We start from the raw sequence: 144,179 nt of genomic DNA on the forward strand, positions 1-144,179 counted from the left end.
GATGATCTACTGACTCCTTCAAGAAACATCTGGGTTTGATGATCTACTGACTCCTACAAGAAACATCAGTGTTTGATGATCTACTGACTCCTTCAAGAAACATCTGTGTTTGATGATCTACTGACTCCTTCAAGAAACATCTGTGTGTTTGATGATCTACTGACTCCTTCAAGAAACATCTGTGTTTGATGATCTACTGACTCCTTCAAGAAACATCTGTGTGTTTGATGATCTACTGACTCCTTCAAGAAACATCTGTGTTTGATGATCTACTGACTCCTTCAAGAAACATCTGTGTTTGATGATCTACTGACTCCTTCAAGAAACATCTGTGTTTGATGATCTACTGACTCCTTCAAGAAACATCTGTGTTTGATGATCTACTGACTCCTTCAAGAAACATCTGTGTTTGATGATCTACTGACTCCTTCAAGAAACATCTCAAGAAACTTTTATTTGAGCTTTTCCTTTTATTTTCTGAGACCCTTGTGTTTGTCTCTGTTTTATCTTGACCTTTTAAGTATATATTTTATTGAGTATTGGTTTGATTGTTTAAGCGCTTTGTGACCCTGGTCTGGAAAAGTGTTCTATAAATATAAATGACTTACTTATGAGTGGATTATCGTCTGATCAACTTGGCAGAGAAGGTTTTATTTCTCCTCAACATCAATCAAAATATTTTCTATTTGACATTGAGGTTCAAAGTTAGACTTTGTTGAAACTGATTTACAAACATTTGTCACAGAAGAAAATCTGGAAACTTAACTTAGAGAACCTTTATAAGAATTCAAATCTGCCACTGTGGAGTTAATCAGAGGTTTCTGATCAGAACCTTTGATTTGGATCTGTTCTGGTGCAGCAGGAAAACTGGGTCCATTAGTATGATTTGGGCTCAAACGCTGGTTCTGGAAAGATCGGGGTCAGGAACCTTTTGGCCCTCTAACTCGTTGTGACCAGTGCGGACCCTCAGCTGTCTCCTCGCCTCAGCCTCAGCCGGAAGCTCGGCTGCTTCGGCGTCCTCGTGCTCGTCGCGGCGAGTCGGCTCCGGAACATTCCGTGATTACGGGGAATCACGACCAGACGGCGAGAGGACGCTACGCCATGTCAGACGTGGTTACGTCGTCGCCCGCCGAGCATTATCTCGCCGCCGTTAGAATCTGCTCTTTGGTTAACCCTGATGACCCCAAAAACTTGCTGAATCATCAACAGCATTGAGTAATGGTTGGACTACGGAATTAGGAAGAAGAAGAAGAGTCAAGAAGAGGAGGAAGAGGTAGTAGACCGAGAGGGATGAGGACAAATTACTAGGAGTGTAGGAAGAGGAGTTAAGAAAAGGATAAAAAAAAGAAAAGGAAGTAACTAGGAGAGAAGGAAGAGGAGGAGGAGGAGGAGTCAAGAAGAGGAAGTAGAGGGTGAGGAAGAAGAGAATGAAAAACTAGGAGAAGGAAGAGGAGTTAAGAAAGGGATACAAATTAAAAGGAAGTAACTAGGAGAGAAGGAAGAGGAGTTAAGAAAAGGATATAAAAAAGAAAAGTAACAAGGAGAGAAGGAAGAGGAGGAGGAAGAGGAGTCAAGAAGAGGATGTAGAGGGTGAGGAAGAAGAGATTGAAAAACTAGGAGAGAAGATAGAGGAGTTAAGAAAGGGATACAAATGAAAAGGAAGTAACTAGGAGAGAAGGAAGAGGAGTTAAGAAAAGGATATAAAAAAGAAAAGGAAGTAACAAGGAGAGAAGGAAGAGGAGGAGGAAGAGGAGTCAAGAAGAGGATGTAGAGGGTGAGGAAGAAGAGATTGAAAAACTAGGAGAGAAGGAAGAGGAGTTAAGAAAGGGATACAAACGAAAAGGAAGTAACTAGGAGAGAAGGAAGAGGAGTTAAGAAAAGGATATAAAAAAGAAAAGGAAGTAACAAGGAGAGAAGGAAGAGGAGGAGGAAGAGGAGTCAAGAAGAGGATGTAGAGGGTGAGGAAGAAGAGATTGAAAAACTAGGAGAGAAGGAAGAGGAGTTAAGAAAGGGATACAAATGAAAAGGAAGTAACTAGGAGAGAAGGAAGAGGAGTTAAGAAAAGGATATAAAAAAGAAAAGGAAGTAACAAGGAGAGAAGGAAGAGGAGGAGGAAGAGGAGTCAAGAAGAGGATTTAGAGGGTGAGGAAGAAGAGATTGAAAAACTAGGAGAGAAGGAAGAGGAGTTAAGAAAGGGATACAAACGAAAAGGAAGTAACTAGGAGAGAAGGAAGAGGAGTTAAGGATAAAAAAGAAAAGGAAGTAGAGGGAGAGGAAGAAGAGGATTCAGAACTAGTAAAAAGGAAGAGGTGGAAAGGGGGAAGAGGAGTCAAGAGAAGGATGAATAAAAGGAAGTAGAGGATGAAAAACTAGGAGAGGAGGAAGAGGAGGAGTCAAGAAGAGGAAGTAGAGGATGAAGAACTAGTGGAAAAGGAGAGAAGGTAAAATAAAGATGTTGGGAAGAAAGAGGAGTCAAGAAGAGGATGAATAAAAGGAAGAAGAGTAGGAAGAATGTTCTTCAATGCAGTCGATAGAATATTTTATTAAAAATGTATTTTTCCAAAGTCAAACCCACAAGTAGCAACATCTCGACTCCATCAGACGAAGAACAGACTCAGGTTCTGGAGCATCTGAAGGTTCTGACCCACATGGTCCCGTCACCAAGTAACAGTTTTGGTTCCAACACTGGAGGAGCTTCGGACCTTCATCCTGGACCTCGGCAAACACACGGTGTTCTGGTCCATCACGGGTGGTTGGGTCTATACTGTGAACCCAAAGGGTTGCTGGTTCCGAACGGGAGCGGGACCGTCGGGTTCCCAAACGCAGTTCTGTAGTTCTGAGCCCCGGCGGAGCCCAGACCGAGTCCGTAACCACCGGGCGTCTGACCCTGCAGACCGAGCCCGAGCCCGCCTGGCCTCGTGAGCCCCGGGTTCAGCATCTTGGTGTACGGCGACGCCCCGTAGTTGAGGCCCAGGCTGCCGTAGGGCCGGTGCTGGTGCTGCTGACCCGAGGGCAGAACCACGCGCTGCACGTTCCTCCCGGGCGTGTCGAAGGAGAACTCGGGCGGCGGGCTGGTGTGTTTGGAGGGCGTGGAGGTCAGCGGGTCGGAGAGCAGCAGCTGAGGCGGGGGCAGGGAGGACGCCGGACCCCCGTAACCGTCGGCGTGCAGCGGCGTCATGGACGGCGAGGACGAGGCCGAGGACAGCGTCCCAGTCAGCAGGGGTCGCGTCCAGTCGTCCTTGAAGATCTGCACCGTCAGCGTGGACACCAGGGGCAGCAGGCGGTTCGTCACGTGGGCCAGAACCAGCTGCTCGTTGGCGTCGCGGCGGATCCTGACGTGAGCGGAACCGGCCTGGAGAGGAGGAGGAGGAGCAGGAGGAGAGCGAGACGGGAAGAGGAGGAGCAGGAGGAGAGCGAGACGGGAAGAGAAGGAGCAGGAGGAGAGCGAGACAGGAAGAGGAGGAGGAGAGCAAGACAGGAAGAGGAGGAGCAAGAGGAGAGCGAGATGGGAAGAGGAGGAGCAGGAGGAGAGCGAGACGGGAAGAGGAGGAGCAGGAGGAGAGCGAGACGGGAAGAGGAGGAGCAGGAGGAGAGCGAGACGGGAAGAGGAGGAGCAGGAGGAGAGCGAGACAGGAAGAGGAGGAGCAGGAGGAGAGCGAGACGGGAAGAGGAGGAGCAGGAGGAGAGCGAGACGGGAAGAGGAGGAGCAGGAGGAGAGCGAGACAGGAAGAGGAGGAGCAGGAGGAGGGCGAGACGGGAAGAGGAGGAGCAGGAGGAGAGCGAGACAGGAAGAGGAGGAGCAGGAGGAGAGCGAGACAGGAAGAGGAGGAGCAGGAGGAGAGCGAGACGGGAAGAGGAGGAGCAGGAGGAGAGCGAGACAGGAAGAGGAGGAGCAGGAGGAGAGTGAGACGGGAAGAGGAGGAGCAGGAGGAGAGCGAGACAGGAAGAGGAGGAGGAGAGCAAGACAGGAAGAGGAGGAGCAAGAGGAGAGCGAGATGGGAAGAGGAGGAGCAGGAGGAGAGCGAGACGGGAAGAGGAGGAGCAGGAGGAGAGCGAGACGGGAAGAGGAGGAGCAGGAGGAGAGCGAGACGGGAAGAGGAGGAGCAGGAGGAGAGCGAGACGGGAAGAGGAGGAGCAGGAGGAGAGCGAGACAGGAAGAGGAGGAGCAGGAGGAGAGCGAGACGGGAAGAGGAGGAGCAGGAGGAGAGCGAGACGGGAAGAGGAGGAGCAGGAGGAGAGCGAGACGGGAAGAGGAGGAGCAGGAGGAGAGCGAGACAGGAAGAGGAGGAGGAGAGCAAGACAGGAAGAGGAGGAGCAGGAGGAGAGCGAGACGGGAAGAGGAGGAGCAGGAGGAGAGCAAGACAGGAAGAGGAGGAGCAGGAGGAGAGCGAGACGGGAAGAGGAGGAGCAGGATGAGAGCGAGATGGGAAGAGGAGGAGCAGGAGGAGAGCGAGACGGGAAGAGGAGGAGCAGGAGGAGAGCGAGACAGGAAGAGGAGGAGCAGGAGGAGAGCGAGACGGGAAGAGGAGGAGCAGGAGGAGAGCGAGACGGGAAGAGGAGGAGCAGGAGGAGAGCGAGACGGGAAGAGGAGGAGCAGGAGGAGAGCGAGACAGGAAGAGGAGGAGCAGGAGGAGAGCGAGACGGGAAGAGGAGGAGCAGGAGGAGAGCGAGACGGGAAGAGGAGGAGCAGGAGGAGAGCAAGACAGGAAGAGGAGGAGCAGGAGGAGAGCGAGACAGGAAGAGGAGGAGGAGAGCAAGACAGGAAGAGGAGGAGCAGGAGGAGAGCGAGACGGGAAGAGGAGGAGCAGGAGGAGAGCAAGACAGGAAGAGGAGGAGCAGGAGGAGAGCGAGACGGGAAGAGGAGGAGCAGGAGGAGAGCGAGATGGGAAGAGGAGGAGCAGGAGGAGAGCGAGACGGGAAGAGGAGGAGCAGGAGGAGAGCGAGACAGGAAGAGGAGGAGCAGGAGGAGAGCGAGACGGGAAGAGGAGGAGCAGGAGGAGAGCGAGACGGGAAGAGGAGGAGCAGGAGGAGAGCGAGACGGGAAGAGGAGGAGCAGGAGGAGAGCGAGACGGGAAGAGGAGGAGCAGGAGGAGAGCGAGACGGGAAGAGGAGGAGCAGGAGGAGAGCGAGACGGGAAGAGGAGGAGCAGGAGGAGAGCGAGACGGGAAGAGGAGGAGCAGGAGGAGAGCGAGACGGGAAGAGGAGGAGCAGGAGGAGAGCGAGACGGGAAGAGGAGGAGCAGGAGGAGAGCGAGACGGGAAGAGGAGGAGCAGGAGGAGAGCGAGACAGGAAGAGGAGGAGCAGGAGGAGAGCGAGACAGGAAGAGGAGGAGCAGGAGGAGCAGGAGGAGAGCAAGACAGGAGGAGGAGGAGCAGGAGAGATGGAAAGAGGAGAGAATAAAATTATTAGGGGTGCAAGAAAATATTGACACTTAAATAACGTTTTCTTTCCACGATACAGTCCTGTATCGATAGAACTAATCATTCATTCAAACAATATATTGTTATCATAGTTATTTTATGGTTTATGTTTTGACAAAGTGTGTTTATATAGAATAAATTGATTTATTAGGAAGCATCAGTCAATACGTCTTCTGCAGCTGAAGGAACAATTAAATCCTGCCAGATCCCGGCAATGACTGAGGACGAGAGGATACAGTGATGACTGAGGATGAGAGGATACAGTGATGACTGAGGATGAGAGGATACAGTGATGACTGAGGATGAGAGGATACAGTGATGACTGAGGATGAGAGGATACAGTGATGACGGAGGACGATAGGATACAGTGATGACTGAGGACAAGAGGATACAATGATGACTGAGGACGAGAGGATACAATGACTCCAGCAGCTTTTAAAGCTGATATTTTGACATATTTTGGTTTGAAAACAAATGAAAGAAGTTATTACTTCGTCAAGAGTCATGTGGTCTGTAAATACTACAACACCAGAGTCAAGTACTGTACTACAATACTACACATATATACTTGTTACTACACTATCACAACACTAGAGTCAAGTACTCGACAACACGACAAATATATACTTGTTACTACACTATCACAACACCAGAGTCAAGTACTGGACAATAATACACATATATCCTTGTTACTACAGTATCACAACACCAGAGTCAAGTACTGGACAATACTACACATATATACTTGTTACTACAGTATCACAAAACCAGAGTCAAGTACTGGACAATACTACCTAATATCCTCGTTACTACAGTATTGTATTGACCCTGTATCGTGATACGTATTGTGTCACCAGATTCCTGACAATACACACCTCTAGTCACGATGAAATGAAAGAACTACCCTCACTTGAGAACAGGAGCTCAGTCAGCTGGAGGTTCAAGTCAAAACGTTCAAGTATGAAAAGTTTGAGTAAATAAAACTGCAGTTTAACTGAAGCCTCTATTTTTGAAACACAGTATCGGGGCCGAGCCTCGGGTGCAGTCAGGGCTCAACTCTCTGGACAGATGCTGTGTTTTCAGTCGACCAACAACAACACACAGTCGACCAACAACAACACACAGTCGGAGAACAACAACACACAAGAGTCAAAAGAACACAGCGCCACCTGCAGGCCGTGTGTCACGCACATACAAGGAAAGAGAGAAAGAGAGAAAGAGAGAGAGAGAGAAGCGAAGGAAGAGTTATTAAAAGGACTAATCAAAAATGAGAAAGTTGAAGAAAAGAACAGTGAAGAGACGAGAAAACAGAAGAGAGTAAGATAAGATAAAAAGAGTAAGATAAAGAAGGAGGGAAGTACAGGAAGTGTTGGAGGAAGAGAAAGAAAAGAGAGAAGCAGGGACAGTAGAGAGAAGAGGATGAAGGAGCAAATGGAAATGAAGAGCAGAATTAAGGAATGATAACGAGAGAAGTTAATAAGACGACAAGAAGAGAAAAGCAGATGCAGGAAAAAAAGGAGAGATAATAGCTGAAGTAAATGAAAGAAAAGAGGAGGAGAGAACATCTCCGCATGAATGACTTGTTCCTTCTTTTCGTTTGGATGAACAATTTCCCAAAGCTCTGCGCCGAAAACCAGAGGAAGAAGAGGAGGAAGAGAGAGAGAGAGAGAGAGAGCGACTCTGACACTTGTTTATTAAAAGCGTCTCTGCTGGAAAAGAGGTGTGGAGAGATGGTTCCCTCGTTTCCATGAAGGTTCACGGACCTGTGACATGATCCTCGGATCTGACGAGAACGTATGAGAAGGTGGCGAAGAAAACGACTGAATAACAACAAAACCAAGAGAAAAAGACTAAAAGAAAAACGAGCAGAAACAAACGAGTAGAAGAGACTTGATGACGAGAAATAAACTGCAAATATATTCTGGTTCTGATCCGACTGAAGGGAAGAACTCACCAGGGATCCGAAGCCGACCGTCCAGAAGTGCTCGTTACGAACCTCCAGAACCCCGTCCAGAGTGGAGACCTGAGGAGGAAGAATCGTCTTGACTGAGAGGAACAAGAATAATCCGGAGAAACAAGGCGAGGTTCGCGGATCATCTGGAGTCCAGTCAGAAAATCCAGATCAATTACGAGGGAAAAGTTAGAATAAACCAGACTTTTTGTAAATCTGACGAATAAAAACAGGAAGATAGAAAAATAACTAATCATTAAACAAGAATACATAAAGAATGAGATTAAACTAAACCTATGAAAGATAGCTTTTTTAAATGTAAACGAGGAAATATGTATAAGTAAAGTGATTTAAGTGTAAATATTAGAAAACGTGTTTCATTCCCAGAATCCATCATGATGATCACACACCTGCTGGTTCATATGAAGGACGATAAATGACACAAGTATAAATAAATAAATACATGTATAAATACAATATAATAATGTACAATATAAATGTATTAGTAAATAAAAAAATGTTTGAATACATGTCAAAATAAATAAATTACTTCAGATTTTATTTTTGTTGAAGATCCATGGTTTTCTGTTTATATATATATATATATATATATATATATATATATATATACATGTTTAATTTGTATACATTTTGTCTTTTATTTATTCGCAATTTTTTCATTTTGACTTTTATTTATTCAAGTATTTATACATTTTGACTTTCAGTTATTCCCTTTTTTATAATTTTTTCTTTTATATATTCACATATTTATACATGTTGACTTTTAGTTATTTCGACATTGTTTTGTTGGCAGTATGCAAATGAAGTAGGCGGGTCGAACATCGGTCTAAAGCGGTGATTGGTTACGGCGATGTCATCAACTACCATATATAAATACATAAATAAATATATGTATATATATATATATATATATATACAAAAAGAGCACTATTTTTCAAAAATAAAATAAGAAGTAATTTATGTATTTAGACATTTTGACGTTTATTCAAACATTTATTTATTTATACTTGTGTCATTTATTATCCTTCATAGGTTCAATGAACAGAGTATGGAAAAATAAAATGCAATATGAAATAAAAGGCAAGACAAATAATAAAGAAATGTATCTATTGTTACTAAAGTAATAACAATAAACAGTTTTCATGACGGACACACACATGACTCCAGCACACACTGAGGGCATTGAGGAGCTCCATCAGTGATAGGATGCTCCATCCCAGGTGTGTGAGGGAGAGGTACCGCAGGTCCTTCCTCCCTGCTGCCATCAGACTCCACAACAAGAACACACCAAGATAAATATTTAACTGCACTAACTTCTTGTTATTTTTGTAAATATGATTGTGTATATATAATATAGTGCAGATTTATTTTCTATTCTATTTAGATTTTTCTTTTCTTTTTATTATTTTATTTCTGGGTGTTTTATTTTTAAAGACAAATAAAGGATTTCTGATTCTGATCAACAAAAAGGGTAAAAACACGCCCCAGGTACTGACCTCTCTCAAGAGCTTGTCCAGCTGACCGATGACGTGGGAGGGAGTCGTCTGTGGTCGACAGGAAGAACATATCGTCAGCATCTTCACAAGAACTGACCCAGTGTTAGAAGTTTACCTGCAGGAGGACTTTCCCGCTGTACACGCTCATGGGGTACATGGTGCCAAAGGTCATGAGGGCGATGGCGATGGCGGACGCGGTGTCCACGGCGTTGTAGTTACTGAAACAGCAACAGCGTTCATAGAAATGGACGACAAATGTAGGCTATTTTTCAATCACAAAACCATTAATTAGCAAAATGTTGCTTATACTGTGGAAGTATTAATACTCCTTGATCGACAACCAGGTGAAAATAAAACTATACTCATGTTTGAAAATACTTGATGCATGTTATGATACATTTGGGATAATATCCCAGATCTTCTAGAAAGATAATTATTGATTCTTAACTTTGTAAAATCCCTCTTCAACAATGACGTGGATGATTCACGGATCATTTCTCAAAAATTCTACAGTAAGATGTTTTGAAATTGTTTTATTTCAAATCTTATACCTGACATTTTATTTTTTTGTTAAAATCTAAAACCAAATTTGTTTTAAACAATCAATAGATATGGCAAATTATCTAATAAATGATTTAAAATGTAATAAAAGGATATCAAAGACAGAAAGTTATGCTGATGCTTTTAATTTGAAAGCTGGAAGTTCATTTAATTTAATTTCCTCCTTCTGAACGACGTTTTTGGGGAATTTACCATTAAATTTAGTGAAATTAAAGTGCAAATCATGAGTAGAAAAACACAAACAACTGACAGATTAAAAGCATTACGATATCGTTGTTAAGTTACTTTGACTCGACCACATGTTGTCGTCTCTGTGCGAGTCGTGTTGCTGTATTAAAAGATAGACCCGCCTTATGTTGCTTCTGATTGGTTAATATTGCGTGGAGGCTTCAGTGATTGGCTAGATTTACGCAAAAAGGACCAAAGTTTATTATCATTAGAAAAAATAATATATATTGTATTAAATGGGTAAATGTAAATGTGAGAAATGTCAGGTGTGGTTTGGGAATGACTTACAAACCAAATGTTTAACGGTTTTATATGGGAATAATAATAAAAAAAATCATAAATACTGTTTTAGCTTGAAAAATAGCGGAATTCTACAAAATGGCGGATATCTGAGATCCCTAAACGTTGTAAATAGATACATTTAGAATTTAAGAGAAACAAACGGTCTTAATAACTTTATGTGCAAATGTTTGCAAGACACATGGATACTAAAGCCAATGATGGAAATTAATTGAACCTCCGTCTCCAACCAACCATTTTTAACTAGTTTGGTGGTCTAGAGAGCACTAGAACACGAGTCATGACTGTTGAGAAATGAAAGCAACCGTCACAGAAAACCAGAGAAAACTTGCAACAGTCTGCAGAGTGTCACAGTATCAGTGTCACCAGAAGAGAATCACATCATCAGCAAACATGGACAGTAAGAGACTCTCAACCGACGCTTACTTGATTTCAATGAGCATGTAGGTGATGCACAGGGAGAACGCTCCGGCCATGTTGATCAGGACGAAGGGGTTCATACGAGGGAGAAGGATGCTGCTGAGGCCCGGAATGATCCCACACAAACTATGGAGAGACCAGCAGAGGATGAGAAAACATGCTGAACATCTCCTCGTACAATGATTACCAGTCAAACATGTACATGGTATAACCTGCATGTAAAAGTACGAATCTTACGGACTCAAACCCAAAGAAAAAACTATGATGAATATCTCTAAAACCGACCAAAGTGAATGACGAGTCAAGTACTTGACTCTGGTGTTGTGATAGTAAGTATATATGTATAGTATTGTTGAGTACTTGACTCTGATGTTGTAGTATTTACAGACCACATGACTCTTGACAAAGTTGTTTTCAACCAAAATATGTCCAAACATCAGCTTTAATTTTTTTTGCAGTCACTGTATCCTCTCGTCCTCAGTCATCGCCAGGATCGCATCTTTCCTTTAGCGGCGGAAAGCGTAATGACTGCTGTCATCTAGTGGCCGAAAGTTTAATTGCAGCACAAAAATAAACAAATCGCCATGGATATTTTTTACTTTTACTGTGAATAAGAAATTTGAATCATTTCATAGTATACATAATTAATGATATAATAGGAAATATAACCATAAACGTTCCATAATAACAAATCAAATATATTTTGAAAGCCAAAAAAGAAAGTACATGCTCTGAGGTACATCCCCTCGGCAAAAACATATCAAGGTGGCGCGTTAGAGGTTGAGATACGATACGTGTCCCGATACAGGGTCAACGATAGGATATATCATGATACTTTAGTACCAATATATATCTGTAGTATTGTCCAGTACTTGACTCTGGTGTTGCAGTATTTACAGACCATATGACTCTTGACGAAGTCGTAACTGCTTTAATTTGTTTTTAAACCAAAATGTCCAAACATTACAAATCTGAGGGAGTCGACTGTATCCTCTCATTCTCAGTCATCGCTAGGATCTTGCGGGACTTCATTGTTCCTTTAGCTAGGGAGGATGCAAGTTTAATTGCAACACAAAAATGAACAAACACTGTGAATATTTGCATGTTAATTGTGATTAAAACCAAAATGTAATTTAAGTTTATTGTATACACACTTTATTGAAATATAAACTAGAAAAGGAACTTATAAAATAAAATAAAAAAATAATAATTAAAAATAAATTGTGATAGTTGACATCAGTGTATTGATATTTTCTCGCACGTCTACTGTTCAATAAACTCTTCCTCCAAACATCAGGGTTGTGTTGTTGTCATTGTAAAACCTTGAAGGCTACATTTTGTTTTAAATATCAAACTCCTGACATGGGAAGTTTTGGAAACAAGTCTTCCAGAGAAGCTCCTTCTTGTCCCTAAATGTGGAATTAATCATTCATCCTCGCTCTGCCACCGCCGATCAATTATTCACGTGCATAAGATGAAGCTTCCAACACTCATCGCATTCCCCCCCAAAAAAAAAAATCCCAAACGGAGGCAGGACTCCTGGCGACACAGCGGACTGGATGGTACAGGAACCAATTAACGGGTCAATGAACACATCTCTGGGCACATCGGAGTGTCAGATTGAATTTCCAATATGTCAGGGGCCGGCGCTCCGGAGACACCGCGGCCTCCTGGGTTGTCACACGCATCAGGGCGAGCGGCGGCGACTCGGCGCCGCGGGGCGTGTTGCTGCGAGATAATGTTTAGAAACAAAATGACAACATGCATGTCAACACTTCATAAATGTCACATGTCATTCAGAACACGGGGCCGGACACGACCGGGTGGTCGCGGACCATACAGAAGGTCTTCACCAGACAATGGTACTACTGTTACTAGCTGTTAATGATAAATGCATGAGATAATAAATATACTTTAATGAACGAGTTACAATAATAACATCTTAAATATTCATAAGGTGTGAAAGAATGCTAGTGGCTAACTGTTAGCTGATGCTAGTGTCCATGTGTCACATGACACTGTTTTATTCATCTTTCTTCAGCATAAAAGGTTATTTTTCCAGAGGTTTTATGCTGTGCACTTAATTTTTATGCAAAACCATTTTATTTTAAATCATACTTTACAAGTTGTATTTTTTACAAAACATGCTTTGGTGAAAGATTTGAAAGAAAACTCAGGGTCTTTAAATGAGAGATCACCTCTGTGGCTCAAATCCAGACTTCTCCAAGTGCACTGCTTTACAGTACGCTGTGAGACAGTGCACTTACTTGCGCAGTGCAGTTTCAACAGTGTAGTTCTGTCTCAAATCAAACTCTGCTGCTACACACTTACAGGAAATGACTCGACAGTTTCTTCTTCTACTACTTTTTAACACTGATTGTAACCAGTCGTTGAAACACTATCACTGATACTTGACATCACTTTTATTAAATTGAAACAAGTTATTAGGTTGAGTTTCATTGTGTTAATACTGTTGTTGTGTTGTTTTGTGGTAAAATTAGTGTTTTCTCGAGACATTTACGTCAGTATCTGCTCCGAAGACGCGTCGTCAGTGACGTAGCTTCAGTTTAGCTTCAGTTTAGCTTCAGTTTAGCTTCAGTTTAGCTTCAGTTTAGCTTCAGTTTAGCTTCAGTTTAGCATCAGTTTAGCATCAGTTTAGCTTCAGTTTAGCTCCAGTTTAGCTTCAGTTTAGCATCAGTTTAGCTTCAGTTTAGCTTCAGTTTAGCTTCAGTTTAGCTCCAGTTTAGCTTCAGTTTAGCATCTGTTTAGCTTCAGTTTAGCTTCAGTTTAGCTTCAGTTTAGCTTCATCTACATAACTAAGATGGAGGACGTTGAGGGTGGAAAGTCTTCATCGATCCACACTCAATTTTCTGGCAATTTGAGTGCACCAATTGAGTGCACATTGCGCACTTCATTTTCGCACACTGCTCAACGGGACGCACTTGTGCACTTAAAATATTAAGTGTAAGTGCAGAAGTGCGTGATTTGGGACACCTCCCACCCATTAGTGCTGCCATGGATCCCATCAACTGAGACGAACTTCAAACTGTCAACAACAATCCAAAAACTTTCTACCGACTTCAGTCACACTTGGTTCTCTCGGTGTCAGCAGATGCTTCAGGCGAGTTACTGCCATCAAGCAAGCGACCAACATTTTAAACTCAGAACAAAGCAGGTGACAATAGTTTAAAAACAAGAGTCTCTATTTTAATGGATCATTTTATTACACAGCTTTTTTTGAAAGATTGTTATAAAAAAAAGTTTAATCTTTTAACATTGACTCAAAAAAGCTTGTGGCTCAACAGAGCATCATGGGTCATGAAATTAACCCACGTGTTAGAAGGTGGGTCAGTTAAAAGTCAAAGCTCTTGCAGGACATAGAATGAATTAAAGGACCAGAGTTTGACATCTTAGGTCTCAACTGTCCATCTGATGATAAACCTGAGAAATCTTCTGATTTCAAGAGATCTTGAAATGAATGACACTTGTTAACAAACTCAGGGGAAGTAAAGAGTGGATCAAATCCCACTCTAGACAACAAGACATTCCGAGGCGAAGGACGACGTCAGAGAAACGATGCTTGGAAAGTATAAACGTGTAACGACCACAAGACGACGTTCATGCTCTCGTGACTCTCGTTTGTGCCGTTCATTCTATAAACCTGCGACACATCCGAGGCCTTAATCCATCCTGCTGCATTGATTCAATTTATCATGTGACCTTGGCTGTGTGTGTGTGTGTGTGTGTGTGTGTGTGTGTGTGTGTGTGTGTGTGTGTGTGTGTGTGTGTGTGTGTGTGTGTGTGTGTGTGTGTGTGTGTGTGTGTGTGTGTGTGTGTGTGTGTGTGTGTGTGTGTGTGTGTGTGTGTGTGTGTGTGTGTGTGTGTGTGTGTGTGTGTGTGTGTGTGTGTGTTAATCCTGACACGGTGCAGACAGAGAGCGAGGGATTAAAATGGGAAGACAAATAAACACAGGATCCAGTGTCTGTTGGCGCCACATTGGGCTCGAAATAATGCAAGAGACAGGAAACGAAGAGACGCGACAAACGCAGTCGTACATGGAAGTGTATCAGCGCTGTAGGAATATTATATTAACTTTTATTAAATGTTGAAACTTTGTTTAGTTTGAAAGTATTTCATTCTTTCTCTTTTAAATAATTGTATTAAATCATTAGTATCAGGTTGAATTTGTTTTGTTGAATAATTTAATTTAATTAAAAAAACCGTAGAGTTTGATATTCTAATCATGAATTCTGAATTATTATTATTCTGAACATTTATTTTCTGAATCATTTAATATTAAGCTCTAGGTTTCATTAAAAAAAACATAATTAATTTAGAAAACAAATGTATTAATACATTTAAAAATTCACTTATTACAAAAAAATGTGATTCAGGTCATCTAATTGAAAGACTGCCTCATACTGTTCGTGTATTTTCGACGGGTTTAATGATTTATTAGTATGTTGTCGAGCGAAGAAGGCTTTTTTTTCCCATCTCGACGCAGACGCTGCATCCGAGCGGAATTAAAGGGTCAGAAAACTAACATCGCATTTGTGTTTGACTTAAAACATGAGCACTTACATATCCAAATGTCAACCTAATCTTGCATCATCTGTCACTGGGATTTATTTTGAAATATCTGTGTCTGCTCTCCCCACCGGCGACTCTCGGCGACAGACGTGGAGCGCGGGCTGCTGGCTGGTGAGTCTGACGGAGCGGCAGACTTTATATAACCTTGTTGGCCTCGTTGGCCTCCGAGCCTGCCGGGGTTAAACAGGGACAGACCTCTGCAACACAGACGCTTACGCACGCATACACACACAAGCTAATGCTTGCAAACAAACAGTGGGACTCGACACACACACACACACACACACACACACACACACGAGTATGCAAATGTAGCGCTACGAGTCAAAGAGCAGAAACTAGGCTGGGACGTCCTGTTCGCTTCTGCCCCCTCAGCCAATCAAAGCCCGTTTTTTTTTCGCTGCACAAACTCTCAGAGCTGTCGCCCCGAGTAACGTGCACGGAGTCAGCGGCCATGTGTTTGCGAGGGGTTGTGTGTGTCATACTTGTGCCGTGCTTTTTAAGACACGAGATTAGACAAGGGATAGAATATTCATCACAACATTCTTTTTTCCCGGCATCCTCCGGGTTGCGGCCGGCAAGTCATGGGTCGCCGTGACGATGCCGAGGCCGTGAAAAAGCCTCCTGTGGTCAAGGATTCAACAGGAGTATTTATTTGATCCAAGTCGTGCTGGTCAAACGTGGATTTACTCTTAGGTAAGTACTGTAATGTGGGAACGGTACTGGTCCACGAGGCATGTGTTACCGAGTCACAGAGAAATGAAAAACTATTTATAAATTGTCTTTTATTTTGAAATAAGACCAGATTTTAAAACGAGTCGAACACTTGTTGACTCAAAACATAAACCTGTAAACTAGCGAAAATGAGTAAAACACAAAATCTATGAGATTTATTTTTTACAGTTTTTACCTGAAGGGTGGTACGTGAATATAGTACTTGCGTAAAACATAGTATTCAAAAAAATGTTGTTGACTTCTGCGTTAGAGCAACAATTAAAACCTAATAATACATTGAGATACATTGTGATACTATAGTAACAAGTATATATGTGCAGTATTGTCCAGTACTTGACTCTGGTGTTGTAGTATTTACAGACCACATGACTCTTGACGAAGTCGTAACTGCTTTCATTTGTTTTCAAACCAAAATATGTCCAAACATCAGCTTTAAAAGCAGCTGGAGTCACTGTATCCTCTTGTCCTCAGTCATCGCCGAATTGTTGCGGGATTTCAATTTTTATTTATTTATTTATTCATCTGCGGAGGACATAATGACTGCTGCCATCTAGCGGAAATAAGTTTAATTGCAACAGAAAAATATATAAACTGTTTGAATATTTATGTCTTAATTGTAAAAATAGAATTATTTTATTTTATTGAACTATAAACGATATAGAAAACTGGCAACACATCAAATATTATTTGACCCAGAGACAACTCAAAGGATACCTCAAACACATTTGTTTGGGCCTACAGGTCAACTTGACCCTGAGAGAACACAAGGGTTAAAAATGGGTTCAAAACCACTGCTTTACAGTGTTAGCATCCACACTGTGAATCCAATAGCATCGGTCTAGGGTCTAGGGTTCTTGTGTATTTTTGATTTTAGAGTAAAAGTAGAAGACACTACAAAATCACAATTTATTTTGGGTAATTTAAAATAAAAAATGTGCAAAGCTTGAATAAGTGTTTGTCACTTGAAAATTCTCTCAAAATCACTTATGATTATAATTTCAAATATGCCAAACCTACGACTTCTGACTCGTCCTGTCTCACTATGGTGAGCCTGTTACACACACATACACACACATGACGACACCCGCTTGTTGCTGGATACAGAAAACACACGTTTGCCGACCAAACACCATGGAGAACAAAGCTTCATCAGCTGCTGACGGACGCGAGTCTCTGATTACGCAGATTTTGAAACGGAGTCAGACATTTTGCAGGAAACTTAAGAGAGCAGATGGCAGCGATTTCACTCCAACAACAGAATTTGAGCTTCTGTGATGTTGTAAACACTTTCTATCCACTGATACTGACATTAGGGTTCGGTCAAAGCAAGTAAGTAAGTAATATTTATTTATAGAGCGCTTTTCCAGACCAGGGTCACAAAGCGCTTAAACAATCAAAACAATACTCAATAACAATAAAACAATAAAAGTATAAGTGTATTATTTTGACTCGTTTTAATCCCATATTGTCTTTTACATCAGTTCCAGTCAAGTTTTTAAACACTGGTCTACCCTCTATATACTTTATATTTGTGTGTGAACACGGGACTGACTTTGGTGACGAATGTGCATATTGTTGGTCAACATGTGTGCGTCCTTTAAAGAGCTGAATAGTTGTTGTTGTGTCCAGCAGAATAAAAACAGTGAACACCAGCACAAACCATCAGGAATGCACAGTTGTTTGTCGAGTCAGTGTAAAAAGATCCTTCCTGTTTCTAGCTTATATCAGCTGATGGAGGTCAGACCAACCCAGATAGAGGACGAGAGTGTGTGTGTGTGTGTCTTTTGTCATTCCTACCTTCTGCTTAGGTCGGCCACATGTTCCTGAAGCCAACTGCTGCTGGCCGCTGCAGAGAAGAACACGATTAAGTTTCATGTTTAAGTTTAAAAGAACATTTATAAACAGTTTTCGTGAGTTCCTTGATAGAAAACAATGGTAATAAAGATCTGATGATGGAACTTTTCTTTGAGGAACCAAAACAGACAAGATCTTCAGTCAAACCCTTATGTCTTCAGAGAAACATACAAGGATGCATTTCAATAAAAAAACAAACATGTTTAGCCAAAACTTTTTATGGTTTCAAAACTCCTTCATTATCAAAATACAAGAACCGATATTATTCATACTGTAGGCTTGTCCAATATCTAGCCTTAAACAAATGTTATTGTCACTTGTTTGCAATTCATGATTAGATATTATACAAAACAAAACTCTGCAGCCAGAATTCTGAGCTGCTCTAGTAGAAGAACTCACATTTATCCTTCAAACTCTTCACTGGCTGCCAGTTTCTTTCAGGATCTTACTTAATTAGCATCATAGCATTCATAAATAAATGTGTGCGTTTATATATATATATATATATATATATATATATATATATATATATGTAACAGTACAGATTGGAATCCAGTAGGATCTGGAATCCTACTAGTTGGAATTCCAATCTGTACTAGAACAAATCCTGCTAATGAACTGGGATCTTAATATTAATATGTAAATCTGACTCGGTATAAAAGAGCTAATTTCCTCCTCCAAAGCCAGTTCCAAAGTTGATGTCAAAGTGACAGCATAAAGTAGCTTGATCAAGTGATGGTGACGGATGTTCCAAGTTCAGAACTAGAAGTGACACTAGAAGTGATACCATGCATGACGCTTTTAGACCTTTTGGATAATGAGTAAAAGTTTCGGGTTTTAAAACTGCTTTTTATAGGTATTGTGTTTGGACAGATTGGAATTCCAATATTCAGATCCCAATACAGTAGTAGGATCAAGTAGGATCTAGTAGATTGGATTCCCATCTGTACTGTGACGTATATATAGAGATTTAGATACAGTTCAATCTTTTCTATAATGATACAAGAGAGATTATAAAAAAAACAGAACAAAGACGTATCAATAGGTTTTATGTTTAACTAGAGAAAGTTTCTCAGGAAGAAACTGCATCTAAATCCTGTGCGGCTGAAATATTTTCCTTTTTTTTCCCCGGAGATCCACAGGTTTCCCCGTTCGATCGTGCCAAAAATGTGACTGGGAGAGAACCCTCTGTGCAGTCACCCTTCCTCATCCGAGCGCGACCCAAAAATACATTTGGCGAGGAGTGCTGGATCGCCCACTCATCTTTAAAAAAAGATAAGCACTCTTCCGCCCCGGTGCCTCGTCCCACCTTTAATGTTTGACGACGCCCAGAGTCCTGGAGGCATGGCGTCGGGTCAAAGGCCCTTCACATTTTATTCTGCTCACAGCCGGTGTGTGTGTGTGTGTGTGTGTGTGTGTGTGTGTGTGTGTGTGTGTAGAGGTTTTGTTTGTTTTGCTGGCAGTATGATTCAGTCTAAACAAACATTTGAATTCAGTGACTTATTTATGATCAGTGTGCGATGAGGGCACGCATGTGTGTGTTCAAGACGCCAGTGTGTGTGTGTGTGTGTGTGTGTGTGTATACACGTGCTGGTTCGTGCATGTGTGTGTGTTCATGCGTCTCTTGCTCAGCTGCCCCGTTGGCACAATACATTTCCACTGTCTGGAACACTGTTGCGTAACACACTTTTAGTCGCGCTCCATCAAAGACATGGCTTCAGCGTGTGTGTGTGTGCGTGTGTGTGTGCGGGCACATGTGTGTGTTCATGTGCACGTGTCCATGTGCAGCCGGCACAGATAGTGTGTGTGTATTCGTTCAAAGTCGAGTGTGTCCGAGTGTGTGGTTTCTTCCCCGCCCCTCCCTGCACAAAAAATGTCAGATGTTAAGTGATGTTGAGACTGCAGCGAACGAAGGAGCAGACGCACTGACACACTCATGCGCACACAAACGCACACAAACACACAAACACACACGCACTCTGACCTCATTCATCGGGAGACTGTTGGTGCAGACATTGAGTCAGCTGGAGTGGAGGAACAGAACATGGGGCAGGGAAGTAAGGGATGGAAGAACTTTGCAAAAAGGAAAGAGGAGGAACAGTTTAAAAGACAAGGATAGAATCAAATTAAAAATGAAAGGAATTGGAAATATTAACTGTAAAATAATGATTAAAAATGTTGTGGAGGATAAAAAAAAAAGGCAGTGGCCACGATGAGAAGAGATTTAAGGAATTGTACATCAATGGGAGAGAAAAAGGTAGTGAAAAGGGAGACAGACACGAGGAAAATAAAGGAATAATCAAACAGTAAAAAGGTAAAAATAAAAAAGTTAAAGTAGACAAAAAGAAAGAAGAGCGAGAGAGAGAGAGAGAGAGAGAGAGTTCTGGTTCAGTTCTATTTAAGACTTCATACATGTGTAATGAGTGTATGTTACTGTCTTCACATCACCCTCAGAGAGCGAACACGCACAACCGATGCTGTTGTCCGAGTGTGTGTGTGTGTACATGTGTGTATACATGTGTGTGTGTGTGTGTATACATGTGTGTGTGTGTGAGAGCAGCACTCTGCAGTCTGTCTCTATTAGCCGCAGACTGAGTCTCGCTGAGGTTAATATGTCCTGCGGTTGAGACTGGCTCGGTCCGCCCTCCCTCTGTGTTCGAGTCTGTTTCATAAGAGTGTGTATCAATGATACGTGTGTGTTACCGTGGGTGTGTATTTTGCTTCCTTAATCATCCCTCAACCACTAATGATGTAAAACGGCCTCTGCTCGCTCCTAACTTCAGGTGAATCACTGAATATTGATGTGATACCAGCTTTTATTAACGTGCCCGTCGTCCAAACACATCACGAGAGAAGTCACACATTTTCAACACAAAGCCTCTTTTAGTATCTTCTGGGCACACTTTCATATTAATCATCAGATTTGAATTTGTTCCTTGAGCACTTTTCTTCTCAAAAACTTAAACCAGCTTTCATAAACAAGTTGGTAACACGTAAAATAACAAATAAATTTGCTTTTTAAAAGCTGATAATGTTACTGCGTTGCTAGAAAATTGAGATACTGGAGCAGGTTTATGTTGTTTAGACTAAACTAAAATTCACAACATTTATTTAACAACATTTCTCTGAACTTCTGAGGTGCCATCATCCCTCTCTCAACAACCCTATTAAGTAATGCAGACCTGAACAGTTCCCGTAAGGCTTTGCCGCCCAGCCGGCCAATCACAGCTTTCGATCACTATTGACACAGAATCAGACACAAGTAAGTAAGTAATAGTTATTTGTGAACATCTTTCTCAGACCAGGATCACAAGGCGCTGAAACAATCGAAACAATACACAGTTAAAATACTTTAAAAGATCAAGACACATAGAGAAACACAGCAGCAACAAGAAAGTTAAGGAACAGCTCAAATAAAAGTGTCTTGAGATGTTTCTTGAAGGAGTCAGTAGATCATCAAACACAGATGTTTCTTGAAGGAGTCAGTAGATCATCAAACACAGATGTTTCTTGAAGGAGTCAGTAGATCATCAAACACAGATGTTTCTTGAAGGAGTCAGTAGATCATCAAACACACATGTTTCTTGAAGGAGTCAGTAGATCATCAAACACACATGTTTCTTGAAGGAGTCAGTAGATCATCAAACACAGATGTTTCTTGAAGGAGTCAGTAGATCATCAAACACAGATGTTTCTTGAAGGAGTCAGTAGATCATCAAACACAGATGTTTCTTGAAGGAGTCAGTAGATCATCAAACACAGAGATGGTTCCAAAGCTTAGGAGCAACAGTCTGGAAGGATTTCTCTCCTCTGGTCCGGAAGTTCAGGAACCATCAGTAGATTCTGAGTTTTAAGGATCAGGGAAATGTGAGTTCTTCTACTAGAGCGGCTCAAAATTCTTGCTATAGTTTTGAGTTTTGTATGAACTGCAAGCGAGACAGATCGTTCTTGTTTAGACAAGATAAAAATAAACTGTTACAATAGTCTAAACGAGAAGAAACAAACACATGGATTATAAGCTCCATATCATGTTGTGACACCATTTACAAGGTACAATTTAACTTCAGTATTGCAGCGACCATCAGCCATCAATAAATAGAGCAGCGTTTAGTAAGGAATCATGGGAGTTTACAGTTTTGGTGACACCATAAGTGAGATGGGAGGAGCCAGATGCAAACATATCCATACATATACCATCCATGGTGCCGCTTCATGCATGAGACTCTTTCCATGTGAAAACTGCCGACTGATCCCAGATACTTTAACTCCTTTCCAGCTCATCCCTCCATCTAGTCCTGCACAGGCAGCAAACCTTCTAGTCCACAGAGACCCCTGGTTTCTCCAATTAGAATAAAAAGATTAACCTCTGACCCCTGAAATGCCATCTGTGATTCATCCAATAAAATTCTTGAGCCAGCACTTCATTTCTTAGCCATAATCCAAAAAGTTAATACAAAAGCCAAATTGTCGGCGTCTCCGAGGGAGCAGGGATTAGCATTTGTCCACTGCCCAAAAGGAGAAGCACTAAAACACAAATAGAATCGCAGCCACTTGTGTTAGCGTGTGTGTTTGTACATGTGTGTACAAATAAGTGTGGTGGAACCCATTATTAGGCACCACTGATCACAAAAGATTCTGTTGGGTTCTTTTTACAAAAAACCTTGTTGTCTACCTCATAAACATGCTGGTCCACCTAATGTTCCTGTAACCGTGGACCGTCAAAGGGAAAAGGTTTCTCTTACCTTCGGACACGTAGGTGAAGGGCTTGTTCCTGACGGACAGCAGAGTGAGCAGGTTGAAGAACAGAGCCACGAACGTCCCGACCAGGAGGCGACCACTGCAGACAGAAGGGGCACAGAAATCGGTTTTGAACTGATTTTTTCAAAATAAAACCATGATTCTTATTATTTCATTTAAAAGGGACAGAACGGCTCAAATGTGTGATTGTGATCATCAGCGTGTAGGTTACACTTCAATGTGTGCAGAAATATGCAGGAGAATTCATGTTAGTTCATTTGATATCAGGTCCCACAGAAAAGGAAATTAATAATTGACTTTCAGTCGTATTGATTCCTTTTCTTTACCGCTTAATCCCTTATGGGGGTCACGAGGGGCTGGAGCCGATCCCATATTCTACGGGAAAAGGCGGGGGACACCCTGGACTGGAGGCCAGTCTGTCTCAGGACACACAAAGACACACAACCCTTCACACACACACTCATACCTACGGACAATTTCCCCAAGTTCCCAATCAACCTCTGTATGTTTTTGTGGGAGGAAACCAGAGTTCCCAGAGAAAACCAACGCAACAGAGAACATACTAACTCCACACAGAAAGATCTACAAGTGGACTACCTCCAGACCTGGAAATGAACCAACAACTATTTACTGTGAGGCGATCGCACCCCCGTGTGCCCTGTATTGATTATACCTGTATTGACTATTAATACAGTCATTTTGGTCAAGTTTACTGAAAAATTAAACCTGTAAACGAGGCCCAGGGCTTCTGCCGATTCAGCGCTACAGTGAAATCTATTTTTATTCAGTTTGCTTTCAGATTTTTCAGGTTGTGCCAGTTTTTCTTTTTTCTGTTTTTATGTGATGTAAGGAAATAATGCAGACATTAAACGGGTCCATGGTGCTAAAAAGGTCTCTGGTCATTCATGAGATGCAAGTCTGGGGTTCAATTCTAAGTTGTATAAATGGTAGTTTACCCCATTCAAGTCAACAGCCAGTGTAGCTAATGGCTACAGCTACAGTACTTTACCTCAAGACTTTGCTAATAGTCATTTTTTGGATGCCGGTTTTAAAATCTTATTGTGCTGTAGAGAATTAAGTATATAGTTATTGGTCTCAATAAGAGACATTGTTTTGAGGGATAAATATAAATTATAAAATAGGCTCTCATTTTCTGCTTTTTGTTTAGACATCATTTATTTTCTCACATTATTGTCACCAGAGAGTTTACTCTGTATAATGTACTACCATAATATTATGACCATTTGTTGGACTAGAAGAGAGATATGACATGGTTAATGTAAGAAATCTTTATAATATTTATAAAGAACGAACTTTGAAACAGGGAAGACTTTGGTTGTGAGTTCCAGTGAAGGTGCGCTTGGTTTGTTTATCTTGGTGAACAAACCCAGATAAATCATTCGTAGCCACAAATTATTTTTTGTTTTTTACTATGTCACATCCGGGGCTCTGTAAAAAGAGAACAAACACTGAGATAATTAAGCTAAAAAACACTTTTCTGCTAAAAGTTTTTGGCCCCTTGTGTCATCTAGTCTAAAACTCCTGATTTAAAACACTTAAAATGCAACTAATGTGTTGATTTAATTGTTTCTTGAATTGATCTACTTGCTTCAAAAAATCAGATCATAAAACCTGGCATGGAGGTGAAAATGGATATTTTTAAACACAAACTTTTGGGACAAACATCAAATCCCCATCACACTTTACACCTGCACTCATAAAAACCCCACAGGTCACCCGGGACGGTCCATTTAAGAGACTCATAATTGGTCCAAACAATCGGCGGGAGTCGAGGGGCCGCATGTCAGCAGGTCTTAATAGATCCCAACTTAATGCCTCTCAACTCCACGGCGCTCGCAACAGAGAGATAACGGGGACGGAGTGAGGGAGAGTGTGTTTGTGTCGGCCTCTTTACCCAGCAGACACCTGTCACTCCGAGTAGCAGTCGCCTCCTTCAGGCCGTCCAATCACGTTAAAGGAGAGACCAAAAGCGAGGTGAGGGGGGGGGGCGGCGTCGGTGGGTAATCTTGTCACTGGAGACGTGGTTAAGTCGCGCTGTGTTTTAGGTTCTAAAAAGCTGTCACTAATCTGTTTGATAATGGGGAGTCGATGAGAGAAACATTCTCCTTCTCTTAAATGAAATTTAAAAACTAATTTAGAAAGGAAAAGACTCTCCAGCGGCATTTAAATATTCAAAATACTACTCAGAGTTTTTCCCTCGGATTTTCAGTCTTTATCGAGATAAAAGCGATTTGGGTGCACAGAAAACAGGATTAATAAAGCAGCTCTGACCCGATCACGCTCTCCTGGGTACGAAGATTTGTGCCCACAATGAAGTGGAATTACTGGACAGGAAAACCAGGAAACAGATGCAATAAAGTATATTTACTCGCCGTCTGTGATGTCAAATCACAATTGATTTAATTTGCTTTTAGACAGTAGATGAGGGTTTGATAGAAGGCGCTGAGAAAATCAGTTGTTCCATCATTGTTCTTTGATGGTTTATATATATTGTATATGTACATTGTATTATAGAATAGAATAGAATAGAATACGTTTATTCATCCCCAGAAGGGAAACACACTTTTACAACAGCACAATGAGAATAAAGTGCAAGGAAAAGAGAAATAATAAAAGAGATAATAAAATATGTACATTGTATTTTGTACATACGTGTTAATAATATGTTTAAAACAATAATATTGAACTAGTAATATCTACTTAAACTTTATTTACAATTTTCATACAAATATTCACAGCGCTTCTTTCATATGTGTTGTGCAATTAAACAACTGCTAGATGGCAGCAGTCATTACAGGCTACGTAGTTATAAAGAACAATTAAAAATCCTGTGAGATACTGGTGATGACTGAGGACGAGAGGATACAGTGACTCCAGTAGCTTTTAAAGCTGATGTTTGGACATATTTTGGTTTTAAAAAACAATTGAAAGCAGTTACGACTTCGTCAAGAGTCACGTGGTCTGTAAATACTACAACACCAGAGTCAAGTACTGGACAATACTACACATATATCTTTGTTACTACACTATCACAACACCAGAGTCAAGTATCGTATCGCGAGATTATTGCCAATACACACTCCTTTTAGGTAGAGGTATGAAAGGTGTTCAGAGACAAAAGCAAAAGGCGATATTTTAATTATTTAATTTTCTGTAATTTATTATAGAAAACATATTCTTCTACTTTGATCTGGAGCATTTAGGGGAAAAAAACATTTAGAATGGTTTACTTTTACTATTAAGATAAAAAATATCCACTAAATTATTCACAAAACAGTATCGACTTGTAGATCAATTTGAAGATGCAACTGTTGCATGGATACGACGCACTGGAGTCAAAATCAGACGCGGTTAAGTGAGTGTTTTTGTTTGTTTGTATTCAAATTTGGAGCCAGTGGAGCAAGTTCAAATCAGATATCAATTCAAAGCCATGTGCACATGTGTAAAGGGGACCTTTCTGACAGCCTGCCTGTGGAGCTGTCAATCAACGAGCAGTGACCCGAATATTCAGGGATGTTCTGTTCTGACAACAGCTGGCAGTAGAATGTGTGTTTTCACTGAGGGAGACGACGATGACAAATCATGATTTTATAATGTGGAGGGGGAATTAGTGTGCGGTGTGTGGAGTGTGTAGTGTGTGTGTGTGTGTGTGTGTGTGTGTGTGTGTGTGTTACGTACGTGTGGACCTCTGGCTGCTCCATGAATCGCTCCACACTGGCAAAAATAAAAAACACTTACAGTCAGCGACGGTGCTCAGGTGAGACGTGAGGAAATGAACATGTTTTTAGGACAAGAATTAAAAACATTTTTTCTTTCAAACACAACGGAGAGGAATTTAGGAACAAAACTAAATTCTTTCTCAACAGCTGTGAGACGCAGCGTCACTCACACCGACGGTAGCTGTTCTAGAGAAGGAAGTCGAGGCCCATTAATGAGCAGAAAAACATTAGTTTCTTGTGACTAACATCTATTTTTCAAACTGCATTGAACATGTTATTGATCCTTGGAATCATCTCGACATTCCTTCCTTTGTGCTTTAATTCTGACAAACTAGAGGAACCTCTTCTCTGATCTTTAACATAAAAGAAAAATAAGTTTTCATTAAAATTAAAGTTTGGTTATTGCAGGACAGAGCCACAGATGTAACTGTGGATCTATTGTGTTTCCATACAGTTGATTATGTTCTGTGTGCGACGACACTGAAGGATTTGAGCGAGAAATTTGGACTCACCTCTCCTTCAGAATGAACAGCGCCCCCAGTTGGACGAGTACGGTAGATGCGAAAACTGCCAAAACCTCCAACCGCTCGAACCTTGACAGACAAATATGACAAAGTGGTTTGAGAAATGTTTACAAAATATCACCTTAAAAGTACATATTTTTAACTTTTCATTGAATGTTTTCATTTTGAAAAATGTAACTTTCTTTCAAAACAAATTAATGTTTTTGACTCGATACAAATAAACAAAATGATGTCAAATAAAATATTGTTTTTTATTAATACCAAATAATTATAGAAAACTTATTTATTACACTTAAAGTTAAACAAATCTTGGATAGGATGAGAATTCAGAATTCCGTCAGAAATGACACGAGAGCGGTTGAAACTGTTGCTGACCTCTGACCTCTTCATTAGAGGGCCAGTCCCGTCAGATCCTATGGAACGAGCAGATTTGTCTAAACCTCTGACTTTCATCAGATTGAGTTACTGTCAAGACACTGATATGATGCTTTCTTGCCACAGAAGAAAACATTTTGGGCAAACTTTTCCTAAGCGTCATCAAGTAACTAATGACGCTATTCGAACAAAAAACACATTTTATTAATGTGTGTGAGATAAAAGACATTTTAAACTGGCATTAATCACTTATTTTCATGTGTATTTGAAAATATAAACCATATAATGTAATACAAATTAAAAATAAGGTTGTACAAGTTTTCAAACATCACGTGTTAAGTATTTTTTGCAGCATTTTTGAAAATAATTTATTAAAATGTAACTAATGTGTTGATTTGTTTGTCAGTTCAAGTGATGTTGTACCTATAATGTACTCATCAGTGTGTGTCTGTTCGTACAAAACTCTATTTTCATCGAAATATATAATATTATAAGAGATTAAATCTTGTTGATGTGATTGGTCACACATTGAGGTTTGTCACCGCGCGTCATCAATCCTGGGAGTCTCCCACTCCAACGGACTTGTTGTATAAACAAAGCGAGGCGTGATTACAGATGGCTGGAGGAGGAGTGAAGCCATTATTTACGTCATAATGAACTCCGCTCTCGTAACCTCTCGTTCGCCCAGAATTCAGAGCAACTTAATAAAGTAATAAGTTCAAAACATCATGATGAGGGACTTACTGCATTTTTGAATTTATCAATTTATATTAAGTCCAAAAAATAGCCACATTGCTCAATTTGCCAGGGATATCTGTGATGTATTTTTTTACATTATTAACATGTATAAAACTATATAATTCTTGATGTGCTCCATGTTTAATCTTATGTACTATGATTTCTCTTTGATGGTGAAAGAGATCAAAGCAAATGTGTACGACTATCTGTTGCGTTTCTTTTGAAGCTGAGGAAATTCCATAGTAAGTAAGTAAGTAATATTTATTTATATAGCGCTTTTCTAGACCAGGGTCACAAAGCGCTTAAACAATCAAAACAATACTCAAAAAAGTATATACTTTAAAGATCAAGATAATACTGAGAATAACACAGGAGTTCCAGAAAATCAAGGAAAAGCCTGAACAAATAGAAATGTCTTAAGAGGTTTCTTAAAGGAGGTAAGTAAGTAAGTAAGTAATTTTTATTTGTATAGTGCTTTTCCAGACCAGGGTCACAAAGCGCTTAAATAATCAAAACAATATTCAATAAAGTATATACTTTAAAGATCAAGATAAAACTGATAACACAACAGGAGTTCCAGAAAATCAAGGAAAAGCCTGAACGAATAAAAACGTCTTAAGATGTTTCTTAAAGGAGTCAAGAAGAGACAAAAGTTTCACTGATTCTGTGGAGAAAAATAAAATCTAAATGATCCATGAAAAGTGTCGTCCTCCTTCGCCGTGTCTGCTGTGTGCGCTTTTCCACTCGCCTATAATCATTGCTGACCCATTAACCTGCAGGTGATAATCTGCTCATCGTTTCCGTTTAATTTCGCTCCTTCACAAACAACACGTGCACATGCAGGCCTCTGTGTGTCCTCTCCTTGAACCCTGCTTACCCTCGCTCTGACCTGACGGTTCCCAGGCAGCTGGGTCAGGGGTCAGAGGTCAGACAGGTGATAGCCTGATGCTAATCGGGGGGGGGGGAGCGCTTTCTAGTCTGCGAACAGGTTGATAACAAATCATCTTTTCGTACCTCGCTGGGATAGAAGTGATGGTAAAGGACAGAAACAAGAGTCTGCAATGTTACTCTTTGGATTAAGCAACTGGATTACAGCATGAGACCAATAATCTAGTGGTGAATGACTGCAGTGCAGAAACAGTGTTCAAATAAAAAAGGCAGAAATACTGGACAACCTGCATTAATCATTGAATCTGAACTTCTTGGGACTGTACTGGACACACCTTCCTCACAGCATGTTTACCAACAAAAAAAACAATCATGTTTAAAAGAGATTCTAATAAGTTAAAAGGTGTCATTCTGAGGATTATAAAAAGCCTGATCTCAAGTGTGAAATCCATCACAAACACTGACTGGTTCAGTGACACAATCTGCAGCTGAGCTGCTCTTCTGTGCCTAAAAGCGCATCAACAATAAAAAAAACATATGCTTTGAAAAGAAACACAAACTCCACCTCCTATTTCCCACTGTTTAGCCTCACGTGCACGCTCACACGCACGCTCACGCAATAACAAACCCACACACACACGCACGACACAAACGCATTCGGGCAAAATCCGAGCAAAACTGAGCTTAGAGGCAGATTTCCACTTGAGCATCATCTCTCTCACACCTCAGAGTCAGAGGTCGACCATGAGCAGCAGAGGCACCGTGGCTCACTAGCACACTGGCCCACTGACACACACAGGCTAACAAACGCACACGCACGCACACACTCCACTGCGTGTGTTTATGAGCCACTCAGCCGATCTGTACAGTAGTGAATGTGTGTGTGTGTGTGTGTGTGTGTGTGTGTGTGTGAGCGAACCTAAAGAAAGACAGATGGCGCGTAGAGAGAGAGAGAGATCTACAGTAAACGTATACATTCTGTCATTATATACTTATAGATGTAATCTGTCCTGTAATCTGCAGGGTCAGTGTTGCTCTGTCAGGAATATAATGATTTATAACTGAACCATTAACCTTGTTTATTTTAATATAATGAAACAGTAGTAATATATAAAAAAGGAATACAGATGGAGATGATGTGATTAATCGAACGCAAATTAAACATTTTATTGTTCATAATTTGCATTTATTATTGTTTTGATGCAGAATTATTACTTATCTTGAAGGGATCTAAATGTGACAAAGTAAACATTTCTTGAATTATGATTTATTTGTTTTTTAATGTTCACAATGTTGTGTAATTTAAAGGGTTTTTTACATGATACTTTTCTCTTGTTTAAATGAGGCTGAACTCGTGTCACACTGACTTACCCAAACGAGTAGAGGTGACTCGCTTTCTTCATCGACACCCACGAGCTGATGAGGCATGTGATCAAACTGCAGGACGGAAATCAAACTTTAACTGGCTTTGGAAGATTAGTTAGAACACTTTGATGCGCAGTCAAATTAGAGACAGTCTTGATAAAACACAATTTAAGTTAGAGTATCGAAGACTCACCTGAAGAGGTCAAAAATGGTGAGGTACGTGTACGCTGTTAAGGCTGAAACGAGACAAAACAAATGATACTGTTAAATAATGACAATCTATTACATTTGTGCAGTTAAATGTCACACACGGTATCTAAAGTAATTCAACAATATTCAAGAAAAGCAAACTTTTCACCAGAGACATTGAAACCCCGACAAGGATCAAAGAAAAGCAGATTATCATCTCTATGTAAACATAGTTAGAGAAGCCATAAGCTGATACTGCACTGATTTGAGAGGTGGTTTCATTATGATAATAACCAACGACACTTCACTCATCAGCAAACAAGATATTTCAGAATCTGAATATCAACTGCAGCATCTTTAATAATCGTCTTTTAGCCTTTTTTGTGCAAAATGTCCAAAGAAAATCATATGTTGTGCAAAATATAATCATACAATTCATATTCAAAACTTTAAAGGCACTAGTGAGGTGTTGGTTTATGTTGCTTAAAACTCTGAATCAGCCCAACATCGTCTTTTGACTCAAGTTCAACCTTGAGAGTCGATTTATTCGTGCGTCCCCATGAATCCTTCACCATGTATATGTAATATATTACAGTACAAAGTATTTACAACAAGCTAGGCCTGTCGTCTCAGCCAATCGGCGAGTTCGAGAGATGAGCTGAGGAAGTTCTGAGAAGTTCAGGAGGTTAACTGGTTGATCAACAAGCCAACATCAAACCCCTCGTCTAAAAGACCACTGTCCATCTGCCTAACCGTCTTACTTCCTGTCTGCCTCCAAGCATGTCCCGTTTCTCCCCAGCTGTCTGTCTTCCAGCCTGTCTGTCTGCCTTAATGCTGGCAGCTTTCTGTAATCAGGCTCTGCTGCAGGGGATGAGGAGAGCGGATCAGAGCAGCTTTGTACTGGGAAGAACATTTTGTTTCCCCACCGCCGGTGTCCATGTTGGCCAACCTGACAGCGGTTAATCCTGACAGCGAGGCCCGCGGCCAGACGACGGGAGGGAGGGAGACCTTTAGGACTGAGTCACAGTGACAGATCAACGACCGGTGGAGAGAGAGAGGGAGAAAGAGGTGAAGAGCATGATTGAAAGACAGACAGACGGATCAAGAGATGGAGGCAGACAGACGGTTTGCCAGAATGAAGTGGAGAGAAAGTGCAATTGAGTCAGAGATGCAGCAAAAAGAATTACTGCTATATGACCGCAGGCAGATAAAAAAAAACTTGGCAATTATTTATCTCTCGTTTTATTTTATCGATCTACACATCTTCGTATCTACTCTGACTGACGTCAACCACGTTTTTTCATATGAAATGGTGGTTACAGACGTAGGCATCATGCAGCAGCTGGAAAAGCTCCAAAGTCCAAAAGGTTGCTTTCCATAATAATGCAAAATCAGTTTATAAGTAAAACTAGAGAGTTAAGCAAAGACCTTGGAAAAATTGTGAAGTTGTGACCATCTTTAACATGAGAAGAGGTTGAGAAGCTAGCTGCAACAATTCTTCTGAAAAGAACATTAATAGGAAATGTTTCCATTTTCACTTCTGACCATCAAGTTATTTTCAGATATATATATATATATATATATATATATATATAGCATATATATATATATATATATATATATATATATAGCATTATTGCTTGTCTCTCAGCACTGAGATCTTCAAAAACTCATCATCAAGGTACTGGAATAGGACTACCCTTGAGTAAATGGAAGAACATCACCTGGTAACAGTCACTTTATTAACGTTACTCAGTACTCATGAGGGTTTCTAAACACTGGAATAGATAGAAGTTCACCCAAGGAAAAAACAAATCACAATGAGTGCTATCCTCGTCCACTTATGTATTTTGATACATCCACGACCACCCACTAATCTATCGACATATTTACCAATACAGCCCTCCTGCCGTTTCTAGCGCGCATGTGTCCACAAGCCCGATAATGCTCCGACTTACTCATCGAATCGAGCTGTAAATCACAATTTTAGCCTAAACCCTGGTTTCTAAAACAACTAGTCAACGTTTAATGAATGTTTGTTCGCATGAGCGATGACTCTGAACCTCATAGAAATACATCAATTATCATTTATACATGAAAGCCACGGAGGATGAAAACATCCCGTTACTGATAAAAAGGTATTGATTGGTGAGAAATGGCTCAACAATTGTACGGCAACGATGACGGACATTTATCTACGTGATGCATATTATCAGTGAAACATAATCTAGACGACCAGATCAGCAAACGTCTTCAAAAGACCAAAAGTTCATATCAACACAGAAACCTGGGAAAATATCAGGGTTCGGGAATCTCACGAATGTCTGCCGTTCTCCATTAACTGTTTAACATCGGTAACTCTAAACCCTGGTGGACAAAAACATCGATATGAGAGCTGGACACGAGATCGTTGATGAATCACCCAGCTGGACAACACGTCTCCTCGGCATCATGTGACATCCACCTCATTAAACTTTCATGTTTATCTGGAAGACATGAAAAATATCCTAGTGATTGTGTTTCTACGCTCAAGAATGATATTTAAATCTTATCCCAGCCTGTCTGGAGCAAGTGTTGTCTACTTTCTGATTTAGTTTGAATAAATGATAAGTTATCCAAAGTTCCATCCATCTTGCACGGACGAGGAACGTCTGGTCGCGGTCCTCTTGAGAAACCTTCACACAGCTCTTTTGAGAAAATAAAGAGGTGGCTATTCTAGATGTGGCGTAGCACTGGTTGGTTTCAAGTCTCTCACAAACGACTGAGACATGGGAGTCCACTTAAGTCCTTATTGGGTGGATTTGTTACCGAAAATGAAGCTAAATCCGAGTCAAAAGGCTCAGTCAGAAAGTTAGGAACGAGTGAGGGAATATAAGTGCGACATCGACACAGGTCCTCCATCAGGTCTTATATATCGTGATATTGGCACGTGCGATATGCATATCAATATATGTGCGTTGATTTATATATATTTTTATTGTATAAATCAAGCATTTCTTAAATCCGCACTTTGACCAATCAGTGTCACATTCTCCGCTAGGCTCGGTTGCTATGGTGACGCGTCTTGCCGGCGCGCTGACTTAGTGCAGCTCAGTATATACCAGGAAGTAAGACTAACTTCTGATCTAGTCAAACACTAGTGATCCAGTCACTCGTCTCTTTCAACCTCCTTTGTTAAAGCAACATATGGTAAGAACTTTTCATCTCGTCTCAGTTGTTTTCTTATAAGATCGTGAACTTCCAAACAAACCTGTCCGTCTTCACCGTATGCTAAGTTGTTAGCATCAGGTCATTTATACATTTGGTGACGCGCCGGCGGCTCCTCTCTGATGTCACTCAGTTTCGTGGGAAACTGATGCAAGTCCCGTGAAACTGAGCGTTATAAGTGATATTTTTCTCTGATCATGTCGACACCGAAGCACGAAAAATAAACGAAAGAGAAATAGTATCGTGCAGACGGCTACATTTTTAGGTAAAAGAAAAATACCGCATTAATATCGATATCGCAATTCACGATACTTCTATCGAATACCGCACATATTTCCAATATCCTGCAGCCCTAATTCCTACAGACACAAAACTTTGGTTGTGATTTAAAGATTGTGGACGACGTTCAATGCACGGCGTCTGGACTCTCCATGAGAGATAAGGTGATGAGCTCAGTCATTCAGGACAGAATCAAACTAGTACAGCTGCTCTGGCATCTTTCAACCTTCTGGAAGCATTCTTCCATGTCTTTCACTTGGTCTGGAAACGACTCCCAGTGTCCTCCTAGAAAACTCAAACTCCCATGAACCTTCATAGATCCTGCCAAGGATAAAAAAAAAAAACGTCCACAGTTCCTCCACCAGGAAGTAAACCACACTGACACTCTTGAAATAGAGGTTCGACTTTGGGACGGATCATTCTCCACAGTATCCCTAAGCAGCCCTTACCGGAGAGGATGAGCTTTAGTTAGAATTCTACACAGACTTCTGTCTAAGTTTCATATTTTAAATAAACATTAACTTTGAATAAAGGCAAAAAACACTACAAGAAGCTCTATTGAATACTGTTGGACGACCACATAATGTCTTTTTTTTGCTTTTCACGTGGTTTTGGGTTTATAGATTTGCCAGCGTTACAAGATCTTCTCGCCCGATCGATGGGTTTTGATGTTGCACTGTTGTGTTGAATTCAAAGCAGCAGACAATAAAAGCAATAATAATACAACTGCTGACATCACAGTGACCCCGACACGGACCGGAGCCGCTCAATACGCCGACTGAAGTTTCACATCCCTCAGCTGGGATGGGTTTACAGCGAGCACACAAACAAGACGCACACGGTTACACACAGGTTTCAATTTTCTTATAAATCTCCTGCTTACAAACACTGACACCCAGAGGACACGTGTGTGTGTGTGTGTGGGTGTGTGTGTGAGATACCAGAGAAACAAACACACCGGACGGGATATTACTTATGTCTGGAACTGTGTTTTGAAAGTCAAAACAAATGTATGAAAGCAACATTATCGCGGCAGTCACCTTCCATAGTGTCGGACTTTCAATCTTGCTGCATCATAAATATCCGACAGCCCGGGTACAGAACCGGGCGAGACGATAATCAACAGCGGGCCATTTTCTAGAGTAGCTTAGACCATGTATCTTAACATAAGGTCGAACAAGGTTATGATAAAATTGCTGATCAGTGCATTTAAAGTGATCATCGATGGAGCTGCAAACCACATCCAACCGTCTCTGGTAAAACAGTAACGCGAGACGTGCAAAACATACACACACAGGTGTTTGATGGCAGCTCGTCTTGTGTGTCTGTTGCTGACTGAAAACTAAAAGCTTCTATCGAACGCGTCAACTGCTGCGGTGAGTGAGATCCCAGAGGTGGAGGAACAAAGGAAGGATTGAATGATCAGGAGGAGGAGGAGGAGGTGGAGGAGGAGGTCGGCATGATACACTCACTCCGGTGACCACCGGGCGAGAGACATGACGCGACACTTCTTGACGCAAGCATCAAACGGACCATATGATAAGACCATTAAATACAGTTTACATGATCAAAATGCTCCACAGTGAATCTTTAACCAACCCTGACGAGTAACACCCCCTCGCATTATAACAAATAAGTTAATTGATCCAGAAGATTAATCCCCGTTGACCCATCCCTTCTCCTCTGGCACGCTGGCCTCTTGGACAGTTGATCAGCGCTTTATCCCAGGGATAGGGTTACATTGATTTATTAACCGTGGGGGGTCCGGCGAGGGCCGGGGCTCGGCACAGAGGTGGGGTCGGGGCAGGAGGCTCCTCGGTTTAACGTGTCTCTGGCAGCTGCCGCTGAATTCCCAGACAAGTTTACCTCATCCACGCTCCGGTTTCATCCGGACAGACTGTGCCATGACGGTTCGATACCATCGGATATTTTGTCGTCTTGTTTTTTTTTTTCTCAACAAATATAAACTTTTACAATGACTTGCAACATATTGTTGTTTGTGGCAGTCACGAGACAGTTATACACACACAACCACAGATGGACATTTTAACAAATGTTTTTCAAATTGTAAATAAAATGCAACAAAAGCATAATATAATAATATAATTGTGAAAGATGATTACATCGTTTAGCAGTATACTGTATATTGACTCAGAAAAAAAGAGGAAATGGTGTGATAAAAACAAGTATACTTCTACTTAATTGAATGAATATATAAAATAAAACTGTGAAAACATATAGTACAACAGAGATGCCCATTGTACTAATACACTACTGCACTTACCGTAACTACAGTAGATATGTAAACTAAATAGTTAACCAAAGGTATAAAAAAAAAAACTCAATTTATTTTACAGGCTCGTAAACTGTTTGTTTTGCTGCCTAGTCCAGCTTTTCATAAACACATTTAACTAATTTGTTTCCATTTGGTGTTTTTATCAGAACAAAGAAAGAACAAATACCATCTAAAATATTGACGTATTGTACACACACTGTATTTTTTTGGCCTTTCCCATTTACAGCTGGACATGTAGAAATTAAAGGATTGAGAATTACTCCCTCACACACAGGAATAATACAATGTATTATATTAAAAACATCTTAAACAAACGCTCACAAGCACAACCAACACACATATGTACCATGAATATCTGTTGTTTGTTCCAACAGTGGAGTGAGACTTGTTGTTGACGACAAACGAGGGGGAAAACAAACAAAAATCCAGACAAACTACACGCACACCACACACACACACACACACACACACACACACACACGGATTGAGAGTGACAAATTTAATAAATTACAAAGAAAGAAAGTTAGAAGTGTGTACTGGCAACAATCAGGCGATACGATACCTTTAACCATGCAGGGGCAACTATACGATATATTGCAATACTGTAGGAACGAAGATATATTTTTATTTTTGCTTTAGGTTCAGAGAACGTAATCTAGCAGCCGGAAGTTTAGTTGCAACACGAATAATTTAAAAAAGCTGTAAATATTTGCATGTTGATTGTAAAAAAAAAAAAAAAAGGAATTTGTTTACATTAAATACACTTTATTGAACTACAATCCATAAAAAAACAATGGTAAAAAAATGATTTGAAATCCCCCCAAAAAAATCCTAAATAAAATTGTAATTTTACATATAAATAAAAAGTAATAGTAATAGTAAATACTAAAAAAGCAGCTGTTAAGAGGCAGGATGACGAAGATGGTATAGTAACTTTGGAAGCCTAAAACTTAAACTTAAAAGTAGTAGCCTGCATGTTATACAGAAGAGATAATTATACATGCAGTATATACTGTATATACAGGAGAGATGTTGACGTAAATAAAACTGCTCAAGTGAGGCTGAGTCGAGTCATCACAGAACAGCTGAGTGAATATTCCCAGCGTGATGCAAAGACGAACTGTGTACAGTCAACTGTGCAGAAACACTTGACCTGGTTTCTCCTCATTGCTTTTGGCCAAAAACAGCTGGAATCTGCTCTTACTCTCAAAACACCATCACATAGACACACACAAATACACACACTCGGGTCGTCATTCACAGACGGATACTGATGCAGGCGACCGTCAGCTAGCGTCGTATAAAATTCAACTTCTTATTTATTTCATCATGATTAAAGAACAAAAGAATTGGAATTTGGTCCATCTAGCTGGATACTTTAATTTACAAGCTATTGAAAAAAAATAGTTTAAAAAATTCAATTTTAATGTTGATTATTTTCCTACAACTAAACAATCCCCGGACACAACATGACTTAAATACATCAACCATTCATCAATCACAGAAGACAGCTTATGCAGTAAAAAAAATACAAATAGTTAAATATTTGTATTTTACTTAAAATCAAAAATAAAGATCATGGGGGGAAAAAAGCAGTTAGTTGTATAAAATAAGAATTATTCCATTTTGCCAAGCAGCGTTTTTACCCCTTCATTCTAAAAGTCAAACATTACACCTTGTTAAATAAATCCAACACCACAGTGTGCATCAGCATGTAGGAGTGTGTGTGTGTATGTGTGTGTGTGTACAGAGCTGGGACATGGAAGACACAGAGGTGAGTTGAAGTGTGTGTGTGTGTCACTAAAAGAGAAGCGCTAAAGTGACACAAAGAGCCGGGCTGTCTTTGTTGGTTTTTGTCCAGAAGCGAGTAACTGAGCGAGAAGAATGGAAACAAGTGTTCCTGGAAAGCAAGCGTGTCCGTGTGTGTCTGGAGTTCAGGACCAGGAAACACAAAGCGGACTCGAGCGCGTCAGGACTGGAAGCCGATACACTGGTAAACACTGCACAATTTGATACACACTTTTATCGTGACATCAGATTATATTTCATCAACATTGCAACAACTTTGCTTGAGCAGCAATCGGATACAAACATACATGTATCCGTGTCTGAGACGTTTAACAGTAGAAAAGTTAATACAAACTCATTTTAATTCATGTGTGTGTATCCACCGACTATGTGATCCATGCATTCAATCTCAGTTCTAATAGATGCATTTTCAATGCTGCTGGGAGATGATGTCAAATACAATTAAAGCATTACTTTTTACAATAAAAGTGGGTGTTTACGTTAACCATGTATATGTCGCAGTACAGATTGGAATCCAGTAGGATCTGGAATCCTACTAGTACAGATTGGAATTCCAATGTAGAAAAATGATCATTCTTAATTGTATTGCTAGAGATTTAGAAGCTTAGGTTAGCTTAGGTAGAACTTAATTGATCCTTCAGGAGGTTTCCTGACCTGTTTTTTTTCCAATTAGTCACAGCAATACAGCAATTATTCATAAAAAATAAATACAAATAAAATAAGAACAAAGAGAAATAAAGAGAAAGAACAAGATGATACAATCTCAGTCTAAAGATAAAGAACATAGATCAAGGAAAAATAACAAAGACAAAGGACACAAAGACAAACAAAGAACAGAACATCATGATACTTTCGCTCCACTCCTGCCCCCGAACTCAGAATTGTACAATTTAATAGCACTAGAAATAAAGGAGCTTAGATATATAATTTCAGATTCAAATCTGTACGTGTAGATTCTGAATAAAATCATGATTTGTAAGAATATTGTCGTTTCCTTTACATTAACACCATGGAAATAGATTGGATTGACGGTATTTTAATTACGTATTGTCCTATGACAAATTTTGATTCCAATCTATCATGGGACAACCCGCAATGGTCCGAATGAATCAGGTCTATGACCTGGACCAGATGGCTGTCCCCATGGTTACAATGTGTATTGACAGAAGGGTTATCAGATATTAAAATATCAAGTCATTCACCTAGAAAAGTAATGGCGAATGTAGGCTTACCTACTAATGTAGGTGAATGTATGCTGAAACTTTAGGTGCGTCCATTTTCTAAAACATTTTGATGTAATCCGAATTTCTCCTATTAGAATTTGAGATTGTCATGGTAGAATTCCCATTTGTCCTTGGACAGATTGGAATTCCAATATTCAGATCCCAATACAGTAGTAGGATTCCAATCTCTTCTAGTACAGATTGGAATTCCACTGTGACGCATACACAGATAGTTGGATAGGATTATTCCCCCCCCCCCCAACAAATTGTAAATATTTTCATCTACAGATCCTATCATCACCTGAACACATCGACTCTACACTACTGTTACATGTCATGAACGTTTCGCCCACTCCTATGTGAAACATCACGCACCGATGGTCATCTGCTTGTGGGAAATGGGTCATGCCATTCATTAATCTTGTCCATGTGTCTCACTCAGCAGGCGTATTAATGGAGTGCAGATCTGATCAAGTAATATTATGGATTACGTGGACCTTTAACTGGATTCACTCGTTGGCTTTTAGCCTCTTTCCGTCATTTAATTTGCATTTTATTTTAATTAACTCGCAGAATCTCTTTCTATCATGTTTGCTTTTAATTCTGACATTATTTTGACACTTTTGCAAGTCTATAAGATGCTTTAATAACAAACATTATCATTCTTATCATTACTATTATTATCAAAACACTCTTATAGTATCGACACATTTATATGACTTGGCGATCTACCTTTAATGGTTTTCAGCTACACAATTATACTATGTAGCTCAAAAGAAAACCAAATTAAATTAAATTGTTCTTGTTGTTTGATTAACCTCAAGTGTGTTCTAATAATTAAACGGAAATGTCTTTTTCATTTTTTTAAATTGGTATTTTCTATACGATGTCATCTAAGACGCATGAAAATATGAACAAAAACACCTTTTAGCAGAAACTTCACAGTGAAGACAGACGAACAAATCAAGCCTCAATTATCCATCTGGAAAAATGTATGGACAATCTATAGAAACACACCAGGAACAATATGTTTACACACACACACGTACAGAAATGAGATCAGGAACGATCTTCCACAACTCTGATTATCTTTTTGACGATTCACGGGTCAAGAAAGGGTTAACCGCCTAAGCAAATCCAGGGAGGCATCATATGTGTGTGTGTGTGTGTGTGGGGGGGGGGGGGGGGGGTTGTGTGTGTGTGCACATGTATGTTTGCAAACCAACTGACAGCCAAGTGAAGGAGATGAGGCCAGATTGCTGCATGTATGCGTGTGTGTGTGTGTGGTATAGTATGTGTACGTACTAGTCACTTAAGCTGTTGGTCATGAGATAATGGGGCCAGGGAGGCGTGTCCGTCTGTGTGCACAGTATGTACATATGTGGCGTCCTCCCCTAGAACATAGTATAGACATGTGGAGGGAGACGGGCGGGGGCTGCAGGCGTATGTGGACAACGGTTCACGTCAACTTAAAGCTGAAGCCCCCGAGAGGCGTTTGTTGTACACATTTCTACAGAATCCAATCCATGAATCAAGATTAGGCAAAGATCTGCAGTTTTATGTCTGTCATCAGATATTCTTATTTTATCTTATCCAAGATAAGAATATAGATGATGATGGACGCCAACAATAAGAGTAAAACTGGAGTTTGGTGAAGGAAAACTGAGATAATTATGTTAAAGCGTGCCTTAAAGAATGAAAAGAAATGATCAAAATGTGAATAAAACCCTTAGTCTAGCCAATGACCGTCTCTTTTTACCGAAAGTCTTGTTCTTTCTTTGATGAAGGAGAAGACGAACACAACAAACTACACCAGGGGTGTCAAACTGGTCCAGAAAAGGGCCGAGACAGGTTTTTGTTCCAACCAGTCAAGCACACATGAGTTATCGAATCAGGCTTAAACAAGCAACACCTGACTGACAATTAATTGATTACCGTCTCCAGACGCCTGATTGGTTCAACTATATGTACTTGAGTGGTTGGATGATCCAAAACCTGCACCATGTCTGCCCTTTTCTGGACCAGTTTGACACCTGTGAACTACACCGTATCGTGTCAAAAGGCGATGTAAAAAAACATTCCTCTTGAGAAAAAGAGGCCAATAGTTAAACCTGACCCCAAAGATCTTCCTCCTCTGTGGCATTTACACAAATGTATCTTTTGCCATCAAGAGTTTGTGACGGATGACATCTCATCGGACCAGTCAGAGTTCACCAACATTGATTTCAAGAAGAAATCTTTGCAGTTTCACTCACAACCAACTTTGTTGATATCTAGCTATTCTATAAAAACAGTCTTTTTCCCAAGGGTTGCATCAGGTTCAACTTGACTTAAGTTGCTGCAATCTGGTCTACGTTGTGCTACAAACGCACACAATATTTGACGTGCGAGAGCCTGGTATTGAGGCACATTTCTAGTAACAAATCTCAGCATCGGGGGGGTAACACGAGTGGCACCATTTAGGCTGCGTCGCCGTCTCCGTTGTTCTCACTGAGGCCCAGTATTGACAACGGTGTCACCTTCCCCTGTTGGTTCAATAATTCAGTCATAAACTTCCTGTCTGAACGACACCCAACGCTACAGCTTTTTTTTAAGAGTGTTGCCTCAGTGAGGAGTGCAGGGGTTCAGATAAAGTTGCAAGACGTTCCTTTTTGTGGAACTAAATACTGCAAAAATGAAGAAAGTACGGAACAAGACACAACAACAAAGGTAACTGTTGAAGGATTAAAGTATCATCATTCCTTTCACCAAGAATGGAGTGAAATGTGTTTCCTGTTGAGGTGATTAAAACAGAAAAATCATACTGGATTACAGTGTGTACCTGTGTATGAATGTGAGTAATTTATATTTATAGAGCGCTTTTCCAGACCAGGGTCACAAAGAGCTTAAACAATCAAAACAAAACTCAATAAAATATATACTTAAGAAGTCAAGATAACACAGAGAACAACACAGGAGTCTCAGAAAATCAAGGAAAAATCTTCACGAATAAAAATGTCTTGAGACGTTTCTTCAGGAGTCAGTAGATCATCAAACACAGAGATGGTTCCAAAGTTAAGGAGCAACAATGTAGCCGTTTTGGTGCAGGTTAATGTGACTGGATCCGTTTTTAACGCACTCTAGAAAGTCGCCTTCCGTGTCTAAAAGTGTGCGAGTGCGGTAGCGTGTACACACTCACCCATGCTGTTGGTGGAGCTGCACCACATGAGCAGACAGCCGGTACAGATCACATTCAGGGTCCCGAAGAGCAGAATTCTCCATGACTGAAAAGAGGGAAAACAAAAAGGCAAACATCAGGAATCGCGTCTTAAATAAGACTGTGACGAGTAGAATGTTTTAACTTTATTTATGTCAACTGGTAAAATGCAAATAAAGGTAGAAAGAGCTACTAGCATGTTCTCAGTGTCAAGAATTGTAATGTTCATTTGTGGTCACGCCACCATCTCATGTACGAACATTGTAAAATTGAAATGTTGATCAAAATCATTTCGAGCACGTCTGTTGCAGATGTCAGCCATGGTTTGCATCAGTATATACGACACGATGCCATATATATTTTTGGATATAAATACTCTTGATAGTGACAGAGAAAATCTTGGCGTCAACTAGATACAGATACATTTTTCATGTTGATATAGTAAAGATGGTGAATATAAAATAAGGAACTTCTAGAGAAAAAAAATGGTCATAAACTTCCAGTTCTATTAGAACTTTAATTGACGTACTATTTGAGACTGTGTAGTGTCATAAATGTAATAATTGGCTTTTTAATTAAAAAATGTGTTTATTTTAAAAGAGTTGCTTGGACAGAATAAGTCATTTCCGAGCGTTTGTGCAGTTGATTTGGTAACAAATGCTCCCAGCAGTGCTCGCTGTCACAGCGTGGCAGCCGGCCAGAAGCCCTTGTATCCCGATCCAAACCCACAACTTGACTGGGAGCTGTTGGGTTCAAGTCCCAGAACGAGGGCGAGCTCCCGGCCCGGACAGTCCACGGGCTCCGACAGCGATTTGAGAGAATTCTCTGACTATACCGAGCTTGTTGCCGAACAAATTTGCCGCCGTCGGAATCAGTTTGTCACAGACATCTGAGCTCAAGGGAAGGTCGCGTTCACTGCAAGTGTAAAAGCGTGGAGACTCTTATCGGGATAGAGAGAGACAATATTTTTCCAGATATACCAAACTAGTCGTGCAGAGAAATGTTCAGAAAACATCCTCTTTAATCAGAGAGATTCAGTTGCGCTTCTTTAAACCAAGGGGCGGATGCGTTCTCGCCACCGGGGAGAATGTATCGCCCTGACATTTCAGCAAGCTGCTCCGAGTGATTTCAACTTTAAATAACCGAGTTGTTCCTCAAACGCACTGATGTCGTTGCTGCTTCCTAGAAAACAATTAGGCTTCGGTGAAAGCAAAAAAGTGGACGGAAGACTCTTGTATGTTTACAACCTTTAGGCATGTTTTCCATCAAATCCTCTTTGACAATAAGTAAAAAACATTATTGAGAAGAACGTCATGTTGCTGTTTATCCACAAAATGATAACGGACCATTTTAAGCCATTTATATCTTCTCGATGATGGGTTGTTCTGTATTTATTGAATCTGGATCAGCACCACAACACAAGACTAGAAGTTCAAGCGAATAAATTCCGTCAGATATTAAGTGTCCGACGCCAAGTTAAGCTCACTGATCCCAACTGTCTCGCCGAGAGCAGAATGTCTTTTAAACCAGAGAAAGACGAACATTGAAGAAAAAAGATTAGACTAGAAAATAGACGCCATTTATTATAATTCTGTGAATAAAATATGAAATATGTATGAAATTATAATGCTTTTCTCCGTTAGCTCTAAAGTTATGTGACAAAATAACACCATTAGTATTGACTGGTGGTGTAAATATAATATATTAACAAAGTTAAATTATTTACAGGCCGTCAAAATTCATCAGGATCTGCTCAGTCAAACATTTTGACGTGCAATGACCCGCCAATCATGATGTTTTTTTAATGTATATGCAATTCATAAAAATGCAAATGAATGACAATGTAATGTGAATTAATAAATGGTACTTGTGTTTATCTTTATACATAATGTAATGTGCTATTGGTTGTTCTTATTTTATTTATTTATCCATTCATTTTTTTTTTTTAGTTAATATTATTTATTTATTTGAATCCTACATTTTTGTTTCATACATATGTATATTATATTGTTGTGCAAAACTGACTTTATTGTACAGACCGTCCCAAACATGTTGTACTTTGACAATAACGATATTCTATTCTATTCACAATTTTATTAATTTATTTGTATGTCCTCAATAGATACTAGGATTCAATAATTACTTCAAATGTTCAGCATATAAAAGCAAAGTCAATTAAAAAAACATTTTATATTACATAGTGATGCAAAAATATTACTAATAATAATTAGGATTTTCCTTTAATAAAAAGGTATTCTTGACCATCTGTACTTGTATAGATTGTCTTGATTCAGGGGTTTGATCACTGATCAAAGCTGAGAGAGACGCTTGCTGGACCGGTGAGTAAGGGTCATATTTTTTGGGGCGCACACGAGTCTAGAAATGTACGCAGAAACACTCGGAATGGGAAAGAAAAAAAACAAAAAACAACCTGTGCGCTCGAAGAGGGAGATCGAGTGTTTTCACGTGTCGAAGGCCAACAACAACACGGGAAAAGGAACAAGGAACAAGGCGAGCGAGTGCGTGTGTGTGCGGACGCGAGCGCCGGCGTGAGTCTTGGCCTGTCACATCCTGTTGGAGTCATACGGCGTACTGGGGAGCGCTGAGTGCTGTGAAATCTACAATTACTGTGGTGTGCTGTGTTATGACAGCGATGCAGCGTCTGGTGACAACACTAGCCAGCGACAGGCATGGGAGACCTTTCCTGTGTGTGTGTTTGCATGGATGCTTTCATCTGTGTGTGCAAACACACATAGTAGGGCACAAAACACCCCCGGACCCCCTCCCTCCGCTGCGTGCGGACGGCAAAACCTGATGCTCTGCTGCCCCCGTCTGTCGGTGTCCAGCCGAGAGACCGATCGTCCGGCCCGGTGAGGTTGGACGAGCGATTGCAGCGCCATCACTTCAGCAGGCTCTCGGTGACCAGGAGCCGGAGCCGGCGAAGGAGGCCCTCGACACCGTGCCGGATTCCATTAACGTCAAACAGCCACATTATTGGTCGGACGTGGTGTGTGTGCGCTGCTGTGCTAACAAAGATGTCATAAGACCGTCAGAGAGGAGCATCTCTTTACACCGAGTAGGCCTTCTCGGAATCTCGAAACACGGAAACACAGCTTGTAGCTCGAGTAGCCTTGACGCTCCTGGTACAAACAAATGTAAAAATAAAAAAAAACTCTTGTTGAGGCTTCAACACGAGATGGAAATTATTTACGAGCAGTACTGAAGTATTTGGATGTTTGGTTGTGTCTTTTTGGACAATGACAAGTGAGTTCGCTACATCTGCCTATCATGCCCAAAAGTAATAGATTACTCTGAAACTAATTTCAACCATTAGTCGCCATGAAGGCGAGTAGAAAATGAGTGAAATTTGAATTTTGGGTGAGCAAATAATTTTAACTTATGTGTATAATTTACACTCTGTTGAAATTCAATAGCATTTATTTTTCAGGCATTAAATTCATATTTTATTTCTTACCATAGTAATTTTATTTTTCAAATAAGTGTGTGTAAAATAGAATAATAAGATTGTTTAATTCAAATTTTCCTATTCACAGCGTTTGTTCCTTTTTCTGTCGCAATTAAACTCCCGTCTGATTGACGGCAACCGTCATTACAAGCTGCAATGCAACAGGATCAGGAGAAGATGATCAAGATGACTGAGGATGAGAGGATACAGTCTACTCCAGCAGCTTTTAAAGTTGATATTTGGACATACTTTGGTTTCAAAACAAATGAAAGCAGCTTCAGAGTCATGTGTTGCAGTGCAACTTTTTGCAACCTTTTCTTCTATAGCAAACCAATTTCGCATTTACTATATTATATCATTTAAGATCCCATATATTGCGCAACAGATTTTCTATTATTTGAGGTTTTGTTTCCTAAACACAAATATAAAAAGTTCAGTGTTTGTTTGTTTGATTTTAATGACCATTTATTCGATCGTTGGGAGGTTTTATTTTTATTTTTTATCTTTACTGGTGAAGTTAAATTTATCCAGAGATATTTTAACCAAGAACATTCTTTTTTTTTGATGACACCAACAGAAAAGTGTTTTGTTTATAATGACATTAATACATTTTGTTTAAAGTGCCTTTCTTGACTACCAAGGATGGGTTAAATTTATATTTTTTTAAAACACACACATAAAATCTCATAAAAGAATGAAACAAATAGTCAAAAAGCATAAAATTAGCATGAATTAAAGGAGAATAGCAGTAAAAGTGAATAGTCTGAACTAATGTAATTTCAATATCACTGCTGGGTTCAAATTAAATAAAATCTGCATTTTTAATTCTGCCATTAAATACATGAATATATATAACTATTTAATATCCATAATACTGTGGGTATTCCACAAATATATCCCGAGTAGCACAAGATAAGTGAAAATAAGTATTCCTATGGTGCGGACACCATTAAGAGTAGTTTTCTCTTAGGAGAGAATCCGACTCTCCTGCCGAGTCTTTCACTGTGACCCACTCAGAAAAAGAGATTTCCATTTTCTAGTTTGAAAAAGCACCAAACCACAGATAGGTGGAAGTATCAAATCAAGTAAAGGCAAGAAAGGAGAAGAAAATGATTCCATCACTCACTCGTCTATCCGAAGACACCAGTCGGAATTCTTGGAGGAGCTTCCCAAAAATGGATTTGTGCGTCTTCCTGAAAGGATGGATGGTACCCTGCAATGGACAAAAACAACGACATATATGAACACAGTAAATAGTGAACGATTGAAACAGAGCAAGAGCAGCATATGAGCAAAACATTGAGCAATAGCGCCACCGATTGGCCGATAAGTGTATTGCAGAGAGTTAAAACTATATCGTCTGCCAAGTTCTCAATTACTTTTTGTCTGAAAAAATACACCTTCCACATAATCATGTCATTTGCCTGGTGATCAACTAAACAAACTTAGTGATTGTTTTCACAGATCCTGATTTCTTCTAGGACCTTTTGTCTCACAAAATGTACCAGTTCTTTAGGCTTGTTTATCTCCTGATTGTAAAAACATGTATAAATTTGAAAAATGACAACAAGATCTCATCAGTCAACGAGTCCAATTGCAGACCTTCATAAGATTACAATTTAAGATAATTATAATAATTCCACATCTATTTGAGATAGAAAGTCAGGTCAGAAATCGAAACAAACTTACCAAGACATAAGTGTCCTGCTCATGCTTCTTCCTGTGTACATTGATGTCTGCAGGGAAGACAATAAAACAGCTCATCGTGTGCTCCGTCAACATTACATCAAGAGTTTACAGTTGGTACTCGAAGGAACTGTCATTGAAAATCGATTCCAAATAAAGAATGTTCCAATTTAAAACATAGTGATGTACATTTTTATCATTCAAAATCTTAACCCTGAATCTCTGAAACTATTGTGAGTAATATTTGATGTTAGTTGTGTGATATTATTATTGTCTCAATCAAGAGGGGAACATGGAAGTTTTGTGTCCAGCTGTTTCATTAATGACATGTTTATGATATAAGTAAGTAATAGTAAGTAATAATTATTTATATAGCGCTTTTCCAGACAAGGGTCTCAAAGCGCTTTAACAATCAAAACAATACTCAAAAAAGTATATACTTTAAAGATCAAGATAATACTGAGAACAACACAGGAGTTCCAGAAAATCAAGGAAAAGCCTGAACAAATAGAAACGTCTTAAGATGTTTCTTAAAGGAGTCAGTAGATCCATCAAGCGCAAAGAGAGAGAAGATTGTTCCAAAGCTTAGGAGCAACAGCCTGAAAAGATTTCTCTCCTCTGGTCCTGGACCGTGTGCGTGTGCGTGGAACCATAAGTAGATTCTGATCCACAGACCTCAGAGCCCGAGCTGGGGTGTAAGGCTGGATCAGATCAGTGATGTAAGGAGGAGCCTGACAATGAATATCTCTGAAAGTAAGAACCAGAATTTTAAAGTTGTTCCTGAAAGAAACTGGAAGCCAGTGAAGAGTTTTAAGGATCGGAGAAATGTGAGTTCTTCTACTAGAGCGGGTTAGAATTCTGGCTGCAGAGTTATGAATCAACTGCAGGCGAGACAGCTCCTTCTTGTTAAGACATGAAAACAAACTGTTACAATAGTCCAGACGAGAAGAAACAAACGCATGGATTATAAGATCCAGATCATGTTCATTCATCAGAACATTTTCCTAAGTTTGGAGATTTTTCTCAGTTGAAGGAAAAAGTTTCTGATCAGTTTTCTGCAGTGTCGAACGAGAGACATGTCTTTATCAAATACAATATACATGCTAGTCTAAACAAACATCTACTTTTTTTAATCATCCCCATCACCAAGTTCTCAATGGTAGCAGCTTGAACTCTAAACAAATGATGTACACTGATGTTTAAACAAGGATGCTAAAACAAAGCCTTCACTGCTGGTCTACACACCATCAGAGACACTGAATCAGATTAGCCAACTTAACTCTAGTATTTGTTGCATTATTGTATGAATTTATTCCAAATAGTCTGGAGACTTTCCCCCATTAAGTTGCAAAGTAAAATTCAATATCATTCATTCATTCATTCATTCATTGTTTACCACTTTATCCCAGGGTCGGGGTCGCAGGGAGACTGGAGCCTATCCCTGTATCACAGGGCGAGAGGCAGGGGACACCCTGGACAGGACGCCAGCCCATCGCAGGGCACACAAAGACAGACAACCATTCACACACACACTCATACCTATGGACAGTTTCCAAAAGTTCTCAATCAACCTCTGTATGTGTTTGGACTGTGGGAGGAAACCGGAGTGCCCGGAGTAAACACACGCAGCATGGGAGGGAACATACAAACTCCACACAGAAAGGTTGGCTCGGCCTGGAATCGAACCAGCAACCTTCTAGCTGTAAGGCGCCTCAGTGTTGACGTGTCAAACGACGTTTCTGATGTAAAGTGGAGGAATAATTATTTTTTTACTTTTATTTTTAACAAGACGGGTAATTACTACATTAATACTATTTACTATTACTAGATTAATAATAGAAAAAATGCAATGGCATTTAATATACAGGGCTAAACCAAAGATGAAGATTCATTTTTCACTTATTGTGTCTGTAGCTGGTTTAATTTATAGATTTTATTTATACAAGAAAACACGAATAAAGTGTTTCTCATCGAGATCATGTCATTGACATCAAGATTCTATCAAGTGTTTGCAGTTATTGTTACTGTGGAGTTCATGTTTTATTACACCTGTCCCCATAATAAGACACATTTTCCATCTCTGTCATCGTCTGGAACGTAAACATGAACATTAGCCGTTAGCTGTTAGCAAAACAAACCTGAGTCGTTGCCGTAAATGACGTCCACTGACACCATGTCAGGTTTGTCCAGCGGCCCGACTTTCCTCTCCGTCACTCCCGAAGGCACGACGTCGGGCTTGGAACCAAACTTTCTGGGGTAAAAATCCCCGGCATTTTGGTAAACTAGAGCCGCAGACGTGGACATCATCCCGTCCATCGCCATTTTCGACTTCCGGCTCAACTTCTTCGTGTGTTTTTTTCTTTCGTTTCTTCCGTTCCAAGTAAATAAACGACAGCGCCACCTGCTGGACCGAGAGGAAAGTTTTGATTTTCCCGTGTTCTCCATTTGGTGAGTTTCGCAGAAAATGAGTAGTTTTTGTGCCAAAGATTGATCATTTGAGTTGTGCCAGGGTTAGCGCACGCTGTTAAACGAGTTTGTGTTCATGTGTTTCTGCAAATCTTTGTCAGGTTTGAGTTGTTTATGTTGGTGTGTGTGGGTGACACTGTATGCATTTGTGTGTTACTGTGATACTTTTAATCAGTGACTTTGGGAACTTTATAAAGTAATACTTTCAAAACTTAGGGCCCCCCTAACACAAAGAAAGGGGTTCAACAAGGCAGAGTTGTGCTGTGTCTCAAATCGCATACTAGCGTACTAAAAGTTAGTATTTTTAGTGCGTTAGTGCGTCTCAATTCTTAGTATGCGAAATTTAGTGCGCCATGCATACTAAATTGGCGTACTAACACGCCCACAAAACTGAGTATGGTTCGATGGACACCTAACACACTAAACAGCCACCATCTTAGTGACGTTTTAAACGGAAGTTACGTCATTTATAAATGCATATATATTCATATACTTACAGGTGTATTTTCAGCAGTACGAGGATAAACACGTCTTCGCTGCTGATACCAGCTTAAATATCTCGCGATTATTTATATTCTCATATTTTTTCTTTATTTCTTTTTCCAAACTTGCAATACGTGCTGCCAGCAGGTGTCGCTAGTGTTTCTACAGCTGGTTGAAACATCGTTAAATAGAAGTAGAAGAAGAAGCTGTCATGTGATTTCCTGTTAGTGTGTAGCAGCAGAGTTTGATTTGAGACATACTATCTGTGGAGAATTTGCGTACTAGTTAGTACGTACACTAAACTGATGCATACTTACTTCTAGTATACTAAGAGTAGTATGCGATTTGAGACACAGCATTGGACCTCAGGCAGTCATCTTTAAAAGGATCAAAACACGTGCTGTGTCTCAAATCGCATACTACTCTTAGTATACTAGAAGTGAGTATGCATCAGTTTAGAGTACGTACTAACTAGTACGCAAATTCTCCACAGATAGTATGTCTCAAATCAAACTCTGCTGCTACAAACTAACCGGAACGACAGCTTCTTCTTCTACTACTATTTAACCATGATTTCAACCAGCTGTAGGAACACTAGCGACACCTGCTGGCAGCACGTTTTGCAACTTTGGAAAAAGAAATAAAGAAAAAATATGAGAATTGAAATATTCGCGAGATATTTAAGATGGTATCAGCAGCGAAGACGTGTCTTCCTTCTACTGCTGCTGAAAATACACCTGTAAGTATATGAATATATATGCATATATACAGTATATGACGTAACTTCCGTTTAAAACATCATTAAGATGGCTGTTGTTTAGTGTGGTTAGTGTCCATTGAACCATGCTCAGTTTTGTGGGCTTGTTAGTACGCCAATTTAAAATTTTAATTTAAATTTCGCATACTAAGAATTAAGACGCACTAACGCACTAAAAATACTAACTTTGAGTACGCTAGTATGCGATTTGAGACACAGCAACGGAGTCCGTCCCGTCGCTCCAACACGACGTCACTTCCCGTTCCGGTTCTTATCCTTCGCTTCGTGGAGAAAGATGGACAATCAAAGTGTGTCACGGGTCGTTTATTCGCCGCTTCAAGTCAAACAAAATACAAGCTTTACGATCGATCGGCCACACTTTCTCCCGGCAACTGTACAGGTCAATAGCCTCGGGCAGAAAAGGCCCCGATCTGTAGAAACATCGCTATATTTAAGGCAAATTTCCCGCCCAAGGGGTCGTCCTTTCCGGCCAAATGGTTCTTTCAGGTTCCCTGTGTCCCGATCCCCCGTAGAGAGACATCCTAATCTGTTTTCTTGTAATCTAATCATTCAACTGTTCTCGGGTGAATACTTACTGTATACGGTGAATATTATTTTATGAATTTTAGGCTCAAGATTTAAAGGTTTATTTGGGTCAAATGTTTTTAGATACAGTCACTATGTTTGGCGATAACTAGCAAGGTTTGCTTCAGAAGTAGGAAGTCTTTTAAGACACACTAAAAATAAATATATTTTTAGCTTTAATGCTTAAAAATGGTGTGGAAAAAAAGCAATTTAAGTAGTTCAAAATCAACCACAAAAAATACAGCAAATACCATCAACCAAGCAATAAGTCAGAAGAATGATTCGATCAAAACTAGGGAAATGTCTAAAGCGCCCTTTTTTCAATGAATCCAGAAAAAAATTCTTTCTCCCGGCGACTGTACAGGTCAATAGCCTCGGGCAGAAAAGGCCCCGATCTGTAGAAACATCGCTTTATTTAAGGCAAATTTCCCGCCCAGGGGGTCGTCCTTTCCGGCCAAATGGTTCTTTCAGGTTCCCTGTGTCCTGATCCCCCGTAGAGAGACATCCTAATCTGTTTTCTTGTAATCTAATCATTCAACTGTTCTCGGGTGGGGGTTTCCATCTTTTAGCCCCCCTTTCCCTGATGTTTCTTGCTTTGTTCTTTGATCTACGATTTAAGGTTTGATTGGCAGATAAACAGATGTTTTAAATAACCAGTGTCGTATCTAATTCTGTTTAAAGCTTGTCTTGAAAGTGTGAATCAGTCTGCAGTGGAATGTTGATTGTGAATGTGTAGTCAAACGTTTAAGCTCTTAGATCAAGCAAGTCATTCATACTTTATATTTTGATTATCTTATAGCATTAATTTAAGTATGGCGTATACGTATAGTGTTTAATAATTTTAATCTAATATCTTGGAGAAATTTAACTTTAATACCAAGACGAAGAAAACATGGACATGTTCACTGAGACAGTCAGACCACAGTGGCAGTAAAACTATGTGACTGTCAAACAAAGTCCTGTAACTCTATAATGATTCAGCAAAAAGTGAAAGGCTTGTTTCATCATGTCGTTTTATTACTAAACAACTCTTGAAGGTGATTGATGTTTACCTGCGTGAGGGAAGGAGTGACTCAGTTGAACCTTTCATGTTGACCTCTCGTCTGCCACACCCGTCCATTGGGGGGGGGTGGAGGAGGAGGAAGAGGAGGAGGAGGAGGAGGAGGAGGAGGAGGTACCTGTCGCTTCCTTTAACTATGTCATGACACTCTCTCTCGAACTCTCTTTCTCAGAGATCCTGAGCCAAGCTGCCGGTGAATTCTTCTTCTCATCATGGACAAACTCATTGTCAGAGTAGAGAAGTCTGAAGCCATGCTGGACGAGGACAAGCTGCACAAGTACAACGGGGTGTTGTACCCCAAACTGCTGTGTCCAGAGGAGCACTTGAAGGCCGTGGAGACGCTGGAGGCTCGAGAGGACGACGTCCTGCTGGTGGCCTACCCCAAGTGTGGTGAGGGACTTTTGACACTTGTCAGCAGCAGAAATGATCAGTGGTGTCAGTCGAGATAAAGAGGTCAATGATTCACAAGCAAAGAGTGTAAAAGAGTTGCTCAAAATACATCAAAGACAAACAAAAGTTATTTATGGAGTGAAAATCAAGAAATCCATGAATAAACAACAACTAGAAAAATGCTTTTCCAGAAGAAAATGCCGTGTGAATGCTGAACCTCCTAGGCTGTGGAAGTAGTAGTGGAATTACTATTAAAAATAGAAGTAGTAGAAAAGTAAAAGTAGTAGAGGAAGTAGTATTAAAAGTAGAAAAAGTGGAATTAGTAGTAAAAACAGAAGTAGTAGAAAAATAAAAGTAGTAGAAGAATTGGTAGTAAAAGTAGAAGTTGTAGTAGTATTAGTAGTTGAAGTAGTTGTGGTAGTAGTAGTGGAATTAGTATTTAAAGTAGAAGATCTGAAAGTAGAAGAAGTGGAATTAGTAGTAAAAACAGAAGTAGTAGAAAAATAAAAGTAGTAGAAGAATTGGTAGTAAAAGTAGAAGTTGTAGTAGTATTAGTAGTTGAAGTAGTTGTGGTAGTAGTAGTGGAATTAGTATTTAAAGTAGAAGATCTGGAATTAGTAGTAGAAGTAGAAGTTGCAGAAAAGTAAAAGTACCAGTAGAATTAGTAGTAAAAGTAGTATTAGTATTAGTAGTAGTTGAATTAGTAGTAAAAGTATGAGTAGTAGGTCAAACTGTAAGGAGTTGAAACATGAGTTGAAGATTTTCCAAGTTGAAATGAATGGGGTAGAAAAAGAGAAATAAAAGAAAGGGTGGAAGTAATAAAAGAAAGCTAGAACTAACCCGCATTTCGGAAACAAGCTGAATTGATGAAGTTTGAACGGTTCAGATCGGATCAAATTTGTAGGAGGAGAAGCGGAACAAAGTTTAGGTCAGAAGAAAAAAGGATCTCGATTGTGTGAACGCTTCCCAGCATTCACACAACTGCAGAAACTCTTGACACATAAGATTCCATCACGATCTTAAGATGAGAATCAATACGTTTAGTAAATGTTGGTTGGAATGTACATGCAGTTCGGCTAATTCTCCAAAAATACTGTGTTCGGATTTACTAACGTTGAGGTAAAGTCTTTTATTTTAGGGAAAGCAAAAAAGAAATACAGCTCAAAACTTGACCAAAAAACAAAATAAAACACTTGGAAAAAAAATATTTTAAAATTAAAAAGAACAGTAAAGCTATGGGGGAACAGAAACAGGCACCAAAGTAGCTAAACCTGTGATACTGAATATTATTTTATGAATTTTGGGCTCAAGATTTAAAGGTTTATTTGGGTCAAATGTTTTTAGATACAGTCACTATGTTTGGCGATAACTAGCAAGGTTTGCTTCAGAAGTAGGAAGTCTTTTAAGACACACTAAAAATAAATATATTTTTAGCTTTAATGCTTAAAAATGGTGTGGAAAGTAGTTCAAAATCAACCACAAAAAATACAGCAAATACCATCAACCAAGAAATAAGTCAGAAGAATGATTCGATCAAAACTAGGGAAATGTCTAAAGCGCCCTTTTTTCAATGAATCCAGAAAAAAATTTTAACAAGAAATTGAATAAAATCTAAAGTCACATAATAAGATAAACTGTCACTACTGTCCGGAACAAAGACCTGCACCCACCCTTTCTGGATCAATTGAAGACCCCTGATCTGAATATTTTACCTGAAATTAAACGAAAAACAAAGTTAAAGAAGACCTTCATGAAATGAGGCTCTAACAAAAAGGACACATAGTGGTTACAGACCCTCAGATGGTAAAAAAAAAAGGGGCCCCAAGAAAATGCAGAAAGAGCAAATGGAGTGAAGATAAAAAAGTGAACAGGTGATCACCACTCAAGACAGACACAAATTAACATTATACATAATTGTGATCTGAGCTGAAGGATATTTGTATAGATGTTAAATTAAGTTGATCCAAGTATTGAGCCTTGAGGGACACCACATGTAATTTACCTATGAGTCGACAGCTTTTTACAAGCAAAATAGGTTTGTAACATTGGTTTCATTCCCTGTTGGTTCTGTTTCTGTGGAAATGGATTTCATTTAGATAAGGCTGTTCCGCCCTGACATTCCTACATGTTCTCAGGCTAATGAACCGGTTTGTTGTCTTGTATTATTCTTTTGATGCAGGGAGATAAATGCAGGGTAAAGTCCCTCAACTCTTCGACTTCATCATCATGACGAATCAAAATGTATCGGCACACGACCGCCGCGGTTCAAGACGACACAAGTTAAATCTTAAGTGAACCCAGAGAGATTGAAACAATTCAGATTGACTTTGTCCCCAGTCTTGTTTAACCCATAAATGCTCATGTGATCATTTGTAGGACAAAGTTTTACTGAAGTGTTGCTTCATTTTAATGGCACGATAAGAGTTATAAATACGTCAAGGAGTTTGAATTAATCATTTTGAGCACATAACTGACTGGTTTATTCATTTATTTATTGACCTCAATAGAACCCAAACTTGTCAAGTACTGAAGTCTGTTCAATGACATCAGGTGCCAAAAAAACACCCATTCAAGGTACTTTAAAATACATTCATGAAAGTAGAAAATATGTTTTAAGGCCACAATATTAATATACCATGAAGTAAAGGAGGTTTTAGACGATGAGTACGTTGTTGAACGAGTATGTTTGAAGGAGGACACGTGAAGACACATGAGGACACATGAGAACACATGAGGACACATGAGGACACAAGAGAGATGAGGACACGTGAGGACATGTGAGGACACGTGAAGACACATGAGAACACATGAGGACACATGAAGACACATGAGGACACATGAGGACACATGAGGACACGTGAGGACACGTGAGGACACGTGAAGACACATGAGAACACATGAGGACACATGAAGACACATGAGGACACGTGAGGACACATGAGGACACGTGAGGACACGTGAGGACACGTGAAGACACATGAGAACACGTGAGGACACGTGAGGACACGTGAAGACACATGAGGACACATGAGGACACATGAGGACACGTGAGGACACGTGAAGACACATGAGGACACAAGAGAGATGAGGACACGTGAGGACACATGAGGACACGTGAGGACACATGAGGACACATGAGGACACGTGAGGACACGTGAGGACACATGAGAACACGTGAGGACACGTGAGGACACGTGAAGACACATGAGGACACATGAGAACACATGAGGACACATGAGGACACGTGAGAACACGTGAGGACATGTGAGGACACGTGAAGACACATGAGAACACATGAGGACACATGAAGACACATGAGGACACATGAGGACACATGAGGACACGTGAGGACACGTGAGGACACGTGAAGACACATGAGAACACATGAGGACACATGAAGACACATGAGGACACGTGAGGACACATGAGGACACGTGAGGACACGTGAGGACACGTGAAGACACATGAGAACACGTGAGGACACGTGAGGACACGTGAAGACACATGAGGACACATGAGGACACATGAGGACACGTGAGGACACGTGAAGACACATGAGGACACAAGAGAGATGAGGACACGTGAGGACACATGAGGACACGTGAGGACACATGAGGACACATGAGGACACGTGAGGACACGTGAGGACACATGAGAACACGTGAGGACACGTGAGGACACGTGAGGACACGTGAGGACACGTGAAGACACATGAGGACACATGAGAACACATGAGGACACATGAGGACACGTGAGAACACGTGAGGACACGTGAGGACATGTGAGGACACATGAGGACACATGAGAACACGTGAGGACACGTGAGGACACAAGAGAGATGAGGACACGTGAGGACACATGAGAACACGTGAGGACACGTGAGGACACATGAAGACACATGAGAACACATGAAGACACATGAGGACACATGAGAACACATGCGGACACGTGAGGACACGTGAAGACACGTGAAGACACGTGAGGACACATGAGGACACGTGAGGACACATGAGGACACATGAGGACACAAGAGAGATGAGGACACGTGAGGACACATGAGAACACGTGAGGACACGTGAGGACACATGAAGACACATGAGGACACATGAGAACACATGAGGACACGTGAAGACACGTGAGGACACGTGAGGACACGTGAGGACACGTGAAGACACGTGAGGACACGTGAAGACACATGAGGACACGTGAGGACACGTGAGGACACGTGAGGACACGTGAGGACACGTGAGAACACGTGAGGACACGTGAGGACACGTGAAGACACGTGAAGACACATGAGAACACATGAGGACACATGAGGACACGTGAGGACACGTGAGGACACGTGAAGACACATGAGGACACATGAGAACACGTGAGGACACGTGAGGACACGTGAGGACACGTGAGGACACGTGAGAACACATGAGGACACGTGAGAACACGTGAGGACACGTGAGGACACATGGGGACACGTGAAGACACGTGATGACACATGAGGACACGTGAGGACACGTGAGAACACATGAGGACACGTGAGGACACATGAGGACACGTGAAGACACATGAGGACACATGAGGACATCTAAAGAGATGTGAGGACAGATGCCTGTAGGTTAAAGAATGAGAATAAAATCAAAGGATTTGTCTCCCCTTGAGAAATAAAGAAGAAATTAAGCTTTATTGACATATGTTGGTGAAGAGAGAGACTCACTTGTTACAATGTAACGTTGAATTAACGGAAACTATTCTTTCTTTTGTCAGGTTTCAACTGGATGGTGGGAGTCCTGAACAAGCTGGTCGGTGAAGCCACAGGAACAAAAAGAGAAAAACAAGGACCTCCACTGATTGAGTTCTTTATGCCAGACGCCTTAAAGGTCTGTTTTCATTTGTTATAAAACCTGGTTTACATTGGTTTGAATAGATGCTTTAAAAACCTTTTTTTTTGTGATTTTTATGAATAGATTTGTCCAATAGTTATAATAACAAAAGAAGAACATTTTTTTTTAAATGATCTTCTTTTAGTTAAGACTAAGTTGTTAATTAAAACCTTTCCTTCCATCATTTCTCTTTTTCCCATTGTAATGATTTAAAGCTTGAAGGAACATTTTGAAACTTTCTTATTGCCTGTAAAAATAATGGAAAAACTTATCTTGACTAATATTAATGGCGTACAAATTGATTTAAGACAAGTCAGTCCAATCACTTTCGAGAAAGAATAATAGGATTAAGCCTCACGTGTGAAGTTTCATCCAAAATTATGGGGTTAACAAAAAAATGTACTCACTCACTGTTTGGGAATCTATTTATTTATTATCACTTCTTTTAACTGTTTTATTTGGTATTATTTTGGTGTTTTTAACTGTTCTTATTTAGTGATATTTTTATGTTCTTTTACAGCACTTTGTGTGGAATGCTGTTGTTTTAAAGTGCTCTATAAATAAAGTTGAGTTAAGTTATCTGATGCTAGCTAGCGCTGGTTTACTACAGCAAGGTTTAAAAAAAAAAAAGACCTTCACCTTTATTAAAGTTGTTTATCCGCTAGTTTTATATTTTAGTTAAAAGCTTCAGGAATCACTCTTATACGAAAAAGTTAACATTTGAGAAGAAACATGGAAGTTATCAGTCCAGGTTCTGTTGATGCTGATGCTGTTCATGTAATATATGCAACGTTTTTTAGTTTTCATCACATCTATCAGAGGTTTTAACGCACAGAGACAAGGAGCAGCAAAATAAACACAACAAAGACCTGCACCACCTTCTCTGCATCCTTTGAAGACCCCTGATCTGAATGTTTTACCAGAAACGAAACAAAAAAACAAAGTTAAAGAAGACCTTCATGAAATGAGGCTCTAACAAAAAGGACACATAGTGGTTACAGACCCTCACATGGTAAAAAAAAAAAAAAGGGCCCCAAGAAAAGACTGAGAGCAAATGGAGTGAAGATAAAAAAGTGATCACCAGTCAAGACAGACACAAATGAACATATTATACATAATTGTGATCTGAGCTAAAGGATATTTGTATAAATGTTATATAAAGTTGGTCCAAGTATGGAGCCATGAGGGACACCGCATGTAATTTACCTATGAGTAGTTTTTAATTTACCCTTTTTAAGAGCAAAATAGTTTTGTAACATTGGTTTGATTCCCTGTTGGTTTTGTTTCTGTGGAAATTAAAACGAAAAAAACACGGAGTCCGTTCCGTCGCTCCAACACGACGTCACTTCCCTTTCCTGTTCTTATGCTTCGCTTCGTGGAGAAAGATGGACAATCAGAGTGTGTATCGGGTCGTTTATTCGCCGCTTCAAGTCAAACAAAATACAAGCTTTACGATCGCGACCGACACTTTGTCCCGGCGACTGTACAGGTCAATAGTCCCGGGAGAAAAGGCCCCGATCTGTAGAAACATCGCTATATTTCAGGCAAATTTCCGGTCCGGGAGGTCGTCCCTTTCCGGCCAAATGGTTCTTTCAAGTTCCCTGGGTCCCGATCCCCCATTGAGAGACACCCTGATTTGTTTTCTTGTAATCTAATCATTCAAATGTTCTCGGGTGGGGGTTTCCATCTTTTAGCCCCTCTTTCCCGAGTGTGTCTTGCTTCGTTCTTTGATCTACGATTTAAGGTGTGATTTGCAGATAAACAGATGTTTTAAATAACCGAAGTCGTATCTAATTCTGATCCAAGCTTGACTCGAACCAGTGGGAATCAGTCTGGAGTGGAATGTTGATTGTAAATGTGTATTCAAACGTTTAAGCTCTTAGATCAAGCAAGTAATTCATACTTTATATTTGATTATCTTTTAGCATTAATTTATTAGATAAGGTTGTTCCTCCCTGACATTCCTCCATGTTCTCAAGATAATAAACCTGTTTGTTGTCATTAGCGGCTAAAGCAGATTTTATTCTTATGATGCAGGGAGATTAATGCAGAGCAAAGTGCCTCGACCTTTTGACTTCGTCATCATGACCAATCAAAAATTGTTATCAGCTTCATCTATCCAAGAGTTTTTAATGCATAGACACAAGGAGCGGCAAAATAAATATTGATATAAAGATATTTCTCCATTGCTGTATAGTCCATGAACGAGGGTCCGTCACCCAGGATCTTGGGCACTCACCTTCATCCCGACAACATCCCCCAATCCTTCTACAAGAAGAAAACAAAAGTCAGTAACAGTTTAACTTCTAAACACGCTGGTGTTCATGTGATTCTTCTTTGTGCCGAGATGCTGCACAGACAGATGCACGATGATCTTTTGTAGCTTTCCTTCAAGTGTTCTCGTTGACAGATGCTGGTGATCTTCAGGAACCCCAAAGACACTCTGGTTTCATACTTCCATTTTTCCAACAACAACCCAGCCCTTCCCTCCCAGACCTGGGACTCGTTCTTTTCCGATTTCATGTCAGGAGAAGGTAAAGAAGCAACTTTATAGACTCAGTCGACCTCTTATCACGGAGAATATTTCTGTGTGCAGTGCCCTGGGGTTCCTACTTCGATCATGCGCTGGCCTGGGACAAGAAGATGGACGACCCCAACGTCATGTTCGTCACCTTTGAACAGCTCAAGAAAGTAGGTGCCTTGATACAAGAAACGGTTTCACTTCATCTAGTGTTAAACATATATTGAGTTTATCATTGAGTTAACTACTGTCCTGTCACCGTGACAACTGTTCTGTCTCCACGAAGGACCTGAAGGAGGGTGTCCGTCAAATCTCCGAGTTCTTCAACTTCGGCCTGACCGAGGCTCAGCTGGAGAAGGTGTCGGAGGAGAGCACCTTCAGCGCCATGAAGAAGAGCTCCACCGACACTCATCACAAAATGGCCGACGTTATATTCAGGAAAGGTGCTGAACTTCTGATGACAATACTTGGAATTGAACTGATGATCAAATGTTGACACAAATGAGTATCAACCAGACATTACATTATGACCACCTACAGGTATAGACGGGTCAGAAAGAAACAAGCTTAGCAATAAGTAGTACAGACCGAAGGTTATTTATTAAGTATACTTAAGTACAAGTATAATTATAGTAAATATACTAAGGTATATGTACTTGAAGTGTACTAAATATATACTAATTTGACACTTATTCAGACTAACTTTGAACAATTGAAGCTTACAGAAGTATACTATCAAATATACTAATCTCATTACTACTAGTGTACTAGGTAAACACTCTGAGGCTACAATTTAGTTTACAGAAGTTTACTTACTGACACAAGTTCACCTTCTTTAATGTGTACTCTAAGTACACTATTATCTATACTACTTATGTACAAAGTATATACCAATAGTAGTATTTTGGTTTATTGAAGTACACTGTAGTGGTTGAAGATGAAGTATTATACCTAAAGTTTAATATTCCTCAAAAATATAATACTACTAATGTTTTCTTAAACTTATACTCAAGAAAATATCTTATGAAATGTATTTCAAGTGCATTATACTACTTTTTCTTTCGGCATCGTGAGTCTGTTAAATGTTGTACAATTTGCTGTGTTTCCTAAGAGCTTGTGCTGGTTCTGATTCTGTGGCCCGTCCATCGCTGTGCAACACTAAACTGTTTAATATGTGTATCTAACAATAACGTCAAACGACTGTTTCATTCACCATCACTCACTCCCATGGTTCCATAATTATAATGTTTCCCAAAAAAAAGTAGCATACTCTACTTGAAGAACAATTCCTAAAGTATACTCAAGAACAAGCATATATCTGTGTAATATTTTAAATGTAGTCTGTCAGAAGTATTACATAAGTAAACTCATAGTACATCTGAACGTACTTATGTTGGTTGAGGGTAAATCCAACACCTGAACCACACGAGCCATTACATAAGCAAAATGTAGTCACATGAACATGCAAAACAGAGGAAGCTGTGTAACAAAACACACTGAGACATCTTAAGACGTTTTTATTTGTTCAGGCTTTTCCTTGATTTTCTGGAACTCCTGTGTTGTTATCAGTATTATCTTGACCTTTAAAGTATATACTTTATTGAATATTGTTTTGCTTGTATAAGCTTTTTGTGAACTTGGTCTGAAAAAGCGTTATTTAAATACAAATTACTTACGTACTTACTTACTCAGACAGCAGGTGGCGATAGAGACATACGAATTGAGAGAGTCAATTGTGAACATTCTCTCGCCAGGTGAGGTGGGAGACTGGAAGAACCACTTCTCAACCGAGCAGAGCCTAAAGATGGACCAGGTACTGAAGAAGGAGCTGGCAGGAACGAGACTGGGGAAAAAACTGCATCTATTTTGTGAATGAACCTCCAAGAACAGAGAAGAAAGTCCTTCAATTAAAAAAACAAACACTAAACATTTCTTTTTCTACTGGTGGAGATTCAAATCGAATACTATTTTAAATAAAACGTTTGAAACCTTCTCAAGTCATGTATTTTGGACTTTTTTTTTCATTCCTGATAAGGTCAATAATGTGTCTTTCTGAGTGTTATGACAACAAATATCAGCTTTTCTCTTATATCACAAAAAACTATATCGATTAAGCATATAAATATGTAAAAGAAAATGCAAAGTGACTTTATATTTCAAATGAATGCGTTGATTACAACTTTACAAATCAATACAGTGACATTAAACTTCTGTTTCATGTAAACGTGAACGTTTTTCTCAGAGCTTTATAATTTTAATCAAAAAGGAAGATTTTAAATGTTTTCCCTTCATCATTGTTATAGCCTCCATACAAGCGGAAGTACATCTTGTTTTGAAGCGCTACACCGGAACCATCCGGTCATCATGAATGAGTGACATCATGCAACATCTCTCCATCATCATGTCTTCTCTGGACAAAAAGGACCTTTTTCTGAACCTCTCAGGTTGACAGTCTGTCTCACCCGTCCATTGAACATTGTATCTATGTGTTAGTAAGTAAGTCTTGGGATGTGCAGGAGGAGGAGGAGGTACCTGTCGCTTCCTTTAATGATGTCATGACACTCTCTCTCGAGCACTCTTTCTCAGAGATCCTGAGCCAAGCTGCCGGTACATTCTTCAGCTCTCATGGTGGACATACTTGCTGCCACTGTAGCAAAGTCTGCAGCCATGCTGGACGAGGACAAGCTGCACAGGTACAACGGGGTGTTGTACCCCAAACTGCTGTGTCCAGAGGAGCACTTGAAAGCCGTGGAGACGCTGGAGGCTCGAGAGGACGACGTCCTGCTGGTGGCCTACCCCAAGTGTGGTGAGGGACTTTTTACTATTCAAACATTGAGGTTAAGTCTTTTATTTTAGGGCAAGTGAAAAACAAATACAGCTCAAAACTTGACAAAAAAACCCAAAATAAAACACTTGGAAAAAAAAAAGCTATGGGGGAACAGAAACACGCACCAACGTATCTAACCCTGCGATACTGAATATTATTTTATGAATTTTGTGTTCCAGGTTTAAAGGTTTATTGGTGTAAAAATGCTAAAGTCACTATGTTTTAGCGATAACTTCTCAAATCAAACCAAAAGTTTGCTTCAAAGTCAGGGAGTGAAATGAAACAAAAAACAAAGTTTAAGAGGACGTGCACGGAATGAGGCTCTAACAAAATCGGGGTTACAGACCCTCACATGATAAAAAAAAAAAGGGGGCCCAAAAAAAGACTGAGAGCAAATGAGGTGAAGATCAAAAATGAACAGGTGATCACCATTCAAGACAGAAACAAAGGAATATATTATGCATAATTGTGATCTGAGCTGAAGGATTTTTGTATAGATGTTAAATAAAGTTGATCCAAGTATCGAACCCTGAGGGACACCACTTGTAATCTACCTATGATTCGACACCTTTTTACAAGAAAAATACGTTTGTAGCATTGTTTTGATTCCGTTTGTTCAGTTTCTCTGGCAATGTATTTTTACACCAATAAGGATGTTCCACCCTGACATTCCTTTATGCCCTCAAGCTAATAAACCGGTTCCACCTGTACCGTCATACAAATGTAGACATTATAATTAAAATTGTGGCTCATTGACTTTCCTGTTTCAAATCTTAAGTGAACCCAGAGAGGCTGAAACAATTCAGATTGACTTTGTCCCCAATCATGTTTGACCCATTTAACCCGTAAAATATCAATATAACGCGTGAAGTGAAGGAGGTTTAAGACGATGAGTATGATTGTTGAACGAGTTTGTTTAAAGAAATTAGGGTGAAAGCAAATCTTAGGTGATCCCAGAAGTTTCATGCTTCTTCTGTGCATCGGTGACACATGAGGACATGTGAGGACACGTGAGAACACGTGAGGACACGTGAGGACACGTGAGGACACGTGAGAACACGTGAGGACACATGAGGACACATGAGGACACTTGAGGACACATGAGAACACGTGAGGACACATGAGGACACATGAGGACACATGAGAACACATGAGGACACTTGAGGACACATGAGAACACGTGAGGACACATGAGGACACTTGAGGACACATGAGAACACATGAGGACACCTAAAGAGATGTGAGGACAGATGCCTGTAGGTTAAAGAATGAGAATAAAATCAAAGTATTCGTCTCCCCTTGAGAAATAAAGAAGAAATTAAGCTTTATTGACATATGTTGGTGAAGAGAGAGACTCACTTGTTGCAGTATAACGTTGAATTAACGGAAACTATTCTTTCTTTTGTCAGGTTTCAACTGGATGGTGGGAGTCCTGAACAAGCTGGTCGGTGAAGCCACAGGAACAAAAGGAAATTACCAAGGACCTCCACTGATTGAGTTCTTTATGACAGACGCCTTAAAGGTCTGTTTTCATTTGTTATAAAATCTGGTTTACATTGGTTTGAATAGATGCTTTAAAAAAACTTTGAAACAAAGAAAGTGAACAGGATTTGTATGTATAGATTTGTCTAATAATTGTAATAAAAAAATCATAATTTCCATTGTTTCCAATTGTAATGGTTTTAAAGCTTGAAGGAATGTTTGAAAACGTTCTTATTGGCTGAAAAAAAAATAGAAAAGATTATCTTGACTATATGTTAATGGAGAATAAATTGATTTAAGACAGGTCAGTCCAGTCACTTTCCATAAAGGATCAAAAGATTGAGCTTCACGTGTGTAGTTTCATTCAACACTGGTTCCACGGCAGAGGGGCTTGAAAACTGAAGGCCCTGGCTCCAAATCTACATTTAGATATCGATATAGGATCGTAAGGTCCTAGAGGGTTGGTAAGTTTGGATTAGATCTTTAATGTATGTTGGTGCTAGGCCATGTAAGGCTTTATAGGTTAAGATAAGGATTTTAAATTGTATTCTAAATTCTACAGGAAGCCAAGTAAGGAAGACCGCACAGGGGAAATGTGATTGCGCCTCTTAGTCTTAGTCAGGACACGAGCTGCAGAGTTCTGAATGAGCTGAAGAGTTCTGAGAGACTTTTTAGAACATCCTGACAGAAGTGTTAGTCCAGCCTGGAGGTAACAAAAGCATGGATGAGCTTCTCGGCAGCATTCAAAGGAAGGAAGTGCCTGATTTTTTAAATGTTACAAAGGTGGAAGTAGGCAGTCCGTGAGATTTGTTTTGTGTGAGTTAAATGACAAGTCCTCGTCAAAGCAGAAACCCAGATTCTTTACAGTGGTGTTAGTAGCAGGAGCAAGCCCATTATGTAAAGCTAGATCATTAATTAATGATTGTCTGACATGTTGCAGACCAACTAGTAAAACCTCATTTTTTTCCGAGTTGAGTAGGAGGAAGTTTTTGGTCATCCAGGACTTGATATCTGTAATACAGGACTGTAGTTGCGTAGCTGATTTCTTTCTTCTGGCTTCTTTGACAAGTAGAGTTGGGTGTCATCAGCTTAACAGTGAAAGTTTATAGAGTGTATTCTAATCAAGTCCCCTAGTGGGAGCATATAGATTGTGAATAGGATTGAACCAAGAACAGAACCTTGTGGGACACCATAGCTGACCTTAGTGTGTGTTGATGAGAGGTGGTTGACATGTACATAGTGCGTTCTATCCGACAGGTAAGACTTAAACCAGTTTAGAGCAGTTCCACGTATGCCTATATGGTTTTCTAGCCTCTGTAGAAGGATTTGGTGGTCCACAGTGACAAATGCAGCACTGAGATCTAGAAGAACAAGAACTGAAACATGGCCCTGATCAGAGGCCATCAGTAGGTTGTTACTTACTTTTACCAGGGCGGTCTCTGTGCTGTGGTGTTCCCTAAAACCAGACTGAAACACCTCAAATTTATCATTGTCCTGGAGATAATCACAGAGCTGACTTGTTACCACTTTCTCCAGAATTTTCAAAATGAAGACAAGATTAGAGATAGGCCTATAGTTAGTGAGAACCTCTGGATCAAGAGTGTTTTTTTTAAGCAGAGGTTTGATTACTGCAACGTTAAAAATCTGAGAGATTTCATACAAGATTATGGGCTTTACAAATAAAAATTACTCACTCACTTACTGTTTGGGGATCTATTTATTTATTAGCTAATGCTAGCTAGCGCTGGTTTAGTACAAGCTAACCTAGCTAGTGCGAGGTTTAAAAAACAACAAAAACTTAACTTTACCATTAATTAACTTGTTTATCCACTAGGGTTCGATTTTAGTTCGGGCAAACAGCTTCAGGTCAGTACACTTATACCAAAAAGTTAACATTTCTCCATTGCTGTATAATCCATTGACAAGGCTCCGTCACCCAGGATCTTGGGCACTCACCTTCATCCCGACAACATCCCCCAATCCTTCTACAAGAAGAAAACAAAAGTCAGTAACAGTTTAACTTCTAAACACGTTGGTGTTCATGTGATTCTTCTTTGTGCCGAGATGCTGCACAGACAGATGCACGATGATCTTTTGTAGCTGTCCTTCAAGTGTTCTCGTTGACAGATGCTGGTGATCTTCAGGAACCCCAAAGACACTCTGGTTTCATACTTCCATTTTACCAACAACTACCCAGCCCTTCCCTCCCAGACCTGGGACTCGTTTTTTTCTGATTTCATGTCAGGAGACGGTAAAGAAGCAACTTTATAGAAGTCCATCAGTCAACCTCTTATCAGAGAGAATATTTCTGTGTGCAGTGTCCTGGGGTTCGTACTTCGATCATGCGCTGGCCTGGGACAAGAAGATGGACGACCCCAACGTCATGTTCGTCACCTTTGAACAGCTCAAGAAAGTAGGTGCCTTGATACAAGAAACGGTTTCACTTCATCTAGTGTTAAACATATATTGAGTTTATCATTGAGTTTTCCTGTCCTGTCACCGTGACAACTGTTCTGTCTCCACGAAGGACCTGAAGGAGGGTGCCCGTCAAATCTCTGAGTTCTTCAACTTCGGCCTGACCGAGGCTCAGCTGGTGAAGGTGTCGGAGGAGAGCACCTTCAGCGCCATGAAGAAGAGCTCCACCGACACTCACCCTCACAAAATGGGCGACATTATATTCAGGAAAGGTGCTGAACTTCTGATGACAATACTTGGAATTTAACTGATGCTCAAAGGTTGATACAAATCAGTATCAACCAGACAACCAGCCATCACATTATGTCCACCTACAGGTTGCTGATAGCCAATAGCTGCCATGAGAGACATACCGAAGAGGAAGAGGTAAGGGAGTTGTGGGCATACTCCACCCAGGGTAGCTGCAGGCTCCAGAAACACAGCGAAGCGCTGCCTCAAGGTCTTGGTTAGCCCTCTCTCACTGGCCATTTGATTGAGGATGGTATCCGGACGTGAGACTTGAGGTGTTGCCGATGGCTTTGCAGAAAGCTTGCCAGACATGTGAAGTAAACTGAGGGCCTCGATCTGACACAATGTCCGTAGGTATGCCATGAAGACGGAAAACCTGACCCACCATGATGTCAGCAGTCTCTAGGGCGGACTGAAGTTTGGCAAGGGGAACAAAGTGAGCCATCTTTGAGAAGCGGTCGACGATAGTCATGATGTTTGTCTTGCCGTTGGATCGAGGAAGACAGGTGATAAAGTCAATGGAGATGTGGGACCAAGGTCGACTCGGAATAGGGAGAGGTTGAAGGAGACCAGCTGGAGGACAGTGAGACTACTTGCTTCTGGAGCAGACGTTGCACAGAACGACAAACTCCTTAACGTCTGGAGTAATATGTGGCCACCAGAAGCGCTGCCTGATGAGTTTGAGCATCCTATCGCTTCCGGGGTGACAGGCCACCTTAGACAAGTGTCCCATGTTGCCGCACCTATGAAACATGTATTAGGTAGGATGGTCTCAGGAACTGACGACTCTTGGGGAGGATCGTGGAGCTGGGAGAAGGCGTCAGGTTTGGTTATTTTAGAACCAGGGCAATAGGATAAGGAGAAGTTAATAACTTCCTAAGAACAGAGACCAGAGAGCCTGGCGAGAGTTTAATCTCTTAGCCGTCTTGAGGTAAAGCAGGTTCTTCTGGTCAGTTAAAATCAGAAATGGAACCTCAGATCCCTCCAGCCAATGTATCCACTCCTGCAGCGCCGCCACCACTGCAAGAAGTTCCTTGTTCCCCATCATAATTCCTTTTGGCTGGGGTAAGCCTCCTCGAGAAGAAGGCGCAGGGGTGAACCTTGTTGTCCTGGAGGTGACGTTGAGAGAGAACTGCTCCGATGCCGGTGTCTGAAGCGTCGACCTCCACGATGAACTGGAGTGAAGAAGCTGGATGTTTCAGGATGGGAGCGGAGAAGAATCGTTCTTTCAGCTGGCGGAAAGCAGTGTTGGCATCGGAAGTCCGGGAGAAGAGGTGTTCGGTGGAAGTAAGTTTGGTTAACGCAGCAGCAACCTTACTATAATACCTCATGAATCTACGGTAAAAATTGGCAAACCTGAGTAACTGTTGAACCGGCCAATTAGTCAACGCTTTATCTCATCTGAGATGAGAAAACGGAGTAAAAAGAAAAAAGGCTGACTAGAGAAACGTCAGGAACGGCAACGTCCATGGAACAAAAGTGGAGCAGCAAGCAAGTAGAACTGAGTGGAGTCAAAGATTTACCAGGTGGGACTGGAAAACGAGCTGACAACTGCTGGATGAAGATCACCAGCAGCTGCCAGACTCTGCCAACCACTGTCAGGAACCGTGCCCGTCAACTGCCAAAGAAAAGGAAAATGGCGAAGCAGGAAGTACCTTGACAAAATAAAACAAAACACAAGTGGATCGTGACAACACGTATAGACAGGGGTCAGAAAGAGACAAGCTTAGCAAAAAGTAGTACACGCCGAGGGTTATTTATCAAGTATACTTAAGTACATGTATGTTTTTTTGTAAATATACTAAGGTATATGTATTTGAAGTGTACTAAAATATACTAATTTGATACTTATACAGATTCAATTGGAACATTTTAAGTTTACAGAAGAATACTATCAAATATACTAATCTCTACAATTTAGTTTACAGAAGTTTACTTACTGACACCAGTTCACCTTCTTCAAAGTATACTCCAAGTACACATCAAGGTTTATTGATTTTGCTGTTTCTGTTTGTTTGTGCTGATTCTGATTCATTCATCGCTCTGCAACACTAAACTGTTTAATATGTGTATCTAACAATAACGTCAAACGACTGTTTCATTCACCATCACTCACTCCCATGGTTCCATAATTATAATGTTTCCCCAAAAAAAGTAGCATACTGTACTTGAAGTACAATTCCTAAAGTATACTCAAGAACAGGCATATATCTGTGTAATATTTTAAAATGTAGTCTGTCAGAAGTATTACATAAGTAAACTCATAGTACATCTGAACGTACTTATGTTGGTTGAGGGTAAATCCAACACCTGAACCACACGAGCCATTACATAAGCAAAATGTAGTCACATGAACATGCAAAACAGAGGAAGCTGTGTAACAAAACACACTGAGACATCTTAAGACGTTTTTATCTGTTCAGGCTTTTCCTTGATTTTCTGGAACTCCTGTGTTGTTATCAGTATTATCTTGACCTTTAAAGTATATACTTTATTGAAACTATATTGTTTTGTTTGTTTAAGCTTTTTGTGAACTTGGTCTGGAAAAGCGCTCTATAAATACAAATTACTTACTTACCTACTTACTCAGACAGCAGGTGGCGATAGAGACATACGAATTGAGAGAGTCAATTGTGAACATTCTCTCGCCAGGTGAGGTGGGAGACTGGAAGAACCACTTCTCAGCCGAGCAGAGCCTAAAGATGGACCAGGTACTGAAGAAGGAGCTGGCAGGAACGAGACTGGGGAAAAAACTGCATCTATTTTGTGAATGAACCTCCAAGAACAGAGAAGAAAGTCCTTCAATTAAAAAACAAAACACTAGCAATTTCTTGTTCTACTAGTGAAGATTAATTCGAATACTATTTTAAATAAAACGTTTGAAACCTTCTCAAGTGATGTATTTTAAACTCGTTTTTTTTTCATTCCTGATAAGGTCAATTATGTGTTTTTCTGAGTGTAATCAAAATATAACAAATTCTCATTTATCCCAAAAATATATCGATTAAGAACATAACTATATCTATTAAAAAAAAGAAAAGAAAGTAAACTGACTTTATATGTCAAATGAATGTGTTGATTACAACTTTACAAATAAATAATATTACGTTAAACTTATTCATCACGTTTCATCTAAACGAGAACGTTTTTCATAGCGTTTCATAATTTTTATTAAAAAAAAAAAAAGATTTAAATATATGCGCTTTATCAATTAAAAATACAAGCGGAAGTACATCTTGTTTTGAAACGCCACACCGGAACCACCCGCTCGCAACACAACCGCTCGACGTCATCGGTCGGTGCGTCTCATGAATGAGTGACATCATGCAACATCTCGCCTCTCTCCATCATCATGTCTCCTCCGGACAGTGACGCCACCTGAGACCAGAGGGACGAGACCTTCCGGCACATTCGGGCACAGCTGCTGCGGGCGGTAAGACACCGTCACGAGGGTAGAGTCGGCGGAGAAAGTGCAGTGAATCAGCGCTTATTAGCTAGCTCTGTGGTTAGCCACAGGTGAAGCTAACCCTTGCTGAACGATGCTCGAGACTGAACCTGTTACACCTTCTTTTTGTTCTTTTTTAAACCGTCAACACGTGTCCAGATCCATACAATGACGGATTTCTTTCATGCATTTGTGCTTCATGAAGTCTGAGCGTTTGGTGTCGTTGAGTCTATGGTTCTATTGTTGGTCATTTCTTTAGGGTCAACATTGTGTTCAGTGGTTGTTGAGAGAGACGTGAAGAAACGATAAAGGAGAAAAATTGATAAAAATCAAGCGAAATATGCAAAAATAATGATTTGATTTATATATTTCATTTTTAAGTCTTGATATAAAACAACTTTTTCTCCTAATCATTATTTGGTTTTACACTAAAATGACCAAAGCAGAAGACGAGGCTTTTTTCTTGATTTTCTGTGTTATTCTCAGTGTTATCTTGACCTTTTAAGTATATATTTTAATCAGTAAGTAAGTAAGTCTTTTTATTTGTAGAGCGCTTTTCCAGACCAGGGTCACAAAGCGCTTAAACAATCAAAACAATATTCAATAAAGTATATACTTTAAAGGTCAAGATAAAACTGATAACACAACAGGAGTTCCAGAAAATCAAGGAAAAGCCTGAACAAATAAAAGTGTCTTAAAATGTTTCTTGAAGGAGTCAGTAGATCATCAAACACAGATGTTTCTTGAAGGAGTCAGTAGATCATCAAACACAGATGTTTCTTGAAGGAGTCAGTAGATCATCAAACACACATGTTTCTTGAAGGAGTCAGTAGATCATCAAACACAGATGTTTCTTGAAGGAGTCAGTAGATCATCAAACACAGATGTTTCTTGAAGGAGTCAGTAGATCATCAAACACACATGTTTCTTGAAGGAGTCAGTAGATCATCAAACACAGATGTTTCTTGAAGGAGTCAGTAGATCATCAAACACAGAGATGTTTCTTGAAGGAGTCAGTAGATCATCAAACACAGAGATGTTTCTTGAAGGAGTCAGTAGATCATCAAACACAGATGTTTCTTGAAGGAGTCAGTAGATCATCAAACACAGATGTTTCTTGAAGGAGTCAGTAGATCATTAAACACAGATGTTTCTTGAAGGAGTCAGTAGATCATCAAACACAGATGTTTCTTGAAGGAGTCAGTAGATCATCAAACACAGATGTTTCTTGAAGGAGTCAGTAGATCATCAAACACAGAGATGTTTCTTGAAGGAGTCAGTAGATCATCAAACACAGATGTTTCTTGAAGGAGTCAGTAGATCATCAAACACAGATGTTTCTTGAAGGAGTCAGTAGATCATCAAACACAGATGTTTCTTGAAGGAGTCAGTAGATCATCAAACACAGATGTTTCTTGAAGGAGTCAGTAGATCATCAAACACAGATGTTTCTTGAAGGAGTCAGTAGATCATCAAACACAGATGTTTCTTGAAGGAGTCAGTAGATCATCAAACACAGATGTTTCTTGAAGGAGTCAGTAGATCATCAAACACAGATGTTTCTTGAAGTAGTCAGTAGATCATCAAACACAGATGTTTCTTGAAGGAGTCAGTAGATCATCAAACACAGATGTTTCTTGAAGGAGTCAGTAGATCATCAAACACAGATGTTTCTTGAAGGAGTCAGTAGATCATCAAACACAGATGTTACTTGAAGGAGTCAGTAGATCATCAAACACACATGTTTCTTGAAGGAGTCAGTAGATCATCAAACACAGATGTTTCTTGAAGGAGTCAGTAGATCATCAAACACAGAGATGGTTCCAAAGCTTAGGAGCAACAGTCTGGAAGGATTTCTCTCCTCTGGTCCGGAACCGTGTTCAGGAACCATCAGTAGATTCTGATCCACAGACCTCAGAGCCCGAGCTGGGGTCAGAAGACAAGGCTTTTCCTTGATTCTCTGAGACTCCTGTGTTTGTCTCAGTGTTATCTTGACCTTTTAAGTATATACTTTATTCAGTATTGTTTTGATCGTTGTGACCCTGGTCTGGAAAAGCACTATATAAATACAAATTACTTACTTACTTACTTACAAAAGTCCTGAAACATACATAATTATTGTTGCTCCTAAGCTTTGGAACCATCTCTGTGTTTGATGATCTACTGACTCCTTCAAGAAACATCTGTGTTTGATGATCTACTGACTCCTTCAAGAAACATCTGTGTTTGATGATCTACTGACTCCTTCAAGAAACATCTGTGTTTGATGATCTACTGACTCCTTCAAGAAACATCTGTGTTTAATGATCTACTGACTCCTTCAAGAAACATCTGTGTTTGATGATCTACTGACTCCTTCAAGAAACATCTGTGTTTGATGATCTACTGACTCCTTCAAGAAACATCTGTGTTTGATGATCTACTGACTCCTTCAAGAAACATCTGTGTGTTTGATGATCTACTGACTCCTTCAAGAAACATCTGTGTTTGATGATCTACTGACTCCTTCAAGAAACATCCGTGTTTGATGATCTACTGACTCCTTCAAGAAACATCTGTGTTTGATGATCTACTGACTCCTTCAAGAAACATCTGTGTCTGATGATCTACTGACTCCTTCAAGAAACATCCGTGTTTGATGATCTACTGACTCCTTCAAGAAACATCTGTGTTTGATGATCTACTGACTCCTTCAAGAAACATCTCAAGACACTTTTATTCGTGCTTTTCCATGATTCTCTGAGACTCCTGTGTTTGTCTCTGTATTATCTTGAACTTTTAAAGTATATATTTTATTGAGTATTGTTTTGATTCTTTCATTGCTTTGTGACCCTGGTCTAGAAAAGCGCTCTATAAATATAAATTACTTACTTACTTACTTACAAACGTCCTGAAACATTCATATATATTTATAAAACATATTCGTCGTCTAATAAATGAAATAACCACATGATCTTTGACCTTTGTTCTTCACAGTTCGAGGTGCAGGTGAAGCAACATGCAGCAGAAGTTCTGCTCTCGTGGTTCTGGATCTTTCTTCTTGGAGCGGAGCAGCCAGTCGTGCGGGATCATCACCGAACCCGTCGCCTCCTCAGAACCTCCCTTCCGTTGCCCTCGCTGCGGGGAGCACGAGCGCTTCCACACCCTGGCCTCGCTGCGCTCTCACCTGGAGTTCAACCACTCGTACCACTCGTCCGACGGCTTCAGCATCACGGGGAAGCTCCCGGACCAGCTGAACGCGGCGCTACCATGGCAGGACATGAGCCTGCCGACCCGCCGGAGTCAGCACGGAGGCTGGCGTCCTCCTCACGTGCGCTCGCTCAGCGACACCCGGGACAGCAGCTTCCTGCAGTCGTACGGTTCGGTGAGGAGGCGCACTCAGAGCGTCGGGGTCGGGACGCACGACGACGAGGAGGACGAGGACGAGGAGGTGGATACGGAGGATGAGGAGGAGGGCGAGGAAGACGAGGAAGACCACGAGGATAGATGCAGACATGAGGACATCAAGGCCTGCATGAAAAAGTCAGACATTTGTCCACACCACCTGAACCGACTCCAGTTCCCTGTTCCCTCTCCGCTTGGACCGCCACCTGAGCTGGACCTGGACCCGAACCTGGACCTGCTCGGTGAGTGTGGTGGTACCAACACATGACTGTGGGTTTGCTTCGTACACATGTTTCCTCGTATATAAAAGTAAGTCATTATTATTTGTAAACGTAAGTATCTTCTAGCACCAGCTCTATGATACATCTTTACTGTCGGATACATATGCGATAAAACCTTTAAACACAAGAAGAAAATAACTTTGGTCTTAACTTTGTGTTTAAATACTGTATAAATAAACGTACAGTGACTGAAAACACAAACCCACCTCTCAGTTTCTCAGCCTGTGATGTCAGAAGACGACAAAAAACGCACCTTTTTTTGGCTCCAGCGACTCACGCTGCAAAAATAGTTCAGTTATTTTTTCAGAGATCAAGTGCTCTCTCTTTTTTTACTTCAGCACTTCTGGATAAAAAAACATTTTAAAAGGTGAATAAAAAAAGACAGAGAAGTAAAAGGGGAAATGTAACACAGCAGGTTAAAACGGAGAAGGGGAAAAAAGAGACAATAGATAAATAGATAGATAAATAATTTAAATTTATTTTTAAATGTGATTTAAAATGAAGAAGATTAGTGATCAGTATGTGGGACTCAAGCATTTATTATTCAGCTCAATATAGAAGTATATCAGTGCCTCAGAATATTGAATGCTTGAATTTAACATTTTTAATCTTGAAACTTTTAATTTTTTTATTCAGATTTTAGGTTTGTTTTAAGCATTATTAACTATTGTGTAGAATACTTTCAATAGTGTAAGATTACAAGTTTAAATAATTGTATTACAAAATGTCAATATTTTCAACAACAAAAAAAGTTTGATATTCTTATTACAACATTTTTAAAAACGGTGTATAAATTCATTATTTTTTAATTCTTGGCGTTTTAAAATCAACATATAAGGTTAGAATATCTAAAATAATATAATATGTCATAATATATTCTATATAAATGTATAAAGTGCCACCAGACAACAACAACATTTGATTGATTTTTTTTTTTTACCAACATATTGAATTTAAAAGACTACAAATTAAAAATATGGCATTTAGAAATGTTATTTTTTAATTATTAGATTTAAATATCAAACTCCATGTGTAAAAAAAAAAAAAATATATATATATAGATATTTTTAGAATTTTTAATTCAACCTTTCCATTAAAAAACATTTAATTCAATAAAAAGAAAACAACATTTCAACAGCCTGAATAACCTGATTTAATATATGAACAGATGAATTAAAAAGCCCAGTTATCTTCCCTGCAGAGCAGAGATCCTACTCCGGTCTCGAGACCGCCGCCGCCTCGGCCGCGGTCCGGCAGCGTCTGGCCAGCATCCTGCGTGCGGCCGACGGCACCATGCAGCGCCGTCTGGCTCGGGTCAGCACCGAGCTCGCTCAGACGGACACGGAGCTGCTGTGCGAGCGAGCTCACTCGCAGCACCTGGCGCAGGAGAGGCAGGAAGTGGCCGACAGGGAGCGGTCCCTGAGCCGGCAGGTGGACGTGGCGGTGATGGTGATCGCGGCGCTGAGGGAGCAGCTCAACGCCTCCGAGAACGAGCTGGAGAGACGAGAGAGGTCCGGTGTCATCGTCGTCCTTCAAGCTGGAGTTTCATGCTCATGTTCACTCGTGTTTTCCAGGGAAGTCTTAACCATCCACAAATTTCTGGAAGCTGCGGTGAGACAGGAAACGTGCGGGAAAGTTCGGATCCAGTGTTTCATTGAGAACCTGCTGCAACGCATCGCCCTCGCTGAGAAACTAGTGGAATATTACCAGGTCAACGGCAGCCCGCCACAGTGCATGACGACCCAGGTACACACACACGCACAAACACACTAACACACACACACACACTTATACACGCGTGCACGCACACATTGCGACTATTCTTTCACTGACACACACCTCTCCACAAGCCCACCTGAGTGTGTGATCATTTGTATCCGTCTGTCTGTCAGCAGCAGTACCAGTCTTCTAATAATGGACCTCAGAGGATGATGAAGAGCAGGTGAGCAGTTCTACTGAAATACACTCCTGGCAATTTGAGGGAAGCGTCTTAATTCTCTGGTTTTCATGCATCTTACAAGAATCCTTCTCTCGCCTTTTTTCACAGCCTTGTCTTTCTGTCCATTTAGAATCTTGTTCAGGCCTCGAGCCTTAGGTGTGTATCGTTGACCAACTGTCAATCACTCTTGGATTCCTTCTTATTGTTTCAAAGCACAAATCGAGACAAACTAAAAACATATTTTTAAATGTTCCCGTGTAATGTGTATTATCTGTGACAAAATCATTTTGATTTAGCAGTTTTGTGTTTCATGTGACTTTCTGAATTGTAGATGAGCAAATTTAACTATTACTACTCCTTCAACTCGATGTCTCCTATATGTGATGATATTAAAAAGTCAAAAGCAAGATGGCTGACAGAAGATGAGGTGAAGCACAGGGCAGGAATATTTGTCCTTTCCTTCTGGACCCCATTGGTTAAGGCAACCAGGTTGCACAGGAAAAGAATATATATATGTATGTATATGTATATATATATATATATATATATATACTGTATATAATGTATATGTGTGTGTATGTATGTTCTGTTGTATTGATTAATACAATCTTAAATTGTTTGTTTTTTAAATTAAATCTTTGAAGTGACATCACTGACACTCTTGACAAATCAAAAAGGTTGTTCACCAACAAACCTGGAAACTAGTGAAAATGATTGAAACATGTGACCATATCAGTGCAAAAGAAAAACTAATCCAGAGCTCCTCATGATTCAGCTTAACGGTGAGATGTATTTTAGGCGATTTTATTTTTGCTATTTTTATCTGAATGCTGGTGAATATAAATCTGACATCTCCTGGGTAGTTGGTGCAAAACCATGTGGGGATCTCTGTGCTAAGATCTTTTCTGGAAATAAAATAAAATAAAATCGGGCGACATCAAGATCTGAGTATATTATATTGTATATATTGTATTGTATACGGTATATATTTTTTTTAAATCTCCAAAAATGTTCAGTTAATTTAAGATATTTGTGGCACAATACTTTTTAAATACTAAGAAAAAACCCATTTAAAGTATGTTGACGTCACTCCTACATGTTATTCTCCAGACGACGTTAACTTTGTATCACATTGATGTGACTCAGATCAGCAGGGGGTCAGCTGTCGTCCTCTGGTCTCCACGACAACCGAAGTCGCTCCTCATCCCAGTTGGGCGGGCCGGCCTTCTTCTCCAGGCCGTGTTGCGAGCGCGAGCGAGAGCAGCGCGAGCGTCTGGCCCGCTCGTCCCGACTCTTCTGCAGGCCGGAGCACAGAGACGACATCTGGAACCAGCAGCGGCGCCGCTCGGCCGGGTACGAGGCGTAGACGCGTGGAGACGTCGTCGACTTCCAAACCTCCACCAGACCTTCTGATCATCAGATTTCAATCAAGGTTCAAGTCCAGCTGGAGGATCAGTTTCCTGCTGTAGGTGCTCGAGGGTGGAGAGTGTGCAGGTCCACAAACTACATGTTGAACATCTGCACAATAGCTGATGCAGGGAAAGAACATCAGGACCGTTGAGCTGCAGACGATATTCTACCGCTTACTTCATACACTTGTGAGTATTTTCAATTCTTTTTGAGTCGTGGGAGGAATAACCTCTAGACGGTGCATCGACCGGGCGAGCCTTAGGAGACGTAACACTTCAGCAGTGACACACAAACATATGACTTCCATACATACACAACTTGCTTCTTTTTCTATCCATCTTGTCGCTCGGCCTCAACCTTTGCAGGTTTTCTTTGACCAAGAGGATCAACGGTAGCCATGAATCAGCAGGCTGTGCACGGACACAAACCTTCTCACGCACACCATGAATGTACGAACTCGACTGGAACTGTTTGCAAAACAAATGGAGACGGTTGAACTGAACAAAACATTTGTTAACACAACAAACTTCCACGTTGCGTTCTAGTTTTCACGATTTTCATCATTCCCTGCTTCCACCTTTCAAGATCTCACTGCATTTGAATGTTTTCTTCGGTAAACATTGATCTTCTGCCAGAAACCAGTCCTTCAGTGGAATATTACGCTGAAACAGAGCTAATATCTCATGAGCATCTAAAGTAAAAGTAAAGTATGGTTTGACAGCCAAACAAAATAATGTCCATGTTCGCCTGAAATGCTGAACTAATGAAACAGGAAGTGAATCAAAGTTAGGAAACACAATCTAAAAGATGATTCTTTATATGTTTTGTAGCATTTTGCTGTGTTGAGCAAAGAGGGTCCCGGACCAGGGCTGATGGTGTTTAGGGGCCTAGTTTGAGGTCCCCTGGTCTAGACCACAATGACCACCCTGGTAACTTTATAACCTTTAAGCGCTATACAAATAAAAGTTACTTACTTACTTACTTACTTTAACCTTTCCTTGCTTTGAACACGTGACATCTGCCTGAGCGTATGGTTTGTCTGCACATCTAATCATACTTGACAATCTTATCAATAAACACGGCACTCGCGGGGACACATGTCTCATAATTTGTTCAACGCTGGCGCCAATGTTTACTTATCACTAATAATACGCTAATGTGTAGTTTATTCCAATTTTTGAAATATTTTATTTATTATTAGTTTTCTTCTTTTCGCCGTTTTTCTTGTGCCGTTTAGATTCACACCATTCCAACCCGCCTAATACGTTACAGTTCAAACACACACACACACAACTACACACACACCTGCAAAGAGTCCATTTTTCTCTTGACATGACATATCCATGGTTCAGTGCCAACAGCTCACTTCGTGGTCCAGTGAAGTGAGATGCACTCAAATATACCTCCGAACAAAATGGAACGCAGCATCCGTTTGTGCGACGTGACGTCCAGTGCCGTGATCACATGTCACTCCAGTAGATCAGTTCAACTGACGAGAATGTACATATAGTTGCCGTTATTTGTGTTCTTGCTGTCTGTGACGGTGTGCGTAGATATTTTGTATACAAATGTGTAGACTGGAAATAATCCCATCTTTCTTAACTGCTGCACTTTTCTTCCTTTTGCTGAACTATTGCTTTCATTTCATGTCGATGATTTAAAACCGAGTTCTTAAGCGACTGAGATTATCTGAAGGGACGTCGTCCTGAGCCTTTGACATTATTGAGGATTTTCTTTCACCCGTTTTCGTTCCTGCAAAGGGAAATGTGTGGTGTAGATATTGAGGACATGTCACTTTAGATTCTGAAATACTTGATGCTGGTTTAAAGTGAAGTTCGTGGTAGAAAATGTGGTTGTTTTGAAGTATAAAGCGACTCATCCAGAGACTTCTGAATCTGGAGTTTTATGTAGAGACTTTTTGGGGGGAAAACAAATCTTTAAAACATAATTTATAGAAAAATAAGTGGAAATCAAAGATTTAAAAGTCTTAATGTTGGTACAAATAATTTTAAGAATAGTATTAGTTAAGCATTAAAAAGAATGATCTAATACATAAATAAATACAAAAATAAAACGATAACATCTCTAAAAGTTTTGTTAAAAACAGACGATGAAATTACTGTGGCAATTTGGGAATTAAAAATACTAATTAGTAACTTGGAAAAATATTGAATCAAGATTGACTATTGACTGCTGTCAGAACAAAATGTTCTGAAGGAATATTTGTTCTGAAGAGACGACAGTGTTAACCTCGTGAAGGTTGTGTTTTGACAGCAGACACGTGGACGACTGGAGTGACATGTCGTGCTGCGTTAATGAAGCGTGTTGAGGACGGACTGGTTCTTCTGCCGCACACTTAGCTGTTACCGTGTATGTAGCGAAATAAAATCCTTTCTTGTGCGTGTACTTCAGTAGCTGAGAGGTGGAGTGTGTAGAGGAAGTGTCGGGACAATCAGAGATGGCGAGAGTAGTTTTGAGGACGTTCATGTGCAATATATTTGAATAGAAGTGTAGAGAAGCACAGTGAATCATTTGATATTGTTATTTAAGGTATAATAACTGATGTGAGTATAACGTTTCTAAATGTCTCCGCAGCATCACGTCTTCCACTTGTGTACTTTCTTTTTTGTGCCTTTTAGACAAAAACAGCTTGTATTTAATGCAAAACTGTGAACTGGAATTATTTTTATGTTGTCTGTCTGTGCCCAAAAATAAACACGCACCATGTACTCCACCTTTTTTTGTCTCGCTCTCTCTCAACTTAAAATGGAAGATAAAAATAACCTCAGAAAGATATGACATGAAAGTTGTATTTCAGATGTTGTGTTATTCCATTAACCAGTAGAATCTCACATATTCCAGACACGTCATGTACACCTAACTATCCAAGAACAATTCCTGATTTATTTAAAATTCATAAAATCTTAAGATTTATGGAATATTACTTGTGTGGATCAGACAACTTACAAGTAAACGCTATTTACTGCAGTTTCTTTCTCGTATATACTTGAATCATAATGACCTTTGACTGTGACCTCATTATGACGCTGACTCATTTCAGTAATGACCAGATGGTGGCGCCGTTTTACTATAAATTAGTCTAAATAAATTCACCTAAAATTCCAATTTCAGTGATTTTCTACTCACCCAAGGGTTGGGATTATTTTTAGAGTTATCTGTTCCTTTTAGAGTTGTAGACAAAAATGTTTGTTAATTTTAATGTAATACCTGGAGCTCAGTTGTCTTACACTTAAACCTAAACATTTATTGTATTGCCCACATTGTATTAAAAAACTAAAGTGGGTATAACGCAACATTAGTCGACTTGAGAGTGAGTAGAAAGTGAGTGAAGTTAGAATTGTGGGTGAACTATCACTATCAACTGTTATTCTATTATTGTTGTTGTTTTTCTTTCTGCTGCTGCTCCCACTGCCACCTGTATTTCTTCATTTCTTTTTCCTCCGGCTTCTCCCCCTGCACCAACAAATCACCATGTTGTGCGCAAACATCATGGTCCACTGCGATCTCTCTGTCCGTCTGTATCGCACCATAGCAAACCAGAGGTGACTGAGGATATACTGCCCTCACCATGATTTCCTCCGTCACTCCAAAAGGAGCGTGATAACACAATGAAGGCCTCTTTGTTTTTAACACAAACTTTGAATGTGAATCCGTCAGCAGCCGAGAAGAACACAAGTGTCTTTACCGTCCACATGATATTTCTACAGTTCTTCTCTGACATTTATGGTGTTGGGGTTTAACACGAGAGTAATTCACACAAGATAAGGAGGATTAAAATTCCATTTCTGACAGAAGATGTTTATACATCTAAAAAAACAAACACTATATGTATCTACCATTACCTAGTGATATTGGTAGACTAGAGAACAGTGTATTGGGGTATTACTTTAAATATACCTTATGGGGTACGAGTGTATAGGGTATGAGTGTATTCTAGTACACTGGTAGTGTTGGTATACTACAAGTACATTTACCTTACTATTTTACTAGTTTTTTATTTCAACTAATGTGTATATGCGCATGTGTGTTGTTGTGATGTGTGACTCTATTGTGTCATTAGTGTGTGTGTGTGTGTGTTGTTGTGATGTGTGACTCTATTGTGTCATTAGTGTGTGTGTGTGTGTGTGTGTGTTGTTGTGATGTGTGACTCTATTTTGTCATTAGTGTGTGTGTGTGTGTGTGTGTGTGTTGTGATGTGTGACTATTGTATCATCAGTGTGTTTGTGTTGATGTGCTGTGTGACTCTATTGTATCATCAGTGTGTGTGTTGTTGTGATGTGTGACTCTATTGTATCATCAGTGTGTGTGTGTTGTTGTGCTGTGTGACTATTGTATCATCAGTGTGTGTGTGTGTGTGTTGTTGTGATGTGTGACTCTATTGTGTCATCAGTGTGTGTGATGTTGTGCTGTGTGACTCTATTGTATCATCAGTGTGTGTGTTGTTGTGCTGTGTGACTATTGTGTCATCAGTGTGTGTGTTGTTGTGATGTGTGACTCTATTGTGTCATTAGTGTGTGTGTCTGTTGTTGTGATGTGTGACTCTATTGTATCATCAGTGTGTGTGTGTTGTTGTGCTGTGTGACTATTGTATCATCCGTGTGTGTGTTGTTGTGATGTGTGACTATATTGTATCATCAGTGTGTGTGTGTTGTTTTGATGTGTGACTCTATTGTATCATCAGTGTGTGTGTGTTGTTGTGATGTGTGACTCTATTGTATCATCAGTGTGTGTGTGTTGTTGTGATGTGTGACTCTATTGTATCATCAGTGTGTGTGTGTTGTTGTGCTGTGTGACTCTATTGTATCATCAGTGTGTTTGTTTGTACAAAATTCTCTTTTTGTTGAAATACTAACATTAGAAAATGATCTTAAGCCCCGCCCACTGAAAACACTTTGTTGTTCTGGAGATAAAATCTTGTTGACCATAACCACACTCTACTGTGATTGGTCTGTCACTGCGCATCATCAATCCCGGGAGTCTCCACCTCCAACTCCCTCGTTAATAAATATACAATAAACAGGCCTTGATTACGGATTAGGATTATTACATCATTATGGACTCCACTCTTGTAACCTCTTGTTTGCTAAGATTTTAGATGGGGAAGAACTTTATAAAGTAGTAAGTTGAAAACATGGTCATGATGAGGAACTAACTGCATCTGAGAGAGAAAGATTCAACACGACATTCCTCACGTTCATCCCACATATCATCATTTTTCCTGTGAAAAAGACTCGCTTCACAATAAGAAGCTCAATGACACCAGATGGTTGAACTTCCTGGCTTGTGTTGTTGTGTACATGTTCATGGTCGTCTCTTGTAAGATCGTAGTGGAGAACTATAAACCCTGGCGTGACATCAAGGATATAAACAAAACATAAACCACGAGAGGAAAACTTTTACGATCTCTTGAAAATTTCCTGAAAACTGTTTTTGCTTCTTTGGAGTCCACATGTCGGATCATTTCACGTCCTGGTTGAGTTTCCTGTCCCTTCCCAGCGGACCCCGGCCCATGTCTGGTTTATATCAAGCCTTCAGGACGACTGTGGGGAACCACACGGCTGAGATACCTGATCTAGAAGTTGACTGGATCCCGCTCGCACCTGCATGTTGGATAGTGTACATCAAATACTGCACTTTATCAAAACAACCCCTTTGTAGGTCATGACTTGACACTTTGTTGTGTCATCACAAAAACACACCATTTGTTGTCACGCTGACTGACACAGGAAGAATGTTGTGTACAGTCGTTCGTCCATAAATGTGTGTGTTTACACGACAGCCTGTCACAACATCGTATTTCTTTGCGTGTGTTTAACTTGGATCAGAACCAGACGGCGCTTCCACAGATTGGCTTCTGTATGGAAACGATTCTTCTGCACGAGCTGTTGTCTAATGATATCATACGTGTCGCAGGGGAATACTGCTGCTGTACTACGAGTACAGGCTTCGAATTTAAACATTTTAAGGTCAAGGCAAGTGTTGCCTTAAACAAGAGCATAAATTTTAGGGCAACAAGGGAAACGTTTCTTTGGAAGTAGGGAAACCAAATCAAATGTGTATGTATGTGTATATATACAGTATATATATATATATATATATATATATCATGCTCTTGTTAACACCTATTGAAAACAGCAAGAAAGTCATTTATTTGAAATAATGCAATAACATGTTTAAATAATGCACTCGGGTTATATATATATATATATATATATATATGTATATGTATATATGTATATGTATATATGTATGTGTATATATGTATATATATGTATGTGTATATATATATGTATGTGTATATATATATATATATATATATATGTGTATATATATATGTGTATATATATATATATATAGTAGAGGAGCAATGTATGTGGTTGCCACAATGAAATTCGAACCCTGCGAGTACTTGACCCACATGACTCTTGACTTGATCGTAACTGCTTTCATTTGTTTTCAAACTAAATGTCCAAACATCAGCTTTAAAAGCTGCTACAGTCACTGTATCCTCTCGTCCTCAGTCACTGCCGGGATCTCACGTGATTTCATTGTTTCTTGAGCTGCGGTGCAGAGTTTTATGGCAACACAAAAATGAACAAACACTGAATATTTGCATGTTAAATGTGAATAAGAAAAATATTAAATCGAATTATTTTATTCTAGGCACACTTTATTGAATAAGACCATGAAATAACTGTGAAAAAGCCGTAAAGATAAGTAAATCTCGATAGTGTTTTTGAATATTGATCCAGTAATGCGTGTCTGACCCGGACCCTGCTCCACGAGAGTCCATCGACAACAATGTGGCTCTGATGACTGGCGAGCGTCTCGGGTTCCCAGCGAGAGCGGCTGCCACATGGCGAGGAGGAGGGTGTTGTTGTTTCTTCGCAGCGAGAGGCTGAGAAAAGATGAGGAGGTGGAAGGAACACTGTTTGGGTTTCAAACGCCGTGACATGTGGCTCGTCGCAGCAGGAGTGTGAAGCAAGTCGTATAGACATGGTGTCATTGTTCGGTAGCATCGCTGTGAACGTGTGGAGGAATCACAAATCACGTCAGTGGAATGAAAAGACATTATGTTTTCTACTTTAAGGGTACGTTGGCTCAGCTAGTAGCTCTGTGTCGTATCAACAATGACCTCGGAATAGTTTGTTGGATGTTGCAAACTAACTTATGTTTCATTTTTCACTTTAAAGCTGAATCTAATGTCTAATTTAATGACATGTTGTTTCAAAAACGAATGAAACGAAGCTAATTTTGTTGAGATAAGTTAGTAGGTGATACAATAGTAAAGGGAGACGCCGGTCATAGCCCCGGGTTACTACATGTCCCATAATGCACTTTTGTCATCGACGCCTTTAAGACTTTGATTTCTAAAGTACCTCAGTGATTATGATACTTTGTGTACACTGCCAGATGTGTCTAATGTTGTTAATGTTACTAAATAAATGTAGTTTTTTTTTGTATTATTGTTAAGTATTTGCATGAAGTAGACCGTGGATATACATGTCTGCCTGTAACACGGATTACTTTAAAAATAATAATAATAATAATAATTTTAATATAATAAAAATACTTGTATTTATATAGCATTTTTTACATAAAAGCCAACAACTACAGTTGAAAACAACAAAATACAGTGAAACAACACATTAATAAAACAAGATAAAACAACAAACAATCCACTCAAGGAAAATCTTACTAAATAAAATGATAAAACACTGGAAATAAAGGAGAGTATCAGTTTTATCTTGACCTTTAAAGTATATACTTTATTGAATATTGTTCTGATTGTTTAAGCGCTTTGTGACCCTGGTTTGGAAAAGCGCTGTATAAATAAAAATGACTTACTTACATTAAAGGGTTAAAAGGTAAGGTAAGGTATAACTTTATTGATCCCTCAGGAGGTCTCCTTCGGGAAATAGTTTTTTTTTCCAAATTATCCACATAAATACAGCAATTTTTCATAAAAAATAATCAAAATAAAATAAGAACAAAGAGAAAGAACAAGATGAAACAATCTAAGTCTAAAGATAAAGAACACAACACGTCAGGTGACGTCACACAAAAGCCAGTCTGTAAAAGTGTTTTTAAAAGTGTGTTTATAACCAACCATAGAGTAGAAAGTGACGTAAGAATTGTGGGTAAACTGTCACTTTTAAGTTTGAAGGATATATGGATATAATGACAGAGGTCTTACTCTGAACGAAAATCAAATCACGTCCCCCGCAGGTAAATTTTTAAACTCTAAATTCAAAACTATTTAGGTTTTGCAGACGGTTGTATATTTTTAAATAATATTAACCCGCTATAGCCGTTTTTTTAGTTATTATCAATAATAAAAATCCCTTCCCTGAAAAGAGCGTTTGAGCTGTGCTAGAGAAAGGTCAGGGTGAGGCCTCTCTATCAGAGGCGATCTTGGTCGCTAGCTCAAGAGCTCCAGTTCCGGGGGGGGGGGGGGCTCGCGTCTTGTTCAGACGCCGGGCTCGAGCTTCCTCGGTCGGGATGCTGCCACGCGACGGCGACATCATGACCTCCATCGTGCACCGGATCGCGCGCCAAGCCCTGCTCACCTTCAGGAGCCCGCCGCCGTCGTCGTTCAGCGAGAACCACAGCGAGCTGCGGAGCCTCGTGACGGAGGTGCGCGCGTCCGACCTGCGGCTGGTGCCGCGCAGAGCCGCCGACGGCGCTCCTCGGGAGCGAGCCGCGGCCCCGCCGGTCACCTACATGCACATCTGCGAGAGCGACCACTTCAGCATGGGCGTGTTCCTGCTGAAGAGCGGCGCGTCCATCCCGCTGCACGACCACCCGGGCATGTACGGGCTGCTCAAGGTGCTGTACGGGACCGCGAGGATCAGCTGCTTCGACCCGCTGGAGCGCCCGCCTCAGCCCGGCGCTCAGCCCGGCGCTCAGCCCGCCTCCGCCCCCCGGCGCTCCGTGCTCCGCTCCACCGGGGAGTACACGGAGGAGAGCGGGACCTGCGTCCTGTTCCCGGACCGCGACAACCTGCACCAGATCGACGCGGTGGACGGACCCACGGCGTTCATGGACATCCTGGCGCCGCCGTACGAGCCGGACGACGGCCGGGACTGTCACTATTACCGCCTGGTGGGCCCGGGTCAGGGGAGGAACCAGGAGGTCTCGCTGGTGGAGATCCCGCAGCCCTCGGGCTTCTGGTGCGGTTCCGAACCCTACCCCGGGCCCAAAGTCTGCCTCGGAACTCTTTGAACCGGATTATTGACCCAGTGTTGGATTGTTAACGGCAGCTCGTCACGTGTTCATGTCATGACCCGGTTTGACCCTGATCTGAGTGGAACCGGTTCGACCCGGACTGGGTTTCACCGGACACCCCGGGTGTCATTCTCGTTTGTAAAGACAGATTGAATCAGTTCTCAATGTTTGGACCCCCAGGTACCAGAGGAACAAGTCTAGGATTTCATGTTCTACTTGTATTCCCCAGAGCGAGGCATCATGGGAGTTTTGATGAGAGTGAGGTAAACTCGAGGTTTATGGAGTTTAAAAGATTAAACATTGTTTTATTTCAACAACAAGCAAAATCACTCAAAGTGTTTTGGAATGTGATGTTTGCACAGAGGCCCCGTGGAAATGTGAATATTTTGATTGCTGTCAATCAAGAGGTGTGAGTGACAGCCAGGGTTAACCCTTCGCTTCCTGACATGTTAGTCGTTCATCCTGTCGAGGCTGAGATGAACTTAACCAGCGATAATAAAGGCAAGAACTACCTTAGCATGCGTGTCCTTTTGTTGCCTGTAACTAAAACATGTAAAAACATTAAAAAATAGATTATATTTGCTAAAAATCAATTTATTTATTTGCTTCCTGATCATCTTAAAGAACATTATTTCTGGAGAACACGCTTGAATGATGGGAAACAACAATTTAATACAAGCCATTTCAGTTTTCTCTCCAGTTTAAACAAACATTTAAGACACATAGTCGGTCCAAAACAATACCAAACATCAAGATTAAAACAAAAGTAAATTGATTTCGTCAATTTTTCGTACCTGACTTCATCCTGACATTCAACCAAAACTCATTTTTCAAATTTGACTCTAAACACAGAGGTTTGTTTTTGTCTAAATCATCACAACCTCGTGTGCTTGTGTTTAATAAAAAAAAAGTATTTTTAAAAAGTTTTACTGAAGAAAAATACTCTGTTTGAACGTGTATCCGTGTAAACATCAGTGTGAGGAGCTCATGCATCTGTGAGAGACTTGGAGCGGATCCATTGATTGTTTTGGATGCTCAGGTGTCCAGGTAAAGGTACGTCTAGACGTGTCGTGGTTTCATCTCTGCTGAAGATTCATCAAACAATTGTAATTCATTCAAAAATAAAGACAAGCTTCCATGTTTGTAGTCAAATATTCCGGCTAAATATCTCGGACTACAAAAATGTATAAACATTCAAAAATATATTAATAAAAACAACTTGATTTCCGTCTCCAGAATCCCTGAGAACAAATATTGTGACGTAGAACCTGAAGCAGCTTCTTTCTTTGAGAATCATGTACGTTTGTTGACTTTTATTCAGACTCTGAGTGTTTAAGGCCTCGGGGTCGAAGGTCAAACCGTTGCATCATCGACCTGAATCTACAACGACGTGTGTCGTGAGGCTGGTGTTGATTTGAAACAGTTTTCTATACTTAAGGATGAACTTCAGCAGCAGAAATAATATGAAAAATGAAACCTTGTTTGCCAGTATTTCAAGTTCTACTTTTGAACATGAGAAGAAAGAAAAATATAATGTATTTACTTCTGATTGTGAATACAAATAAAAATAAAAAACGCTTTTAAAATTCATCCTGAAACGACAGTCGTGACCTATTGAGCCAAGAAACCATGATTATTAAATATGTACCGAGAGAGATTCTTCAAGTTGAGTTAAGTGTACAAATGCTGTCGCTTTTAAACAAAATTAAAACTTTTAAAATGTCGTGAATATGATTGAAAATATCAATTTAATTTAGATCAAATATACTGTAGTCACAGGGTTTGAAAAGGCATTATGAGTCGAGCCAAGATTCCAGCAAAGGCTAGGTTTCCATTTTGAAGGTTGAAATAGAATCTCCCTAAATACATATTTAATTCCCAATAATGTGTTTGTTCTGAAAGACATTTTTTAACCAAACGAGATTTTAAAGTTTGTTCAATCATTATATCTTTGCTCGATACATGATGCCTGACCCTTGAATGATCCCTGGCATATATTTTTAGTTTAATCTATGTTCGTCTTTAAACTGATTTAAATTATTATTTTTACTTTATTTCTGTCTGTTCAAGTACAAGGTGACTAAAAAGTATTTTGGGGCAGTTTTCGTACCTCAAGGTAGTTATGGAAGTATATCAGTGCCATCAGAATAATATATGTATTTAAAAATATACATTTTTTGAAATTGTATTGAAAGGTTGTTGTTTTTAAGCATTTAATCATTTTTTTAAATAATGGAATTAAATCATGTTTAATATTAAAAGGTTTACATTTGTTTTTTTCTCGTTTAAAAAAAAAATATTGTCAAAATTAGTGAACTTTTTACTGAAATACTTTAATATCTTAATTAATTATACTTATTTCATAATTAAAATATACATTTTCTCAATTCAACATTTTTTAATTTTTAGTCTTTTAAATTCAATATCAAATGTTTAATTGTGTCTCCAGACGATCAGTCCCGTTCATTTTGAAGATATTCACATTTTATTTTATTTAATTATTCAAAAAATTAAAATTATAATTTTTATATATATAATAAATATTGAATTCAATATTGTTTTATTAAATATAAAAAATAATATAAAAAATTAAATGCTTAAAAGTAAAACAACATTTCAAGCTCAGTTAAAACGTTTAAATAACTATTTAATATTGCGATGTATTTATCATTAAAAACAAGAATTACCCTCAGAGAAACACTAGATGGCGCTGGAGAGTTACTGGAACTTGGAACTGGTTGGAAACAAAAATAGCAATCGGTGTGTTTTCCATGAGATATTTATCTTTGTGCTTATTTAGTTGAAACTATAAAATAAAAATAATGCTATTTAATATTTCTGCTGCTGTGACGTCATCAATATAATACTGAAGTTTTCTTCCATTTAAAGGCAAACATGTTAAAAATACATTCATAGAAAAATGAAAGTAAGACACAGACCGGAGCCGAGAGTCAGGTTTAAATACGAGGACCTCCTGGACCAGGACCTGGTTCAGGACGAGGAGGTCCGCTTGTCCTTCTGCCGCTGGTGGATCTTCATGTGGCGCCTCCTCTCGTCGCTGCGCGCGAACTTCCTGCCGCACTGGTCGCAGGAGAAGGGCTTCTCTCCGGTGTGGGTCCGGATGTGGGTCGTCAGGTGGTCGCTGCGGCTGAAGTTCCTCATGCAGATCCGGCACTGGAAGGGCTTGTGGCCCGTGTGGATGCGCAGGTGCCGGCTCAGCTCGTCCGACCTGGAGAACCTGCGGTCGCAGCTCTCGGCGGGACACGGGTAGGGTCTCTGGTGCACCGGGGTCTTGCTGGGCCGGCTCGGGTACTTCCTGGGTCTCAGGATGGGTCTCAGCGGGAGGTTCTGGTGGTGCGGGTGGAAAGCCGCGGACATGGGCCCGTCAGAGGCGGGCGCGGGGGCCCCCAGGGTGAAGTTCCTGATGGTGTTGAGGGGCGTCAGTGGAGGGGGGACCCTCAGCGGGTCCAGAGGGTACGACAGGGATTTCCTCTCCGGGAAAGTCTGGAGGTCCCTCTGGCACGCCTGCTGGTAGAACCCGCCGTAGTCCGGCATGATGGTGAGGAGCGCGGCGTCCATGGGGGTCTTGGGCGCGGAGCTGTAGGCCGGGGCCGGGTGGTAGGAGCAGGTGGACGCGCTCAGGTACCCCCCCGCCGCCGGGTCCTGGTACACGTCCCCGCCGCAGGAGTAGGAGGGCGCCGGGTGCGCGTGCGGGTGCGCGTGAGGAGGCGCGTACATGTGGCTGATGTCCGGCTGACCGTGCGCCATGGAACCCGAGTCTGGAGGGTCTTCAGCGCAGAGATCTGGACCCGGTGGACCTCGACGGCGGAGGCTCGGTTCTGGTCCGGAATCCCGCGACACCTGAAGCATGAAAAAAAACACACGTTAATAACATTAATAATCACAAAACTACACAAATTCATTGACGTCTCCATCCAAAGACCTTCATCCACAACTTCTCCTCCAGGACCTCCTCGAGTCAGAGACACTTGGATCTCTGACACCTGCCAGTCACTCTGAGGTCCTGCGAGGATATGACGGGGATCTCCGGGGGGTCCCGGGGGTCCCGGAGCGTCACGCGCCAAATATGGACTCGTGGGTTTATTTAACGTGGGCGAGGATGAGAAGAATCCACATGTGGAACATCCTCCAGGACAGGAAACAAAAACATTTGGATTATTTTAAAAACAAGAGCGGTTACATAAAAGGTTCTTTGACATGTCAATCAAGATCCTCGTCCTGACATGAGCCTGAGCGTCACGTCCGGCGTTCAGGGTTTATTGTCTGTGACTCACGTGTTTGAAGATGAAAATCACTTTCATTACATTCATTATTATGATTTATTTGTTTATATTATAAAAATCACGCTTGATAAATATTTTTAATGTTAAAAATATGTTTCACTTCAAGCAATAAATCCATTTTATTTTGTGACTCCGAGGTTAACATATATTTTAAGCGTTAGTTTAATTTAATTTATAACGACTACAGTTTATAGAATTGTTTTCCAATAAGAAAGCAAGTATTACTCGTTTTAAAACTTTACTTTACTTTACTTTACAAGAAAATCGATCTCTGATGGTTTATTGGAAACCGAAGCAAACACCAAACATTAAAATTAACAGCATTAAATTGTCTGTTAATTTGCCTCTTAAATAAACAGTGTCTTTGTTAAAGCTGGAGGAAGTAAGAGTTCAATATAAGGCAATGAAAGATCATCATGAAGTTTAGTTTTGTAATTGACTTCGTTATTTATTAGTTCAATGTTATATTTACTTTAATAAAGTTCTTTATTTATGGATTCATTTTCTCTTTGTGAATATTTCTTGTTCCTCAAAATAGACAATAGAAATTGACTGATTTGTGATTAATAATAATAATAAATGAACACATTTGTTTGAATAAAATACAGAATTTTATCAGTTATTTTTGACTTTCTTACTTTTAATGTTTTTTTTTCCAACAAATGGAAAATAAAGCAATTTTTTTTACTCCTTGTTTCTTTGCTTGACGTCCTCACAGCAGTAACAGTTGATAGTGTGTCTCCCTGAGATATTTAACAATTGTGTGTTGATTGACTGCAGGAAAGGGAAATAATATTGAAATAAATTATACTAAAAATAAATATAACGATGAAACTAATGAACTTTTTTTAATGATCATTTTAAATGGATATATAAGGCACTATTTCCTGGCGTGAATTAATTGTCAATTTATCAAAAGTGTACAATAATATAAGACGTTGAAACGTTCTTCATGGAGTTAAAAACACGTCTGTGAACAAACTTTGTTAAAGCAGAATATTCATGTTAATTCTGTTTGAACGAAACATGTTTATACAGTTGATGGAAAGTAAAGTGATTCGATCTGGTCTCAGTGTCACTACATCACAACATCATCTGTAGATTATGAAAGGTTTTGTGTTTGTGTGACTCTTGACTCTCAAGACGCTTGTTTCAGTTTATCAACCAAAAATAAACCTCTAAGCTCGTAAAAAAAATGATTAAAACATAAACTTTATATGATTTATTTTTACCGTTTTCTTGTCTAAACGTCCGTCTGAGAATCTAACGCAGAGATTGAACTGGTCTGTGCAAGAAAGGCTGGTGTGTGCAGTTGTGTAACATTAGTGTGTGTCATTTTGATCTATGTTCTTTATATTTGCACTTTCTCATCCGTTGGACTTTGTTCTTTATATTTGCACTTTCTCATCCGTTGCACTTTGTTCTTTATATTTGCACTTTGTCATCCGTTGATCTTTGTTCTTTATATTTGCACTTTGTCATCCGTTGATCTTTGTTCTTTATATTTGCACTTTCTCATCCGTTGCACTTTGTTCTTTATATTTGCACTTTCTCATCCGTTGCACTTTGTTCTTTATATTTGCACTTTGTCATCCGTTGATCTTTGTTCTTTATATTTGCACTTTGTCATCCGTTGCACTTTGTTCTTTATATTTGCACTTTCTCATCCGTTGCACTTTGTTCTTTATATTTGCACTTTCTCACCCGTTGATCTTTGTTCTTTATATTTGCACTTTCTCACCCGTTGATCTTTGTTCTTTATATTTCCACTTTGTCATCCGTTGATCTTTGTTCTTTATATTTGCACTTTCTCATCCGTTGCACTTTGTTCTTTATATTTGCACTTTGTCATCTGTTGTACTTTGTTCTTTATATTTGCACTTTGTCATCCGTTGTTCTTTGTTCTTCATATTTGCACTTTCTCACCCGTTGCGCTTTGTTCTTTATGTTTGCACTTTGTCATCCGTTGATCTTTGTTCTTTATATTTGCACTTTCTCACCCGTTGGACTTTGTTCTTTATATTTGCACTTTCTCACCCGTTGCACTTTGTTCTTTATATTTGCACTTTGTCATCCGTTGCACTTTGTTCTTTTACTTGCACTTTGTTCTTGGAAACCTAATTTCCTGAAGTAGATCTACAGAGTGATTAACAAAGTCTGTCTAATCTAATCTAATCTAATCTAATCTAATCTAATCTGTGAATATAGGTGTGAGTGGCACTGCTCATGCTGGCATACGTGGCATCAGAATCCACCAAAAGTGGCACATGTCAATAAATGATGAACAAATGATTACAAAAAAACAATTGTTGTGTATTTTCACTACATGGTTACACATATGCTTTGGTGTCGACCAAACTCTTCTGTTGTGTATTTATCTTTTGTTGCCCAGTGGAGAAGTCGTTTATTCTCAACTTGTATATTTCAGACGAACGACTTCATATATATATATATATTTATATATATGGTTATAAGGATGGTGTTCCTCCTTCATTCGTGGTCGTCCATGATGTCGAGGCGGCGACAAAGAGAGCAGGAGGACGGAGGCTTTTCTCGGCCTTTTGAACGCCCACAGTTACAAAAATGTTGGTGTGTATTGTCGTTGTGTGGCGAGCCGCCCACCCTGTGGCAGATGGGGGGTTTGGTTGGTGCACACACACACTTACACAATCACAGAACCGCACACACCAATTTCTTCGTGCTTTTTTTCAAATCCTCCCACACACACACACACACACACACACACACACACACACTCAACACACACACTTTCACGTTTTCCTCGCCGCTACAGTTTGTCACTTTCTTCCAAACGTGTCACGCAAACCAACGAAAATCTTTCTCGACACGACACATTGTGCGTCGATGCTTCTGTGAAGACGGCGTTTCCAGCCTCGCCCACGCGCCCGCGGGCCGTCCCGGCTCAGGAGGGGGTTTGAGGGGGTTTTTTTTGTGTTGGTGGCTCTGGCGTGTCAGCCAGGGGTCCGGCGTCGCGGCAGAACCCCACCATGACGATTAATCATCTGTCATCGCTTCGTTCCTTCCTTTAATATGGATCTTTGTCTTCAGCCGCCGAGGAGGCCTGGGTCGGACCCGCCGCCCTCTGATGCGACTTTCACGACCAGAGACGAGTTAACGACGAGACCCCGATGCCGTTGGTTCTCAGACGCCGGGAGGTTTTTTTTCCGCCGGCGTCATCTGCTGCCCTGGCAAATATCTCTGACCTTTGACCCCCGGTATTGACAGTGGAGCCCGAACAATGGCGGTACCTTAGTGTGCGGATGACTCGCATCGGATCCCATTTCTGTTAACTATGATTCGCACAATGACAAACGGTCGCTTCGTGACCTTCAGATACGTGGAACACGATGTAAGGAGGATCTGAATGTGATTTATCATCTGATAGGGTTTGAATACGACGCGTATCACAAGACATGTGCAACGATACGATATGTTGTGATTATTGTAGACGCAACAACATATTGTTCCATAGTATAATAAACACAGCAATTTTAAGTGTAATGATGGATGGATGGATGGATGGATGGATGGATGGATGGATGGATGGATGGATGGATGGATGGATGGATGGATGGATGGATGGATGGATGGATGGATGGATGGATGGATGGATGGATGGATGGATGGATGGATGGATGGATGGATGGATGGATGGATGGATGGACGGATGGACGGAAGGACGGAAGGACGGATAGATAGATAGATAGATAGATAGATAGATAGATAGATAGATAGATAGATAGATAGATAGATAGATAGATAGATAGATAGATAGATAGATAGATAGATAGATAGATAGATAGATAGATAGATAGATAGATAGATAGATAGATAGATAGATAGATAGATAGATAGATAGATAGATAGATAGATAGATAGATAGATAGATAGATAGATAGATAGATAGATAGATAGATAGATAGATAGATAGATAGATAGATAGATAGATAGATAGATAGATAGATAGATAGATAGATAGATAGATAGATAGATAGATAGATAGATAGATAGATAGATAGATAGATAGATAGATAGATAGATAGATAGATAGATAGATAGATAGATAGAAAGAAAGAAAGAAAGAAAGAAAACAACACCCAAAGAGAAGAAACAAACTCAAACAACAAATATTTTAGCTAAAATGTGAATTTTGACCAATAGTGTGCAGAAAAAAGAGCTGAGCTACAAGGCTTCACCTGAGTTTAAGATCTGCTGATCAGACCAATCAGTGATTGGTTTGAAATATACATTTACAAGGAAAGTCAAGGATGTAACTTCTATGATAATCTGCAGTAACTGTGACGTCAGTGGAGTCGCTCCAGGAGCCTCAACACTCTGCTGTAGGAACATCTCGTCATCACAGCAATTGTAGCTATAGTTGAATAGATGAATGTTACAGCGCAGTTCAGGATAATAAATGATAATAAATTATTCTACACAATGAAACGATAATAAATGATAATAAATGATAATAATTATAATAAATTATTCTACACAATGAAATGATAATAAATGATAATAATTATAATAAATGATAACACACAATGAAATGATAATAAATGATAACACACAATGAAATGATAATAAATGATAACATACAATGAAATGATAATAAATGATAACACACAATGAAATGATAATAAATGATAACATACAATGAAATGATAATAAACGATAACACACAATGAAATGATAATAAATGATAACACACAATGAAATGATAATAAATGATAACACACAATGAAATGATAATAAATGATAACATACAATGAAATGATAATAAATGATAACACACAATGAAATGATAATAAATGATAACACACAATGAAATGATAATAAATGATAACACACAATGAAATGATAATAAATGATAACACACAATGAAATGATAATAAATGATAACACACAATGAAGTGATAATAAATGATAACACAAAATGAAATGATAATAAATAACACACTGTAACTGTCAACTATTAAAACTTCTTCCAAGTCTTTCTTCCTCGCGGGTCATGTGATCAGTGACAGCATCTGTTCAGAACCAGTTTGTGTTTTTGATTCATTCGTTTCAGATCCTTGACGACTGATGATCGATCAATAGTCACTGATAAAGTTGATAAATCTGCTGATTTAAATGATCTTTCTTCTTGTTTTAATGCAACTATTCTTATGTACAAGTTATGTTTTACCTTAATAAACAACATATTTACGATAATAACTCAGATCAATAAAGTTATATTTGGATGATCTTAAATTAAAGTCAAATCAACACAAAATAAAGATGCAACACAAACAAGTCTTTAAACGCCACGAAAATGTATACAAAACTTATACAAAGAAACAATTAAATCTTCTTTTATGGCATTTTATATTTATATTTATTGATTTAAACGACAACAAAGATGTAGAAAATATTCTCTTTGTTCACGTCATGGAAGATAATCTGAACATAATAGTTTAAAACCATATTATGACTTTCATTTATTTATTCACTTTTCTTTCACCTCTTTGTTCACCTTTGGAGGAAAAGACAAATTCAAGGATAGCTATAAATATCTTATTATTATTTTAACTGCTTTATAAAGTATATTGTTTTAGATCGAGTATGATTTTTAAACGGAACATTTGGTCGTCAGTGTTTAATTTCAGGTGTTTTTTAGTTTCATCGACTCTCAAAACTTGATTTATTTGCAACTAAACGTCGATTTTAACTCATTTTAAGGTTGAAGACGAACAAAAAGAAACTTAATTTCATGTTTAGGATTTAAATATTTAAAAAACATGTCAATTATTTTCCAGTTATTTACATTTGAAACTCACTTCAAAAGAGAAATGGACCCAGAAATGCAGTTAAAACAGCATCAAACCTGATGTTCTGATGTATTTATGAGATTTTAAAAGTCAAATCTACTGATTTAAAAGATGAATCCAAAGAGCTCGGAGCAGAAGTGATGAACAAAAGCACTCACTGGGTCGACGAGAGAAAGAGTTCCTTCAGCGACGACGTCGACGTCCTCCTCGGGCCGCGCTGGAGGGAAGACCACGGTGGAGCAGAAGAACGAGGGGTTCCTGGTGATCCGGTCGACGTCCAGCGACTCCTGAGGCGAGTCCGTCCTTCTGCCCCAGAAAAAAGAAAAGAGGTGTCGGGCCCGGGTCACCGTCACCCGGGGTCTGAGTGGGAGTGAGAGTGAGAGAGAGAGAGAGAGAGAGAGAAACGATTGTTCTCGCTCACTTCGCTCCAGAGTTGCGAGGCTGACGTCGAAGAAGGTCGAGGAGGGAGAAGTGAAGAGTAGAGTGCGGCCGCGGCGACGGAGGCGAAGAACATCTGACTCACGTTCAATAGGATCAACGTTATTTCTTTGTGATTTTAAATGAAACAAATCTGTCAAAGTTCACACCATTAAAAAGGATATTTTTTTGTTATGTGTGTGTGAATGGTTGTGTGTCTTTTGTGTGTCCTGAGACAGACTGGCGTCCTGTCCAGGGTGTCCCCTGCCTCTCGCCCTATGATACTGGGATGGACTCCAGTCTCCCTGCGACCCCCACAAGGGATAAAACGCCAGAAAATGAATGAATGAATGAATGAATGAATTTTCTTTGCACTTCTTTGAATTTGGGATTTTTTTAAATTGTATTATTTAAATTGGGATGATGATGTAATCCTTCCTCCCTTAGATTAGATTAGATTTCCAGGGTCTATCTCTCATCGCGGAGAAACACTTGAACAGATTCAGTAGAACGATTACATTTTTTCAGAATCAGAATCAGTATCAGTATCAGTATCAGTATCAGTATCAGTATCAGAATCGGTATCGGTATCGGTATCGGTATCGGTATCGGTATCCTAATCGGAATCGGTATCGGTATCGGTATCGGAATCGGTATCGGTATCGGAATCGGAATCGGTATCGGTATCGGTATCGGAATCGGAATCGGAATCGGAAACGGTATCGGTATCGGTATCGGAATCGGAAACAGAAACAGAAACAGAAACAGAAACAGAATCGGTATCGGTATCGGTATCGGTATCGGTATCGGAATCGGAATCGGAATCGGTATCGGAATCGGAATCGGAAACGGAAACGGAATCGGTATCGGAATCGGAAACCGGAAACCGGAAACGGAATCGGTATCGGTATCGGTATCGGAATCGGAATCGGAATCGGAAACTGAATCAGTATCAGTATCAGAATCAGAATCAGAATCAGAATCAGAAACAGAAACAGAATCAGAAGCCGAAACATAATCAGAATTAGATTCAGAAACAGAATCAGAATTAGAATTAGAATCAGAAACAGAAACAGAATCAGAATCAGAATCAGAATAAGAATAAGAATAAGTATCAGTATCAGTATCAGTATCAGTATCAGAATCAGAATCGGAATCGGAATCGGTATCGGTATCGGTATCGGAATCGGAATCGGAATCGGAATCGGAATCGGAAACAGAAACAGAATCAGAATCAGAATCAGTATCAGTATCAGTATCAGTATCAGTTTCAGTATCAGTATCAGTATCAGAATTAGAATCAGAATCAGAATCAGATTCAGAATCAGAAACAGAATCAGAAGCCGAAACATAATCAGAATTAGATTCAGAAACAGAAACAGAAACAGAAACAGAATCAGAATTAGAATCAGAATCAGAATCAGAAACAGAATCAGAATTAGTATCAGTATCAGTATCAGTATCAGAATCAGAATCAGAATCAGAAACAGAAACAGAATCAGAATCAGAATCAGAATCAGAAACAGAATCAGTATCAGTATCAGTATCAGAAACAGAAACAGAATCAGAATCAGAATCAGAATCAGAAACAGAATCAGAAGCGGAAACAGAATCAAAATTAAATTCAGAAACAGAATTAGAAACAGAATTAGAAACAGAATTAGAAACAGAATTAGAAACAGAATTAGAAACAGAATCGGAAACGGAAGCGGAATCGGAAACGGAAGCGGAAACGGAATCGGTATCGGAATCGGAATCGGAACCAGAACCGGAACCGGAACCTGAATCGGAAACAGAAACAGTATTAGAAACAGAAACAGAAACAGAAACATAATCAGAATCAGAATCAGAATCAGAAACAGAATTAGAAACGGAAACGGAATCAGAATCAGAATCAGAATCAGAATCAGAATCAGAATCAGAATCAGGAACAGAAACAGAATCAGTATCAGAAACTTTAAAGTAAAACGGAAAACAGGATAAAAGGTTGAAATAAAAGAACACACTGATAATTCTGATTCTGATAATCCAAGTAAATCTCAGTTTTATATTTGATTTGGGTTCAATTCAAATTAAGTATATTTAAAAGATGTTTCCAAATATTAAGGTATGAATTTCATGTCAGTCTTTGTTCGTTCTAAATCGTGTGTGCACGTGTGTGTGTGTGTGTTTGTGTGTGTGTGTGTGTGTGTGTGCACATGTGTGTGTGTACATGTGTGTGTGTGTGTGTGCACATGTGTGTGTGTGTGTGTGCACATGTGTGTGTGTGTGTGTGTGCACATGTGTGTGTTCAAGGGTCTGAGGAGCTCAAAGGTCCACCTCCCCCGGCCTCCTCAGGGGTCTGAGTGGGTGGACAGTGCGCAGCAGATGGATGGCTGCTCACCACTGGTCACTCTAGAAACCCTGGAACAGACGTGATTCCGTGGAACGCTTGAAAGGCCGTGACGTGAATAAATGACTTCATTCGAGAGAAATATTCATAATCAACGAAGCTGGAGCTGATGCTGAAGTAATGATGACGAGAGAAGGTTCATGTTCTAGTCGGACGATGATCTCTTGAGGTGAACGTTTAGTGTTAGTTAGTTTAGTTTAGTGTCACTCTTTATACGAGGAGATATAATGCAGTGTGAAGGAGGAGGTGTTTATATATATTATTATTATATTATACATTATTTATACAAAACTTGGGCTGAACAAAAGTATTTTAAATATTTTAAAATAAATATTTAAAAGCAATATTTAAATAAATGTAAAACATGTGCTGTCTTAGGGTTGAAATGAGAATATAAGTACTTGAGTACTTTAGTAGTGTGTTCAAATGTACCTCTATTTTAGATATTATTATTATTATTATTATTATTTTATTAGTTGTTATCATTGTTTTCTTGTCATCTTTATTTATTGAATTGTTGTTTTTGTTATTTTTCATATGTGTATGTTTATCTTCATATAATGTATATGTATTTTTTTTTGTAAAATGCTGTCACTACACAAATGTCACCAATGTTGGACGAGTTTAAATTGTTTTCGGGCCACTGGGTCATCTTGACCCAGAGACAACACAAGGGATACCACAAACACATCTGTTTTCAGGCCACCGAGTAATCTTGACCCAGAGACAACACAAGGGATACCTCAAAGACATTTGTTTTCAGGCCTTCGGGTCACCTTCACCCAGAGACAACACAAGGGATACCACAAACACATTTGTTTTCAGGCCACCGAGTCATCTTGACCCAGAGACAACACAAGGGATACAACAAACATATTTGTTTTTGGGCCACTGGGTCATCTTGACCCAGGGACAACACAAGGGATACTACAAACACATTTGTTTTCAGATCCACCAAGTCCTCTTGACCCAGAGACAACACATGGAATACCTCAAACATATTTGTTTTCGGACCTCCAGGTCATCTTGACCCTTAGACAACACAAGGGATACCTCAAACATATTTGTTTTCGGACCTCCAGGTCATCTTGACCCTTAGACAACACAAGGGATACCACAAACATATTTGTTTTCAGGCCACCGGGTAATATAGACCCAAAGACAACATAAGGGATACCTCAAACATATTTGTTTTCGGACCTCCGGGTCATCTTGACCCAAAGGCAACACAAAGGATACCACAAACATATTTGTTTTCGGGCTCTGGGTCATCTTGACCCAAAAACAACACAAGGGATACTTCAAACACATTTTTTTTCAGGCCACCAAGTCATCTTGACCCACAGACAACACAAGGGATACCACAAACATATTTGTTTTCAGGCCACTGGGTCATCTTGACCCAAAGACAATGCAAGGGATACCTCAAACACATTTGTTTTCAGGCCACCGGGTCATCTTGACCCAGAGACAACACAAGGGATACCACAAACATATTTGTTTTCAGGCCACCGGGTAATCATCACCCAAAGACAACACAAGGGATACCACAAACATATTTGTTTTCAGGCCACCGGGTCATCTTGACCCAAAGACAATGCAAGGGATACCACAAACATATTCGTTTTCTGACCTCCGGGTCATCTTGACCCAAAGACAACACAAGGGATACCACAAACATATTCGTTTTCGAGCCACCGGGTCATCTTGACCCTGACATAACACAAGCGTTAAGTTTAATGTTTGAAGTTAATATGTTTAACATTCAAAACACGACGAGCATTAAAAATACTAAATTAATACTGAATTAAAAATCTAAACATTTTGTTTTGAAATTAATTTATTTCGTTGTTAGGAAGAAAAGATGTAAACACGTTCTCTACACACAACGTCGCCCTCTTGCGGCAATAGAATGTCCCTACATCTGTTTTCAGTCGCTGCCTCCTCCTCCCTGTGGGCGTGTCCCGACTGCGCCGACCAATCGGATCGAACGCTTCTCACGTGACGATACTCTGATTGGTCGATTCAAATTTAAAACTTGTGCTTGAAAGCTCGGTGAGGTTCGTTTTAAGCGCCACAGAAACTGTCTCTGGCGAGCAAAAAAAAAAACAGCAACTAAACGAAAGAACAGTTAACATTTGGGAAGAGTTTACAACATCAAGATAACTGTGTCTGGCGTTCAGTCAACTTGTGGTGAGTCGTTTGTTTGGTTTGCTGCGGTGTTGACATCAACACACCGTTAGCTCGTCCATGTTAGCATCCTCGAGCTAACTGGCTTTTTTCCCCTTATTTTGATTTAATGTTTCATTTTAGGCTGTTTTTGAGGCTCTAAACAAGCCTGCGATCATGGCTTCTCACAATGGAAGCAGACGGGAGGAGAAAGGCAGGAACATCCAGGTGGTTGTCAGATGCAGGTACGTCCTTGACTCTGAGTTACAGACGTGGACATGTTGGTTTTTGACACTTACTGTCAAATAAATATGTTAAAGAACATTAGAGTGACGTCAAAGCAGTCTGACGTCACTGTACATCTGTTTTGCAGCTGTAACGCTGCACTGTTGCATCACAGATGTTCAGACCACACTATTGAGTAAAGTATTATTGTTGATCAGTGGATTAAACTTTACATAATGTTCATGTGTCACATCTTAAAACGTACTAAAGGATTCACACGCACTGTTTCAAGTGTCCAGGGTTTTTTGAAAAAGTCTTAAAGACATTTAAGTCATGAAACTATTGTACTGTGTCTTGATGTCTTCAATCAAATTTTCTAAAGTTAAATGTCAACAAATGGTGGATAAATGTATTTTATTTGTTTCAAATATACATGAGAACAATTGATAATTTCAAAGGCAACACAATTCGATTTCAAGGAAATTTTTTCAGTTGACTTAAATGTCGTATTAAAGTTAAATAAACAATTAAATATTGTTGTATTTTGGTTAATTTTCAGTTAGTTATTAAATTTAAAATGATATTTGTCTTGAACTTAAGATGCCTTAAGCTGTGGGAACCCAGATGAACATCTGTTAGTTTGACAAACTGGTTCCTATTCTGTTGCTTATATATATATATATATATATATATATATATATATATATAAATAATCACAGGCTTCACGTCAACTACCAGAAATCTTATTGTATTGCTGACGGACACAAATCTACAGTCCAAATAACGACACAATCACTACGATATAGAACACACGATGACTCTCAATATTCTCCACTCTCTCGGTTTAAACTACCTGTAGTTGGTTTTAATCAAATGGGTTTGTGAGGCATCAGTAACGGGCTCGTACCAGAACACACTTGGATGATATGTCACGCGAGGACGACGTTGAAAACATGTTTCCACTCAGGCCTTTTAACACGATGGAGCGCAAGGCGTCGCACGGCGTCGTGGAATGTGACGTAAACAGAAAAGAGGTGGTGGTGAGAACCGGAGGGATGAACGACAAGGCGTCCAGGAAAACATACTGCTTTGACATGGTGAGTCTAATCTATTATATCTATTTTGTTTTGATCAATAAATATAAATGCTTGTGTACAAAACACACCCTGAAGCCTGACTTAACCTAACAGTGTCTGATTGTTTATAGTCTCAAGTCATTCTCAAATGACTTACTAATAAAAATATAACACTAGGATTTACAAAGAAAATAATCTTAAATAAATGAGGATTATCATTTGACAAAATGGAGATGCTGATATGAAAGTTGTTATTCGTTATATATATACTTTAAATATTCATTTAATGAAGCGCATGGAGTTATTTAATTATGTAAGCTTGTGTAAATGGATGGATACACTTTATTGATCCCTCTGGAGGTCTACTTGAGGAAACTGTTTTTCCAGCTCACAACAACAGAGGCGATTGATAGATTCATGAAACAAGAACAAAGTTCAATAAAAATAGTGCACGATGACACGATCTTAATCTAAGTATAAGGAACATGGATCAAAGATTAACATAGAATATCATCTTTCCACTCCTGCCTCCAAACTCGGAATGAAATAATCTAATAACGCAAAGAATGAATGAGTTCCTGAGTCTATTAGTGTTGCATCATGGGAGGAGCATTCGTGCTCCATCTGCTTCTCTGTTCACTGATAACAGTGTTGAAAGGATGATGTCATCATCATGATGTAGTTTATCCAGTGATCTCTTGTCACCAGTGAGTGTATTAATTAAAATAAATAACTTGTATTACTGTTTTCAAGATGTTATTACCCAGTCATAAGCGGAAACCGACAAATATTCATCCATCCCTAATATAATACAAACTGTTGCCACATGAACATCATCTCCGTCATTAAAGTGTGTACAAGTTGATCAGGAAAATGAACTGTATAAGAGGAAAGGATCATTTCAGTTTTCAAGACTGATCTGACACGTTTCATTGACGTGCTGCAGGTGTTCGGTGCGGCTGCCAAACAGATCGAGGTTTACAGAAGCGTCGTCTGTCCCATCCTGGACGAGGTCATCATGGGCTACAACTGCACTGTGTTCGCGTAAGTTGCAAAGATGTTGATGACGATGGATGATGCTGATTTTCTGGGTACAAATCTGAGTGGAAAACATCGTTTTTTTACCAAATGAATTGCATGTAATCCTAAAGAAACGTGTGTTTCATCCAGATATGGTCAGACGGGAACAGGAAAGACCTTCACGATGGAGGGCGAGCGGAGTCCAGATGGCCAGTTTACTTGGGAGGAGGTTTGTTGTAATATTAAAAAATAAATCTTTCAATTTTTTTACATGATGAATTGTGGTTCAGGACCCGCTGGCCGGTATCATCCCCCGCACGCTGCACCAGATCTTCGAGAAGCTCTCCGAGAACGGCACCGAGTTCTCCGTGAAGGTCTCTCTGCTGGAGATCTACAACGAGGAGCTGTTCGATCTGCTGAGTCCGTCCGAGGACGTCAGCGAGCGCCTGCAGCTGTTTGACGACCCTCGCAACAAGGTGCGAGTCTTTTCGTGTCTGCAGCTCGTCTGCATTTAAAAATAACAAGTTGATCTGGTGCAGATGAAATGATCTGATGTTGCCATTTATTCATTTTTTACAATAACTTTCTAATTATCTTTCATTTTGTTTCCTTTTCTTGTTGCTCCTCTGGAAATAAGTGATGAATTAATTAGAGGAATTCATTTATCTTCATTTTTTATTATTATTTAATGTATATATTAAGTTATTTTAGATCACACAGTGTCTTTGGAGTAGCATATGACGGATAAATCTCAACAACCGTATTTTTCCGCTATAAGGCAAACTTAAAATCCTTTTACCTGTCGTGGTCCTCTAAAAAGTCACCGTCGTGGCCCTCTACAGGGTCACGGTCGTGGTCCTCTGCGGGTCACCTTTGTGGTCTTCTGTGGGTCTATCGTGGTCCTCTGCGGGTCACCGTTGTGGTCCTCTAGAGGGTCACCGTCGTGGTCCTCTGCGGGTCACCGTCGTGGTCCTCTGCGGGTCACCGTCGTGGTCCTCTGCGGGTCACCTTTGTGGTCTTCTGTGGGTCTATCTTGGTCCTCTAAAAAGTCACCGTCGTGGTCCTCTGCGGGTCACCTTTGTGGTCTTCTGTGGGTCTATCGTGGTCCTCTAAAAAGTCACCGTCGTGGTCCTCTGCGGGTCACCATCGTGGTCTTCTGTGGGTCTATCGTGGTCCTCTAAAAAGTCACCGTCGTGGTCCTCTAGAGGGTCACCGTTGTGGTCCTTTGCGGGTCACCTTTGTGGTCTTCTGTGGGTCTATCGTGGTCCTCTAAAAAGTCACCGTCGTGGTCCTCTAGAGGGTCACCGTCGTGGTCCTTTGCGGGTCACCTTTGTGGTCTTCTGTGGGTCTATCGTGGTCCTCTAAAAAGTCACCGTCGTGGTCCTCTAGAGGGTCACCGTCGTGGTCCTCTAGAGGGTCACCGTCGTGGTCCTTTGCGGGTCACCTTTGTGGTCTTCTGTGGGTCTATCGTGGTCCTCTAAAAAGTCACCGTCGTGGTCCTCTGCGGGTCACCTTTGTGGTCTTCTGTGGGTCTATCGTGGTCCTCTGCGGGTCACCGTCGTGTTCCTCTAGAGGGTCGTCGTCGTGGTCCTCTGCGGGTCACCTTTGTGGTCTTCTGTGGGTCTATCGTGGTCCTCTAAAAAGTCACCGTCGTGGTCCTCTGCGGGTCACCTTTGTGGTCTTCTGTGGGTCTATCGTGGTCCTCTAAAAAGTCACCGTCGTGGTCCTCTGCGGGTCACCGTCGTGGTCTTCTGTGGGTCTATCGTGGTCCTCTAAAAAGTCACCGTCGTGGTCCTCTAGAGGGTCACCGTCGTGGTCCTCTGCGAGTCACCATCGTGGTCCTCTAGAGGGTCACCGTCGTGGTCCTCTGCGAGTCACCGTCGTGGTCCTCTAGAGGGTCGTCGTCGTGGTCTTCTGTGGGTCTATCGTGGTCCTCTGCGGGTCACTGTAGCAGTATTCAAAACTGTATCGACACCACAGTCTATCGTCTGCACGCGGAGGAGAGAAATGAGAAAAAGTTATTGATTTTTAAAACTGTTAACCCGTGAAGACGTTGACACGATGTATGTTTCGTCCAGCGAGGCGTGGTGGTCAAGGGACTGGAGGAGATCACGGTTCACAACAAAAATGAAGTGTATCAGATCCTGGAGCGAGGAGCCGCCAAGAGGAAGACGGCCTCCACGCTGATGAACGCCTACTCCAGGTACTCGAGAGAAGACTGTGGGTTCTCACGCTGTTGTGTAGGAACGATATTCAACTTGTTCTGGTCTCGCGTGTCTGCAGTCGTTCGCACTCCGTCTTCTCCGTCACCATCCACATGAAGGAGATGACTCTGGATGGAGAAGAGCTGGTGAAGATCGGAAAACTCAACCTGGTAAATTGAGCCGAGAGTCGACTCTCGTCTGGTTTCACTCCTGGTGTGTTTACAACACGAGGAGCAGGATCCAGATCGTCTTCGGTGTTCTTCAGTGTGAGTGACGGGTGGACATGTCGCCTCCACAGGTGGATCTTGCCGGCAGCGAGAACATCGGCCGGTCGGGAGCCGTGGACAAACGAGCCCGTGAGGCCGGAAACATCAACCAATCTCTGCTGACGCTGGGCCGAGTCATCACGGCGCTCGTGGAGAAGAGACCTCACGTGCCGTACAGGTAGAAACGCACACCTGTGGAACTGAACCTTCTGATGTGGAGACCTGAGCCGGGTCCAGTTGAAACTGTACATTCTGTAATGATCTAGTCCATGTCTTAATGGTCCTGAAAAGAACTGTGTTTTTTCTGCTATTCCTTTTTTCAATGATGCTCCAATATACATAGAAGATGTAGCAGGAATATAACTGTAGAATTTGCTTCTTTAGAAACATTTTTGCATTAAATTAAAATATTAACATTAGAAAATGATCTCAAGCTCCGCCCACTGAAAACACTTTGCCGTGACTCTGCTGTGATTGGTCAAATGTCAAGTTTTGTCACCGCGCGTCATCAATCCCGGAAGTCTCCACCTCCAAGGGACTCGTTGTGTAAACAAAGCAGGGCGCGATTACAGCTGGCTGGAGGAGTGAAGCCATTGTTGCGTCATAATGGACTCTCGTAACCTCTCGTTCGCCCAGATTTCAGAGCAACTTTATAAAGTAATTTTTAAGTTCAGAACATGGTCATGATGAGGAACTTACTGCGTCTTGAAGAGTAAGACTTAATTTAATCAAAGTCTTAACATCTTACTTTTCTTGTCCTCACATTTATATAGCTATATATTGATAGATGTATTCGATTTTTCTCTCTGATAACTAGAGATTCAATTTTCTCTCTCGCAGGGAGTCGAAGTTGACCAGGATCCTGCAGGACTCGCTGGGAGGACGAACCAAGACGTCGATCATTGCCACCGTGTCTCCTTCGTCGAGCAACCTGGAGGTAAGAGTCTGAGACACGACTTCACCTCTAACATACCTGCAGTATATGACACTTATTTTTATATCGTTTGTTTGGTCCTGAAAATCCCCAAATGACCAAAAATGCTTTTACATCATGAACGTAAATGAACATATTGTTCTTTTTAATAATATTTTTTCCCGCTTTTATTGTGTTTTTATTTATATATATTTGTATATATGAAAAACATCCGTTAACTGCCACCTAAATCCCTTGCTAATATGATATGACTTTGATTCCTGTAAAAGAAAAAACGTTTTATTCTTTTCTTAAACACGATCCTGACCCGAGGTTTTGCTCTGACCCCGCAGGAGACTCTCAGTACTCTGGAGTACGCCAGCCGTGCCAAAAACATCATGAACAAACCTGAGGTGAACCAGAAGCTCACCAAGAGGACCCTCATCAAGGTTCGTGCGGCGACAGTCGAGCCCTCGTTTTCTTTCTTCTCTGACGTTTAGAAATGCCTGGATGTGTTCAGGAGTACACTGAGGAAATCGAGCGTCTGAAGCGCGACCTCACAGCTGCTCGCGAGAAGAACGGCGTCTACCTGTCGTCGGATAATTACGAGTGAGTGAAGTGAATCCACACGACTTCTGATGATCCTTTAGTCGGGAAAAAAAATCTGGAAACTAGAGTCGTTACGATACAAAAATTCCACGAGACGATACCAACACCAGTATTTCTTTTGTTTGATACTTCAATACCAAGGTTAAAATAAAAAAAGTAAGTTAAGTTTACAGCTTTAATAAATTAATGTTCAGCTCAACAAAAAAATGGCAGCATTTCTTTCATTTATTTAAAATGTTGCTTGGTCAGGACATTTATTTTTGTCTTTTAAAATCAGTGCTATGAGGTTTATCAAACTGTTTTGCAGACTAAAAAGTCTTGTTTTGTGTTTAAAAATGTAAATATTTTGGAAAAACTGAATTTGGTTGATTGTCTTAAATTAAATTTCCAATGGTGTTCAAAATGTTTTTAAAAGTCCTAAAGTGCAACAAATGTGTAGATTTAAGTGCGTCTTATATTGAATTTGGACTCTATTATCAGTTGTACAAAACTCTCTTTTCATTGAAATATTGACATTAGAAAATGATCTTAAGCTCCGCCCACTGATGTTGTTCTGGAGATTAAATCTTGTTGACCATAACCACACCCACTCTGCTGTGATTGGTCAAATATGGTGGTTTTTCACAGCGCGTCATCAATCCCGGAAGTCTCCACCTCCAAGGGACTCGTTGTATAAACAAAGCAGGGGGGTGATTACAGCTGGAGGAGGAGTGAAGCCTTTATTACGTCATAATGGACTCTCGTAACCTCTCGTTCGCCCAGATTTCAGAGCAACTTTATAAAGTAATAAAGTGTAAAACATGGTCATGATGAGGAACTTACTGCGTCTTGAAGAACATTCACTACATGTCAGGAGAGTCGAGTTTTGACGTTAATCATCCCTTAAGTTGTACCAGTTTAGAGATTCCTCGGTGCTGCTCTTTGTGTAAAACTTGTTGATGACCTCCTACCTCTGTGACCAGGCACATGATGAGTCAGATCACCGCTCAAGATTGTCACATCACAGAGTACACCGACCGCATCACTGCCATGGAGGAGGAGCTCAAGAAGGTTGGATACAGACGTGTTCATCAGCAGCACGAGTCTGGAAAGTGACGCCTTTTTTATCGTCTCTAGGTGAACGAGCTCTTCGTGGACAGTAAGGAGAAGCTGCAGCGCTGCTCAGAAGAGTTGGACGAGAAGCAGCAAAGGTGACGTTTGTAAACGGAGAGCGTCGTCGAGGTCGCCGACATCTGCAGGTTTAATTTGACTGTTTTCGTTCTAGTCTGATAAAAACCACCGAGACGCTCCACGTGACGAAAGAGAAGCTGAGTGAGGAAGAGTTCATCAGCTCAGAGTTCAACTCTGCCCAAGAAAACCTTTACAACATCAGTCAGCAGGTGAAGCCATCTCCAGGCTCCACCACCATCACGTTTCTAGAACCTTCTTGTTTGTTCTCTTAGCTGCTGAGCACAGTGGACGCCAGCACCAGCGACGTGTCTGGACTCCACGGGAAGCTGGACAGAAAGAAAAAGGTGAAGATGATTTTATATAAATGCATCAACAACACTTGCTGCTCCTTCTACGACCTCTTCTGTACATGAAATGATGTCACATTAACATTAAGGTGTATTTATTGGCAATAAAATAAGAATCACGATACGATGTATTGTGATCCTGCAGATACGAATATACTTTAGATTTGTGGTATTGTCCAGTATTTGAGTCTGGTGTTGTGATAGTGTAGTAACAAGTGTGTATATATATGTGTAGTATTGTCCAGTACTTGACTCTGGTGTTGTGATAGTGTAGTAACGAGTATATATATGTGTAGTATTGTCCAGTACTTGACTCTGGTGTTGCGATAGTGTAGTAACGAGTATATATATGTGTAGTATTGTCCAGTACTTGACTCTGGTGTTGTGATAGTGTAGTAACAAGGATTATATGTGTAGTATTGTCCAGTACTTGACTCTGGTGTTGCGATAGTGTAGTAACGAGTATATATATGTGTAGTATTGTCCAGAACTTGACTCTGGTGTTGTGATAGTGTAGTAACAAGTGTGTATATATATGTGTAGTATTGTCCAGTACTTGACTCTGGTGTTGTGATAGTGTAGTAACAAGGATATATGTGTAGTATTGTCCAGTACTTGACTCTGGTGTTGTGATAGTGTAGTAACAAGTATATATGTGTAGTATTGTCCAGTACTTGACTCTGGTGTTGTGATAGTGTAGTACCAAGGATATATGTGTAGTATTGTCCAGTACTTGACTCTGGTGTTGTGATAGTGTAGTAACAAGTATATATGTGTAGTATTGTCCAGTACTTGACTCTGGTGTTGTAGTATTTACAGGCCACAAGGCTCTTGACAAAGTAGTAACTGCTTTCATTTGTTTTCAAACCAAAATATGTCCAAACATCAGCTTTAAAAGCTGCTGGAGTCACTGTATCCTCTCGTCCTCAGTCATCTCTAAACTCCCGCTAGGATTTAAAGTTCATTCAGCTGCAAGGGATGTAATGACTGCTGCCATCTAGCGTCCGGAAGATTAATGGCAACTGAAAAATGACAATATTTGCATGTAAATTAGAAAAAAAGAATTATTACTATATATATTATAATATGAGTAATATCATTATTATTGTATATTACTAATTTAAAAGTGCTGCTCCCTCCAGGCCTTGAGCACACTTGTGTGTAACTGATACTCTTGTTGATTCCAGGTGGAGCAACACAACGAGCAGATGCAGCAGAGTTTTGCCGAGAGGATGGAGGGAGCTCTGGGCAGCATCCAGCACAGCCTGCAGGTCCAGGGCCACAAATACAACCACATGATCAACAGCTACTCGCAGACCGTCGGTACGAACCTTCTCTTCTGGCCGCTTTTCACCACAAAAGTGAATTCCGTTCCTCAGTCGTGTGGTTAATCCAAGCGATCTCCTGCAGAGGATCTCCTGGGTCTGAACGAGGCGGCGCTGACGGGAGCGCTGACCACGGTGGGCGCTCTGGTCGGGGGCTTCAAGGAGGTGGTGGCGAAGGGCGTGGCCAGCTGTCAGGAGAAGTTGACGCAGCAGCAGGATCTTTGTCTGAAGGACAAACGGAGAGTTCTCGACCTTCTGGTGAGAGAAGTTATCGTTAGAATCTCAACGGTAGAAACCTGAGACAGCATGACATGATGGTTTCAAACTATTCGGAATAAGGTTGTATTCAAGGTCCAGGAAACTCAAACTTGTCGTTTTCTTCAGGACGAGCATCAGCAGGACATGGAGGAGGTTCTGGTGGTCAGCACTCTGAAGGGTCTTCCTGTCATTCAGGAGCTCAGTGCCACGCTGAAGACCACAACTGAAGCTCAACAGGTTCTGGCCGATAAGGTCTGTGAACGACGCTACTTTTGATCCTCTCGGCTCTAGTCGTCTGTTGTACTGCAGTTCAGACCAAATGACTTCTGTGACTCCGAGTCGGTTCTGGAAAACATGATAAGATAAATGGTCAGTTTCAAAGGGGCCGAGACGGTGCAGGTTTTGGATCCGACCAGTCAAGCACATGTAGTCGAACTGATTCTGTGTCTGAAAATTTGTTGATTTCCAGTCACTCATGTAGTTAACGTGTGTGCGTGTGCGAGCGCCATCTTGGTTCAGTGTCATCAGAGGCGCATTAACAACTACAGGGAAGGAGGAACTTCTCAATCTTAAAATACAATTATTCACTGAATTCTGGACCGATTTTCAAACGGTTTGGTCCGTATTTGTTTCATCTATCAAATTCATTTCGTTTTTTTATAATACTATAAATATATATAATAATTTCGGTCTATCTGGTCTGAGGTTAGAAAATCAAACCCTGTGAAAAAAGACAAATGGGTGATTTATGATCACTTTTATAATGTAAACACATCGTTCCTCTATAGACGTAATGCACTGTAGGAGCGAGTGACTCTGTACCAAAATGGCCGCCCTGTATACACACCGCTCTAATGCGCGACAGCAGTCGATTCGGTGTCTATGTATATATATATATATGTATATATGTGTATATATATATATATATGTCTATGTATATATGTATATATATATATATATATGTCTATGTATATATATATATATATATATATATATATATATATATATATGTTACACACCGCTATATATATATATATATATATACATAGACACCGAATCGACTGCTGTCGCGCATTAGAGCGGTGTGTAGACAGGGCGGCCATTTTGGCCATTATATATATTATACACACACGCATATATATATATATATATATGTATGTATATATGTGTGTGTGTCTATATGTGTGTGTCTATGTTCTGGACGGGTTTGTGACCCCTGCTCTAGAGAGTAGAAAGATAACAATGGCGTTCACTTTTTTCAATGTTTAAAAAAAAAAAGGATGTTCAATTTTTTTTAAAACAGTTTTTTCACAAAATACCTAAAAAGCTCTTGATGGTCACAAGTGAAACTTGTAATGGGGGAAATAAAAGTGTTGAAGAAACGTATTTCCATCTGACAGAAAAATAACTAATGAATGTCTTCAGGTGGAGGCGATGAAGGAGATGGGTTCTTTCTACGTGGATTTGGTCCAGGACTTGGCCCGGTTACGAGAGGAGACTGTGCAACATCTGAAGTCGGTCCAGGTGGCTCAGGACCGGCTGAACGACGACATGAGAGCAGCACAGGAGCGCCACAGACGGGTAAGATCCGGATTCAAATGATCTTGATGCACTATATTGGAAATATGTGCGATATTCGATATTAATGCAATATTTATTTATTTTCACCATAAAAATGCAGCCGCGCAGTTTGGCGGGACTTGCATAAGTTTCCCGCCAAACTGAGCGACATCAGAGAGGAGCCGCCGGCGCGTCGAGATATCACCAAATCAATAATAAATCCACCTCCTTGTACACGCACACATAACGGTTTATAAATGAAGCAATGAAACAACTTAGCTTGTTAGCATACGGTGAAGACGGACAGGTTTGTTTGGAAGTTCACGATCTTATAAGAAAACAACTGAGACGAGATGAAAAGTTCTTACAATATGTTGCTTTAACAAAGGAGGTTGAAAGAGACGAGTGACTGGATCACTAGTGTTTGACTAGATCACAAGTTAGTATTACTTCCGTGTATATACTGAGCCAAGACGCGTCGTCATAGCAACCAAGCCTATCAAGCTGCGCCGCACAGTTCACAGACGGACGGAGACGTAAACGACAACGAGACATAGAAGTACAAATCGACAACTTTAGAGAACTTGACACTGATTGGTCGAAGTGCGGATTTAAAAATGCTTGATTTATACAATAAAAATGATCAATTATGTTTTCGATATGCAAATTGCACGTAACGATATTTTTCCGATATATCGTGCAGCCTTACGACACGTAATGAGCCCATAAACATCTTTACTATTATGTAATTACTTTTTCAAACCTAAATTCATCAAGTTATTGGTTTTTACCCATTTTAATTTATTTGGTTTTGTGGCCCTTATATTTCTTAACCCAAACTTTTAACTGACTAATTGACCAAATTAATTGATAAAAAACATTAAAAATACACTTTCTAAGTTCCTTTTTAATTGATTTTTTTTTTTTTCTTCAGGCGACCAAACAGACGATCCAGAGTCTGCAGGAGCAGCTGAACCGGCTCAGCGCAGAGACCGACAAAGAGTACGAGGAGCTTCACTCCGCCTCGGAGTCTTGTGGTAAATCCCTGCTGAGTCTGCAGGATCGCTTCAGCAGGTGAGTCGGAACACGACCGTCTTAAAAACACCTTCTTCTGCAGGATGTTGTGTGAGAAGCCTTAGAAAGTTCGGTGGTTTCACTTTGTTTCTGTGGTCCAGCGGCTGCAGCTCGGTGGAGCATCAGGCGTCCTCGCAGGCCGGCGTCCTCGCCTCCACCTCCTGCTCGCTGGCGTCCGCCCTGCGCCTCGGCCTCGACGAGAACCAGCAGACTCTGGGCGAGCTGTCGGGGTACTGCTCCGGCTTACACAAGTCCGTCTCCGGTACGACTCCTTCCTCCGGCTCGGGAAAAGCTTTTGACAGTTTCCTCAGATTGTGTTGAGATAGAATTGTACACATTGTTCAGCCAGTTTTCTGTGCGCCCTCAGGTCTGGTGGACCGAGACCTGGAACGCAGCGGCAGGATGAAGCAACGAGCCGAGGATGAAGCACGAGATCGACTCGCTCAGTTGAGCCAGATCTCAACGGAGGCGCAGACACTGGAGCAGGTACACACTCGTGCTCGGGGCGTTAAATACATTGATTAGCAGTGACGAGCGGTTTTGGGGAACATTTTTAATTTTAATTATTATATTAATTGTTAATTAAGTAAAGATATGCAGTTGTTTGTTTTTTGTCACATTATACTATATATTAGTTTTACCAACAAATCATTTGATAGAATAAAAGTTTGACATATTATTGTAATAATAGTAAAGACATTTTTTTAATGAAATGAGATTCATCGATTGACTCATTCATGTTACATATAAATGCATAAATAAAACTTTTGTTCTGTAAACATAAAAACCTCAAAGCACTGAACGACACACCTGGACCGGACAATATAACGAATGTATAATAATATTTTAGGGCTGAACGATTATTGGAAAAATATATAATTCTATTATTTTCCGAAATATTGCGATTATTTAAGCGATTATTTTTTCAATGTCCTTTATTATGCTTTTTTTTTCTTTTTTTTAAAATAATAATCAATTAATTCAAATATATTTCTCTTTGATTCTCAAGATAAAGTTATTAAGTCATTTTTATGATCAAGGCAAATTAAGCAAACCTTGAAATAAAGGTTTATTTACTTACTTTAATTACACTTGTAAACAAACGCATTCACTGCAAATACTAAAAACTAGTGTAAAAACTTGCTAAACGTGTAAACATTTATAATTATGAGTCAATAATAAATCATACAAACTTCTGAGTAAAGAAAAGTGAAAACACACGTCAGTCGTTCTTCTTTTTCTTGCTGCATATTTGTTTCTCGTGTGTTTAAGTTTTTAACTTTTCTTTTACTCTCAATAATATATGATCATTTACACAATTTAAATTGTGTGATTGCATAACTTTGAGCGCACACACACACACACACACACACACACGACAGACGCACGTCTGGATTCAAATGTAACGATGTCAGGATGTAAAGTTGTTAAACACTGTCGTTAGTTTCTTATGCTGCTCTTTAGCTTCTCTAGACGTCACTGATCAACTTGTTCAAGCGTCATTTTGACGGCTTGAAAAATGAAATGAACATTAAATAAAAATCGCAACCTCTGCGAAATAATAATTGCATTTTTCAATATCGCGATTCATCGTTCAGCCCTAGAATATATTACATAAATATCCGTTACTTCCAACTTCAATTGTTGCAGTTAAAAAAAAAAAAGTGCAAAAAGCAAGAACACAGTATTTTCCACACAATGTTGGATTAAAAAGTGCAAAAATAAAAGGTATATAAATGTAATGGCACCAAAGTATAAACCATTCTATTACGTCACTGTTTGATCAAAAAGCGGTTCGGACCTGGTTTCACGTTGAATCCATGTTGAATCCATGTTGAATCCATGTTGAATCCATGTTGAATCCATGTTGAATCCATGTTGAATCCATGTTGAATCCATGTTGAATCCATGTTGAATCCATGTTGAATCCATGTTGAATCCATGTTGAATCCATGTTGAATCCATGTTGAATCCATGTTGAATCCATGTTGAATCTTGTCCAGAGCGTTCAGACGAGCTGCAGCGAGCAGCGCCGGTCGGTGGAGGAGGCTCTGAGCGTCCAGACGGGACACATGACGGACTCTCTGGTCGCCGCTCAGAACCAGACGCGTGAGCACCGGAGCGAGCTCGACGCTCAGCTGCTGGAGATCGGCGCTCGGGTGCAGGAGAGTCAGACGCTGGTGCGAGGCTTCCTGCAGGAGGAGCTGCAGCAGGACGTCCCGACGGGTAAGACTCGGCTCTCAAAGTTCCCCCTCTCGAGCTGACGTGGTTTGACTTTGATTAACGATCAGTTCTCGCGCGTACAAGGTCGTCGGGTCATTAAACGTCCTCCGAGCATCAGCCTAGAGACGGTTCACGTGAAGTATTGACATTAGAAAATGATCTGAAGCTCCGCCCACTGAAAACACTGTTTTTCTGGAGATTAAATCTTGTTGACCATAACCACACCCACTCGGCTGTGATTGGTCAAGCATGGAGGTATGTCATTGCGCATCATCAATCCCTCAAGCCTCCACCTTCATAGGACTTGTTGTATAAACAAAGCGGGGCGTGATTACAGCTGGAGGAGTGAAGCCATTATTACGTCATAATGGACTCTTGTAACCTCTCGTTCGCCCAGATTTCAGAGCAACTTTATGAAGTAATAAGTTTAAACCATGGTCATGATGAGGAACTTACTGCGTCTTGAAGAGAAGAACATTTATTACATGACAGGAGAGTTGAGTTTAGACGTTAACTTCACTCGTTCACCAAGATTTGCGGACAACTTTGTGATACTGAAGTACCTTTTAGCAACTACAGCATTTCTACAAACATTTGGACAATAGTTCTTCAGAGCCTCAAATGTTTCTTTGCCACCTTCAGGTTCAACTCCCCAGCGGAGGGAGTTTTCGTATCCCAGAGCAGTGTCCAAGTCCCAGAGTCGCTGCGAGCTGCTGGAGAGTTTACGGAGGAAACAAGAGGAGACGCGAGTGGCCCTGGAGGAGGAGGACGAGGAGGACGAGGACCAGCTGCAGGAGGATCAAGAGATCAGCCAGGTCGACCATGTGAGTTTCAAACGTATACATCTGAATTTCAAAAATTGATCCTGAAAGAAACTGGCAGCCAGTGAAGAGTTTGAAGGAGAAATGTGAGTTCTTCTACTAGAGCGGCTCAGAATTCTGGCTGCAGAGTTTTGTATGAACTGCAGGCGAGAAGATCCTTCTTGTTTAGACACTAAATAAACTGTTACAATAGTCTAAACGACACAAACATGTGCATTACAATCTGTGAACGTGTGCGTTTGCTCAAACGCATAAAACCAACTTATGTAAGGAAACAGAAAAGATTTGGTAAACCAGTTGGAAAACTATCCAATCAGGGTATATTATTAAACGAAAGACAATTTGTTTCCAATTTCCTTTTTTTTTCCCCAACTGTCCAAGAATGCTTGAAACATTGTCACGTTCATGAATGTCTCTAGAACGTGTTTGAGAGATTATACATAAAGAAACACAGCATTTATACTCTGAATCTGAAGGTTTTTTAAAAAGTCTCTTCCGTCCTCAGGACTCCCTGGAAGATGATCTTAGCACATGCAACTCGAGTGTCGCAACCGAGTCGTCCTTCGTAGACGAGAACCTGGTCTTCAACGAGAGCAAGAGGGTTCCCTTCTTCAAGGTGAGCCTTCGCTGTCCTTCAGATACGTTTGATTGACGGGCGAGGTCATCAGTGTTCTGATTGAATGATGTCATTGATGTTTGCAGAAGAAGAAAGGAGGCAAGAAGGAGCTCAAGATCTCCAGTCGCTCCAAAGCCGCAGACGCTGAATCTTCGTTGACGCCGAACAAGTCCAAACTCCCTCTTCGCAGCCAGAACTAGTTTTTTTCATTTTATTTTCAAAACACACTGTTGTAGATGTTCGTCTGATATTAATCCCAGTCGTCTTGTATGTCTACAGTTCTTCTTTTAAAGACGGTCACTCGTTTTGATATTTTATTCTAATAATAAATGAAATGCTAACGTTGCAAGATGAAAATAACTGTAAGTGTTTAAGTGGTTTAAAGTTTCTTTACACAACGCTTTGGAGAAGTGACTCTCGGTTCATGAGATCTAAGGTAAAATGTCTGGGATCGATCTGTGTTTTTTTGTTTTTACTGCCAAGCCCTGAACTCTACTGACCGATGATGTCATCAGGGCAATTGGTGAATTAAACGATAAGTTGTTCTGATATTACTAATAGTTTAACCATGTCAAGTCTCAAGGCTGAAGACTTTTTATTTGAAAGCCTGAGGGCGTTCGATCTGAGGGAGGTTTTGGTCTGAAATCGACGCCTCACTCTTGAGACCTGATGATGTCACACATGTGTCATTTCTACTGTAGTCTTAACCTTTACTGTTTTTGTGAACAACTTACAAGGGATTCGGTTCTCGGGTTTCGTTCAGACGTCGATTCGGGTTCACTTGACTGAAGGAAGGTGCGCAGAGTTACGCGTCACTTCAGGAAAGCTACGAGTGGTGATCGAGGTTCAATACTTTGATCGCGCTCGGCTCGTTTTTTTTTTTATTCCTGTTGTGATTCAGAACAGATTCAAGCATTTGTCAACCTAAAAAAAAGTCGACTTCAATTACACTTGTGTGCGTTGTGTTTTATGGGTATAAATATGTAGTTACATATTTGAAGTACAGGTACATATCTCATGCTACGAGTGTGTGGAATATATGCACCTATTTCAGCAGTGATCGAGGTGCAAAACTAATCTGACTCGCCTGCAGATTCAAGAGGTCGTGTTTAGTAAGTTGTACTTAAGAAAATATAGTCAACTTTTATTTTTTTTTACGACTACAAGTCTTCAATTACGCATGCGTGCCTTCTGGATCACGAGTATGAATGTGTAGTTACGTCAATGCAAGTTAATAGTACGAGTACACAACTCATGATACGGGTATGTGGGACTAATGCACCCGTTCATGACTTCATACACTGGTACCATCTGGTGGTCTTGGTATAACAACAGCCATCGTTCTACACATGAAATAATGTTGTGGACTCGATAATACAAATGAATGAGTACAACTATACTGCAATTACCGTACGCAGACATGAGCTGACACACAATCTGTATGAAAAAGAACACAACTCTGCAATATGACAGTTATTCCTAAAAAACATACAGATAAATTGAAACAACTTTTATAAATAATGAACAAACGATCATAAACACCTAATAGAACAAATATCATGAAAATAAAACTAAAACATTTTCTTTTTTTTAAGTGCATACATTATAAAAATGGAACACATTAAATAAAAATAAAATGACTGGTTCAATAAAGTGGGCATAAATACAGACGCCACACTTAGGACTTAGTTTTTACTCTTGGCCTGGACATTTCTAATGTATCTGTACATGATGTCCATCTGAGTGATCATTCTCTTGTTTTGTTTAACCTGGACTTCATCCCTGAACCTAATCCTTTGAAAGTTAGGTCTCAGAGGCGTGTCATCTCAGCCGATACTGCAGACAGTTTTTCTGCTATGTTTGACCGTCTTTCCTTTGATGACTGCCCAGACGTGGACAGTTTGATTCACTGTTTCACTGATCATTGTGTTGAAATACTGGATCAAGTTGCGCCTGTTAAATCGAACTTGAAAATTCGGAAAAAACGGTGCCCTTGGACAAATGAAGATCTCCTGAGTCTGAAGAGACTTTGTCGAAAGACTGAGCGTCTCTGGAAGTCCACTAAACTTGAGGTGCACAGACCTCACCTCAGGGATCTGATGTCTTTTTACATTGAGATGGTAGAAACTGCTAGATCTGATTACATCAGGAAACTGGTAGCAGCAAATAGGAAAAACCCCAAAGTGTTGTTTGACACGATTAATTTTCTCGTGTCTCCTGCTCCTCAAATCACGCCTGTCTTCTGTGAAGCTGACAGCAATGCATTGTTGAGATTTTTCATTGACAAAATTAAATTGATCAAAGAGAAAATCTCTCCCCCTTTGTTTGGAACCCCTACTGTCTCTGAGCCCCTCTCCTCCTCTTGGTCTTCCTGCAATGCTGTATCTTTGGGTGATATTTCGGCACTAGTGAACAAGATGAAACCCTCCTCTTGCTCAGATGACGTCCTTCCTTGTAGGCTTTTTATCAAAGTATTTGATGTAATTGGCCCCTGGGTTACCAATATGGTGAACCTCTCCCTTTCCACAGGGGTTTTCCCCAATGCATTTAACCATGCCATTCTGGAACCTCTCCTCAAAAAACCAGGCTAGATCCAACTGACCTCAGTAATTTCAGGCCTATTTCTACCTCTTCCTAAGATCCCTTTCTTGTTCAAGATCCTGGAGAAGGTGGTGTCTGAGTAGCTGTCTTTGTTCCTGGATCAGAACGACATCCATGAGAAGTTTCAGTCTGGCTTCCGTAAACATCGCTCTATGGGACAGCTTTACTGAAGGTGTCCAGTGACATCATGATGTCGGCTGACTCTGGTAAATCCACTGTTCTGGTTCTCTTGGATCTGTCCTCAGCCTTTGACACAGTTGATCACCAGATCCTGCTGAGAAGACTGAGGGATGAAGTGGGACTGTCTGGGTCTGTGTTTGAATGGTTATCATCTTACCTTTCTGGGCGCAGTTTTAGTGTATCTGCCAATCAAATTGGGTCTGAATCGGCAGATCTGTAGTGTGGAGTCCCTCAAGGTTCTGTTCTGGGCCCTTTATTGTTTTTGCTGTACTTGATTCCCCTCGGTAAAATCATTCAGAGATTTCCTGATGTTTCTTATCACATTTTTGCTGATGACATCCAGCTCTACTGCTCTGTTGATCCAACTGAGCCCCAGAGGCTGAACAGCTTAGTCAATTGTTTGCTAGAAATCAAACAATGAGTGAAAACACTTTGCAGCTAAATGTGGACAAAACTGAAACTCTGGTGATTGCTCCTGATGATAAGGTTCCAGGGTTGAGTCAGTACTTGGGTGACTTAGGTCAGTCTGTCAAACTGAGCCTGAGAAACCTGGGTGTTGTATTTGATAAAGACATGTCTCTTGTTCAACACTGAAGAAAACTGACCAGAAACTGTTTCCTTCAACTGAGAAAATTTAGGAAAATGTTGTCGGAACATGATCTGGAGCTTGTAATCCATGCGTTTGTGTTTTCTCGTCTTGACTATTGTAACAGTTTATTTTCATGTCTAAACAAGAAGGATCTTCTCGCCTGCAGTTGATTCAGAACTCTGCAGCGAGAATTCTAACTCGCTCTAGTAGAAGAACTCACATTTCTCAGATCCTTCAAACTCTTCACTGGCTTCCAGTTTCTTTCAGGATCAACTTTAAAATTCTGGTTCTTACTTTCAGATCTATTCATGGTCAGACCTTCCATCGGTGATCTGATCCAGCCTTACACCCCAGCTCGGGCTCTGAGGTCTGTGGATCAGAATCTACTTATGGTTCCTGAACACGGTTCAGGACCAGAGGAGAGAAATCCTTCCAGACTGTTGCTCATAAGCTTTGGAACGATCTTCCTCTCTCTTTGCGCTTGATGGATCTACTGACTCCTTTAAGAAACATCTTAAGACGTTTTTATTTGTTCAGGCTTTTCCTTGATTTTCTGGAACTCCTGTTGTGTTATCAGTTTTATCTTGATCTTTAAAGTGTATATACTTTATTGAATATTGTTTTGATTGTTTAAGCGCTTTGTGACCCTGGTCTGGAAAAGCGCTATATAAATAAAAATTACTAACTTACTTACATAAATAAGGAATTTAAATCAGGAGAAATCGAAATGAAAGTTAAATAATTACTGAGGTGTTTATGATCCGAACTACAGATTAGCTAGAATGAGTTATAAATTATTAAGCGAATTATTTGGGAACTCGAATGTTTGTATTGCAAAGATCGTTTTTTTGTCAATATAAATGTTTTATGTGTGGTAAAAAGAATCATGCAAACGTTCTGTTGACGTTTCTCATGTTGTGTTATCAGTTTTATCTTGATCCTTAAATATATACTTTATTGAATATTGTTTTGATTGTTTAAGCGCTTTGTGACCCTGGTCTGGAAAAGCGCTATATAAATAAAAATGACTTCGTTCGCTTAGCAGCGTGTGACGTCATCACGTAGGAAGCGGGGGGGACAGAACGTCTTTAAAATAACTTTTTAAATAATGTATGCGCTACTAAAAACAATCCTGTTTTTTCTATTAATACTGACAATAAACTTTTTTCTAATTTTCATGCAAACGTTCTGTTGACGTTTCTTTAACCCATTAAAAAGATTTTATAGAGACGTTCGCATATGCAGCGTGTGACGTCATCACGTAGGAAGTCATCACGTAGGAAGTCATCACGTAGGAAGTAGGGGGACAGAAGAAGGAACCACCGCCCAATGGCTGACATGAAAATGAAAGCTCTCGCCTGGACATTACTCCTGTTTGTACCGTCGCTCGTCCTCGCGATGGAGGAGAAGATTGTGTATTTTAAACTCGGCGGAGAGCTGAAGTTGACGCCTATGCCGGCTTCGATCAAGTACCTGACGTGGAAGCTCAACCAGAACCTGGTCGTGGACTTCAGCAAGGCTGAAGGGCGGACGTTCTACGGCACCTTCAAGGGTCGCTCCGACCTCGACATGGTGTCGGGGGTCCTGACGATCAAGCGGGCGACGCCCGCAGACGCGGGTCTGTACACGGTGGAGATCAACAACCAGGACGTGACGGACGTCGCGTTCCGAGGGGAACTCATCGACGAGGTGCGGGTCCCGACCATCGAAACCCAGCCTCTTGGCTGCGACAAAACCTGTACGTTGAAGTGTGTCGCGGACACGAGTGGGTCTGGACCGGTGTCGTACCAGTGGCATGTGAGGGACAAGGACTGGATAGATGGGTCTGAAACCCTCGAGATCTGCAACAACGAGACCACGAAAAAGGTGCAGTATTTCCGCTGCCGCCTGACGAACCCTGTGAGTCAGAGCGAAAGTGAGCTTTTTGAGAATCCATTCTACGAGCCTTCGATTCCCCCTCCGGCGATCGCAGCTGGTGTGATCCTGCTTCTCCTGGTTGTGATTGTTGTGGCTGTTATTTTGTACAAGTATCAAGATAAATGGAAACGGTATGTTCGCGCAAACGATGGAAGTACCCCGGACCCCTAGCTTTAGACCATGAAACCACTTGAAAGTTTCCTTAGTCCAGTATCAGGACGACGTCGTGACACTTCGTCGTTGGACACTTTGAAATCGTGACATCGAGGGAAATCTTGACTGTCAATCATCTTGTGTCCCCACCCACCCTTGGACTCTCGACGCCCTGCACCACACCCTTGAACTGGATCGATTTTTTTTTGTTTTAATTACATTTCTTTTTTTTTAAATGTTGGCGACAAAACTATTTATTCTGTGAACACGGAGGTCAACGAGTAGCTTGTCGTAGGATATCAACACCTGAGCGATGAAATGATGGATCGTGTCGAGACTGAACAAGTAAAAACATGTGTAGTCAAGTAGAGTGCTTTTCTAAACCAGGCTCACAAAGCACTTAAAATATATACTTTAAAAGGTCAAATTAACACGGAGACAAACACAGAAGTCTCAGAGAATCAAGGAAAAGCAAGAATAAAAATGTCTTAAGACGTTTTTTTAATTAATTATTAATGTGATTCTTTACAGTATGAAGAACTAAATGCACTTGTTTGATTAACGATCGTATGAATGTTTGTCTTTTGCTAACAACAGATTTGCCTTAATATTTTTGTATAGTTCAATAATTGTGTGTAATTGCTAGTGTTCGCGTGTGTGTTCTTTTACTTTTCAAGTTCATTTAAAGATTGTTTGATTTTTGAGATGAATCTACCAAAATCTTGTTTATAAACCAAAATATAATAGAGTTTTTAGTTCATATATTTGTACATGTCCTGCTTTTACTAGTGCATCATGTTACCTGCATGTCACTCTAAACAATGTCTCCTGTCATGTTTTTTGTTGCTACACTGGTCACTTCTATTAAATAGATGACGACTTTCAAGGCTTCAGACTGTGTGACTTCATTGTTGTGTTATTCAGCGTATAAAATCCATTGATGGATGTACATAGTAAATACTTTATTGATCCCCAGAAGTAATTTATATTTATAGATTGCTTTTCTAGACCAGGGTCACAAAGCGCTTAAACAATCAGAACAATACTCAATAAAATATATACTTAAAAAGATCAAGATAACACAGAGACAAACACAGGAGTTTCAGAGAATCAAGGAAACAAATAAAAGTTTAAAATGAAGGCTAAATAATTACTGAGACGTTTATGATCCGAACTACAGACTAGCTAGAATGAGTTATAGAAAGGGGAATATTCTAACATTTTGGTTATTTGAGTAGTGAATTATTTGTGAACTCGAATGTTTGTATTGCACAGTTGTGCGTTATTATTAGTAAAACAGCTTCAGCCAATCAGCGGCTTTGTCACATGTAGCGTGGACACTTCCTGTTGGTGTGAAACTGTGTCGTCAGACCAAGAAATGAAAGAAAGGGACGTTATTGGTTTGACGAAGATCGTTTTTTTTTGTCAATATCAATGTTTTATGTGTGGTATAAAGTATTATAACAAACTTTAACCCCATAACAAATAGTTGACAGCGTGTGACGTCATCATGTAGGAAGTGGGGGGACAGGAGAAGGAAGTTGGAACCTCTGTAGGTACAAATTCTGTCCCCCCACTTCCTACGTGATGACGTCACACGCTGCATATGTGAACGTCTCTTTAAAATATTTTTTATTGGTTAAAGACACGTCAACAGAACGTTTACATCATACTTTTAACCACAAAACATTTATATTGACAAAAAGACGATCTTCGTCCTCATAATCACTTTCCGTTCGTTCATTTCCTGTGCTGTGTCTGAAATCGCATACTAGCGTACTAAAAGTTAGTATTTTTAGTGCGTCTCAATTCTAAGTATGCGAAATTTAGTGCGCCATGCACACTAAATTGGCGTACTAACATGCCCACAAAACTGAGCATGGTTCGATGGACACTAACCACACTAATCAGCCGCCATCTTAGTGACGTTTTAAACCGAAGTTACGTCATATATAAATATACATATATATTCATATACTTACAGGTGCATTTTCCGCAGCAGTAGAAGGATGACACGTCTTCGCTGCTGATACCATCTTAAATATCTCGCAAATATTTAGATTCTCATATTTTTTCTTTATTTCTTTTTCCAAACTTGCAAAACGTGCTGCCAGCAGGTGGCGATAGCGTTCAAACAGCTGGTTGAAACCATTGTTAAATAGTAGTAGAAGAAGAAGCTGTCATGTTATTTCTGGTTAGTGTGTAGCAGCAGAGTTTGATTTGAGACATACTATCTGTTGAGAATTTGCGTACTAGTTAGTACGTACACTAAACTGATGCATACTAACTTCTAGTATACTAAGAGTAGTATGCGATTTGAGACAGCACTGGTCTGACGACACATTTTGACACCAACAGGAAGTGTCCACGCTACATGTGACGAAGCTGCTGATTGGCTGAAGCTGTTTTACTAATATAACGCACAACTGTACAATGCAATACAAACATTCGAGTTCCCAAATAATTCGCTTATGAAAATTTAACAGTTGATTTAAATCGGGAAGAAAAAAAATCAAAATGAAAACTAAATACTTACTGAGGTTTTTATGATCCGAACTACAGACAAGTTATTGAAAGGGGAATATTCTAAAAAATATATATATTCTAAAAGGGAATTATTTCGGAACTTCAATGTTTGTATTGCATTGTACAGTTGTACGTTGTTATTAGTAAAACAGCTTCAGCCAATCAGCAGCTTCGTCACATGTAGCGTGGACACTTCCGTTGGTCTCAAAGTCACGTGTGTCGTCAGACCAGGAAATGAACGAACGGAAAGTGATCATGTTTACGAAGATCGTCTTTTTGTCAATATAAATGTTTTATGTGGTAAAAACTATGATGTAAACCTTCTGTTGACGTTTCTTTAACTTTATTGAATATTGTTTTGATTGTTTAAGCGCTTTGTGACCCTGGTCTGGAAAGGTGCTCAATAAATAAAAGTTACTTACTTACTTACTTATTATTAGTAAAACAGCTTCAGCCAATCAGCGGCTTCGTCACATGTAGCGCGATCACTTCCGTTGGTCTCAAAGTCACGTGTGTCGTCAGACCAGGAAATGAACGAACGGAAAGTGATTATGTTTACGAAGATCGTCTTTTTGTCAATATAAATGTTTTATGTGGTAAAAACTATGATGTAAACCTTCTGTTGACGTTTCTTTAACCCATAAAAAATATTTTAAAGAGACGTTCGCATATGCTGCGTGTGACGTCATCACGTAGGACGTGGGGGGACAGAATGTGTACTTACACCGCCACCGCCCAATGGCTGACATGAAAATGAAAGCTCTCGCCTGGACATTACTCCTGTTTGTACCGTCGCTCGTCCTCGCGATGGAGGAGAAGGTGTATTTTAAACTCAACGGAGAGCTGAAGTTGACGCCTCCGCCGGCTTCGATCAAGTACCTGACGTGGAAGCTCAACCAGAACATGGTCGTGGACTTCAGCAAGGCTGAAGGGCAGACGTTCTACGGCACCTTCAAGGGTCGCTCCGACCTCGACACGGTGTCCGGGGTCCTGACGATCAAGCTGGCGAAGCCCGCAGACGCGGGTCTGTACACGGTGGAGATCAACAACCAGGACGTGACGGACGTCGCGTTCCGAGGGGAACTCATCGACGAGGTGCGGGTCCCGACCATCGAAACCCAGCCTCTTGGCTGCGACAAAACCGGTACGTTGAAGTGTGTCGCGGACACGAGTGGGTCTGGACCGGTGTCGTACCAGTGGCATGTGAGGGACAAGGACTGGATAGATGGGTCTGAAACCCTCGAGATCTGCAACAACGAGACCACGAAAAAGGTGCAGAATTTCCGCTGCCGCCTGACGAACCCTGTGAGTCAGAGCGAAAGTGAGCTTTTTGAGAATCCATTCTACGAGTCTCCGACTCCCATTTTGGCGATCGTAGCTGGTGTGATCCTGCCTCTGGCTGTGATTGTTGGTGGTGTTCTTTTGTACAAGTATCAAGATAAATGGAAACGGTATGTTCGCGCAAACGATGGAAGTACCCCGGACCCCAAGCTTTAGACCATGAAACCACTTGAAAGTTTCCTTAGTCCAGTATCAGGACGACGTCGTGACACTTCGTCGTTGGACACTTTGAAATCGTGACATCGAGGGAAATCTTGACTGTCAATCATCTTGTGTCCCCACCCACCCTTGGACTCTCGACGCCCTGCACCACACCCTTGAACTGGATCGATTTTTTTTTGTTTTAATTACATTTCTTTTTTTTTAAATGTTGGCGACAAAACTATTTATTCTGTGAACACTGAGGTCAACGAGTAGCTTGTCGTAGGATAGCAACACCTGAGCGATGAAATGATGGATCGTGTCGAGACTGAACAAGTAAAAACATGTGTAGTAAAGTAGAGTGCTTTTCTAAACCAGGCTCACAAAGCACTTAAAATATATACTTTAAAAGGTCAAATTAACACAGAGACAAACACAGAAGTCTCAGAGAATCAAGGAAAAGCAAGAATAAAAATGTCTTAAGACGTTTTTTTAATTAATTATTAATGTGATTCTTTACAGTATGAAGAACTAAATGCACTTGTTTGATTAACGATCGTATGAATGTTTGTCTTTTGCTAACAACAGATTTGCCTTAATATTTTTGTATAGTTCAATAATTGTGTGTAATTGCTAGTGTTCGCGTGTGTGTTCTTTTACTTTTCAAGTTCATTTAAAGATTGTTTGATTTTTGAGATGAATCTACCAAAATCTTGTTTATAAACCAAAATATAAGAGTTTTTAGTTCATATATTTGTACATGTCCTGCTTTTACTAGTGCATCATGTTACCTGCATGTCACTCTAAACAATGTCTCCTGTCATGTTTTTTGTTGCTACACTGGTCACTTCTATTAAATAGATGACGACTTTCAAGGCTTCAGACTGTGTGACTTCATTGTTGTGTTATTCAGCGTATAAAATCCATTGATGGATGTACATAGTAAATACTTTATTGATCCCCAGAAGTAATTTATATTTATAGATTGCTTTTCTAGACCAGGGTCACAATGCGCTTAAACAATCAGAACAATACTCAATAAAATATATACTTAAAAAGATCAAGATAACACAGAGACAAACACAGGAGTTTCAGAGAATCAAGGAAACAAATAAAAGTTTAAAATGAAGGCTAAATAATTACTGAGTCGTTTATGATCCGAACTACAGACTAGCTAGAATGAGTTATAGAAAGGGGAATATTCTAACATTTTGGTTATTTGAGTAGTGAATTATTTGTGAACTCGAATGTTTGTATTGCACAGTTGTGTGTTATTATTAGTAAAACAGCTTCAGCCAATCAGCGGCTTTGTCACATGTAGCGTGGACACTTCCTGTTGGTGTGAAACTGTGTCGTCAGACCAAGAAATGAAAGAAAGGGACGTTATTGGATTGACGAAGATCGTTTTTTTTTGTCAATATCATTGTTTTATGTGTGGTATAAAGTATTATAACGAACTTTAACCCCATAACAAATAGTTGACAGCGTGTGACGTCATCATGTAGGAAGTGGGGGGACAGGAGAAGGAAGTTGGAACCTCTGTAGGTACAAATTCTGTCCCCCCACTTCCTACGTGATGACGTCACACGCTGCATATGTGAACGTCTCTTAAAATATTTTTTATTGGTTAAAGACACGTCAACAGAACGTTTACATCATACTTTTAACCACATAAAACATTTATATTGACAAAAAGACGATCTTCGTCCTCATAATCACTTTCCGTTCGTTCATTTCCTGTGCTGTGTCTCAAATCGCATACTAGCGTACTAAAAGTTAGTATTTTTAGTGCGTCTCAATTCTAAGTATGCGAAATTTAGTGCGCCATGCACACTAAATTGGCGTACTAACATGCCCACAAAACTGAGCATGGTTCGATGGACACTAACCACACTAATCAGCCGCCATCTTAGTGACGTTTTAAACCGAAGTTACGTCATTTATAAATATACATATATATTCATATACTTACAGGTGCATTTTCAGCAGCAGTAGAAGGATGACGCGTCATCAGTGCTGATACCATCTTAAATATCTCGCAAATATTTAGATTCTCATATTTTTTCTTTATTTCTTTTTCCAAACTTGCAAAACGTGCTGCCAGCAGGTGGCGATAGCGTTCAAACAGCTGGTTGAAACCATTGTTAAATAGTAGTAGAAGAAGAAGCTGTCATGTTATTTCTGGTTAGTGTGTAGCAGCAGAGTTTGATTTGAGACATACTATCTGTTGAGAATTTGCGTACTAGTTAGTACGTACACTAAACTGATGCATACTAACTTCTAGTATACTAAGAGTAGTATGCGATTTGAGACAGCACTGGTCTGACGACACATTTTGACACCAACAGGAAGTGTCCACGCTACATGTGACGAAGCTGCTGATTGGCTGAAGCTGTTTTACTAATATAACGCACAACTGTACAATGCAATACAAACATTCGAGTTCCCAAATAATTCGCTTATGAAAATTTAACAGTTGATTTAAATCGGGAAGAAAAAAAATCGAAATGAAAACTAAATACTTACTGAGGTTTTTATGATCCGAACTACAGACAAGTTATTGAAAGGGGAATATTCTAAAAAATATATATATTCTAAAAGGGAATTATTTCGGAACTTCAATGTTTGTATTGCATTGTACAGTTGTACGTTGTTATTAGTAAAACAGCTTCAGCCAATCAGCGGCTTCGTCACATGTAGCGTGGACACTTCCGTTGGTCTCAAAGTCACGTGTGTCGTCAGACCAGGAAATGAACGAACGGAAAGTGATCATGTTTACGAAGATCGTCTTTTTGTCAATATAAATGTTTTATGTGGTAAAAACTATGATGTAAACCTTCTGTTGACGTCTCTTTAACTTTATTGAATATTGTTTTGATTGTTTAAGCGCTTTGTGACCCTGGTCTGGAAAGGTGCTCAATAAATAAAAGTTACTTACTTACTTACTTATTATTAGTAAAACAGCTTCAGCCAATCAGCGGCTTCGTCACATGTAGCGCGATCACTTCCGTTGGTCTCAAAGTCACGTGTGTCGTCAGACCAGGAAATGAACGAACGGAAAGTGATTATGTTTACGAAGATCGTCTTTTTGTCAATATAAATGTTTTATGTGGTAAAAACTATGATGTAAACCTTCTGTTGACGTTTCTTTAACCCATAAAAAATATTTTAAAGAGACGTTCGCATATGCTGCGTGTGACGTCATCACGTAGGACGTGGGGGGACAGAATGTGTACTTACACCACCACCGCCCAATGGCTGACATGAAAATGAAAGCTCTCGCCTGGACATTACTCCTGTTTGTACCGTCGCTCGTCCTCGCGATGGAGGAGAAGGTGTATTTTAAACTCGGCGGAGAGCTGAAGTTGACGCCTCCGCCGGCCTCGATCAAGTACCTGACGTGGATGCTCAACCAGAACCTGGTCGTGGACTTCAGCGAGGCTGAAGGGCGGACGTTCTACGGCACCTTCAAGGGTCGCTCCGACCTCGACATGGTGTCGGGGGTCCTGACGATCAAGCGGGCGACGCCCGCAGACGCGGGTCTGTACACGGTGGAGATCAACAACCAGGTCGTGACGGACGTCGCGTTCCGAGGGGAACTCATCGACGAGGTGCGGGTCCCGACCATCGAAACCCAGCCTCTGGTCTGCGACGAAACCTGTACGTTGAAGTGTGTCGCGGACACGAGTGGGTCTGGACCGGTGTCGTACCAGTGGCATGTGAGTGACAAGGACTGGATAGATGGGTCTGAAACCCTCGAGATCTGCAACAACGAGACCACGAAAAATGTGCAGAATTTCCGCTGCCGCCTGACGAACCCTGTGAGTCAGAGCGAAAGTGAGCTTTTTAAGAATCCATTCTACGAGCCTCCGATTCCCCCTTCGGCGATCGCAGCGTGTGTGATCCTGCCTCTGGCTGTGATTGTTGGTGGTGTTCTTTTGTACAAGTATCAAGATAAATGGAAACGGTATGTTCGCGCAAACGATGGAAGTACCCCGGACCCCAAGCTTTAGACCATGAAACCACTTGAAAGTTTCCTTAGTCCAGTATCAGGACGACGTCGTGACACTTCGTCGTTGGACACTTTGAAATCGTGACATCGAGGGAAATCTTGACTGTCAATCATCTTGTGTCCCCACCCACCCTTGGACTCTCGACGCCCTGCACCACACCCTTGAACTGGATCGATTTTTTTTTTTTTAAATGTTGGCGACAAAACTATTTATTCTGTGAACACGGAGGTCAACGAGTAGCTTGTCGTAGGATATCAACACCTGAGCGATGAAATGATGGATCGTGTCGAGACTGAACAAAATATAATAGAGTTTTTAGTTCATATATTTGTACATGTCCTGCTTTTACTAGTGCATCATGTTACCTGCATGTCACTCTAAACAATGTCTCCTGTCATGTTTTTTGTTGCTACACTGGTCACTTCTATTAAATAGATGACGACTTTCAAGGCTTCAGACTGTGTGACTTCATTGTTGTTATTCAGCGTATAAAATCCATTGATGGATGTACATAGTAAATACTTTATTGATCCCCAGAAGTAATTTATATTTATAGATTGCTTTTCTAGACCAGGGTCACAATGCGCTTAAACAATCAGAACAATACTAAAATATATACTTAAAAGATCAAGATAACACAGAGAACAACACAGGAGTTTCAGAGAATCAAGGAAAAGCTCAAATAAAAGTGTCTTAAGATGTTTCGATCCGTAGTGTGTTTTTCTTCTCGTGTCTTTTTTTTTTCTTTTTTTTTTCCCGTTTTTATTTTTATTTTATTTTATTCTATTTTATTTTGTTAATAGTGTTAAATTTCTAATTTTTGTAAATAATTGTATATTCTTAAGATCGTTTTTATTTTATTTTGTATTATCTCTTTTATTTCTTTTTCCTTGCACTTTATTTTTTAAACTGCGCTGTTGTAAAAGTGTGTTTCCCCTCTGGGGATGAATAAAGCTTTTCTATTTCTATTTCTTGAAGGAGTCAGTAGATCATCAAACACAGATGTTTCTTGAAGGAGTCAGTAGATCATCAAACACAGATGTTTCTTGAAGGAGTCAATAGATCAACAAACACAGATGTTTCTTGAAGGAGTCAGTAGATCATCAAACACAGATGTTCTTGAAGGAGTCAGTAGATCATCAAACACAGATGTTTCTTGAAGGAGTCAGTAGATCATCAAACACAGATGTTTCTTGAAGGAGTCAGTAGATCATCAAACACAGATGTTTCTTGAAGGAGTCAGTAGATCATCAAACACAGATGTTTCTTGAAGGAGTCAGTAGATCATCAAACACAGATGTTTCTTGAAGGAGTCAGTAGATCATCAAACACAGATGTTTCTTGAAGGAGTCAATAGATCAACAAACACAGATGTTTCTTGAAGGAGTCAGTAGATCATCAAACACAGATGTTCTTGAAGGAGTCAGTAGATCATCAAACACAGATGTTTCTTGAAGGAGTCAGTAGATCATCAAACACAGATGTTTCTTGAAGGAGTCAGTAGATCATCAAACACAGATGTTTCTTGAAGGAGTCAGTAGATCATCAAACACAGATGTTTCTTGAAGGAGTCAGTAGATCATCAAACACAGATGTTTCTTGAAGGAGTCAGTAGATCATCAAACACAGAGATGCATGATTCCAAAGCTTAGGAGTAATGTTTACCAGATGCAAGAAACCTTCCATATAAACATATAAAAACAATCACATAAATACAATAATTACATTCGTAAATAAATGGTTTCCAGGCAGAAGGAACATTTTTTTTAAATTTAATTTTACTGTTTGCTTCTATTGTATCATGTGATTTTATTGTATTTGTGATTTTATTGTGCAGCAACCTTGAGTCTCATGAAAGGTGCTTTTAAATAACATTTATTATTATTATAATGTTTGTCTTAATAGTTCAGATCTGAGAGATAGTGTGTGATTTAATCATAACTCTTTATTGATGTTTTTTTTATTCTCTGGCATCTTAACACAAACAATTCTCATCACACTCATGATTAAATCTCTCTTCATGCTCGTTCTTTACAAGAGGATTCACTGCTAGACTAGAACATATTCATTTAGATATAATCTTGTCTTTTAAATTATTTTTTACTGGGGCTCGATAGGGGAAACCAAGGCCGTCGCTAAAGGGTGTGGCAAGAGTAGCGATAAGACTTTAAAGTTTACAGTTTTATTCTTATTTTCATGTTTGTTTTACTTTTTTTCAACGGTGTGCACGAGACACGTCGTCGTTCCTAAAACGAAACCTTCTAGTTCGCAGACTCTCTCAGGGTTTGGCTTCCTTGTCAGCAAATGCCCCAAATTATCTTTCGTTTTCCTTCCTCTTATTGTTTCAGGCTCAGTATTATGTTTTATCCGCTATAAACATTTATTCAAACAAGACCTACTTTTCTCTAAGACTGACTTCGTTAATAACATGTTTAGTGATGACTTTAAAGTCAAGTTACTAACACAGTTATTTATCCGTGAAACATGTTTGAATGTTGGAAAAACAATAGTTTTGTTGTTACTGTTATTGTTTATTTTATAATCACATTAGATTAAGATGATCTACTGAACATCGTCGCAGACATGTAGGAATCAAGTTATTCCAAACGAAGCAGGAAGTGAAAAAGAGTTTGCATCCCCGTCTTTCATCTTATTCGTGGCACTTTTTGCGTTTTTCTTTAAAATCTAAAATGTATTTAACTTTATTCAATATAATTTACAAACAGTTTCATCATGATAAATGAATGAATGCCGTAATAATTCGTAAAGCCGTCCGTAAAGAAACGTCGAGGAAACGAAACAGGAAGACAGGAGGGGATGAGCATGCCATCTTGCCGTGACTGAAGACCGGGGATGGACGTGGAGGAAGCTTTCAAAGTTGTCGGCGAGTTCGGACCTTATCAAAAGCGGGCAGTGAGTGTTCTGGTGCTGACCCAGGTCTGTATTCTACGAGATAACATTCCCTCCGTTGGTTCAGCATCGCAGCTCGTGTTCGCTTCATGCTAGCATCACTGCAGACGCTACGTGGCTCAAGCGTTTCACAAACAAACTAGTTTCTTTTCAACAATCATCTTTATATTTAGATTTAAAAACAATAATAAGTGCTGGAGCTGGTTTAGTGTTTGTCATCTTTGTATCCATCAACACAACTTGCAGATTTGCTTCCAGTCAGGATGAACCGTACTCCATATAGAAAACGCGCAACCATATGTTTCGTGACGTATAACTTAATTTATAAATACAAAAATAACGTCTGAAATACTTCACTTTGTCCTTGTATAAAAGCTTGTAAATTCGGCTCATAATTTAACACGTATATACAGTTATATTGCTTGAATTAACCCGTTACATATGGTGGCGTTCAAGTCGTTAGTAATAGACTTTATTCTCTATTTGTTGTTGATAAATAGGAAACAAAATGATTTTTTTTTAAATGTGTCAACATCCGGTTAACCTATTGTCAGTGTTGTCACCTTTGCGAAGCTGAAGTTAAAGATGTAATAAACATTTCACAAATTTTGATATTGTTCATGACTTATCAAATTCTCGACTTTCTTTTTCTTTCCAACTGTTGCCATTTTCTTTTATTTCCCAGCTGTACATGGCCTGTCAGTCCATGCTGATAGTTCTGATCGGGGTCACGCCGGAGTATGAGATCGAGAAGCAGACCAGTGTGACGCCCAAAGACGTTCAAATCAATCGAGTCACGTTCAAGGACAACAGCGAGTCCATCGTGTCTGAGGTGAGTTTTAAGAAATCTGCATAAAGTCTTTATTAGTTGGTTTAATAAATGAATGATTCTAAAAATGTGAATCTGAAGAATCTTTTAATTGTAATCTTAGATTTAATACATGGTCTTCTGTGGCCCTGGTCATCACGGTTGTGATACCTGTGTGTGTGTGTGTCTCATTGTGTATCTCTGTTGCCCCTCAGTGGTTGCTCATAGAACAGCAGGCCTACAAGGTCAGCCTCGCGGGGTCACTCTTCTTTGTAGGCCTGCTCGTGGGGAATGTTGTTTTCGGGCAACTCTCCGACCGGATTGGTAGGAGGCCCGTTTACCTGACAGGTGAGGAGGCGTTTACTCGGATTGTTGAACTCCACGTGTAATTTGACGTTGTTTACACATGTCTGTCTGTGTGTTTGTCTTCACGGTGGGTGGACAAATGTCATGTGTTTCGTTGTATTTGTGTAGTTCAATCTTACTTCTGTGTGATTCTCCAACACTATTATTACCTTTTGCCAATGAGATCATGTGATGACGAGTTCTCACCAGCACCGAATGGCGCTGGTGAGAACTCCTACGCTGAATGCTGAAATCATCACCTACGGTGTGATTTTGATCCCCTATGATGTGATTTTGATCCCCTACTGTGTGATTTTGATCCCCTACTGTGTGATTTTTGATCCCCTACGGTGTGATTTTGATCCCTTACTGTGTGATTTTGATCCCTTAATGTGTGATTTTGATCCCCTACTGTGTGATTTTGATCTCTTACTGTGTGATTTTGATCCCCTACTGTGTGATTTTTGATCCCCTACTGTGTGATTTTGATCCCCTACTGTGTGATTTTTGATCCCCTACTGTGTGATTTTGATCCCCTACTGTGTGATTTTGATCCCCTACTGTGTGATTTTGATCCCCTACTGTGTGATTTTGATCCCCTACGGTGTGATTTTGATCCCTTACTGTGTGATTTTGATCCCCTACTGTGTGATTTTGATCCCCTACTGTGTGATTTTGATCCCCTACTGTGTGATTTTGATCCCCTACGGTGTGATTTTGATCCCTTACTGTGTGATTTTGATCCCCTACTGTGTGATTTTGATCCCCTACTGTGTGATTTTGATCCCCTACTGTGTGATTTTGATCCCCTACGGTGTGATTTTGATCCCTTACTGTGTGATTTTGATCCCCTACTGTGTGATTTTGATCCCCTACTGTGTGATTTTGATCCCCTACTGTGTGATTTTGATCCCCTACTGTGTGATTTTGATCCCCTACTGTGTGATTTTGATCCCCTACAGTGTGATTTTGATCCCCTACTGTGTGATTTTGATCCCCTACTGTGTGATTTTGATCCCCTACTGTGTGATTTTGATCCCCTACGGTCACACCCCCTACTGTGTGATTTTGATCCCTTACTGTGTGATTTTGATCCCCTACTGTGTGATTTTGATCCCCTACTGTGTAATTTTGATCCCCTACTGTGTGAATTTGATCCCCTACTGTGTGATTTTGATCCCCTACTGTGTGATTTTGATCCCCTACTGTGTGAATTTGATCCCCTACTGTGTGATTTTGATCCCCTACTGTGTGATTTTGATCCCCTACTGTGTAATTTTGATCCCCTACTGTGTGAATTTGATCCCCTACTGTGTGATTTTGATCCCCTACTGTGTGATTTTGATCCCCTACTGTGTGAATTTGATCCCCTACTGTGTGATTTTGATCCCCTACTGTGTGATTTTGATCCCCTACTGTGTGATTTTTTTCTGGATTAAGGACGGTTTTAAAAATGTTATCTCTTTCTTGTGTGTCTCGTCACAGATGCTGCTAACTTGTCCACTGAAGTTTAGAACTTTTTTTTGAATATTTTTTCCCCCGTGAGGCACCAAATCACCATTTTTTTTAAATCCTGGAAGTCATTTTATTAATTGATTGTATTTTTTAATAAAGTCAACAGTCAAACTGGCTCCTCGGCAGAGGTATGCGCCGTCTCTGCGCTCCTCTAGTTACAGCACGTCATTGTCTCCTCCAGGTTTGTTCTTCGAGGTGATCTTCGGCTATGTGTCTGCTGTGGCCCCGAGCTACGAGGTGTTCGCCGTCTCCCGTCTGTTGGTCGGGCTCATGAACGGCGGGATCGGCGTGGTCTGCTTCGTCCTCGCTCAGGAGTACGTGGGCCGCTCCTACTGGGCCATGACTGGTAGGGTCACACTTTTGGATTCCTCTAGTCCACAGGTGTCAAACTGGTCCACAAAAGGGCCGAGACGGTGCAGGTTTTTGTTCCAACCAGTCAAGCACATATAGTTGAACCAATCAGGCGCCTGGAGACAGTAATCAATTAATTGTCAGTCAGGTGTTGCTTGCTTAAGACGACACCTGATTGGTTAACTCATGTGTGCTTGACTGGTTGGAACAAAAACCTGCACCACCCTGATCCCTTTTCTGGACCAGTTTGACACCCCTGCTCTAGTCCATCCTAATGTTTTTGAATGAGTTGTAGTTTCTTTAGAGAAAGTATCGACACGTAGTTGAGACACATGTACAGTCTCTCGAAGTATAATGTGAACGTGAGGCTACTGAGAAAATGTAACTTCCAGACAAGTCTTGAACAGCGAAGACTTCGCCCGGTTGTTGCTTTCACTGGTCTTGAATGTCAAAGTAAACGTGTTCTTCTCCTCAGGAACGCTCACCAGCATAATGTTTGCTGTGGGGATAGCTCTCTTCGGAATGTTGGGCTTCTTTATCCGACCTTGGAGGAATTTGGCTGCAGTCGCCAACTCCTCTGGAGTTCTCTTCTTCCTGCTTTCTGTGTGAGTCGCACCCTCTTACGTTAAAACACAGTTTATACACATTCATGTGTGCATGAATGTTATTGTTGTTAAAAAACTGCGAAATACATACTTTAAATACACGTCTCACAACCGTGTTACTGTTGTTGCTAGTATGGAAATAATCTGGCAATACGATATCAGGATACAGAAGCAACGATATGATGTATATTGATATGTGGCGATACTGTAGGAGATATGTGTAGTATTATCCAGTACTTGACTCTGGTGTTGTGATAGTGTAGTAACAAGTATATATGTGTAGTATTGTCCAGTACTTGACTCTGGTGTTGTGATAGTGTAGTAACAAGTATATATGTGTAGTATTGTCCAGTACTTGACTCTGGTGTTGTGATAGTGTAGTAACAAGTATATATGTGTAGTATTGTCCAGTACTTGACTCTGGTGTCGTGATAGTGTAGTAACAAGTATATATGTGTAGTATTGTCCAGTACTTGACTCTGGTGTCGTGATAGTGTAGTAACAAGTATATATGTGTAGTATTGTTGAGTACTCGACTCTGTTGTCGTGATAGTGTAGTAACGAGTATATATGTGTAGTATTGTCCAGTACTTGACTCTGTTGTCGTGATAGTGTAGTAACAAGTATATATGTGTAGTATTGTCCAGTACTTGACTCTGGTGTTGTGATAGTGTAGTAACAAGTATATATGTGTAGTATTGTCCAGTACTTGACTCTGGTGTTGTGATAGTGTAGTAACAAGTATATATGTGTAGTATTGTCCAGTACTTGACTCTGTTGTCGTGATAGTGTAGTAACAAGTATATATGTGTAGTATTGTCCAGTACTTGACTCTGTTGTCGTGATAGTGTAGTAACAAGTATATATGTGTAGTATTGTCCAGTACTTGACTCTGGTGTTGTGATAGTGTAGTAACAAGTATATATGTGTAGTATTGTCCAGTACTTGACTCTGGTGTTGTGATAGTGTAGTAACAAGTATATATGTGTAGTATTGTCCAGTACTTGACTCTGGTGTCGTGATAGTGTAGTAACAAGTATATATGTGTAGTATTGTCCAGTACTTGACTCTGGTGTTGTGATAGTGTAGTAACACGTATATATGTGTAGTATTGTCCAGTACTTGACTCTGGTGTTGTGATAGTGTAGTAACAAGTATATATGTGTAGTATTGTTGAGTACTTGACTCTGGTGTTGTGATAGTGTAGTAACAAGTATATATGTGTAGTATTGTTGAGTACTTGACTCTGGTGTTGTGATAGTGTAGTAACAAGTATATATGTGTAGTATTGTCCAGTACTTGACTCTGGTGTCGTGATAGTGTAGTAACAAGTATATATGTGTAGTATTGTCCAGTACTTGACTCTGGTGTTGTGATAGTGTAGTAACAAGTATATATGTGTAGTATTGTCCAGTACTTGACTCTGGTGTTGTGATAGTGTAGTAACAAGTATATATGTGTAGTATTGTCCAGTACTTGACTCTGTTTTCGTGATAGTGTAGTAACAAGTATATATGTGTAGTATTGTCCAGTACTTGACTCTGTTGTCGTGATAGTGTAGTAACAAGTATATATGTGTAGTATTGTCCAGTACTTGACTCTGTTGTCGTGATAGTGTAGTAACAAGTATATATGTGTAGTATTGTCCAGTACTTGACTCTGGTGTTGTGATAGTGTAGTAACAAGTATATATGTGTAGTATTGTCCAGTACTTGACTCTGTTGTCGTGATAGTGTAGTAACAAGTATATATGTGTAGTATTGTCCAGTACTTGACTCTGGTGTTGTGATAGTGTAGAAACAAGTATATATGTGTAGTATTGTCCAGTACTTGACTCTGTTGTCGTGATAGTGTAGTAACAAGTATATATGTGTAGTATTGTTGAGTACTCGACTCTGTTGTCGTGATAGTGTAGTAAGAAGTATATATGTGCAGTATTGTCCAGTACTTGACTCTGTTGTCGTGATAGTGTAGTAACAAGTATATATGTGTAGTATTGTCCAGTACTTGACTCTGTTGTCGTGATAGTGTAGTAACAAGTATATATGTGTAGTATTGTCCAGTACTTGACTCTGGTGTTGTGATAGTGTAGTAACAAGTATATATGTGTAGTATTGTCCAGTACTTGACTCTGGTGTTGTGATAGTGTAGTAACAAGTATATATGTGTAGTATTGTCCAGTACTTGACTCTGGTGTCGTGATAGTGTAGTAACAAGTATATATGTGTAGTATTGTCCAGTACTTGACTCTGGTGTTGTGATAGTGTAGTAACAAGTATATATGTGTAGTATTGTCCAGTACTTGACTCTGGTGTTGTGATAGTGTAGTAACAAGTATATATGTGTAGTATTGTCCAGTACTTGACTCTGGTGTTGTGATAGTGTAGTAACAAGTATATATGTGTAGTATTGTTGAGTACTTGACTCTGGTGTTGTGATAGTGTAGTAACAAGTATATATGTGTAGTATTGTCCAGTACTTGACTCTGGTGTCGTGATAGTGTAGTAACAAGTATATATGTGTAGTATTGTCCAGTACTTGACTCTGGTGTTGTGATAGTGGAGTAACAAGTATATATGTGTAGTATTGTCCAGTACTTGACTCTGGTGTTGTGATAGTGTAGTAACAAGTATATATGTGTAGTATTGTCCAGTACTTGACTCTGTTGTCGTGATAGTGTAGTAACAAGTATATATGTGTAGTATTGTCCAGTACTTGACTCTGGTGTTGTGATAGTGTAGTAACAAGTATATATGTGTAGTATTGTCCAGTACTTGACTCTGTTGTCGTGATAGTGTAGTAACAAGTATATATGTGTAGTATTGTCCAGTACTTGACTCTGGTGTTGTGATAGTGTAGTAACAAGTATATATGTGTAGTATTGTCCAGTACTTGACTCTGGTGTTGTGATAGTGTAGTAACAAGTATATATGTGTAGTATTGTCCAGTACTTGACTCTGGTGTTGTGATAGTGTAGTAACAAGTATATATGTGTAGTATTGTCCAGTACTTGACTCTGGTGTTGTGATAGTGTAGTAACAAGTATATATGTGTAGTATTGTCCAGTACTTGACTCTGGTGTCGTGATAGTGTAGTAACAAGTATATATGTGTAGTATTGTCCAGTACTTGACTCTGGTGTTGTGATAGTGTAGTAACAAGTATATATGTGTAGTATTGTCCAGTACTTGACTCTGGTGTTGTGATAGTGTAGTAACAAGTATATATGTGTAGTATTGTCCAGTACTTGACTCTGTTGTCGTGATAGTGTAGTAACAAGTATATATGTGTAGTATTGTCCAGTACTTGACTCTGGTGTTGTGATAGTGTAGTAACAAGTATATATGTGTAGTATTGTCCAGTACTTGACTCTGTTGTCGTGATAGTGTAGTAACAAGTATATATGTGTAGTATTGTTGAGTACTCGACTCTGTTGTCGTGATAGTGTAGTAAGAAGTATATATGTGTAGTATTGTCCAGTACTTGACTCTGTTGTCGTGATAGTGTAGTAACAAGTATATATGTGTAGTATTGTCCAGTACTTGACTCTGTTGTCGTGATAGTGTAGTAACAAGTATATATGTGTAGTATTGTTGAGTACTTGACTCTGTTGTCGTGATAGTGTAGTAAGAAGTATATATGTGTAGTATTGTCCAGTACTTGACTCTGTTGTCGTGATAGTGTAGTAACAAGTATATATGTGTAGTATTGTCCAGTACTTGACTCTGTTGTCGTGATAGTGTAGTAACAAGTATATATGTGTAGTATTGTTGAGTACTTGACTCTGTTGTCGTGATAGTGTAGTAAGAAGTATATATGTGTAGTATTGTCCAGTACTTGACTCTGTTGTCGTGATAGTGTAGTAACAAGTATATATGTGTAGTATTGTCCAGTACTTGACTCTGTTGTCGTGATAGTGTAGTAACAAGTATATATGTGTAGTATTGTCCAGTACTTGACTCTGGTGTTGTGATAGTGTAGTAACAAGTATATATGTGTAGTATTGTCCAGTACTTGACTCTAGTGTTGTGATAGTGTAGTAACAAGTATATATGTGTAGTATTGTCCAGTACTTGACTCTGGTGTTGTAGTATTTACAGACCTATTGACTCTCGTAACTGCTTTCATTTGTTTTCAAACCAAAATATGTCCAAACATCAGCTTTAAAATATGCTGGAGTCACTGTATCCTCTCGTCCTCAGTCGTAACTGCTTTCATTTGTTTTCAAACCAAAATATGCCCAAACATCAGCTTTGAAAGCTGCTGTAGTTACTGTATCCTCTCGTCCTCAGTAGTTACTGCTTTCATTTGTTTTGTAACCAAAATATGTCCAAACATCAGCTGTAAAAAGCTGCAGGAGTCATTGTATCCTCTCGTCCTCAGTAGTTACTGCTTTCATTTGTTTTGTAACCAAAATATGTCCAAACATCAGCTTTAAAAAGCTGCAGGAGTCATTGTATCCTCTCGTCCTCAGTAGTAACTGCTTTCATTTGTTTTCAAACCAAATATGTCCAAACATCAGCTTTAAAAGCTGCTGAAGTCACTGTATCCTCTCGTCCTCAGTCATCGCCCAAATCTTTCATATATTCATTCATTCATTCATTGACATCCGCTTTATCCCGGGGTCACAGGGAGACTGGAGCCTATCCCAGGGTCATAGGGCGAGAGGCAGGGGACACCAGTCTGTCTCAATCACCCACATCTTGTGAAAATTAATTGTATGCTGTCATCTCCGTTCTCTCCAGAACTCTTCCGGAATCTCCTCGCTGGCTCTATTCTCAAGGTTGCACCGAGGAGGCAGAAGAAGTGAGCGTGAAAGTGTTTCTTTTGGTTCTTCTGGTCCTCAAACGTTCCTGCTGTGGTCTCAGGTCTTGTGCTTCATCGCACGCAACAACGGCAGCCCGACGAGAAAAGTCATGCTGAACACGGTCAACAGCAACAAGGCGGGTCGACCTAACGTGGGAGTCATGCAGCTGCTGATCCACCCGGCGCTCCGCATGAGAACGATGGTGCTCATGTATGTGTGGTGAGTAGTGACGTCCGTCAATCGTTCCTTCATTCGTTTGCACAGATGCAGTTCAGGACATTCCTCTTTTTTCCCGCCTGATCGATGCGTCACATCTGTTAACTTGGTTTTTTGACGGTTCCTGAAGTGTGGACACGTGTAAGACGGTCGGATACAATTTTGACACAAGAATCTCAGTCGCTCAATCTCATGGTGACACACAGTTCCTCCGGTGACTTTAAGTCTTCAAGTTGTTCGGTCATCGTCATCACTCACGATCCGCTTCATCTTCTGGTCTCTAAAGCGCTCATTTACTCATCAATTAATTGAATAATAATTAAACATGTACTGTTCTTAATGTACTGTCACTATTATACTGTCATTTTTAAATGCATCATTTCTTATATGATTTTATGTAAAGCAAGTTGTGATGCCTGAATATTTGAAAGTTGCTTTATAAACTATATTTCAATTATTATTATTTAATACTACTGTTTTTATTAGTGCATGCTTTTCCTTGATTCTCTGAGACTCCTCTGTTGTTCTCTGTGTTATCTTGACTTTTAAAGTATATATTCTATTGAGTATTGTTTTGATTGTTTAAAGCGCTCTATAAATATTAATTACTTACGTTGTAATGTAAAGTTTTCCAACTTGAGTAAAGTTAAAGGAGCAGACTCTGTGCTCTGAGTATCTATTTACAACTTATGCAGATTTCTTAGAGTATCATAAAATCATTTAATTTCTTGAGCGTTTAATCCCTTATGAGGGTCGCGGGGAGACTGGAGCCTATTCCAGTTTCTTTGGGCGAGAGGCGGGGGACACCCTGGACAGGACGCCAGTCTGTTGCTTGACAGAAAACCATTCCCACACACACTCATACCAACGGACAATTTCCCCCAAGTTCTCAATCAACCTCTGTGTGTTCTTGGACTGTGGGAGGAAACCGGAGTGCCCGGAGTAAACCCACGCAACACGGGGAGAACATATGAACAGAAAGGTCACAAGTTGTCTCCCTCCTGACCTGGAAGTGAACCGACAACCTTCTCGCTCACACGATCGCGCTAACCACTGCGCCACCGTGCACCAGCTTATAGTATTATGATACTATACATGTAGGAACCACGTATAGTGGATGTTCAACCCGGACAGATTAGCAGGCGACGCTCAGGTGTCGTTTACA

At 40.2% G+C, this 144,179-nt stretch overlaps 10 protein-coding genes and 1 pseudogene across 16 annotated transcripts in view; 9 read left to right on the plus strand and 2 right to left on the minus strand.

Annotated features, from left to right (window-relative positions):
* Positions 1–2,506: 2,506 nt before the first annotated feature.
* On the minus strand, positions 2,507–49,682 carry slc30a6 (solute carrier family 30 member 6). 2 transcript variants are annotated; one of them, XM_087802451.1, is made up of 15 exons: positions 49,454–49,682; positions 47,319–47,365; positions 46,756–46,842; positions 42,146–42,230; positions 30,158–30,200; positions 29,971–30,036; positions 26,587–26,667; positions 26,034–26,069; positions 22,319–22,413; positions 17,520–17,568; positions 10,404–10,523; positions 9,004–9,106; positions 8,889–8,936; positions 7,375–7,443; positions 2,507–3,352 (listed from the first exon to the last, which is right to left on the minus strand). In XM_087802451.1, exons 1-15 carry the CDS (start codon positions 49,635–49,637, stop codon positions 2,744–2,746), a joined length of 1,722 nt encoding a protein of 573 aa, XP_087658577.1. In that variant the 5' UTR covers positions 49,638–49,682; the 3' UTR covers positions 2,507–2,743. The 2 variants fall into 2 exon arrangements, with proteins under 2 accessions (XP_087658577.1, XP_087658576.1); XM_087802450.1 differs by lacking the exon at positions 2,507–3,352 and adding an exon at positions 5,296–6,949 and having other exon boundaries at positions 49,454–49,671.
* A 62-nt stretch (positions 49,683–49,744) lies between these two features.
* Positions 49,745–62,454, plus strand: LOC148069016 (sulfotransferase 6B1-like). The gene is made up of 8 exons (XM_087802452.1): positions 49,745–49,763; positions 52,839–53,056; positions 57,821–57,933; positions 60,134–60,223; positions 60,347–60,470; positions 60,533–60,627; positions 60,744–60,900; positions 62,212–62,454. The coding sequence occupies exons 2-8, from the start codon at positions 52,879–52,881 to the stop codon at positions 62,331–62,333; spliced, it is 879 nt and encodes a 292-aa protein (XP_087658578.1). The 5' UTR covers positions 49,745–49,763; positions 52,839–52,878; the 3' UTR covers positions 62,334–62,454.
* Positions 62,455–63,070: 616 nt separating this feature from the next.
* Positions 63,071–70,282, plus strand: LOC148069017 (sulfotransferase 6B1-like). Its single transcript, XM_087802778.1, has 7 exons — positions 63,071–63,263; positions 64,694–64,806; positions 66,693–66,770; positions 66,894–67,017; positions 67,085–67,179; positions 67,294–67,453; positions 70,122–70,282. The coding sequence occupies exons 1-7, from the start codon at positions 63,083–63,085 to the stop codon at positions 70,241–70,243; spliced, it is 873 nt and encodes a 290-aa protein (XP_087658904.1). The 5' UTR covers positions 63,071–63,082; the 3' UTR covers positions 70,244–70,282.
* A 351-nt stretch (positions 70,283–70,633) lies between these two features.
* Positions 70,634–80,643, plus strand: znf365 (zinc finger protein 365). Of its 6 annotated transcripts, none has more exons than XM_087803131.1 (7): positions 70,634–70,902; positions 73,891–74,540; positions 75,781–76,090; positions 76,154–76,325; positions 76,472–76,521; positions 77,665–77,871; positions 77,951–80,643. In XM_087803131.1, the coding sequence occupies exons 2-7, from the start codon at positions 73,913–73,915 to the stop codon at positions 77,985–77,987; spliced, it is 1,404 nt and encodes a 467-aa protein (XP_087659257.1). In that variant the 5' UTR covers positions 70,634–70,902; positions 73,891–73,912; the 3' UTR covers positions 77,988–80,643. The 6 variants fall into 6 exon arrangements, with proteins under 6 accessions (XP_087659257.1, XP_087659255.1, XP_087659256.1 ...); XM_087803129.1 differs by having other exon boundaries at positions 77,670–77,871; XM_087803130.1 differs by having other exon boundaries at positions 76,475–76,521; positions 77,670–77,871.
* A 5,769-nt stretch (positions 80,644–86,412) lies between these two features.
* Positions 86,413–87,693, plus strand: adob (2-aminoethanethiol dioxygenase b). The gene has a single exon (XM_087803027.1). It carries the CDS (start codon positions 86,452–86,454, stop codon positions 87,172–87,174), a length of 723 nt encoding a protein of 240 aa, XP_087659153.1. The 5' UTR covers positions 86,413–86,451; the 3' UTR covers positions 87,175–87,693.
* A 2,475-nt stretch (positions 87,694–90,168) lies between these two features.
* Positions 90,169–90,945, minus strand: LOC148069020 (early growth response protein 2b pseudogene; annotated as a pseudogene).
* An 11,231-nt stretch (positions 90,946–102,176) lies between these two features.
* On the plus strand, positions 102,177–118,395 carry kif11 (kinesin family member 11). Its single transcript, XM_087803387.1, has 27 exons — positions 102,177–102,314; positions 102,435–102,535; positions 103,483–103,612; positions 104,538–104,635; positions 104,762–104,840; positions 104,902–105,087; positions 106,690–106,814; positions 106,895–106,985; positions 107,114–107,259; positions 107,922–108,018; positions 108,348–108,443; positions 108,515–108,603; positions 109,566–109,653; positions 109,720–109,793; positions 109,868–109,982; positions 110,046–110,117; positions 111,308–111,443; positions 111,531–111,703; positions 111,830–111,955; positions 113,129–113,284; positions 114,198–114,337; positions 114,439–114,599; positions 114,705–114,823; positions 116,341–116,563; positions 117,203–117,384; positions 117,887–117,997; positions 118,084–118,395. Exons 2-27 carry the CDS (start codon positions 102,468–102,470, stop codon positions 118,195–118,197), a joined length of 3,195 nt encoding a protein of 1,064 aa, XP_087659513.1. The 5' UTR covers positions 102,177–102,314; positions 102,435–102,467; the 3' UTR covers positions 118,198–118,395.
* Positions 118,396–122,674: 4,279 nt separating this feature from the next.
* On the plus strand, positions 122,675–124,330 carry LOC148069022 (lymphocyte function-associated antigen 3-like). Its single transcript, XM_087803391.1, has one exon. The coding sequence runs from the start codon at positions 122,697–122,699 to the stop codon at positions 123,453–123,455; it is 759 nt and encodes a 252-aa protein (XP_087659517.1). The 5' UTR covers positions 122,675–122,696; the 3' UTR covers positions 123,456–124,330.
* Positions 124,331–126,646: 2,316 nt separating this feature from the next.
* Positions 126,647–128,320, plus strand: LOC148069023 (lymphocyte function-associated antigen 3-like). Its single transcript, XM_087803389.1, has one exon. It carries the CDS (start codon positions 126,702–126,704, stop codon positions 127,458–127,460), a length of 759 nt encoding a protein of 252 aa, XP_087659515.1. The 5' UTR covers positions 126,647–126,701; the 3' UTR covers positions 127,461–128,320.
* Positions 128,321–130,552: 2,232 nt separating this feature from the next.
* Positions 130,553–132,426, plus strand: LOC148069024 (lymphocyte function-associated antigen 3-like). The gene has a single exon (XM_087803392.1). It carries the CDS (start codon positions 130,700–130,702, stop codon positions 131,456–131,458), a length of 759 nt encoding a protein of 252 aa, XP_087659518.1. The 5' UTR covers positions 130,553–130,699; the 3' UTR covers positions 131,459–132,426.
* A 1,385-nt stretch (positions 132,427–133,811) lies between these two features.
* The window catches only part of slc22a15 (solute carrier family 22 member 15), a 14,997-nt gene continuing 4,629 nt past the window's right edge, over positions 133,812–144,179 (plus strand). The window contains exons 1-7 of the mRNA XM_087803388.1: positions 133,812–134,395; positions 135,054–135,200; positions 135,392–135,524; positions 137,218–137,382; positions 137,863–137,992; positions 142,737–142,797; positions 142,860–143,017. Coding sequence (XP_087659514.1) covers positions 134,312–134,395; positions 135,054–135,200; positions 135,392–135,524; positions 137,218–137,382; positions 137,863–137,992; positions 142,737–142,797; positions 142,860–143,017 — 878 coding nt within the window. The 5' untranslated portion in view covers positions 133,812–134,311. The remainder of the gene's footprint in view (positions 134,396–135,053; positions 135,201–135,391; positions 135,525–137,217; positions 137,383–137,862; positions 137,993–142,736; positions 142,798–142,859; positions 143,018–144,179) is intronic.

This window comes from Callionymus lyra, chromosome 11 (genome assembly GCF_982586985.1).
Source record: "Callionymus lyra chromosome 11, fCalLyr1.hap1.1, whole genome shotgun sequence".
Taxonomy (NCBI): Eukaryota; Metazoa; Chordata; class Actinopteri; order Syngnathiformes; family Callionymidae; genus Callionymus; species Callionymus lyra.

Bases quoted from the DNA above. Each gene is read 5' to 3' on its own strand.
- LOC148069017 (XM_087802778.1), top strand. From the start codon at position 63,083: ATGGTGGACATACTTGCTGCCACTGTAGCAAAGTCTGCAGCCATGCTG. The intron at 67,018-67,084 runs GTAAAGAAGCAA...TTCTGTGTGCAG, and splicing joins TGATTTCATGTCAGGAGACG to TGTCCTGGGGTTCGTACTTC. The intron at 67,180-67,293 runs GTAGGTGCCTTG...GTCTCCACGAAG, and splicing joins CCTTTGAACAGCTCAAGAAA to GACCTGAAGGAGGGTGCCCG.
- LOC148069024 (XM_087803392.1), top strand. From the start codon at position 130,700: ATGGCTGACATGAAAATGAAAGCTCTCGCCTGGACATTACTCCTGTTT.
- znf365 (XM_087803129.1), top strand. From the start codon at position 73,913: ATGCAGCAGAAGTTCTGCTCTCGTGGTTCTGGATCTTTCTTCTTGGAG. The intron at 76,326-76,471 runs GTACACACACAC...TCTGTCTGTCAG, and splicing joins CACAGTGCATGACGACCCAG to CAGCAGTACCAGTCTTCTAA. The intron at 76,522-77,669 runs GTGAGCAGTTCT...GACTCAGATCAG, and splicing joins CAGAGGATGATGAAGAGCAG to CAGGGGGTCAGCTGTCGTCC.
- adob (XM_087803027.1), top strand. From the start codon at position 86,452: ATGCTGCCACGCGACGGCGACATCATGACCTCCATCGTGCACCGGATC.
- LOC148069016 (XM_087802452.1), top strand. From the start codon at position 52,879: ATGGACAAACTCATTGTCAGAGTAGAGAAGTCTGAAGCCATGCTGGAC. The intron at 53,057-57,820 runs GTGAGGGACTTT...TTCTTTTGTCAG, and splicing joins GGTGGCCTACCCCAAGTGTG to GTTTCAACTGGATGGTGGGA. The intron at 57,934-60,133 runs GTCTGTTTTCAT...ATTGCTGTATAG, and splicing joins TTATGCCAGACGCCTTAAAG to TCCATGAACGAGGGTCCGTC.
- LOC148069023 (XM_087803389.1), top strand. From the start codon at position 126,702: ATGGCTGACATGAAAATGAAAGCTCTCGCCTGGACATTACTCCTGTTT.
- slc30a6 (XM_087802451.1), bottom strand. From the start codon at position 49,637: ATGGCGATGGACGGGATGATGTCCACGTCTGCGGCTCTAGTTTACCAA. The intron at 47,366-49,453 runs GTTTGTTTTGCT...TCTTCCCTGCAG, and splicing joins CATTTACGGCAACGACTCAG to ACATCAATGTACACAGGAAG. The intron at 42,231-46,755 runs GTGAGTGATGGA...CCCTCTTTTCAG, and splicing joins TGGTGTCTTCGGATAGACGA to TCATGGAGAATTCTGCTCTT.
- kif11 (XM_087803387.1), top strand. From the start codon at position 102,468: ATGGCTTCTCACAATGGAAGCAGACGGGAGGAGAAAGGCAGGAACATC. The intron at 102,536-103,482 runs GTACGTCCTTGA...GTTTCCACTCAG, and splicing joins CAGGTGGTTGTCAGATGCAG to GCCTTTTAACACGATGGAGC. The intron at 116,564-117,202 runs GTAAGACTCGGC...TGCCACCTTCAG, and splicing joins GCAGCAGGACGTCCCGACGG to GTTCAACTCCCCAGCGGAGG.
- LOC148069022 (XM_087803391.1), top strand. From the start codon at position 122,697: ATGGCTGACATGAAAATGAAAGCTCTCGCCTGGACATTACTCCTGTTT.